We start from the raw sequence: 144,179 nt of genomic DNA on the forward strand, positions 1-144,179 counted from the left end.
AATGTGGACATAATTTATCTGCAGTGTCAAATAAGAATCAAGATTGGTAGTACATTTTATGTGATGCTGAAAACTCAGCTTACATTGAGATCTTGCTAAGATCCACTAGTCCAGACAGAACCTTTGTGACAATGCTAAACACAGTATACTGAGGGATGCCTTCCCTAACTTACAGTCTAGATTGTATCTTAGCTAAGGTACCCTCTATGTCAAAACTGTTTCATTTTCTACAGAGTATCACTATCTGAAATTTTCTCATATATTTATGTGCTTAAACACTTATCCTGTGCTGTTCCACAAAGGATTGGATTTTATCTTATTCACTGCTGTGACCCTGGTTCCTAGAACTGTGCCTGTCATATGATAGATGCTCAAAAATATTTGGTAAATAAATTATTTCCAAGTACAAAATAAAAAATAGGTGCAGACAGTTTAAGTAATTTGCCCAAGTTCATACAGAGGTGGAGTCCTTCCTCTCTGAAATCAATAAAAATATTTAAAAATAAATAAGTAAAATATAATAAATATGTTCTTAGAAAAATCATAACTTATGCAATTGTCCATAGTAAATGGCAATACTAGATTAAAACTCAGAACCATCTAGCTCTGATATTCTTGTCCACTGGAATACCTGAGGGTTTCTGCCTATGGTCATGCATAAAAGTCACATGGGGATGGTTGTTCACACATTACTCAGACACTGACTTGATAAGTCTGAGTCTGATAGACACTGACTTGATAGGTCTGAGAGTCCAAGTCCCAACGTGATTCCAATGTAGGTGGTCCTCAGACAAAACTTTCTGAAACACTGCAATGACCCTATGACTTATATAGCTATTCATAGCTTTGCATACTCTTAGAACAACATAAAGGAAAAGTGAAATAATTGGTGCAGGAACAGAATATTACTTTGGATGAATCTCAAAGGCAGTATGTTAAGTGAAAGGAGCCAGATACAAGAGACTATGTGATGCCACTTATATGACAATGTAAAGAAGACAAAGCTATAGGAACAGAAATCAGATCAGTGGTTACCAGGGGTTGGGGGTGAAAGGAGGTGATGAGTATGAAGGAGCACAAGGAAACTTTTGGGGGTTATTAAAATACTCTATATCTTGATTCTGGAGGGGGTATGACCTTTCATGATTATCAAAACTCTCAGACCTGTACACCTGAAAAGTGTAAATTTTACTGTATATAAATGATATCTCAACAAACCTGACTTTAACTAAAAACATAATCATTAGAGTAATTTTGATCAGCCATAAATCAAACCATAAAAGAACAATACATTTAAAAAAATAATAAATCTGGCCCCAGTGTGGCTCAGTGGTTGAGCATCAACCTATGAACCAGGAGGTCACAGTTTGATTTCAGGGCACATGCCCAGGCTGTGGGCTTGATACCCAGTAGGGGACATGCAGGAGGCAGCTGATCAATGATTCTCTCTCACCCTTGATGTTACTCGCTCTCTCTCCCTCTCCCTTCCTCTCTGAAATCAATAAAAATATTTAAAAATAAATAAAAAAATAATAAGTCTGTTCTTAGAAAAACCATAACTTATGCAATTGTCCAAAGCAATCATTTATGAGAGCAACAAAAATGTGGCCTGAAAGTAGATTTTTTTTCCCTTCCTTTTTTCTAGCATTAATTCACTAGACATTTTCTTCCTAGTGCCCCTTGAAATGTACTTTCTAGGACAATGTGTCTTTGTCAAGAGGCAGCAAATTAGGTAAAATAGGTCCTGATATATATCAGTGACTTTGTCCTAAATGTCTTATAAAACCCTACACTAATTAATTCGATAAGCCTTCCATGAAAATGAAAAAACAAAATTACTCTATATTTTACTTACCAATTGCTGCATAACAGACCACTCCAAAAGTTAGTGGCTTAAAACAACAATATATTTGTGTGGTTTTGTGGTTGAATGGGCTCAGCTGGGTGGTTCCTGCTTGGGGTCTCTCATGAGGTTGCAACCAGACAGCAACTAATCTGAACTGGATGCCCAATATGGTTTTTTAACTCACGTAGTTGATGGCTCATCTGGAATGCCTGCAAGAAATAGGTCTCACTCTCTCCCTCTCTCTCACTCTCTCTCTTTCTCTCTCTCCCTCCTTCCTCCCTCTCTCCTTCCCTCCCTCCACGTGGCCTCTGAAGGGTAGCATAATATGTTACACTAAAATATGCCACTTTGATAAAAGCATAATTTTTAGCTACAGGCATTTGAGATGAAGCAAATATAGGGTGAGGCAAAAGCAGGTTTACAATAGTTTGTATGGAAAATAATACAATAATCTACACTAATAAAAGAGTAATATGCTAATTAGACCAGACATCTTCCAGACGTCTTCCAGACAAAGCCATGATGGCAGGGGCCGATGCAGAGGCGGTTAGGGGTGATCAGGCAAGCGGGGGGGGGGGGCAGTTAGGGGACAATCATGCCGGCAGGGGGGGGCAGTTAGGGGCAATCAGGCCAACAGGCAGAGGCAGTTAGGGGCATCAGGTTGGCAGGCAGAGGCAGTTAAGGGCGATCAGGCCGGCAGGCAGAGGTGGTTAGGGGTGATCAGGCAGGCAGGCTAGCGATTAGGAGCCAGTGGTCCATGATTGCAAGAGGGATATCTGACTACTGGTTTAGGCAGTCGGACATCCCCTGAGGTGTCCTGGATTGGAGAGGGTGCAGGCTGGGCTGAGGGACCCCCCCCATGCACGAATTTCATGCACTGGACCTCTAGTTAATAAATAATAATACAAGAATAAACTGCCTTTTGTGTACTCACAACTGTAAATCTACTTTTGCCCCACCCTGTGTAGACAAGAAAAGCTCTTTCTGGACTCCCGCTATATGTCTAAAAGTGGGACATCAACTTGTAAAGTGGTTCCCCCTCCCTTCTCTACCAAGAAAACAAAAGTAAATCACTGGAGACAACTTGAGAGCCTTATCATCCTAAAGATGGCACTAAAGGAATCTACATAACAAACTTTACTAAGTAGCTCTTATCTTAATTCCTCCATATATTTTCCTTCCCACAATTTGCTGCCATAGAAATTTAAAGTCCTTTACCTTTGTCTTGTCACTTCTCTAAAATTTTATGGTTCTTTTAAGATGCTATATAAGCCTGAGTTCTAACTAGCTCTTTGAGTTACTCATCTCTGAGCACCCCAACAACATCCAGGTAGGAGTGTATAATACTTGTGTTAATACACTTTTACTTATTACTAGAGGCCTAGTGCATGAAATTTGTGCATGGGGGCGGGGGAGGGTCCCTCAGCCCAACCTGCACCCTCTCCAATCGGGGTCCCCTCAGGGGATGTCCGACTGCCAGCATTGGACATCCCTCTTACAATCCGGGACTGCTGGCTCCTAACCACTCGCCTGCCTGCCTGATCACCCCTAACTGCTCCCCTGCTGGCCTGATTGCCCCTAATCACCTCTGCCTCTGCCTCTGCCACCATGACTTTGTCCAGAAGGATGTCCAGAATGACGTCCAGAAGGTCATTCCTGCCTCTGCCTCTGCCACCACGACTTTGTCCAGAAGGATGTCAACCAATTGAACCACACCAGCCAGGGCTTTATTGTTTTTTTTCTTTTTTCTGCTCTGACTGGGTGTTTTTTTTCTACCTTGTCTTCCAAATTGTTGATTAAATCCTGTTTCATCTAACCTATTATTATTCCTTCCTTTGCATTCTTGATGTCAGATATTGTATTCTTCATGTCTAAGTGGTCCTTTTTTATGGTTTCTATGTCCATTTTCATGCTGTTGTAGTTCTCTAAGTTCCTTGTGCATTCTTATAACCATTGCTTTGAACTCTATATCTGATACATTGTTTGTCTCCATTTCATTTAGCTCTTTTTCTGGAGATTTCTCTTGTTCTTTCCTTTGGGGCCTGCCTCTTTGTATTAGATTGCTATGACTACTGTCTTCGAGGTGACCTTATGTTGTAGGTTTCTTGTGGGACCCAGTGGCACAGTCTCCTTGATCACTTGAGGTAGGTGCTCCAGGAATGTCCCTTGTGTGGTTCATGTGGGCCCTCCTGTAGTAATTGAGTATTGATTGCTATTGACTTGTTTGTGTGCATGATCAACCCTCAGGCTGGCTGACTATGAGGCTCAACCCCAACCATGGCATTTTAGCTGCTGTGCAGGTGCTTACCATACAAAGCAGAATTCACCTCAGCAGGGTTTGGTGCTTGTTGAGATTTTTCTTGTGAAGTTTATTGGATCCTGATGTTGTCTGAATCTGGTCACTGGGGAATATTGGGAGGGACTCTGTTGCAGACCAATGTCAGATGCTCTCTGTATCTGGCCCTTGGCAACCTGTTTGGAGCTACTAGTGATCCACAGTTTGTTCTGCTAAGCTTGGGTGTATAGGAAGGATCAAGCTGCACAACACAGCTGGCTTTTACCACCACCTGGCATGGGGGCAGGTCAGCAAAAGACCCAAAGCACCCCAAGATCTGCCTCCAGCTGCCTGTTATGCTCAGAGCCCCTGGCAGTGTAAGAGGATGGGGCTAGTAGATCTCCCTTGAGGGGGAGGTGCGGTCATGTTTCAGGGAAGGTGATGGGTGTGGCCTCTGCCACAGAGTTACATGACTCAGTCTGTCCAAGATTTTGCCATGATCTCAGTAGGGCAGAGGCACTAGGAGTCAAGCAGGTGGGGCCTCTGGAGCCCAGAGGGTGGGTCTGCCAGAAGCTGGGAGGATGGTTCTATCAGATCTCCCATGAGGGGAAAGTGCCTGTCAGGTTTACTGGAAAGTGGGGGGAATGGCCCCTGTCCCAAAGCCAAACAACTCAGTCACTGACATCCCCTGAGTCTGCCCAGACCTCTATACCCTGGCCAAGGCAGCTGCCTCCTCAGCAGGGTTTAAGTTTAGCAGGGTGGGGCAAGAGGGAGTCCAGAGGGTGGAGCAATTGCTTTAGCCCAGGCTGATGATGCATGGAGGGAGTACTCCACCCAAGAAAGATGTCAACTGTGGTATGAGAAAATGTCTCAGCATAGGGAATCTGGTGGCTGTCCTCCCAGGTCTCTCCCCAGAGCCACAAACCCCGGGCTGTGACTCTAGTTCACTCCACCCTTTCTCTGCTAGAGCCCAGGGAGAGTGGCTGTGAATAAGATTTTATGTGTTGGCCCTTCAAGATGATGTCTGTGTCTCCCATTATCTTCCCCTGGCCTACAGAAATCCCACTGATTTTCACAGCCAGATGTTAGGTGGGTGCCTCTTCCTGTCTCTGGTACTCTGGGCTGGGGAGCCTGGCTTGAGGTTTAGACCTCATGCTTCTCAGAGGGACCCTCCTCCACAGCTGAGATATCCTTCTGGAACCTCAGCCACTGCCCATGGGAGTGGGACCAGCCCTTTTCATGTCTCCACCCTTCCTACCAGTTGCAATGTGTCTTTTTCTGTAAATCCTGTTTAAAGACTCCTTTTTTGCTAGTCTTCAGTTGATTATTCAATATGATTGTTGTTTAATTTAGTTGCAATTCCAGTTTGGTCCTGTGAAGAAGTGAGTGTTGTAACTTCTACCTACTCTGCTGCCATCTTGAAATCCCCCATACCATGCTGTTTTGATTATTGTAGCTCTTTAGGGTAATTTGAAGTCAGGGAGGGTGCTATCTCCAGCTTTGTTTTTTCTTTTCCTGTTATTCAGGATTTCTCTGTAGTTCCATACAAATTTGATAAATTTTTGTTCTATCTCTTTAGAAGATGTCTTTGGGATTTTGATGAGTAATGCATTGAATCTGTATATTGCTTTAGGTAGTATGGTAATCTTAACTATGCTGATTTTTCCTATCCATGAACATAGAATATCTTTCCATTTCTTTGTATGTATTTCAATTTCTTTCAACAATGTCTTACAGTTTTCAGTATATACTGTAGGTTCTTTACTTCCTTTGTTAAGTTTATTCCAGGTATTTTTTCTTTTTTGTTGCAACTGTAAATGGTATTGTTTTATTTCTTTTTCTGATATTTCACTGTTAGTATATAGAAATACAATGGATTTTTGTGCTGGAGGCTAAGTCCAGCAGGTCATAATAAATGCAAAAAGTCCTCAAAAAGCTGATGGGCTTTGATATTCAGCAGGGCTGAATATCAGCATTATATTACCCTGCTGCTGGCCGAACAGCTATAGGTAATTCCCCTAACCTGATAATCCTTTACTGTTTACCAAACTTTACCTTTGATATGTGTGTTTGCTTTGCTAAAGGGAAAAATGTGTGAATAAAAAGCCGTGGGTCTGGACATTCAGGGAGCCCATTCCACTAGAGAAGGGTTTCCACCTGGCTTCCTCCAATGCCTTCCAAATTTATATTTCTTGTCTAGTCTCTATCTATTTATGTCGCAGCCCTTTCTCCATATTCCTGAACCCTTGCTGTGAAAAGACTGCGGCATTTTTGTACACTGATTTTGTATCCTGCAACTTTACTGCAATTTTTTATTATTTCGAATAGTCTTTTGGTGGAGTCTTTGGGGTTTTCCACATATAAAATCATGCAATCTACAAATAGTGACAGTTTTATTTCTTTATTTGCAATTTGGATGCCTTTTATTTCTTTCTCTTGCCTGGTTTCTCTGGCTAGGACTTTCAATACTATGTTGAATAACAGTGGAGAGAGTGGGCATCCTGGTCTTGTTCCTGAACTTAGAGGAAAAGCTTTACGCTTTTCACTATTGAATATGATTAATTTCTCATGTATTTCCTTTATTGTGCTCAGACACTTCCCTTGCATACCTGTTATTGAGTGTTTTAATCATAAATGGATGTTGTATCTTGTCAAATGCTTTTTTTGCATCTGTTGATATGATCAGATGATTTTTATCTTTTTTTTTTCTGTCAATGTGGTGTATCACATTGATAGATTTGCACATGTTGAACTATCCTTGTGTCTCTGGAATGAACCCAACTAGATAATTATGTATTATCTTTTTAAAGTATTATTGTATTTGATTTGCTAGTATTTTGTTTAAGATTTTTGAATCTATGTTCATCAGGAATATCAGCCTGTAAGGTTTTTCTCGTGTGTGTGTGTGTGTGTGTGTGTGTGTGTGTGTGTTGTTCTTGCCTGGTTTTGGTATCAGGGTAATGTTGGCCTCATAAAATGAGTTAGGAAAAATTCCCTCTTCTTTAATTTTTTGGAAGAGCTTGAGAAGGCTAGGTAGTAAGTTTTCTTTGAATGTTTAGTACAATTCACCAGTGAAGCCATTTGGTCCTGGACTTTTGTTTTTGTTTTGTTTTTTGGGTGGCGGGGAGAAGAGCTTTCTGATTACTGTTTCAGTTTCTTTATTGTTGATCAATCTATTTAGGTTTTCCAGTTCCTCATGGTTCAGTCTGGTAAGGTTATATATTTCTAAGAATTTGTTCATTTTTTTCTAGGTTATAGAATTTTGTGGTGTATAGCTTTTCATAATATTATTGTAGTCCTTGTACCTCTGTGGTGTCTGCTGTAACTTCTTTTTTTTGTATGTGATTTTATTTACTTGAGTCTTATCTCTTTTTTCCTTAGTGAGTCTAGCCAAAGAACTGTCAATTTTATTTAACTTTCAAAGAACAACTCTTTGTTTCATTAATATTTATGTTGTCTTTTTATTGTATATTTTGTTTAATTCTGCTCTAATTTTTATTATATCCTTTCTTCTATTGCCTTGGTGTTTCATTTGTTCTTCTTTTTCTAGTTCTTTAAGATGAAATGTTAGATTGTTTATTTGAGATTTTTGTTTCTTCAGGTAGGCCTGTAATGGTATAAACTTCTCTTTGTACTACTTTTGCTGCATTCCCCAAATTTTGATATGTCGTATTATCATTTTCATGTGTCTCTATGTATCTTTTGATATCTTCTTTTATTTTTTCTTTGACCTAGTAGTTGTTCAGTAGATGTTGTTTAAGTTGTACACATTTGTGGTTTTTCCAGCTTTCTTCTTCTTTTTTAAAATTTAGATGGAGAGAGGAGTGGAGAAAGAGAGAGAGAGAGAGAGAGAGAGAGAGAGAGAGATCAATTTGTTGTTCCTCTTATTTATGCATTCATTGGTTGATTCTTGTATGTGCCCTGATGAGGTTGGAACCCCCAACCCTGGCATATTGGGACAATGCTCTAGCCAACTGAGCTGCCTGACCAGAGCCTCCAACTTTATTTTTCTAGTTAATTTCCAGTTTCATACTGTTATGATTGAAAAATATACTTGGTATGATTTCAGTGTTCATAAATTTATTGAGACTAGTTTTGTGCCCCAATATGTGGTCTACCCTGGAAAATGTTCCATGTGCACTTGAGAAGAATTCTATTGTTTGGGGATGCAAAGCTCTGTTGATATCAATTATGCCCATTTGGTCTAATGTGTCATTTATGGCTGTTATTTCCTTATTGACTTTCTATTTGGGTAACCTATGCATTGCTGTCCATGGTGTATTTAGGTCCCCCATTATAATTACATTTTTGTCAATTTCTCCCTTTAGATCTGTTAGTATTTGTTTTACATATTTTGGTGCTCCCAGGTTGGATATATATCTATACTAATAAAAACCTAGGTGGCCCTTGCAACCTTGTGCAACACCCTCACGTCATCACAAGATGGCTGCCCCCACGTTGTCACAAGATGGCTGCCACAAGATGGCCACCACAAGATGGCTGGCAGGGGAGGGCAGTTGTGGGCGATCAGGCCAGCAGGGGAGGGCAGTTGGGGGTGACCGGGCTGGCAGGGGAGGGCAGTTGGGGGCGATCGGGCCAGCAGGACAGAAGTATGGCTATACCCACTTTTCTCTGGATAACATTTGCTTGGAATATTATCTTTCCGCCTTACTTTGAGTCTATGTTTGTCTTTGTAGCTGAGAAGCGTCTCCTAATATAATAAGATAGAGTTGGAATTTGTTATTTATTTTTTTAAAATTTTATATATGTATGTGTGTTTTAATTGATTTCAGAGAGGAAGTGAGAGGGAGAGATAGAAACATCAATGAAGAGAGAGAATAATTTTTAAAAAAATCTTTATTGTTGAAAGCATTACATATGTCCTCCATTTCCCCCCATTAACCTCTTCCAGCCTGCTCCCAGCCTCCTCCCCTTCCTGCCCCAGGCCCTCACCACCCCACTGTCTGTGTCCACAGGTTATACATATATGCATACAAGTTCATTGATTGATCGCTTCCTATCCACCCTCCCCTGCTTTCCCTCTGAGGTTTGAGAACCATTGATCGGATGCCTCCTGTACGCCCCACACTGGAGATCGAGCCCACAGCTCGGTCATGTGCTCTGACCAGGGATCAAACAATGATCTCCTGGTTCATAGGTAGATATTCAACCAGTAAGCCACACTGGCTATGCAGGAACTTTTTTTTTTTTTTTTTTAATTCATCCTGTTACTCTGTGCGTTTTAATTAGGAATTCAGTCCATTTGCATTTAGCATGATTATTGATATACTAGAGGCCTGGTGCACAACATTCGTGCACTGGGGGGAGGGGGGTCCCTCAGCCCAGCCTGCGCCCTCTCGCAGTCCGGGATCCCTCGGGAGATGTCTGCCTGCTTCAGAGGCCAGAGAGGCTCCCACCACCACTGCTGCACTCGACAGCTGTGAGCCTGGCTTCTGGCTGAGCGGTGCTCCTTCTGTGGGAGTGCACTGACCGCAAGGGGGCAGCTCCTGCATTGAGTGTCTGTCCCCTGGTAGTCAGTGCATGTCATAGCGACCAGTCATTCCACTGGTCGATTTGCTTATTAGACCTTTTATTATAAACTAGAAGACCAGTGCACAAAATTCGTGCACTGATAGGGTCCCTAGCAGCTGCCAGCTGCCAGCTGGGTACTCCCTCCCTTCCCCCAGCAGCCTGTCAGTGCCAGGGCCTCCTTCCCTTACCCCAGCCACCTGCCACTGCCAGGGCCTCCCTTCCTTCCCCCCGACCACCTGCCAGTGCCAGTGCCTCCCTCCCTTTCCTCAGCCACCTGCAAGTGCTGAGGCATCCCACCCTTCCCCCACTGCCTGCTGCCACTGCTGGCCAGGGCCTCCCTCCCTTCCCCCGGCCAGCCCGCCCCTGGTCGAACTCCCAGAAGAACTCCCATCAAGGGGACAATTTATATACTACGCTTTTATTATATAGAAGGATGAGGACATCCTATAGCCATTTTATCTTTTGTTTTCTGGTTGCTCTGTTTCTCCATTGTTTCTGTCCCCTTATGTTTGTCTACTATTTTAGTTTTTGTGGTATTCTATGATTTTCCCTGACATTTCTTCTTTTTTTATGTTATGTGTCTCAGTTCTAAATTTTTGTTTTGTGATTACCATTAGGTTTATGCAAAAAAAGTTTCATACATACAATTGTCAGTTTTCTTCTCATTGCATCTTATCCCCCTTCCCTTTTATTGACACAAATTATCCCCTTTAATGCTGTAAGTTGATTCCCAAATTGCAGTAGCTATTGTCTTCTTTGAAAAGGTGATATTTATCTCCTTTAACATTTATATTATATTTAAGTGTTTAATATCCTATTCTGAACAAGAGCTGCAATTCCTGCTTCTGTCTGTTATTCATCTTACTCACAATTTTGTATCATTTTGTCTTTTTGTTTCCAGCAGAGGAGCACCTTTTAGCATTTCTTGTAATGCAAGTCTTGTGATGGTAAATTTTTTCAGCTTTTGTTTGTCTGGAAAAGCCTTTATTTCTTCTTAATTTCTAAAGGATAACTTTGCTGGATATATTATTCTTTCCTGGTGATTTTTCTCTTTTCATATTTTAATTATACTTTATTCTAGTTGTAGAGTTTCTTCTGACAAATCCAATGATAATTTAATGGGGTTTCTTTGATAGGTTACCATCTTCTTTTCCCTGGCTGCCTTAATAATTCTTTCTTTATTGTTAATTTTTGACAGCTTTTATATAATGTGCCTTGGAGAAGGCCTTTTGGATTTGAATAGTGAGGTGTTCTATTAGCTTTTTGGATGAGGCAGTCCAGTTCTTTCTATAGGTTTGAGATGTTCTCATCAATTACTTGTTTAAATAAGCTACCGTATCTGTTCTTTTCTCCCTCATATATCCATTATCCTTATATTGCTCTTTTTATTAGAGCCATATGATTCTCATGGAGTTCTTACATTTATTTTTTATTCTCAATTCTCTCATCTCTTCCACCTGAGTCATTCCTAGGTTTCTATTTCCAATATCACCAATTCTTTGCTGTTCTGGTCTGTAATATTTCCTAAGCTTGCTAGTTCATTCTTTATCTCATTTAGTGAATTCTTCAGCTCCAGAATTTTTGTTTGGTTCTTTTTTATAATTTAAATCTTATTAGGAAAGTCCTTTTGTTTGTTGATGTTATTTCTAAGGTAATTGAACTGCTTTTCTGAGTTTTCTTGTATCTCATTGAGTTTTTTCAGAACTGATATCTTGAATGTTTGTCATTTAAATCACAATTTTCATTTTCTTTGTGAACTCCCTTGTCATCTTGGCTACTCATTGTGCTTGATGGATTATTTCTTTGCCTGGGCATTTGATGTATTGAAATCTTTATATATATACAAAATATTTATTTATTATTTTAAAAAATATATTTTTATTGATTTCAGAGTGGAAGGGAGAGGGGGAGAGAGAGAGAGATAGAAACATCAATGATGAGAGAGAATCATTGATTGGCTGCCTCCTGCACACACAACTTCCACCCCACTGGGGATTGAGCATGCAACCCAGACATGTGCCCCAACCGGGAATTGAACCATGACAGCTGGGCCTAAAATTTATGTATTTGTTTTAGAGTGAGAGGAAGGGGAAGAGAAAGAGAGATTTGTTGTCCCACTTATTTATGCATTTATTGGTTGATTCTTTTTAAAAATATATATATATATTTTATTGATTTTTCACAGAGAGGAAGGGAGAGGGATAGAGAGCTAGAAACATCAATGAGAGAGAGACATCGACCAGCTGCCTCCTGCACACCCCCCACCGGGGGATGTGGCCGCAACCAATGTACATGCCCTTGACCGGAATCGAACCTGGGACCTTCCAGTCCGCAGACCGACGCTCTATCCACTGAGCCAAACCGGTTTTGGCATGGTTGATTCTTATATGTGTTCTGACAGGGGATGGAACCCGCAACCTTGGCATATCCAGATGATGCTCTAACCAGATGGGCTACTCCGCCAGGGACTTGAAATCTTAAAAGGACTATTTTGCTTTTAACAATTCAGCAAGTTAAGTAGAGGTCTTTCTTTTTTTCCATTAGGTGGTGCTATTGCGCAAGTTTTTGTTTTCTCTTATATGGGACTTCTGGGATCTTAGTGGGATCTTGTCACCTGGGCTATAGAAAATGCCGCGTATTCTCTGAGGAGGTGGGCTTTCCCATCTATGACCAGGTCACTTTGGTCTCAAGGCACCACCTGTGTGGTGGTATGTGGTAGGTAATGGGGTTCCTAGGGCTGCCTCCTTATAACCAGAGGCTGCCAGCTGCACTGTACTATCTGAAGTATCCCAGCTGCCTCTACTGGGTTCCACTGTGAGGGATGGGGGGGTCGGTGAGAGAGAGAGGCAGGCTCCTAGGCCTGTGGTTTTTGTTTTTTCACTGGGTTTAGCAGCAATGTGTAGAGGCCACTCAGGCTGCAAGCTTGCTTCTGCCCCTCTGGCTCTCTTTGGGGGGCCCAGTGAGGGCTGCAATCTGACATTTACACTGCTATTGCTTCAGGTGATGCTCACAGAAGGGCTTGATTGTGCCTGCAGCTGCCATCTCTGTTCTTTCTCCATCCTATCTCTCCTGCTTATGCTCACATGCCCTTCTTCAGATGTCTTAATGCACAGATCTTTCAGACATGTATGTGTTGAGCAGGGAATTCTTTGTCTGACTTGGAACTTTTAGGGGCAAGACCAAGAGGTTGTCTCACTCTGCTATGATTCTGATATCACTCAAACACTGTTTTCTGTAAGGTGTCTTCTGATTTCAAACGTAGCACTTCTGGAGGACACCAAAGCCAAAATTTTTAGCAATTACTACTGGACCTAGCAGTGAAATTTCATCAGTCTACTCTTAGCAGAAAGTCCAGGAAGAATATATTCTTGTTGTTGTTAAAAATTATATATATAAAAACCAAGCGACCAGAATGATGGAACGACCGGAATGACTGGTCACTATGATGCGTACTGCGGTGGCCAAACAGCAGGATTGGGGCCCCGATCGGCCCCCCAACCTCCCACGGCCCCTCCCCCTAGCTGGCTCGGTCCCCGATCGGCCCTCCCAACCCTGATTGGGGGCAGGGCTGGCTGGCCAACTGCCCGTAGCCCCTCTTCATCCCCTCTCCGCCAACCTGGCCCCGATTGGCCCCCATCGAGGCTGGCTGGCTGGATACCATCTGTGCACAAATTCGTGCACTGGGCCTCTAGTTTTAATACATTCTTACATGCAAATGCTGAAGAAAATGAAATGAAAAAAAAAATGTTAAGAAATAAGGAGAATATTATTTCCATCCAATTCATGGTACTGCAGAACTCTGGAATCTATGATTCAAAGGAAGAAATCTAAGTAAAAATAATATTAATATTTCATTCAATTGTATTATAAATCAATATGTACACTTAACCTTGGATGTTAGGAAAAGTTTTCAAATGTTGTGAATTACAGCACATTCTTGGATGAGGCCAGCCTCGGAGTTGTGAATTACAGCACATTCTTGGATGAGGCCAGCCTCAGAGGAAGGGTCAGATCTTGAGACATAGATGGGTATTCTTATTTCTCTTCAGCAGGATAGGCAAGCAGGAAGTGCCAGCATTGAAAATTAGACCTGCCTTCAGTGTCACTGAGGTACAGATTGGTAAGGGTTGGTTAAGCTGCCACAATGCTGTATTTGAAGCCTATCTTGATAGCTATTTGGCTCCAGTATGATATATTTATGTTATATTTATTGCCATGTAACGCACACACCACCCAAATTATATATATTACAGAATATATATTACTCTGATTCTAAAGCACTCTATGAATAAATGATCACTGAAATTTGTTGGCAATTAAATGAGAAGTGGGATTTGATGACTAGTGCTTCACTATGCTGAAAACTATGTTATGTATAGTATTAATAATTACACAGGAATATTGAAAACAGGCAAGATTATACAAAGTTACAAAATAGCAAATATATTAAAATGTCAAGTTAGTTTAATGGTACAAGCAATTACACTTCATTCATCTTAATGGATTTGCTTCCCATAATATCTAATCTACCCCAGATTCATTTCTTACATTATTTAAATACCATGCTAATTTTAAGAAATACCTTAGACCTAAGTAAATAATACATCTTGGAAGGATCTAAATGAATAAGACACCTAGAAAGAGTAAGGAAAAGTTAGAAATATTCTGCCAACCTGACATTTACTGCCAATCTGTTCAAAGTAGTGGACCACAATAGGGCAAATAGAGAAGCCACTTCTCCATCATGGCAGGATAGTGCAACACAAATGTGAACTTTACAGGAACTGTGACTGCTCGCTTATGCATTCATCAAAATGTATACTGTTCACTGGGCAGCAGTGTGGAAGGATACAGGGACATATGGGGAGGAACTAAATTGTCATCAGAACAAGAACTGAGGGCAGCTTCTCCCAGACAAAAGTGCTGGCAGAGGTCATTGTTCCTTTGCTGAGACCTCCCTGCCACAATGCCAACAGGCAGTCGCCATATCTGCGTCTTCATCAACCTGGCCCATAGTGTTTGTCCCACCCTGGTGACTCCCTGAAACCCTGGCCCACCCAATTTGCAGCTCCACCGAAGCTGTTTTCAGTGTGTTTTCCATATGAATGCCCTGTCCTGGCTTAGGCTTCAGACTTGCCTAAAATCTCTCAAACAAGCATCAGCTGACATCAGCATGACTCATACCTCTTGCTATGTGGTCCTAGGCCTGACACTAGCAGCAGCCTGCCTTGGTTCACAGCTTGGCCTCTCATGGGCACTTCCAAGCCAAACACAAGTAGCAGCCATCTGCAGATCACTCTGTAGCTCATGCTGGGTGGCCCTAGGCATGGCACAGGCAACTGCTGACTTTGCACCTCCCAGGAGGCCCCAGAATCAGTGCACCCAGTGGTCAGCTTCAGACTGCGCCAGATTACAACCCTACCATGAGCAACACACTCAAGGGGAAGACTCAGTGAGCACCAAAGCACAACTGAAGCAAGTCCTGCTCCATAGGGGCATCTCCTGCACAGCAGCTCTTCTGCTGTAGTTGCAGTTGGTCTGCATAGCCAGTTGGTCTGGAGGTCAATCCCTCCCAGTGATGCCAATAGCAATCAAGTCTCAACTACAACAGGACAGCCCACACAGCCCACACAGGAGTGCACCTACACTGCCCAACTCAGGTGATTGAGGAGGCTGAGCCACTGGGCCCTACAGGACACCTACTACATCAGGCTACTCTACCAATACCAGGAGACATATAGCAACTCTACCTAACACATAGAAACAAACACATGGAAGCAGCCAAAATGAGGAGACAAAGAAACATGTCATAAATGAAAGGACATAAGAAATCTCCAGAAAAAGAACTAAATAAAATGGAAGCAAGTAAACTACTAGATACAGAGTTCAAAACAATGGTTATAGGGATGCTCAAGGAATTTTATGAGAACTTCAAAGAACTTAGTGAAAACATCAGCAACATAAAAAAGGACCAGTCAGAAATGAAGGATACACTAACTGAAATGAAAAATAATTTACAGGGAATCAACAGTAGAGTAGAGGATGCCAAGAATCAAATCAGTGATTTGGAATATGAGGAAGCAAAAACACCCAATCAGAAGAGCAAAAAGAAAAAAGAATTAAAAAATATGAAGATAGTTTAAGGAGCCCCAGGGACAACCTCAAGTGCACCAACATTCACATCATGGGGGTGTTGGGAGAAGAGAGGAAGCAATAAATTGAATACCTACTTGAAAAAATAATGACAGACACACATGGTGTCAAAACAAGCCAAAGGAAAATCATTTGGGCAAAAAATGAAAAAGGATCCCAAGTCTAATTTGTAGAAAAGATTCCTTTATTAACTTTTGGTTGAGAATATGTTTGTATATTTTCAGAAAACAACTCCAAGACCATGTGGATTCCTGCAACAGAGAGGAATTGACAGGACTGCTCCAGCCATGAAGACAGAAGAGAAACAGTCCAGAGATGGAAGACGCTGACAACGCCTTGCCATATTAGCAGTCAGCAGCTGTGCATTGCTGCAGGTTGCCCAGGACCAAACCAGAGAGGGTCGGACCTGCATTACCTCCATTTGTCCACCATCCAGAACTGAAATATCATTGCTGACATGACCTCTGGAGCAGTCCTGTCAATTCCTCTCTGTTGCAGGAATTCACATGGTCTTGGAGTTGTTTTCTGAAAATATACCAACATATTCTCGACCAAAAGTTAATAAAGAAATCTTTTCTATAAATTTGACTTGGGATCCTTTTTCATTTTTTGCCCAAATGATTTTGCTGACATGTACACATAAGGAACTGTTTGACATTGAAATTGGGTCTCAAAAGAACTGTTGGCCCAGAAAGAAACTCACTACAGACTGACTCATTTGCCTCTCAGCATAACCATTATTGCTTGCCTCATTTTCGGTTCTTATAAGTATATTTCTAGTATCACATGATCTCACTCATCTAGGGGAAATAATGAACAACATAAACTGATGAACAAAAACAGACCAGGAGACAGGGAAGCATTGATCAGACTGTCAAACCTCAGAGGGAAGGTAGGGGAGGGTGGGGGTAAGTGGGGGAGATCAACCAAAGGACTTGTGGTCATGGACAACAGGGGAGTGGGAGCATGCGTGCGGAGGGGTTTGGGATGGGAATGGGGGGATGAGAACAAATATGTGATACCTTAATCAATAAAGAAATAAAAAAAAAGAAAAAATAATGACAGAAAGCTTCCCTTACCTGGTGAAAGAAATAGACATAAAAGTCTAGGAAGCATAGAGAGTCCCAAACAAGATGAACCCAAAGAGACACACACCAAGACACATCATAATTAAAATGCAAAAGATTAAAGACAAAAAGAGAATCTTAAAAACAGCAAGAGAAAAGCAGTTAGTTACCTCCAAGGGAATTGTTGGAATAGTTTGAGGAGGATAGGTGTTAATTCTTCTTTGAATGTTTTGTAAAATTCCCCTGTTAAGCCATCCAGACCAGGACTTTTGTTTGCTGGGAGCTTCTTTATTGCTACTTTAATTTTATCAGTTATTTTTGGCCTATTTGGGTTTTCTGATTCTTCCTAATTCAGTTTCAGGTTCTTGCTGTTTATAACCTTGAATAGTTCATGCCTTTCTCTTCTGACTTGTAGAGTTTTTGATGAGAAATCAGCTGATAGCCTTATGGGAGCTCCTTTGTAAGTAATAAATTGCTTTTCTCTTTCTGCCTTTACAATTCTCTTTGTCTTTAATTTTTGGCATTTTAATTATGATATGTCTGGGCATGGACCTGTTTGGGTTCTTCATGCGTGGGACTCTCTGCCTCCTGAACTTGTGTGACTTTTTTCTTCACCAGGTTAGGGAAGTTTTCTGCCATATTTCTTCAAACAGATTCTCTATCCCTTGCTCACTTTCTTCAACTTCTGGTACTCCTTGATGTGAATATTGTTGTTTCATGTTGTCCCACAGCTCCCTTATGCTCTCCTCCTGTTTTTTAATTGTGTTTTTGTTTTTTTTTCCCATTTTAATTCTCTGATTGAGTGATGTTTTTCTACCCTGTCTTCTAATTCACTGATCCAATCCTTGGCTTCCCCTAATTTGCTGTGTATTCCTTCCAATGTGTTCTTTATTAGTGCCATGTATTCTTCATTTCTGACTGGTCATTTTTCAAAGTTTCTATATATTTTCTCATGCTGATCCTTGCAATCATTATTCTGAACTCTATATCTGATAAATTTCGTATGTCCATTTCATTTAGTTCTTCTAAAATTCTATTTTTCTTTCATTTGGAGCTTATTTTTTTTGTCTCCCCATTTTGGCTTCCTGTTGGGTTTGAATCTATATATTAGGTAGATCTGCTGTGATTCCCATTCTCTGAGGCAGGACAACTTCATATTTTGTTTGTGACTGGCTGTGAGTGCCTTTTGGAGCTATCAGCAATCCACAGCTTGTGGCTTCTTCTGCCTGGGCTGGGTGCCTTTGGAAAAGACCAAGATGTGCACCAAGATCTGCTTTTCCTAGCTCTGGGCCCAGAAGGAGATCAGGCAAAGACTCAAACCCTCCAGAGATCTGCCTCTGACTGTAAATGGCCTTAGAGTATAAACCACAGCAAGTGGGGTGAGAGGTTTTGCACAGGGTAGGGCAACTGCTTCTCCCCCTGCCTGGATGGTAATGGTCTGTCTGAGAATGATATCCTCTGCAGTACATGGGAATGACCCAGCACAGGAAACCAGGGGCAGCTGCCTTTTGAGCTCTAACCTTAGAGCTCCCAACCTTGGATTTTCCTCACACAGCTCTAGTCCACTGTGCCCTCCCTCTGCTAGAGCCCAACGTGAGTGGTTGCACATGAAATTTTGTGCATTGGCCCTTTAAGAAGGTGCCTGCATTTCCAGCTGTCTCTCTCTGGCAGACAGGAACTCTGCTGTTTTTTGCAACCAGATGTTATGTGGGCAACTTTCTCAGTTCTGGTGCTCTGTGCTGGGAAACCCAGCTTGAGGTTTAGACCCCAGAGTTCCCAGTGGGAATCCTCCACAGCTGGGATATCCCTCCAGACCTTCAGCTACTGACTGTGGCCAGGTGCCCGGCCAGCCCTCTTGCACTTCTGCACTTCCTACAAGTCTCTATGTGGTTTTTATTTTCTATACTTGGTTATCAGGATTCTCCCCAGCTAGGCTTCAGTTGATTATTCAGGATAGTTTTTCTGTATTTTAGTTGTAATTCCAGTTTGGTCCTGGAGAGTGTCAGTATAGCTTCCACTTACTCCACCATTTTGGAACTCCAAGGAAATTATTTTTTAAATTATGGCACAGTAATTCCTCTTATTGAAGGCACATTAAATTTTAACAATTTATGGGCATTTATCTAATTCTTTACTATTATAAATTATGTCTTTAAAAAAACACATATATTGGTGAACACACAATACAGTGTGCAGATGATGTTTTGTGGAATTGGGTACCTGAAACTTGTATAATTTTGTTAACTACTTTTACCCCAATAAATTAAATAAAAAGGAAAAAATCAAATAAAAAAAATATATATATATTTTATAAACTCAAACCTATGGCTCATGAAATATTCACATTAGCTATTAAAAAGCTGCCAAGGAAAAGTCAAATAGAAGAAGGTAGTCAAGCCCTGGCCATTGTGGCTCAGTTGCTTGGAGTACAGTCCTGTACACCAAAAGGTGGCGGGTTTGATCCCCAGTCAGCGTGTGTGTGGAGGCAACTCATTGATATTTCTCTCACGTTGATTTTTCTCTCCCTCCTTTACTCTCTCTAAAACCAATTAAGAAAATAAAGAAGGCAGTCAAAAAGCACAAACTAAATAAAAACTAGATGTAATGTACAACCTGATGGCTATAGCTAACATTGCTGTATAAAATACAAGTTGTTAAAAGAGTACAAAGAAATCTCATCACAAGGAGAAAAGTTTTTTTCCCCCTTTTTTCTTTTTATTGTATTTACGTGAAAAGATGGGTGGTAGTGGAACCTACCGTGGTAATCATTTCACAGTATATATAAATCAAACCATCATGCTATATGCCTTAAACTTGATACAGGATGTATGTCAGTTATTTCTCAATGAAATTGGCAAACAAACATAAATTGCCACCTTTTAAAATACTGTCCTACCAACTCTTTCATGGGTTACAAATTATTGTACTCCCTTATTCCACATAGATAGAAATCCAAATCTGCGTTTATTTCTAATACAAACTTTCCCTGATTAAAAAAAAAAAATTGAGGGAGTTTCCAATGAAAGTTACATCAGCTACCAAGAATATTCGATGGGAGTTGAAATTGTGTAAACAAAGCATTTTACCTTATTTTTTATTAATTAAAAGTACCCTTGAATCAGAGATAATTTATGTTTTTAAATTATTTGTAACTCCAATTAACACTCTGTTGAAACACACCCACATGGTATCAGGGCCCAAATCCTTCAAGTCGTGAAATTATTTCTTCTTTTGGGATCATTAACCAGTGCATTGTGAAATTCTGTTGAAATAGTCAAGATTCTCTCTTCCATGTAGCCACTCTGTCTGTCCCCTTCCCTCTGACCTACGTCACATCTGCACCTTCATCACAGAGTCACTGTCCTGATGTCCCTGGATTGTGCAATCCCAAGTGCAGCAAACAGCTACCTGGAGCAAAGAGGTCAGTGTATTGATCTGTTTGCTGTTTTTAACCCAGGTTTGAAACAGTATTTGACCTACCTACATTGAGAGGAGTAATTAATCTAAAATTCTGTTCTCAAGAGGACATCAGATTCCTGAGGAAATACCCTTAGGAGAAAGTTTGCTTGAACACTTTCACAACTCAATGCCAACCAATCAGTTCTCTGAGCTCCTGTGAGATATAAAGCTTTTTGAGTTCTGCATGTTTCCTTATTCCTAAAACAAAGATAGCAGAAAGAGCCACTGCTTTGAAGAACTTGAAAGAATTTTGGAGGAAGACCTATTCCAACAGAAAGAACTAGTTTCTGCAACCTTGTTGCTTTTAAGAGGAAGCCTTCTGGAAGGTATTACTGTATAGTGTAGTGGTTAAGAACATGAACTTGGTTGGACAACTAGAATTGAACAAGAAATAGAATTGGAAAGAACTTTGATGAGTCTCAACTCTTCCCTTAGTACGTGTACAACACTAGGCAAGTGACTTGACCCCTCTAAGCCTGTTTCTTCACCAACATCATTCATGGGACAGCAAGCAAAACAGCAAGCAGAGGATGAGAGTTTGTGCCAAAAAGGCAACCCCTGTATAAGAGGGGTAACATTTTGCAGGAAAGTTTCCTGCTTGCTTCTTAGTTTACAGAGTAAATTGGGGCTGATGTTTGTTAAAGAGAGGCGAGGAAGAGAAGAAATGTAGGTTTGGGGGGAGTGATGACAGTTCCCTTTTGAGGAATGAAGAGGAAGGGGCTAAAGGGAGACAAGCAAAGTATGGGCCTAGGGATGAGGGCTCAGCAAGGGTGCCAGCAGTGATCTGCAGTAGAGGCAGCACGTGGTGAATTAGAGATGCAGTCACATGATGACTAGGGTTTTCAAAGGTTAAATGACTCACTAAAGGTCACATGGATTTTTTATTTTTATTTTTTGTGTTTTTATTTTATTTTTTTAATTACTCTATTGATTAAGGTATCACATATTTGTCATCAACCCCCCCCCCCCATTCCCATCCCAACCCCCCCCCACACACACACACACGCACGCCCCCATCCCCCTGTTGTCCGTGATCACTGGCCAGGCTCATATGCAAGCACACAAGTCCCCTGGTTGATCTATCTCCCTTGTCCCCACCCTCCTCTACCCTCCCTCCGAGGCCCGACAGTCTGATCAATGCTGTTCTTGATCTTCAGTCCATGTTGCTCATCCTTTCCCCTAGATGAGCTCATCACATGGATTTTTTAAAACAACCTGGCTCCAAGTACAGAGCTCCCTCTAATCTATAACAGGAGATCTGGGTCTATCCTTCATAAGCTTTCCTTTGGGCCTCATGTTTCTAGTTTGCAAAAGCCACTAGGCCAGGTGATATTGAAAGTCTCTCAGTCCTCTAGGACAGGGGTTGCCAACCAGTAGTCCCCGGAGGTCCACTGAGGTCCGAAAGGTTGGGGACTGCTGCTCTAGGATGTTGTAATGGGAGTTATGCTCCTGGATCTGCTTCCTACTAGTTGTGTTATATGTTACCTTGGCAGTTCATTGGAACTCCCTGGCTTGTTTCTGTAATTAAATTTTGTTTCAGAACCTTGAGTTCTCAAAAGTGAACTGATTCTATGAAGACAGTTTTATGCTACGTTGATTTGAGTCTCCACTTATCAAGAGTTCTGAGTCCTTCATAGCACCTCCTCCCTCAGGGAGGTCTATTCAGTTGTGAAGCGTGTCAAATATTTAAGTCACTGGCTGGCACACAAAAAAAAAAATCACTTAATTATGTTGTAGGCGGAGAAAACAGCACCAGGTGTTAGACTGGTGGGATCAAACCGGACCTGGGTTCAGCAACCTCGGTACTTGAGTTCTGGCTAGGAAAGAATTCAGAGTCAAGACTCAAGCTATAAGAGAAGATTTATTTATAAAATCACAGAGGCAGAAGAAGTAACTTGTAGAAGAAATAGGCTTAAGAAATGGGCTTAGGAAATAAGTTATAGAGGTAAAGGATGGGCTCTCGGAGCTCGGGAGAGAGGAATGAATGGTAAAGCACCTAGGGCGTGGGGGAGGGAGGAGGGGAAAGGCACAGGGTGGTCCTGGGAGGTGGAGATTTTAGGGGAGGTTCCAGAGGGAAGGTCTCCGTAGAATAGTAGCTTTCTAGGTGTGTTCTTTCAGGGTCTAGGTCTCCACTAGGTCAGCGCCAGGGCAGGGGTCGTTATTCAATGCAGCTGGTCTTGAGGTCAGCTGTGGGGGTCACTTGTCTGGTTTTCTGGGCCTGGAGCTGAAATAAAACTGAGGCCTAGATGTAACCTCTAGGGAGAAAAGGCCAGGTGTCCAAACCACATGACCAGGAGGGATATGCTTGGGGAGGAAAGGTCACCCTGGGACAAGGTCCCACCCTACACTTGTCCGGTGCTAGGGACCCCGGGGGCTTTCGGTCCTGGTGACCTTCTGTACCTGGCCCATCGCCCTTGCTCTGCTCACGTCTGTCTAACTGCAGACCACAATTACATTGGCGACAGTCCAACACCACACCACACAAACAGGGCAGAAAATTGTAAAAGAAAATGATACCATATTTTAAGGAAAAAATGCTATGTAGAAATGAAGCCTGAACCAAAGCCCTAAGGCCCTGAGTGTCACATATGTTGAGTAGGTCTTAGCTGTGTCTTAGGGGCCTGTACACAACACGTGCCTGAGGGTGCTTTTTAACAAACTGGCAGAGCTACAGAAATAGCCTAAAAGATCAGAGAGGCCGACTTAGAGGTTCACTTTTCATCAGTGGGAATGGATCTCCTTGGGGAAGGCAGAATGGGAAATGGTGTTTGTTGTCTTTTCCCCCGGCGATAACAAACTTACATTTCATCTTTTCTTTTCCATTACTTTCGTTCTCAATTATAATTTATAATTAAGGCCTTGAGCCCGATCCCGGCAAAGTTAACCACAGCCTTCCCGACCCTTCCCCGCCAGCCCGCCCCAAGCCCTCCGGGAACCCGGGGAAGGGCAGCCATGAAAGGCCGGGCCGGTGCGCGGCAACCCCCGGCCCCTCCGGCCCCCAGGGGCGGTCAGCCCCCCGCCCGCTCCCCGGCCGGGGCGGGAGCAAAGCCGCCGCCCCGCGCCCACTTCCGCTTCCCGGCGGCTCTGCCCGCCCCGCCGTTGGGCTCCGCGGCCGCCGGGGGCCCAGGCGCGGGGCGGGGCGGGGCGGAGGGCCGGCCGGGGCCCACGTGGGGGTTAAGCGGCCGCCCCGCCGCGGACGGAGAGCACTGCCGGCGCCGGAGCCCGAGCAGGACGCGGCCCGTTGGCGCGGCGGTGAGCGCAGCCCCGGCCTGGCGCTCGCGGCTGCGGGGAGCCGGCCGGGAGCGGGGCGGGCGGGCCTCCGCGCCCGGGCGGCGTGCCCTTCGCGGGCGGCCGAGGCGCGGCACGCGTGCCCGGGGACCCGCGTGTGGCCCCTCGGCCGCGGGCCGCCCCGGGCTCGGCGGAGACTCGGCTGCGCGGCCTCCGCCTGCGCGCTCACCTGCGGGAGGCTCCGCGGTCTGTGCGCGCGGGGTGCCTTCTGCGCGGGGCGCCGGAGCTCCGGGCGCTTAGGAATGGGGACTCCGGCAGGTTGCCGGGCAGAACCGGAGCCGGGGGAGTTGTAACTGGGCTCCTTGAGGTGCCCCTCGTGCGGGCGAGGGTCCCGAGGCCCGGGGAGGAGCGGCTCGCGGGCCGCTTGGTAGGGAGGCTGGTTTGCATCCCAGCGCCGCTCTGCCCCAGCCCCGGGACCCGCTGCCGGCGGCCGCCTGCCGGCCGGTGTAGCTGCGCTGGGACCTTCGGCAGAACGCGGCCCCTGGGACTCTCCCGTCGGAGAAACTGATTTCCCTAGGAATCCGTTAAGATGTGTGACCAGCGCTGTTGGCTGTGCTGAAGCCCGACCCTGGTGTCGTTTGAAAGGGGGCAAAAGGGACGCCGAAAGGTTCAGTTTTTGTATTTCAGGTGGCACTGAAGGCTTATCAATCAGTTTAACTCACGCTGATCAGTCTTGCAAGCCCTATGTCTCCTTCAAGCCAAAGCTACCCCTAATTTGAACCAATGGCTCACACTTTGTTTCTTAATGTTCCCATCACTTTCTACTATCCTAATCATTCTTCAAGTAGTTATTTGTAGGATTTGACGTCTTTCATAAGTTCGGCTTATCTACTAGTCAAGGGGCTGGATCCACAGTGATGGCATCTAATCCGGTGTGCCTTTCTTTTCCTTCTCAGAAAGAAATGTCCATTCCAAAAGGAGGGAAGACACAGAGGCCACATTGGATGTGCCCTATTTGTGTGACTCCTTTAATTTTTTATTTTTAATTTATTTATTTTTTACTGTTGATAGTATTACAGATCTCTCCAGTGTCCCCCACCCCTTTCCCTCCCTCCGCCCAGCCCCAGTGTGTGACTCCTTGATGCACATTCACAGTTCATCTTCCTCTGGCCTCAATTTTCCACCTGGAAAAAGGGGAGATTAGATTATGATCTTGACGTCCTCCAGAAACTGGATGGCCATCCCCTTATCAACCATTGGTACTGGCTCTCCAGGCCTGTCAGTAACGTTACATCATTGTCATGTGCTTTAAGTACTGTGATTTTGTTGTTGCTGGTTTTAAATATTTTTGTAAAAAAAAGTTAGATTCTTGGTCTGTGGTTATTGGCAATCTTCTTCAAGTGGCTAAAATTATTTTCTTCTGACCTTTAGGAAATGGTGTTCATCGCTGATCCAGCCCCCCCTCAGCCCCCCTCCTGAACAGTGGCCTGACTGGGATCACACAGGGCTTCAGTGTAATGAGGATAAAAACTGTTCCTTGTTGTTAGAGAATCATGCAGAGTTGGTTGCTAAATTGGTTATTTAATATTCTATGCTGATGAGCCACCATTGCTTTTTGTACTCTATATTAAGTCTGTACCTCAGCAATAGTTGATTTTTGTCTAAAGGTAGAGGAGTAGGCTCTGGTTTTTTACACAGGATCAAGATTTCCAGGAGAGAGGCCTGTTATTTGAATATTTAACAGGTGCCCCAAAGTGGTTCTTGTCAAACATATTTGGGACACAGTGGAGCAGGTGTTACTTCTCAAAGTGTGGTTGGTGGTCAGGCAGCATCAGGGCTGGCAGCATTTCTGGTCTCACCTGAGGCCTGTCAATCAAAGTCTGCAGTTCAACAAGGTCCCCAAGTGATTTGTGGGCACAAGTGGTTGAGAAGCACTGGTGGGGACGGTGATTATGGTAATTGATGTTCGGTGCTGTGTTTTGCTGGTTCTAAGAATTGATGCATGGTCACGGTTCATTATCTGTCCCACGTGGCTATTTGTGATGGCCTTTGTATTATAACAATAATACTTTTACTATTTGCCTTGTATAGATGGGGACCCCAGCTTTAGGGGTCCAAGGAGCCATCCTGTGGTGGCAGAGCAGGCAGGCATTCAGACTTTGGCTTGTCTCGCTGGCACAGCTCCTAACCTGTTTGTTTGTTTTTTGTTTTTTTTCCAGCCCAGCTGTTTTGTGACCTTCTCTAAGGGACCCAGCACAGGCTGCTGTCTGAATTTAGAACTGAGCCTAGTGGAGTGATGGTTCAACTTAAGTGTCTACAAAACTAATTTGATGTGGCTTAGGACGCCAGTGGCTAACTCACTTATTTGGCATTTGTTTCTAAGGGTTTCAGAATGGTGGGATTGAAGTGCCCCTCACCAGTGGCTGTAACATTGATACCCAAGGAAGGTTTTTGATCTGTGAGCTTTTTGTGAGGAGATGGTGGGCAGGTAAAAAGGGAGGCCAGTCACTAAGCAGCGCTGACATCTTGAGCCCACTGCCTTTGGAGCTGATTTCCCAGCTCCCAGAAGTTCAGGCCCAGGAACCAGGCAGCAGGTTTAGAGAAAGGGAGGCTGCAGAGGCCTGACTGATGGTGAACTCTTGCTTCCTCCCAGGGATATGAGGTGCCCATTGTAAGCCTCAGAGAGTTGCCTTCTACGGAGCCCAGCAGAGGAGTGGGCAAACATGAAGTCCAATCCTGCCATCCAAGCTGCCATCGACCTCACAGCAGGGGCCGCAGGTAATCCCAGAGAGAACTCCATCCTCTCCTCCTCAAGTACTTTCTATAGTGAGATCCAGGGAAAGCATAGTGAAAATATTACCTTTGTCACCCCAAAATCAATATGGCTTAACTCAGAGTGAATCCATTTAATGGAAGTGTAACACAACAGAAGGTAGACTAGTTCCCATTATATTAAAACTGTATGAGTCAGGCCCTGACTAGTGTAGGTCAGTGGTTAGAGCACCGGCCCATGCACCGAAGGGTCACTGGTTCGATTCCCAGTCGAGGGTACCTATCTGGGTTGCAAGTTCCAGTCCCAGTTGAGGTGTGTGCCAGAGGCAGCCTATTGATGTATCTCTCTTACTACATTCATGTTTTTCTCTTTTCCCTCTTTATCCCCTTCTTCACCTCCTCTCCCTCCCCTCCCTTCCACTCTCTGTAAAAACCAATGGGAAAATATCACTAGGGGAGGATTAACAAAGTATGAGTCAAGGTGCAGGGTGGGAAGGTGTCCAGTTTACAGCTGGAAAACATTGCACCTCAAAGCTGAAGTCCCTGTTCTTTGTCCCATGGCTGGATGTGCAGGTTACTTGGGATTCACTCCAAGCCTGGCAGTTTTCAGAGCCCTTGCAGTGTAAAAATAACACCACGCCGTGTCTCCCCCAGTTACTGTCCTTACCACGGCCAGGGAAGGAAAGGAGGACACTCTTTAGAAATACCTTTGGTAAATGAGACTGACATTCACTGTATCTTAGAGCCCTGAAAGGTCAGGTGAGGCCCTGGGATTTGCTGGGGAATGGTGGGCTGGGGCTGGGCCCGGGCCCCAGTGCAGACTGTGGCCCCAGGGGGTACAAGTAAGTACTCCCTGGCACAGCTTCTAACACACAGGCTATTCTTTACAAAGGTCACCTTTGCTCAGCCTGATGCAAAGGACGGAATGGGAAGTGGAGGGCTGGTAACTTGTTCTCCAGATTCCTGTGTTATGTTAGGACTGGGGGAGCACTCTAATGCTCAGACTTCTCAGATGAAAACCTTGGTTTATCCTTGCCTCTTACACCAAAACTTGTACTGGGTTGCAGCACCGAAGAATGGAGAGGCTAGAGGTTGCCATTGTCCTCTTATCCAATGGGGCTTTGTGGCTCAACAGATCAAGTGCATTCACATGGTCACCTACTCTCATCCTGTCATTCGCTTCATTGTAAAAAAGAAATTGCATTTCAGAGAAGAACAAAGTGTTTTCCCATGAACCAAAGGTCGGCCAAGGTAAGCTAATGAGGAAGGCTAGAAACAGCCCCCGCAGACACTGATAAGAAGTGCGGGGCCAGGGCTCCAGCTCCCAGGTTAGCGACCACAGGGAGTGTCCCAACCCGGGAGTGGGGAACCTTTTGCCTTCTGTGTGACTTTGGGTCGGCTCCTCATCCTGCTGTGCAGTCCAGCTGCAGCCCCTCAGACCTCGTGCCCTACCCGCCCGCCTGTCCATGCCACATTTGGACACTGACGCGGAAACATGGAACCATTTGGTCTCTGCAATGGGTGGATATTTAACCACATGAGAGATTTTCAGCTTTTGGAATTTAACGTCCTTCAGTCACTCTATCAAAGATGTCAGATCTGTTGTGATAGAGTTGAAGAGTTTACCTTTTCCAAGAAAGGCATTTGTATGCCACATTTACAACTTAACAGTGAATTTTAAAGCTATAAATTGCAACCTTATTGTTGGGAGTCTGGTGTGTAAAGCATTTGCTGGTGACTGAACATGTAGGGGCTCCTACACATGCTAACATTTACTTTTCCCGAAAACTGAGAGTGAGAGTTTCTTCCTGCCCTGGAAACCCAGCGTCACCTTTCTCTGACAGAGCACTGCTCTGGGTCATTTCACTCCCGAGAACAACAGGCTTCTCTTCAGGGGTCTATGTTTTCAACCTGGTGAGGGACTTGTGAGTATTGAGCAGAGGAGGTTCCTGGCAGTGACCTAAGAACTCCCTCTGTGTGGAATGCAAAGGGGAAGCAGCCATTCCACATTGGAGGGTCTTACTCTTCAAGTGACGGTGCTAGAAGGGCCTTTAGAGACCGCTGGCTCTAATGCTCATTCTGAACATGGAAAAGGGGCCCAGGTGGGTTTGCTCAAGCTTGCACAGCTTGATGGTACACAGACAAGGCTAGGACCTCGGCTGCTTGGTTCCTTGTCTAGTTCTGTTGTCCTCTTTGTTTTAATAGTCCGTAACGGGCCAACAGCACTCCTGGAGGTGGGGCTAGTTTGGAGCCTTCACTGCCCCAGCTCTCTGCAGGGGGAAACTGTTGGGCTTTGGGATTGTTATGCTGGCCAGGAGCAGAGGGGCCGAGTGTTTTGTGGACACAGCCCACCCATGGAAGTGATTCGCATGTAAGAACAAGCCAAAGTGATGGTGTAACACACACAGGTTCTTCTGTATCTCTCCTTTTTCTTTTAAGCAAACCTCCCCACCAGGCAGATTTTTAGTGCAGCTTATCTAATGGGAAGCTGTCACTGTCTGTCTGCAGCTACTGTAGGAGTCGAGGAGAGGATCGAGAGCCCCGGCAGCTAGAATGCGGAAGGCGTTGAAGAAGATGGGAACTGGATAATTATTGGAGTGAGGCAGCGTGGATCTCAAAAGTGTAATCTCGCTAAGGGGAAACCTGTGGCAGCACTTGAGGAGTGTAAGGACTATAAAATGATGCACCCCTACTCTGCTGCTCGGCTGCAGTATGCCTGTTTAACCAGCATAGTTGAGGGATATGGCACTTAGATCATTGAAGTTTATCCTCTCAATGACAATATTTTTAAATGGGAATTCTTTGACAATGATACATCTCTCTGTGTTGTTAAACTGAACATTTATTGACTGCCTCCAGAGGAGGTTGAGGTTCTCACCTCTTTGTGGGTGCACCAAGTAATTCTGGTTGAAGGTCTGCTTCTCACCTCTGCTCTCCCTGTGAGCTGTCCTTCACCATGACACTGTCCGTGCCTGATAGACTTCCTCAGCACCTTGTCGTTTGCTGACTCAACTACATCAAGGACTGAAAATCCATAGTAAAAAATCTATTGGTAAAGCATAGAGTACATGACGGGTTGAGTGCCTCTTGCAGAATACAATACAGGGCCCACTGTGATACATACGAGAAAATGCAGAGGCTGTTTCCATGTGTTCAAGGAGAATGAGATGCTCAGAGGTCTGTGGTGTCAGCACGTGGAGAAATATTTAATTCCTGTAAATTATTCATAGCTTCATTGACTTGTTAGGTATCTGAGGACCTGCTGGCCCCGTTGGTTGGTGCTGGTGTTCAGAATACAGCTAGAATAGCAGTTGCACCATGGCTGGTGTAGGAACTGCACGTGGGAAGAAATTAACCAAAGATCTTAATATGCATACTAGAGGCCCAGTGCACGAATTCGTGCACCGGTGGGGTCCCACATGCAGTTCCCACACTGGCCAGGGTGCAACTGCTATTCTCGCTGTATTCTGAACACATGTCTTTCCCTCTGTAAGTGGTCACCTACTTGATGGGCACGATGAGTGCCTTGACAGTATCATTTGTGTGTGGTAAATTATCTCGGAATTAGCTTACCTTCATGGATGAAAGGAGAGAATTATAGCTAGCATTTGAAAATTCATTAGCCTCCTACCTTCTTCCTGTTAGAAATGTAACTGTTACAGATATGCAACAAATGCATATTACTAGTATAGTAACCTATGATGTCTGGACCATTTAGGATAATTGTTAGGATATGGAAAACTTCCAGTTAAAATATTAATGCTCTGAATTAAATGCTTTATTCAGTTTATCTGCATTGAAGTCATCTAAATTATGTACCACGTTTAAAAATTCTGACATTCACCTCTTCTTTTGGAATAATTAAATTATTGTGAGATAATTAGGATCTTATTTTATTATGGCCCATTAGTACCTAGGAGAGGATAACTCTAATAATAGTGATGTTTTATTAAATTGTAATTAAGAATTAGGGATAATTAGATAAGACAAGACAGAAATGTATTACTACTCTCCTAAAAGAAGCAATCAATAGTGATAGGATCACAAAAATCATATTTGTGATTGCTTAAGAGAAGAGATCAAACAGTTTTCACATTCTTTGCAAATGCCTGTTTATTTCCCAGTAATTAATTGGGAGTTATTCTTAGCAGCCCCTCCCCGATCTCTACTTTCTACAACTGAGTTGGAATAACTGTGCATAATATTAAAATTATGAAATTGCATTTCTTAAACTAAAAAAAAAAGTGTATTGGGGTGGCATTGATTAGTAACATACAGGTTTCAGGTGTATGATTCTGTAAGACATCATCTGTATATTGCATTGTATGCTCACCACCACTACCCTATAGTCTAGTCTCCCTCCATCACCATATATTTGACCTCCTTTATCCTCTTCATCCTCCCCCCACCCCCTTTCCCTCTGATAAACCTTCATACCATTGTCTGTGTCTCTAAGTTTGTTTCTTAAATAATTTATGCAATCCTTCTCTTCAGTTTTGATTAGGCTTTAATAACCTTACCAGTGGTTATGCTTTCCAACACAAGCAGGAAACATCTGAGATACGGTGGCCTTGCAGGCCCAAGGGAAAGTAGAAACATTAGCCAGTGTCAGTTCCCAAAATGCAGATCCAATACAGGATTTGGGGATATAATAGGGTCATTTTAGGTCTTTCTTTTCCTTATGTTCAGAATTTTTCTTGAAGTGATCTTTGGATTTTCTGTATTTAATACTCTTACTGTATAAAAGCAAATAAATATATGATTTTTGCTAAGCAAAGGTACGTTTTAGATCATTCCCTGTCTGAATACAAATCATGTATTGGTAGAGTCCAAATAGAGACTTTCTTGTAGGCTCAGATACTTAACTCTTCAGGGATTAATTAGCCACTCTTTTCTTTATCTGTTGCCTATTTCTCTGTTATTTCTCTGGTAGTCACCAGCACCAGGCATTAGGCTAAGAAAAGTGATTAACTCTTTCAAGACTCCCCTCCCCTTCCTTTTTTATGGCTACATGCACAGTGCACACGCACCCGTGCACGCACACACACACATTCACTCACACACAGCAACTGCTTTTTTTTTTTTAATTCTCTCCTGAGGAGATATATATATATTTAAATTGATTTGAGAGAGAGAGAGAGAGAGAGAGAGAGAGAGAGGGAAAGAGAAACATCAATTGTTTGCCTCCCGCATGCATCCTGACCGGGAATTGAACCCACAACCCTTTGGTGCACAGGACGACACTCCAACCAATTGAGCCACACCGGTAAGGGTGCAACTGCTATTTATTAACCACTTGTTATGTAGCCACCATTATGTTAAGCCTTCTCATCCATTGTTATATTTGATCCTTACACTAACCCTACTAGGAATTGAGGCTGGGAAGTTATATCACTTGTCTCACTTGTCCAGGATCTCACAGCAGAGCCAGGCTTCAAGCCCAGATTCCTCTGACCCCATTGCCAATGCTGCTAACACATGCCACACCTTTGTATCAGTGGCTTTGGACTGTTGAATACACATCAGTGTCTCTACCATGTGAGCTCTTTCAGGGCTGGAGCTGGGGGCCTGCACACATGTTGTTGATTGGACTGGGTGAGAAGGTTTGGGGAAGCCAGAGGTCTAAATGAGCTGAAGCAGGAGTCAGTGCTGGAGGAGGCTGCCTGTCCCTCGTTTCCATGGGTGATCGAGTCTGCACCCTAAAATGTAGCTGTGGACTTGTGCTACAGAAGACTTCTGTCCTGTTGCAGGGGGCACAGCATGTGTGCTGACTGGGCAGCCCTTCGACACAATGAAAGTGAAGATGCAGACGTTCCCTGACCTGTACAAGGGCCTCACTGACTGCTGCCTAAAGACCTACTCACAGGTGGGCTTCCGGGGTTTCTACAAGGGGACCAGCCCAGCGCTCATCGCCAACATCGCCGAGAACTCTGTCCTCTTCATGTGCTACGGCTTCTGCCAGCAGGTGGTGCGGAAAGTGGTGGGATTGGACAAGCAGGCAAAGCTGAGGTGATTGAAGACACTGACACTTTTTTGATTTGTAAAAAAGCAACACTGTTGTAGAGTCAAGATTTTATGATATTTTATGGAGAAAATGTTTCCTTGTTAAAAATAACTACTTTCTTTCTGATTATGAATATACTAGAGGCCCAGTGCATGGATTCGTGCCGGTGGGATCCCTCGCCCTGGCCTGTGCCCTCTTGCAATTTGGGACCCCTCTGGGGATGTCGGACTGCCTTTTTCGGCCTGGTCCCTGCAGGCCAGGCTGAGGGACCCCACCAGTGCACAAATTCGTGCATGGGCCTCTAGTATGCATATAAGATCTTGGTTAATTTCTTCCCACCTGTCCCCTCCCCTCGCTCCTCTCCCCTCTGAGATTCATCAGTCTGTTCCATGTTTCTATGCCTGTGTATTGAGTGTCTGCCCCCTGATGGTCAGTGTGTGTCATAGCTACTGGTCGCTTAGGCTTTTGTATATATAGTGATTGTATTGGAATGTACATTTGCATTACACAATGGGAGAGTTGCAGACTCACCCTTAGGCATTGGTATTCTTCAGGAGAATGCTTTTAAGATGCTGATGGTAGGGCTACTTTTACTCTTATGGGCAGAGGTGCTAGACTAAAACCATAGGTGCAACTTGTGATCCAAACTTTAGATTCTACTTCATCAGCAAAATGAAGAGTCTTGGAAGAGATTGCCTGAACCAAATAGCTTTGAGGAGAGACTTGGAATTTTAGGAAGGGTCCTAAGCATCTGAGAAATTACTGGTGAATCTTCTTTGGCCAAGTCTGCCACAAATATCAAACTTTGGCTTGTGTCCTGTCATTCTTGGGCATTTATTAAACACAGACTAAAAAGAATTTAAAAGCCCATGGGATGTTTATCGATGCCTCCTTTGAGCATTGCCATGTTTGAAATAACTTAAAACTATTCTATCAGCCTCATGGTTGCAAAGGGCAGGCTTATTGGTTGTTTTGGTAGGAATTTGAAATCTCATTGCAATTAAGGACCTACATGACTGAAGTTAGGTTCCTTTTGTACAGAAATGTTCTCTTGGAGGTGCCTAGAGGTCTAAGCATGCTCCCTTTTATATGAAGGAATTCTGTCTTGATGGATGGAACCTGTTTTTTAAAAGCTTGGGGCTGGATGAGCTCACTCATGGAGACGGCATCTATAGAGGGCTGAGCACTGAACCTAGGACCCTCCAGTAGAGCGGGCCAGGAACAGGAGAGGAAGTGAAGAAACACGCAGGAGACAAACCAGGAGGGTGAGGTTTCCCAGAGTAGAGACTGACAGGAAGACCCTGTTGTGACTACAGCTCACCCCATTAGAGGAAGAGACTCCGGACTGCGGAGTCTGGAGTGTGGCCTCCAACATCCTTAGAGAAGACAGGAAACAGAACCACATGGGATTCTGGAGGAGCCCTGCAAGAAAGACCCCTTCCTGTTTCCCTTGGCCAGCATTCTGTTATCTTTTGAACTCACATTCTTTTTCATCTTGCAGAACAGAGTTTGCTTGTCACCTGTTGGGGAAATACTGCCTCAGAATTTACAGAGCTCTGATGTGTATGGTGTGTTTTTTAGCCCTGATGGTCCTGTGGGACGAGCAAAGTGGGTGTTATGTTTCAAAGAGGAAATGGAGTGCAAATACTGGCATGTTCAGAAGTCACACAGCAATGCTGAGAAAGCCAGGGCTCCAGCCCCATCCTGCATTCTCCATAAGACCACAGTTAGAGTATTTTGTAGGGTTCGGATCCTGATAAAAGATGAATAAGCAGAGCAGTAAAAAGAAGAAACGGCTTGAGAGAACCTGTTGTGAATTGCTGCAGTAATATTGTAAATATTTGTCTGTTCTTGGTTTGAACACTGCCCTGAGTGGTGTCCTCTTTTGACCTTTGGCTGGACAAGATCTTACATGGCAGGATTGTTCAGGTACATATTTGTTAAGTGGGTAATAAACAGTCAATTCTTGCAAAATCCCATCCTATGCCTGTAGCCATTTCAGTGCCAGCTCTCAACGCTTATAATTTAGGCCCAACCTGGGGCCTATGGACCTCATTTAGTGCCTTGGTAGATGAAAGTATTTATTAGAAAGCCAAAGTCCAGGCAGATCTGATCTGGCCTTGTTGTTGCCTTGTAACGACATGCTGGGTGTTTGTTCAGGTGTCCTAACCATGTCTACATCTTAGATCGAATGGGCGGCTCCATTTACTGATGCCACCTTTGTTCCTGAAAACTTGGCAAACTGGTTAATGACCCTGACTGACTGTTGCCTGTCAGCAGGTTGACAGAGAGTCCCCAAGGGAGGCCAAGTATGGATCTGCAGGCTGGCTGAAAGACAGCAGAAACCATTTCAAGCTTTGGTTTTGAGAACCGAGCGCAGTAGGAATGGAGTGGGAAGGAGTGGAGTTGAGTGGCAGGCAGTTTCCACACTCTGGAGAGCTGAGTGCCAGCATAGTCGTGTATCTGGCTCTGCTCCGCAATGGTCTGATGTTCAGTTCTCTAACATCACAAGGGAGTCCACACTGTAGCAGTGTCTTCCTCTGGAGAGAAAGCCGCTCCGAGCCAACCTTTTGAGACCTAACACCAGCCGTACAGCCTTCTGAGGCACTGAGGCCAGGCTACCAGGAGATAGGATACCAGGGCTGGGATTGGAAGTGGCCCTTGATTTGATACTGCTGTTTGACATCAGTTTATTTAACTATTAGTTTATTGTAACTTTAGGATAACTGAACGTGGTAGGTCTGTTAAGCTTTTGCTCACTTTGGAGAAAAATTGTAAGGGGCTCTCTGTACCTGGGGCAGTAAGCTGAGGGGATCACTCCCTGGGGGTTTTGGAAACCTGGGAGTGCTGCTGGCTGTCCAGTGACGGCAGGATGCCGGCATTTCACAGGGGAGTGTCAGGCAGCCAGCTGTCCTGCCGTGAGCAGCTGGGTCCTTCCTGCCCAGCAGAGGTTGATCCACCCCATATGCAGGTCGTGCTCCCTGATGAAACGCTGCCCCCCGATGGAAGGGTCATCGTTTCTGACCCCCATGGACTCTCAGAGAAGCCTTCCTGATGTTTGTTTTTTAGACTTTCCACCATAGTCTTGAGCTCTCTTGGATTTCAGTTTCACAATGCTGCTGGTGACTGGCTGGTGGCACTGAACGGATATGAGATGAGGAGGTGAAAACTTCTGTTTTTGTATTTATTTGCATTCATTCCTCCATTTCTATTTCCAGCTTAGCCATTTTACCTACAACCATTGAGCTAGCTGACTCACACTGGCTTTGCCCTCCCCTACATGCCCTCTGTGTTGCTGAGGTCAGGAGGTTATTAGTTGAACTGGGAAATCTTTATAGAATGAACAACTTTTGGGTTAAAAATTTATCTCGGGTTTTCATCTGTGGCAGTTATAATATGGATCTGCTCCAGGTTGGGTTTTGGGTGTGTAGGGATGGCCTCAGAACCTAGTTTTATTTAAAGCTTAGTGAGCGAACACACTGGAATATTAACAGTGCATGTGTTAGGGTGGTAGGACTATGGGTAATTTTTTTCTTCCTCTCCATGTTTTGTTTTTTATGTCACGGTGTGTCTTAGTTCTGGCTGCTATAACTAAATACCATTGACTTGCAGGCTTAAACAACAAACATTTGTTTCTCATAGTTCTTCAGACTGGGAGGTCCAAGGTCAAGGTGCTGGCTGATTCGGTGTCTAGTGAGGGCCCTTTTCCCAGCTTGCAGAGGGATGCCTTCTTGTAGTGTTCTGCATGGAAGAGAGAGCGCACGCAAACTAGCTCTCTGGTCTCTTCTGTTAAGGGTACTAACCTCACCAGAAGGTCTCCACCCTCATGATTTCATCTAAACCTAGATTACCTCCCAAAGGAACCCCTTCAAATGCCATCACATTGAGGTTAAGGCTTCCACATAGAGTTTGGGGATGGGAGACAAACATTCAGTCCATAGCATGTGACCAACAAAAAGAGCATGGCTTTCACTGTCAGGCAGACGTGGGTTTGAATCCTAGCACTGCCACGTGGGAGCGGTGTGACGAGGCACGTTATCTTCCCCGTGTGGAGACTGGTGTATCGCTGCCAACCTCACAGGGTTGTGGGATCCTTAGATGAAACAGCCCGTGCAGATTCCCGGTGGGTGCTCAGGAACTGTTTTCTCTTATGCACGCTCTCCTCTACCCCCGGAGAGTTTCAGCATGGTGAGTGCCGAGTGAATGAAGAACGGGACCGGTAATGGGTCGCCTGTGCTGTGTCCTTTCAGTGATCTGCAGAATGCAGCTGCCGGCTCCTTTGCCTCTGCGTTCGCTGCGCTGGTGCTCTGCCCCACTGAGCTCGTGAAGTGCCGGCTACAGACCATGTACGAAATGGAGACATCAGGAAAGATAGCCAAAAGCCAGAAGTAAGCATCCCTGGGCACAAACAAGAGGTCTCTGTTGCCTTACTGTATTGATTACTTTGTAATTTCATATTGTACTAAAATCAGTAATAGATTTATCTACTCCAAAATATGGTGTTTCTAGAACCCTTTCCCCTACAGTCAGAGGATAATTTTCTGAATGGAAGGGGTGATGGTTGGGCCCCTCACCCCATCTGACCGATACTTAATACTTCAGAAGTGAAGAAGCCAGGAGTTTTCCCCTTCTGGCCTGTGGTGTGTGTAAGGCATGATCTCCAACCAGGATGGGAGGCACATAGTCGGAGCTTTGGTACTGAGAGCTGAGCCTTCACAAGTGCTCATTTGGAATTGGAGATGAATATTTGATGCCCGTTCCCAGGATTCACATGGGTGTTCAGGCTGATCAGCCCAGATCCTAGTGCTGACTTCCTTAACCCCCGCTCCCGACTCCTTTACGTTTACCTACAAAGGGCCCAAAGTCTGAAAACCCAGGGAAGCCCCTGTAAACAGCTTTCTTCAGTGATCAAATGATCACTCTTCAACTCAGTCTTGAAAACAGAGTCTAGGTATCCTGTGAGTAATCATATGCAATATGATTTATTTGAATCGAAAAGTAATTGATTATCCTTGTTAACCTCAAAATTTGATTTTTCATGGTAACATCTGGCTGACAGAAGTTCTGGTGGTGGGTATGGCTATGGTTAACTCAAAGCCTGTAAGTCTGCTGGGAAAAACCAGTAGATAACCATTTGCAGTCTCCTCCCAGTGAGGATGGGGTACGTCACAGAGCCCTGTTTCCTGCAGCCTTGAGATTCATTACAACCAATTTGAATCTATTAGTCATAGCCAGAGGTTCAAAAGTGTAAGTCTTTAAAACTTTTTTTAGAATATATTTTTATTGATTTCAGAGAGGAAGGGAGAGGGAAAGAGAGATAGAAACATCAATGATGAGAGAGGGTCATTGACCTGCTGCCTCCTGCTCACCTCCCACTAGGGATGGAGCCCACAACCCAGGCATGTGCCCTTGACTGGAATCAAACCTGGAACTCTTCAGTCTGCAGGCTGATGCTCTATCCACTGAGCCAAACCAGCTAGGGCTTTAAAACTTTTTAGTGAAATATGTACACTCCGAAATCATAAGTGTGCGGTTCTATATGTAGTCACAAAATGATCATGCCTTTGTAACCAGTGGCCAGATTAAAAAATAGAACATGAACAGCACCCATAAAGTTGTCCTCATGTCCTTTGAAAGTAGTTTTAATGCCGGGGTGATATCCAGCATCTAGAAGGGTTCAGGAATCTGGAGAAGGCACTGCGTGTAAATTAATAAAGAGACTAGAAATATAATATAAGTTTGTAATCCATGGGGGAGCCAGAGGAAGCTTAGCTGTAGTAGCTAAATTCTCTGTATCTCAGGACCCAGGGTTCTTTTTATTCCCACATTTTGCCCTATAGCAAAGTAGATATACATATCAAAGGTAAGGTTTAGTATACAGTAGGCATTGTCAGTTTTGGGGGAACACCTGAACACCTTCTGCTCTTCAGGTGTTTGGCCAGCAGGAGTTAATAACATGTAAATTGAAATGCCCTCAGCTGTCTGGTGACAGGCAATAATAGATGCAGATCTTCAGGTTTGGGGAAATGCCTTCGGCCATTCCAGCAGGCAATAACATGTATTCAGCCCTGCTGAATATAGAAGCCCATCAACCTTTTGAGGACTTCTTGCACTTATTATGACATGATGGAATTAGCCTCCAGCATAGTTTAAGGTATTTTTAACCAAAGTAATTGTTACGCCTAGGTTATGGTTCAATTCCCCCAGTCGGGATACTTATGGGAGGCAACTGATCGATGTTTCTCTCTTTTCCTCTCCCTTTCTCTCTCTATAAATCAATAAGACAAACAACAACAAAAATACCCATGTCTTTGGGTAAGGATAAAAAAATTAAAGTGGATCCATTTAAAAAACAAAACAAAAAACATTGGCCCGAGTAGCTCAGTTGGTTGAGCATTGTCCTGCGCACTGAAAGGTTGCAGGTTCCATCCCAGTTGGGGCAGGTACAGAAGACACCTGATAAATGCTTCTCACATGGATGTTTCTCTCTCTCTCCTACCCCCTCTTTCTGAGCATGTCTTCTGGAGAGGATTTAACAAAAAAAGCCCTGGCCAGTTGCTCAATGGTTAGAGCATCAGCCCATGCACTGAAGGGTCTCAGATTCGATTCCTGGTTAAGGGCACATAGATTGCAGATTCAATCCCCGCCCCATTTGGGGTGCATGTGGGAGGCAACCAATCAGTGTGTGTCTCTCTCACCCATGTTTCTCTCTCTCTTCCTTCCTGCCCCTCCCTCCCTCTCCTTTCCTCCCTTCCACTCTCTCTGAAAAGCAATGGAAAAAATATTCTTGGGCAAGTATTAAAAAAAAAAAAAAAAGTAACTGTTCGAACCAAAGGACTTTGGCAAACAGACACCTTGCACAAAGGTAAATATTGGGTGACTATAGTGAGGCATAGCAGTGTCCACACAGTGGTATGTGATAGTTTAAGGCTGACTTGGATTGGAAGGCAGGCTCATTGTGTGGAATTGGATTACTTTGTCACGTGCATTACAGAATGAGAGCTGTGTTGCTGGAAGGACCTAGCTAATGGTAATGCCTGAGAAGCCTTCTGAAGTCCTCAGAGAGAGTTGACCGTTAAAAGCAGTGGCCTTTATTACCTCAGGCCTTAATCCTGCATTGGTCCAAGCCAGGTCACCCGATGAGAACAAAGTGAGAAGCTAGAGGAGTGCGTGGTTATGGTTTCTTGCTGTTTGGCGGGACGCAGTCTGCTGTGCACACACCATTAGGAGAGGAGCCCAGGTGGAAAGTGCCCTGTGTTCTGGCTGCTGCAGAACTCTGAGCTGCTTGAAATCAAAGCTCTTGCATACCTTCCTTTCTGAGAACTAAATTCTTGGTGTGTGCCTTACAGGAACTGTATAGAATTGCTTTGGTCTTATCTTCAAGTAACATTTACTCCCTTGCTCATTTCTCTGTATTAACACAAAACAAAACAACCCCTAAAACACCTGAACAAATTTCCTCAAAACACCAGATCCAAAGAAAGATTAAGAAAATAGGAATTGAGGGAGGTAAGGGATTGGGCAAGTAGAGTACCATCTGTTCTTGCTGAGTTTGGATACTCCTGTTGTAACTTCACTTATTCACTGTTGAAAAAATGGGCATTAGTTCTTTTACATTGTTGATAATATGACTTCTAGAAATGTGTTTCTTTACCATAGAATAGTTTAGGTGATAACACTTGTCATCACATAATTGTATCTGTGCTTCTCTAGATGTGTCCTTCCCACAGAAGTCTTTTATTCTCAGAATTCTGGATCCTCTGTTTATAAAATCAGCTGTGTTCTTCCTAGAGCTTCATCAGGTCTGTTGATTTGGGTGCTAACGCCGGTGTTGTGTTTAACACTCTTCCTCTGTCTCCTTCCAGTACAGTCTGGTCTGTAGTGAAGAGTATCCTTAGGAAGGATGGCCCGTTGGGCTTCTATCATGGACTCTCAAGCACTTTACTTCGAGAAGTACCAGGCTATTTCTTCTTTTTCGGCGGCTATGAACAGAGTCGATCGTTTTTTGCTTCAGGGAGATCAAAAGATGAACTAGGTAAATGTATTCACTTTGGGCTTGACAGTGTCGGCTTTCCAGTGGTGTGGTTGCTGCAGATTTCATGCGCTCTGCACCCCTTTGTGGGGGCCCACCTGGCACTGGGATTTCCAGATACTGGGAAGCAGTGTGGCCCTGGCAATTGCAGGCATCTTCCTCTGGGTGGCGCTGGCGACTGTTGGCCCCTTCCTCTCAGCTTGGTAATTTCCCCAGGACAGGCTGAAGCAGTGCTTCCCAAACTTCTCTATTGTTATAACATTTATTAATTTGTTCTGGCTCCATCTTAGACGTGAGGAAATACAGAAATTCCTTCCCCTGTGGGAAATCATCAGTACATGGGGAAATCACCTGTAAATGATCTTGCAGTAAGCTTAAAATTTGGTAATAAATCTTGATAGTGTTTGAGAGCAGTGAAATTATAGTTCTTTCTAGCTTATTCTATTTAACTGCTTGACACAATGTATCAGTGTTTGGTCCACATGAGTGTGATTACTTTTTCCTTAAATCCTCCCTTCAGTGTTTCGGACCTATTCTAGGGTTAGTCAAGCTCCCAGGCTTACCTGTTCTGTTTAATAGGACAACTTTTATTTTCCACAGTAAAGGAAGAATCAGGGCTGTTGGGCTTTAAAATATTACAGTTTTTCAGAATGAGACGGTTGAAAAGAGGCCTTTGTTTCAGTGCTCTCTCATCTCACTCCTCCGAATGGGGCATTGCTGTGCTGCTGGGGACCTGCTGGGTCTGTGTGGACCAGCCCTCTGGAGGGTGGGCAGGAGGGCTGCAGAGCCACAGTGACCAGCCTAATACGACCCTCACCAAGTCTACCGTGTGGGTACACTACCACACAGAACCCGTGCTCTTAGAGCTGGACGGCTGCCTCAGAGAATTGTGCTCCACAGCATTAGCATTTTTATCCTCACCTACCTGCAGCCACTACCTTGACCTCTAGCAATGTCACATCAGTTGTTTCTGAGATAAAACACTGTTTGCTAATTTTCTTCTCTAGGCCCTGTCCCTTTGATGTTAAGTGGTGGAGTTGGTGGAATTTGCCTCTGGCTTGCTGTTTACCCAGTGGATTGTATCAAGTCTAGAATTCAAGTTCTTTCCATGTCTGGAAAACAGGCAGGATTTGTTGGAACCTGTATAAGTGTTGTGAAAAATGAAGGTGGGTCTGCTATTGCACAAACAGAGCACGTATGTATGTCATATTTCACTGCTGCTCTTGTTGCAGTGTGTCATGTGTATAATTGGTCTCTGCCCCGTCTATATTCCTTGTCTAGCACTGTATGTTAATCCATGTTTGTGGATTTGTTTCCAATTCCCTTTATTTAGCTTACTTTCATTATTCTCAAGAATGTTTAAAGTTCTTATTCCTAACCCCTGAGCCAGGTACCTGATAGGATGCTCTGTTCTAAATAGCCTGGAGGGAATTATTGAAATAATGGACTTAGTTTAAGGGGACAGATGTTTTGAAGTTAGCACCACTTGTTTTATGTCATAGAGATATTTTCAGATGACCCTAAGAGAACCACTAAGGGATTTAAAAGAATGTGCACCATGCTTAATCTTTAGTCTTCTGGAAGTAGAAATGCACTAAGCAACTTCTGAAGGTGATTTTTTTAAATCAATTTTTAGTTATGTAGGAGGATGTAGATTTTCTACTTAATGTTTGTATAAAGCCAGTTTTATGCTACTGTAGTGAGTGAAGATCTGTCCTTCCAGCATCCTCCATACATCTTAAAGCTGGAGGTGTAAACTCCTCTATCATGGTTTTAAAAGGGAGAGCCCAGTAACAGTATGCAGGAATTGTTTGTGTCCCAAGTAGAGCACAGACATCTTGTATATCACTGGTAGGTAACCCCTCTTTAAATTCACATAGCACTTTATAGTTTTACAAAGTACTTACACCTCCCTTATGTAATTGGATCTTCATAGGGCAATGCTAAAACTAGAAATGCTCTTTTCACTTGCCCTGTGCCTCGTCTTCGTCCCCCAGGCGAAGCTACAGGACTACTGCCGTCTGTGGCTCTGTGTTCGCCTTCTGTCTGCCCGTGTGAGGCCTCAGTTCTGCCAGGTCCACCTACCAGGAGTTAACCAGGCATGGGATTGGTGTATGTTACCTGAGCATCAACCAGCTTTGCTCGGAGTCCTGACATTGTCCGGTTTCCTATAGTCTATTTAGTTCCATTAGTCCAGGGGAAATCTGGAAATAAGTTCTTTCACCATGTGTTGGTTTTTAATGCTGTTGTGTGGCTTTGTAAGTGTAAAAATATATATGCTATGCAGCTTCATGGAATATCTCTAAGGAAGGGATTCAGTCTTGGATCACCCTTTTGTCTTCTAGGAATAACGGCCTTATATTCTGGACTGAAACCTACTATGATTCGAGCGTTCCCTGCCAATGGGGCACTATTTTTGGCCTATGAATACAGCAGGAAATTCATGATGAGCCAGCTTGAAGCAGACTGAAGTATTCTAGTGAACCTGGGTCCAAGTACAAGTGTTTGAGGACTATAATTCATCTCAGGGTTTCATGGAGTACAAGACCAGTGTGGAATTATTTTAATTTCAGAGTATTTTGTTGTCTTCCATTCTTCTACCCTAAATCTTAAACTTCATGGAAGGACCTCAATTTTCCATGATCTGATTTCTGCCCATAATTGTACTGAAATAGAAAAGCTGCTGCTGCTGTCCTTGGTGGGACATACAGGGTGAGCCTCTGGCCTTTGGTACCTAATCTGACAATCTAAATATAATCAGGGATTCTGCATAAACTTGTATTGTAAATGCAGTTTGGATGGTTGTGTGTTGTGAATGAAGCATAATTTTGTTCTGTGTTTAATCAGATCATACCAGAAAAACCCAGAGGTAACCATGTTTCATGAAGATGGTTATGATTACTTAACCCATTCTAGATATATGGTCTCTTAAAATCTGCTTAACACATGCACTATACCAAGCGGCTCAAGTTTTTAAAAAGGATTCCGTGGTGCTTGAAAACGAATACATCCATAGATCTTAAAGAGGAGAATATAATTGTATACTGATGTGGCTTCCATGTTTCTGATTTAACTTTCAGAGTAGGCATCCTGGGTTTTTCCAAGGTGCTCTACTGATAAACAGTGCCATTCATGTTTTTGATGGGATCATATACTCTCTGAAATATTGTTGGGTGTGGCCTAGAGTATCAGGCCTTTGGAAAGCGGCTTGGCCTTCACTGTGCCAACTTCCGTTCTTCTCTCACAGAGAGGAGCTTCCCTCTGCTGGGCTTCATGTTGCAGAAGGGCCTGAGGAGAGGGGGTTGTGCTGCTGTCTTTGTGAGGACCTTGTGGCCCACAGCAGCCCTTAGCTCTGGTCTCTGGGTCCTGGCCTGGCTAGGGTTCCAGAGTATTCTTTGGACCACTTTGGACCACTCACTCATTGCCTGCACCAATTGGACACCCATCCTGGGAGTAGAGTGCCAAAGCCAGGGGAAGTGCTTGTTCCCTGTCTGGTGACTGACAGTTCCCCTGGATGGAGTCCTCTCCTCAGAACTAGACAAAACGTAGTGTGTGCACTCCACAGTGAGGAACGTCAGGGCTGACCCAGCCTCGAGTTTTCTTGGGGTCCATCACTCCATCGTGCTTTGGCAGTGTTGGAGCCCCTTATATCTGGTACCGGCAGTCGTTGCATTTTAAGGATGACTGTGTGTGGGGTGTGACTTTATAAAGCAATGAAACAAAGTAATTTTTATTAAGCTATGCCATATGTATGCAGTAATAGCAACAAAACACTCATCCCTCTGATTCCCACAGACTTGGAGATGGCAGCTGTTCTTTGGCCATCTGAGTGGTACTTCATCTGAACAGGCTAGAAATGTACCCACTTCCAGCAGGAAGCGAATTGCTCAGGGTCCCTGGCCCCCCGTGTGGTGCCCGTCAGCACGTCAACACTGTTGGCGGTGGACCTCACATGTCCTCCTTAAAAGGTTTAACTAAACATCTTCAATAGAATCATCTGAGGCAAGGAAGAGTGAGTGGGAGCAAGGAATGGAAAGTCAGAGGAATTGATTTTTCATTCTATTGAATTCATCGTGTATAATTTGTACCATTTCAGATCCGTACTCCAGACAAAAATATGGTCACTGTGTTTAGAGAAATTCTAGTGTTCTATATCATTAAATTATTTGCCTAATATTTGAGTATATTTGTTCTTTATATACACTGCAATTATGAAACTCGATTCACTAGAGTTACTATCTCCCTCCATCAGGCTGTGGATGTGATGTGTCTTGATTTGGCAGTTTACCATTCTTTTTCTTTAAATAGTTAAACTTCTTGCTATTAAGTTATGGATACTGTTCCAGGCTATTAAATTATGTTTAAGAAAACCAGTATCAAAAAAAGAAAAGCCCTGGCCGGTTTGGCTCAGTGGATAGAGCGTCGGCCTGCGGACTGAAGGGTCCCAGGTTTGATTCCAGTCAAGGGCACATGCCCGGGTTGTGGGCTCGATCCCCAGTGGAGGGTGTGCAGGAGGCAGCTGATCAATGATTCTCTCTCACCACTGATGTTTCTCTCTCTCTCCCTCTCCCTCTCCCTTTCTCTCTGAAATCAATAAAAATGTATATTAAAAAAACACACAACAAAAAACAAAAGAAAACCAGTATCATTCTGATATATTCTAAGTAAGTTTCTTGTGTTCAAAGACTTATTCACACTGGGTTCTAAGACAGCAACCCCCGGGAGACCCTAAGCAAGTTCTCTTTCTAGGAGAGGAATGTGGCAACTCATGGCCAGAAATTCTGATGGATCTTGGTGGCTTAGAGAAGAAAAACCCCAACTGTATCTCCTTATTTCAAAGAGCAAGATTCTTAAAAATTGGGGTCTGCCAGTACTGAAAAAGATAGATCTTACTCCTCCATGAGCCAGCTAAGCACTTCTCCCCTTCAATCAGGCCTGCCCCCGATGTGCACTGTGGAAACAGTACAGCCTGTCCTGCCACAACGCGTTTCTGTAACACCACTTAACGGAATAATGCAGTCATAACCTGGAGGGAACTTGAGAGGGTGTCCTCCAAGATCTCTTCCTCCGGGGAGCCAGGTTAGGGAGAGGAGGGTGATAACTTTGGTCAAAAGCAGGAGGCCTTCGGTTGGCCTGCTGCACTGGCAGCACTGGCCTCTGTGGGCTGTTTTGAGAAAAAGAGAGCACCTGTGCCGTGCTGCTTTGGCACCCTCCAGCCCTTCTGTGATTAAGGTATTGCCCGGTTTCCCCTTTTAAAAAATACCTCCTGTGGCAGCCTCCAGGCATTCTGAGTTGCCACCTGGGTGGTTAGTGGTTAATGTGCTGGTTACGTTTGTTAGTTGAAATGCTTTGCCCCAAACCTCCAAACCCCCTAAACTCCCAACCCGGTTTCCCCCGAGCAAACCATTTTAGTATATTTTTTTGCAGAGTGCAAGGTTTTTCAGGAATGAATATAGTGTGTTTTAGCAGAGCACTGTTTCTTTTCTTTTTTAGAAAAATATATTTTATTGATTTTTTACAGAGAGGAAGGGAGAGGGACAGAGAGTTAGAAACATGGATGAGAGAGAAACATGGATCAGCTGCCTCCTGCACACCCCCCACTGGGGATGTGCCCGCAACCAAGGTACATGCCCTTGACCAGAATCGAACCTGGGACCCTTCAGTCTGCAGGCAGACGCTCTATCCACCGAGCCAAACCAGCTAGGGCAGAGCACTGTTTCTTATTGCCAGCTTTATTTCCCGATGAATTTAACTTGGTCTAGATCAGTGGTCGGCAAATTCATTAGTCAACAGAGCCAAATATCAACAGTACAACGATTGAAATTTCTTTTGAGAGCCCAATTTTTTAAACTTAAACTTCTTCTAACGCCACTTCTTCAAAATAGACTCGCCCAGGCTGTGGTATTTTGTGGAAGAGCCACACTCAAGGGGCCAAAGAGCCGTATGTGGCTCGCGAGCCGCAGTTTGCCGACCACGGGTCTAGATTGTTGAGAGCCTTGCCAGCTAAAGGAAAAATCACTCAAGTAAGGATAATTTCAATAGAGCCAAAATAGAACTGTTTTCAAGCACAATCATGGCCTTAATGTACAGTGGCAGTGAAAGTACTTAGAATAGCACTGGGTACCAAAGAGAAAATGATTCCCTCTGGACTCAGGACTAGAATAAAAAGGTGACCTTCCTTCACAGAGTTACCCTAGATTCCTTTTTTTTTTTTTTTTAGAAAGAAAAGCTGGGGCCAGGTGGACCGCTGCCCTCTTCTGATAGAGAGACAGTGACCCAGAGCCGATGCAGCATGTTTATTTTATACCCCCAAATACCAGGAAGTTTCACCAAAAGGTCAAGACAAAGGAGATTATTTACATTCTTGAGTAGGCCCTGAGCATTCCTGGTGCTAGGCTGGATTTATTTTATTTATTTATTTTTTTAAATTTCTTTATTGATTAAGGTCACATATTTGTCCTCATCCCCCCATTCCCATCCCACACCCCTCCCCACCGATGCCCCAACACCCTGTTGAACTTAACCATTGGATATGCTCATATGCATGCACACAAGTCCTTTGGTTGATCTCTCCCCCCTCCCCCCACCCTCCCCTATCCTCCCTCTGAGGCCCGATAGTCCGATCGATGCCTCCTTGTTTCTGGTTCTGTTCTTGTTCCTCAGTCTATGTTGTTCATCATTTCCCCTAGATGAGCGAGATCATGTGTCACTAGAGATATACTTATAAGAACTGAATGTGAGACGAGCAATAATAGTTATGCTGACAGGCAAATGAATCAGTCTGTAGTGAGTTTCTTTCTGGACCAACAGTTCTTTTGATACCCAACATCAATGTCCACCAGTTCCTTATGTGCACATATCAGCACTGACCCCTCAGCTCTGGATGGTGGATAAATGGTGGTAATGCAGGTCCGACTCCCTCTGGTTTGGTCTCAGCCGGACCCAGGGGCATGGCTTCACCCAGACTCAGGGGCACGCGGCCTCACCCAGACCCAGGGGCGCGTGACCTCACCCAGACCCAGGTGCACGCGGCCTCACCCGGACCCGGGACCCAGCCTCACCCGGATCCAGGGGCACACGGCCTCACCCGGACCCGGGATCCAGCTTCACCCGGACCCAGGGACGCGTGGCCTCACCCGGACCCAGGGGCGCGTGGCCTCTCCCAGACCCAGGGACGCGTGGCCACACCTGGGCCCGGGACCCAGCCTCACCCGGCTCCAGGGGCACACGGCCTCACCCGGACCCGGGATCCAGCTTCACCCAGACCCAGGGGCGCGAGGCCTCACCCGGCCCCAGGGGTGCGTGGCCTCTCCCAGACCCAGGGCGCGTGACCTCACCCAGACCCAGGTGCGCGCAGCCTCACCCAGACCCGGGACCCAGCCTCACCCGGCTCCAGGGGCACACGGCCTCACCCGGACCCGGGATCCAGCTTCACCCGAACCCAGGGGCGCGTGGCCTCACCTGGGCCCGGGACCCAGCCTCACCCGGATCCAGGGACACATGGCCTCACCCGGACCCGGGATCTAGCTTCACCGGACCCAGGGGTGCGTGGCCTCACCTGGACCTAGGGGCGCGTGGCCTCTCCCAGACCCAGGGTCACGTGGCCTCACCCTGATCCAGGGGCGCATGGCCTCACCCGGACCTGGGACCCAGCCTCCCCCGGATCCAGGGGCACACGGCCTCACCCGGACCCAGGATTCAGCTTCACCCGGACCCAGGGGCGCGTGGCCTCACCCGGATCCAGGAGTGCGTGGCCTCTCCCAGACCCAGGGGCGCGTGGCCTCACCCGGGCCCGGGACCCCAAGATTCTTTATCCATCATGTTGACTAAGATTCTCCCAGCCTCCGCATGTCTGTGTGTGACTAAAGGAAACTCGTCGTGCTCTGGGCGGTGCGTGGAGAGCGAGAGGAAAGCATGTGTTTGGGGTGAGGGGCTGCTGTGTAAACATGTCTCTGGGTGTAAAAGTCTCTGCGGTCAGTCTGATATCTGTTAGTTTGTAAATCAAACGGAGGAAGAAAATAGACATTACCTTCTAATCTGAAATTACAAATGTGAAACAAAGGGAATAAATACTTGTCCAAAAATATATAAGTAAATGAAATAAACCCACAGTATTAGGGGGCATCACAATTTTTAAATATTTCAGTTATTTTTATATGAAAGTTTTATTTAAAGTTTTTAAAAGTAATGACTAATGTTTCTGTGTATTGTGTTCCAAATTTATCTCAAAACTTTGTTTGAAGTATATTCCTTCAAAAAGGAAAAAAAAATCGCCATTGACATTTTCTCTTGTATATATTTAATATATGTTTAATAGTATTCTCAAGAACATATGTACACATATGTAAATATAAGTATACCAGCAAGGAAGAGGGTTTTGAAGATATAAATACATAGCAGGGATTGGGAAGAATATGATTCTATCCTAGAAGGGGAACTACACTTAATCAGATACCAGCTACAACTTAACGTCATCAAAATAAATTTCAACTGCAAACTCTGGACGATAAATTTTCCATGCTTTTGGTTTATGGGGATTATCCAATTCATTTCTTGAAAGATAAAGCCTAGAATAGAAAAAATCACACACATTACACTTTAGGGCTTACAGAAAAGCCATTTAAGGCACCCTTTGTAAGGCATTAAGAAAAGGTTTGCTGGCCACGATTAGTCTCTGCCCACTTTTCTGTATCTTAGCTCTTTATGAGCCAATGGTCCCACTTTCTCTACTGAGATGCAAAATACCTTAATCTTCACTAACACACACACAGTAACAATATGTCACTGGTTCTTTTAACATTGCCTTGTATGGGATGAATAAAAGACATCTGGGTTTAATAAAATAAATTTTTATGTGACAGAAATCAGCCAGAGAGAATAGGTGTGTATTAAAACCAGAAATAAATTACTGAGTGTCTTTTCAATGATTAAGTTGGCATTTTAGCTGATAACAATCTCATAACTAATAAAAACAGCTTTACCAAGTAGTATGAAATTTCAATGTTGAAGAAATCTATAGAAACATGTAAAAGTGAGGAGGAAAGTGATCTAACTGTGGTTGTCTCTCCAATATGAACATGGTCTTTTAAAGGAAAAGAGAAATGTTCTTATTTAGCAATTACCACTTGTGAGGAGTCCCACCAAATGAAGTTCCACCCAGATATCTATTTGAGAGACTTTGCCTCTGTTGTGAGTTAAAGTTTATTGTTTGTATACATCTAGGGAAGAAAACTGGTAAAAATTTTTTCAATCTAAAATTCACTCTATCCAAATCCATTAAATGTGTGTATATTATAAGTATGTAGATTAGATGTTCAATTTCCTGTTGCCTTTCTGGACTCAAGTATACAGTTCAGATTTGAAGAACAGGCTAGGTTTATGTAATGAGAACTATCAATTCATGCCAAATACAATCACAACTGCTTCAAAACTCACCTGCATGATTTTTTTTTTTAACATTTTTTCTTTTGTGTTGGGTGGTATTGTGATACCAATTAATGCCAGTGATCTTAATCTAGCATCTAGAAGGCTTCAGGAATCTGGAGAAGGCACGGTGCGTAAATTAAATAAGAGTCCAGAGACGTAACATAATTTTGGAAGGCATTTGGGGGGGGGGGGGGGCAGAGAAGACTTAGCTAAAGGAACTAAGTTCTCCCTTGTCTCAGGACCCCTTGCTTTTTATTAACACAAATTGTCCTAAGGCAAGGTGGAGATATACACTTCAAAGGGTAGGGTTAGGTATACAGAATCCATTGTCAGATTGGGGAAAAACTGCCTATGGCTGTTCAGTGTGTTTGGCCAGTAGGAGGCAATAACATGTAGATTGAAATGCCTTTAGCTGTCTGGCAGCAAGCAATCATTTTATGCATCCTTTTTAGGTTTGGGGAAATGCCCTCAGCCATTTCCAGATGATTCAGCCCTGCTAACATGCTGGAATTGGCTTCCAGCAACCAATAATCTAAAATTTGTTTCAGCATGAAACAAATATTTAAAGTGGAGAATTTCTAGACTCAGGAATGAGTTTCCAGATGTGGTAGAAGTTTCTTTGGAATAATAATCTTCAAATCAATTAATACTTACCTTTTTAAAAGTGGTTCCCAATTTAGTTACTAGAAATCACTTTAAAATGTCAGACTATTAATGATTTTTAAAAAATTATAAGGTAAAGCCGAAACCGGTTTGGCTCAGTGGATAGAGCGTTGGCCTGCGGACTGAAGGGTCCCAGGTTCGATTCCGGTCAAGGGCATGTACCTTGGTTGCGGGCACATCCCCAGTAGGGGGTGTGCAAGAGGCAGCTGATCGATGTTTCTCTCTCATCCATGTTTCTGGCTCTCTATCCCTCTCTCTTCCTCTCTAAAAAATCAATAATAAAATATAAAAAAAAAATTATAAGGTAAAGTTTATTTAGAAAGTTGCAGAAATAGTAGAAGGGCCCTTGGAGCTTAGAAGAAAAAGGGAGAAGATACTCACTTTGAGGGACAAAAAAGGGAGAAGAGGCTTGGGTATGTTCCAGAAAAGAGAGAGAGCTCACTATGAATCATTTCTTTTTAGCTGTCTTCACAGACACTATGTCTTATGCCTTCTGCCCTAGAAAAAACTGTGCCAATTACCTTCTAAACTAGTTGTAGCCATCCCTCCCTTACTGTGTCCGCCCCCCCGCCCCCACCAGGTGACACCTTACTTTTGCACAGAATTTGGTGGTGGTTGATCATCAATAAATGAACATATACTGAGGATGTCCTCTTTAAGGTACTGAGCAAACTCAAACTGCCAGATTTATTACCACATTCAAGATCTGATGATAATACGTTTGAACTGATAACACAGTCCTATGGCATGGCCTTGAGGATAATGCAAATTTCAAGAATAGCCATATTTTTGAGGCTGGGGGAAGGTCAATGAGGAAAAAAAGAAGATAAATGTACTACTATATGTAATACTTTAAACAATAAAAAAATGCTAAAAATAATAAAAATAAATAGAAAAGGAATAGCCATATTTTTCTAATAACCAGATTAAATGAGTATGTGAATGAGGAATGGTGACTTGAGGATTTTTTGGTTTCTATAAACCGAGTTTATGGCAATTAGCAAAAGACTTGCCGTTACACCTTACACAAGCATTGAAGATAAGGCTATTTCTACTGGATTATAAAATGAACCATACCTGTTATTTTCTATAAAGGATGTGTGGAACCAAAAGAAAAAGGGGCAGTTGTCATAGAATTTAGGAAGATCCTAAAAACACATGGATTAAAAAAAGAAGGTTATTCTTCATAATAAAAGTGATACCAAAAACTAATCACCCAAAAGGGATTAAAATTCCTTCCTTTATTCCTTTATATATTTATCAAACAATTGCAGCCATTAAATGTGCAGCGTTAAAAGTCTATTACATGACACCGAGGACACAAGGGAGGAGGCTTTCAGAGATTGCTGTTTCTATCAAAATTTTCAAGGAAATGTATCTTTTTTTAAAAATGTTTTTATTGATTTCAGAGAGGAAGGGAGAGGGAGAGAGAGATAGAAACATCAATGATGAGAGAGAATCATTGAATGGCTGCCTCCTGCACGTCCCCCACTGGAGACTGAGCCCGCAACCCGAGCATGTGCCCTGACTGGGAATTGAACCGTGACCTTCTGGTTAATAGGTTAACACTCAAGCACTGAGCCACATAGGCCAGGCATGTATCTTTTCTATAATGGTATTTATACATTTTATCTGGTTTAGATAGTGCTAAACAGAATCTATTAAGGACCTATGCCTATTTATGCACAAATATATCATCCATTCCTACAAGGAGCAGCTATTATATAATTAACTGTCATTATTAATGATGATAGAAATACCTAAATTTTTTGAAAGTGCTTTTACTTCATGGCCCTTGAAAATCATAAAGGCCAGACAGTACTAGCATCCTCTGGGCCAGTGCTCTTCACCAGTCTTTCTGCTTAGAGGCCAATGATTGAGAGAGACTTCAGACTGGCTCCATTATTCAAGGGGTAGCCATTCAATATGGGAACTATCCAGGTCACTTGCTTTAACACATTTACCTTTTCAATACTTAGTAGATTCTCCCCTAACGGGGAGAAAGCAGGGGCTAAAGAAGGACACAGGAAATATGTTTTAAATCAATAGACACAGCCCTGGCTGGTGCGGCGAGTGGTTAGTGTCAGAGCACTGAAGGTTGCAGGTCCGATTCCCAATCAGGGCATGTACCTGGGTTGCAGGTTCAATTCCCATTCCCAGTTGGGGTGTGTGTTGGAGGCAATCAAGTATCTCTGTCACATTGACATTTCTCCCTCCCACCCTCTCTCCCCCTACCTCCTTTCCTCCCGCCCTCCCGCCCTCTGTCCTTCCTTCCATTCCACTCTCTCTAAAAGAAAAAAATCAATGGAAAAAATATCCTCAGCTGAGGATTAACCAAAAAAACTTTTTAATTGATGGACATAGTTTCTTATTGGAAGCTTTGGTTGGTTTTACAGGAAAATGAATTGAAAATATTGAGATTAGAAATGTGTTACATACATTTTATGACTGGTCAATATAAATTATACACTCATGATACAGTAATGACAGCAGAATTCTTATTTTTCATAACGTAAATGTTGGATTTTTTATAAAGTAAACATTGCATTAAAATACTATTATATAACAATTCAGAAGAAAGTAAAATCTTCACTTTCAAGTATTTAATAAATTATGGGGAGCAATGTATTTTAAATATATAAAATATAAAACAAAAACTTGACTATTGCTATGCAGTAAAACATATCTTTGTCTTCTTTACATCTTAGTTTTTGTGTTACTTATGTGAAAATTAATACATACATATTGTATAGAAATTAGAAAAACAAATGAGCAAAATTTTAAAATTACATATGTTCTTTAAAAAAGGTGTTATGAACCTGACTTGTTTTTTTCTTCCTCCCTGGTTAGGAGTTGACATCTATCATCTCCCTCATTGGGATATGTAGCAATGGAAATCCCAAACCAGAATCATTCAAAAGACCAAACAAGAATAACAGCATAAGTTGTTTCTTGATTACTCACTGAAGACAGAAATTGCACTTTCACATCATCATACAGAAGTGGACAGTTGCATAGATGAATTATTACTCTGTCTCTTTCAATATCATGAACTACCTGTGAATGAACACATGAAATTCAGATAATGAGATAGCTGATAATGAGATAGAAAGTATAACAGGGAAGTTCATGTTTACTTATTGAGGCTTCCTATATTTTCCAAGTACTCTTGGTCTCATAGCCCTATCACTACATGGATAAATAAATGTTAATCATTATTTCTATAAAGTTGCAATACTTGTTTACCTTTTTAAAAAGCCAGTATGTTTGAGGGTTATGGTGGGGCACTGTGGAAAAGCAAAGTATTCAATTTTCTATTATAGTTTCACCAAGTAAACATTAATATTGACTGTGTGTCACCTGATTTTCATATGTTGGGAATACACTAAGAAGCTCAATTTTAAAGCTGGCATTCACATTAAAAAAGCAAAGCATAACTGTCATACTTTGTTAAAAATGTTATTTGCCGATGGCATCATGGGCCTTGTCATAGAAGACTGCTAGATGAAGTCACCAAAGACAGGCCAAGTCTCTGGAATGAACAACTCTGAAGCTATAGTAAGTATTTCTTTGTTATTGATTCACCCTTGTGTAATAGTGCCACCCACAATGAGAAAGGTCTATGCTAGGCCTTGGAAAAATACAAAATAAGGTGCAGACTCAGTTGAAAATTCAGGGAGTATACACAAAAGGAATGACAGTAGAATGGCATATAATCATGTGTTGAGCTGTATGATGAAGACTGAGTGTGCTGTTGCATGCTTGGGGAGGTTAACAGGAGGTATAGGGTGAGACAGCTTCATTGAAGAGGCAGAACTTGAGTGGGGAATGGAAGGATTTGTATAAATGAAGAAGAGATCTGAAAAGAGAACCCGGTTCAGACGGGAGGTGGTGGGGGAAGAGGAAGGAGGAGAAAAGACCTGCAGAAATAGAAATAGAAATTAGAGTTGTGTTCCAAGGACCAGAGGGTTCCCAGGCTACGTGAAAGGGAATCTGCAGGCCAAGTTACTAATGGAAATGATCTCAAGTATCACAGGGTTATATCTTGAGAGTTCAAGAGCCAGGAAAATAAGAAAGAAGTTATTAAAGAGTATGTGGGGCAATTACTATGTGACAAAGTGGCCTGATAATTATTACAGATAACATTTACTTAGTAATTTATAGTTTACAAAGGAGCTTCACATATATTAACCAATTCAATTCTCACAATACTTGGAATGTAATCTTTATTTTACAGGTAAGAATATTGAGACAAAAATGTTAACTGTCTTTGACTATTGGCACACAGTGTGTATTCTGCTCTACCTACAACTTTTCACAATGAGAGCAGTATTTCAGGATGCATATTGTAGGACTCTAGATACACACTGTATAAGGAGGAGGAAAAAAAAGGTAAGGGGATGCCTGTAGAAATGTAGGCATGAGCAAATGAGGTCCTGGACTAGGTAGTGGCAATAGGAACAGAAAGAAAGAGAGTGAAGAGAGATTTCAATGGTACAATCAGCAGGATTTAGGGGGCCAAGACAAAGAGAGGATCAAAGATAATACCAAATTTGAAGGCCTGAGTGAGAGAATGCTAGTGCCATTTGCAGAAGCAGAAGAAAAACTCATTTGATAAATATACTTTTTTCGTTTTTATTGAATTTATTGGGGTGACACTGGTTAAAAAATTATATAAGTTCCAGGTGCACACTCTGCAACACATTATCGTACACTATTTATTGTGTGTTCACCACCCCAAGTCAAGTCTTCGTCCATCACCATTTATCCTCCCTACAATCTCCTCCACCTGCCCCCAACCATTCCTCCCCCAGGCAATCACCACACTGTTGTCTGTGTCCTTGAGTTTTTCTCTCTCTTTTTTACTCAATCCCACCACCCCTCTCCCCTGACAGCTATCAGCCTGCTCTCTATCCATGAGTGTGTCTCTACTTTGCTTATTAGTTCAGTTTGTTCATTAGATTCCACATATGAGTGAAAACATAGGGTACTTGTCTTTCTCTCATTGGCTTATTCCACTTAGCATGATAATCTCTAGGATCATCCATGCTGTCCCCAAAGATAAGAATTCCTTCTTTTTTACTGCCAAGTAGCCTTTCATTGTTTAAATGTACCACTACTGATGGGCACTTGGGCTGTTTCCAGATCTTATCTAGTGTAAATAGTGCTGCAATAAACATAGGGGTGTGTATATTATTTTGAATTATTAATGTTTTGGGTTTCTTTGGATAAATTTCCAAAAGTGGAATTGCTGGTTCATAAGGCTCTTCCACTTTTAATTATTTGAGGAACCTCCATACTGCTTTCCACAGTGGCTGTACCAGTCTGCATCCCCACCAACATGCACAAGGGGTCCCTTTTCTCCACATCCTTGCCAACACTTGTTGTTTGTGGGTTTATTGATGATAGCCATTCTGGCATATATGAGGTGATATCTCATTGTGGTTTTAATTTGCATTTCTCTGATGATTAGTGACATTGGCCACCTTTTCATATGTCTATTGGCTATCTGTAAGTCCTCTTTGGAGAAATATCTATTCAGGTCTTTTGCCCATTTTTAAATTTGACTGTTGTTTTTTTGTGTTGAGTTTTATAAGTCCTTTATAAAATTTTGGATAGTAACCCCTTATTAGATATATCAGCAAATATGTTCTCCCACTCAGTAGGTTTTTTCATTTTGTTGATGGTTTCCTTTGCTGTGCAAAACCTTTTTAGTTTGTTGTAGTCCAGTTTGTTTATTTTTTCTTTTGTTTCCCTTGCTTGAGGAGATATGATGTGTTTGAATAACAGTAGCAGAGACTGTCCATGTTGTAGCTCCTACATCTACCACACAGTGGATGCTGTGTTGTGTGAATGAAAGAAAAAATTTATAGTTTAAAGCAGAAAAATGGATGAGCGGAACCAAGAATAGAGTATGTACAGAGGTAAGAACAGAAAGCTGAGGATCAGGCCTGAGTGAGTGAGCTCAGTCGGAAGAGGGGCAAAAAGAAGAGAAAGAAATGGTGTTGGAGAGGTAAGAGGGGAACTAGAGACAAGCCTGAGTTTTCAAAGTTTGTATTTCTTAGACCCATGAAGGAGGCTTTCTTGTTGCTTCAGAAAAGGTCTGTAGTCTAAGGTATTTTTTCAACATTTAAGAAAATATTGACCTGACCTGCCACCTGGAAAAAGCTGCTAAGTGCAATGACATCAAAAAAGCAGTGAAGCGGGCATCAGAGGGCCCCCTTAAGGGCATCCTGGGCGATACCGAGGACCTGGTTGTGGCCTGTGACTTTAACAGTGACAACCACTCCTTTCATTTTTGCTGGGGCTGGTATTGCCCTCAATGTTCACTTTGTCAAGCTCATTTCCTGTTTTGACAATGAATTTGGCTACAGCCACAGGGTGGTGGGCCTTATGGTCCGCATGGCCTCCAAGGTAAGAGCCCCTGGACCACGAGCCCCAGCCCAGCGAGAGGAAGAGAGGCCCTCAGCTGCTGGGGAGTCCTTGCCCCAAATCAGTCCCCCAACACACTGCGAATCTCCTGACCTCCACAGTTTTCATCCCAGACTTCCTGAGGAATGGGAGGGCGTAGGGAACCCCACCTTGTCATGCGCCACCAGTCAGGTTCACTGTACCCAGCAAAAATAAAAATCGACTACCAGGTCCCATTGCTTTGGGTCTTTTGCAATGTCATTTTTTTCTCATAGTGCAGTCCACAAGACGTCTGAGTTAGAATCACCTGAGACATTGCTAAATCTAGATTCCCGGGTCTCATTCCAGATTTCCTCAATCATACTTTGGTGGACAACCTAGGAGTCTGCATCTTTACAAGCTCTGAGGTGATTGTTATGCATCCTAAAATTTCAGAGTCAGCGCCACAGAATAAAAATGACCAAGAAAAAAAGATATGGCTAAAAATGACCAGAGATAAGAACAGGTACATGAATTTAAAACTCTGATAGATTCATGGTAACATGCTTGGCACTGTGCAAAAATGAAAAGTAAGGCAACACTCTGAGCGGAAAATATATTCTGGATCATGCTCTGAAAAATCTGTTTTGAACAACGAGCTTAATTTAGCTCTGACTGCATTCAGACCCAGGGGCAGCAAGTGGCATAGGAGACAAAAAGCAACATGGCCTCTCCTTGTGGTGAGCGAGGGCGGTGGGAGGTCAACACACTGATCTGACATTGCGATTTAAAGCAATGCTTTTCCAGTTCACGTGCTTTCTCTTACCCTACAGTTTTTGGAAGCAGAACAGAAAAAGACAATCTTTTGATGCATTATTATTTGCACTTTTAGATCATCACCGCTGCCTTTTCCAACACCTGAATGAAAATAAAAAGTTAGAGTAAAGATCAAAAAGTCTCAACAATTAACATTATGAATTAAAAAGAGAGGAAATCCCAGGTAACAATATACCAATATGAAATAATTTGGGTGCATGAATTTTGTCTCTGAAAGACAAGGCTTCAAGCCAATTCTGTCTCCTAAAGCAGACTTTATAAGTCTGGAGAAAAGACATAGTTCAGCTTCTAAGCTTTGTCTTTCTAGAAAAAAAGAAATTAGGGAAAGTGACATGCAACCTTTCTTGCTAATGCGTTGCTTTCTTCAGAATTCAAATCATGATGTTTCATAGTCACAGTCTAAATTCCTCTTTCTTTAGTTCCTAGAGAGCAGTTTCTGTGAAAATATAGGATACACAAAATATAGGATTCCTGTGGTGTTTAGCATACATTTATAAACAAATGGTTTCTTGTCCCTTTTTTTCTATTCAAATGATCCACTTCCTTTAGCATTTCCTCAAAGGGCTAGTTTCTCAAGCTTCCAATCAAGTTTTATTGCTTTCGCTCAACCCTACATATTTTACTTAAATATGCACAGAACTAAAGGTACAGAAGTAAAACAAATATTCTAATAAAGTCATATCTCGATCATTCTTGACTCTTCACCTTATATTATGTTTGCTTTGTTTTCATTTCATTTTGTTTCCACTAACACCATATCATTAACTTGTCATTAGGAATCACAGTTTCTTTGCCTCAGTTACCTCAGTACCATTCTAGCTGCAGAGCTTCTTTCTAACGATGTCTACCAAAAACCAGTGAAATACAGATTTAAACTAAGTCAAATACTTATCACGTGATAAGAAAAGGGCATTGATTTAAAAGTTTAAATTACAATACATTAAATTTTTTAAAAAATAATTACATGATTTAAAAATTAAAGGTAAAAAGACATGAAGTGAAAAGTCTCTCTCTCACCCATCCCACACCTTGTTAATTCTCCCCCCACAAATAAATAGCCACTATCTTGCTTTATGCTTCTATAATTAAGTATAAAAATATACCCTCCCACACATTTTACCCAATACAGACACACACAAATATGAACACATATTTATTTCACTTTTTGTTTTACAGAAATTGTGTCATACCATAGAATTGTCCTGTACCTTCCATTTTTAAAACACATGTCAAAAATTATTTAACTCATTCATTAATAAGGAAACATTCATTAATAAGTATGATGTTATAGCTAGTTCAAAGTACTGCACATTTATAGCAGATAAGGAAGGATGAAATGAATCTACAAATAGACACAAAATGGGTCAATAATCAGTTGCATTACACCAGGCACAATTAATTTGCATTTCTATGTGTAAAACTGTTGTGCATTAATATGAGGTTTTTACAACTTACACAGCTGTAAAATAGTTTCAAGACCATGGGAGGTGGAGACAACCCAGAAAGTACACTAGATATTACCCATTTCAAAGTCTTTCACACTTTTTTCTCCCCATCACCTTTCTGTGTGATCATAAAAACCTCAAGGGAATATTATTCTTATTCCAAAAGAGGGCCGAGGTCAATACGTTTGACCTGATTGTTTAATTGGGTGCAGCAAGAATTTTAACTTACCACATAGGCCTTCCTAAGTTGGCCCTGCAAGCCTAGACCCAACTGTACTGACCAGCGCTGAGGCCACAACATGCTCTCTGGAAGTCTTCACGAGGGATCTCAAATAGGACTTTTAAAATCCTCTATTGTATGTTAGCCTGAGAGTAGGAAACCAGACCTGTGAAACTCTCCACCAGTTTTCACCTGCAGTACTCATAGATTTGGGTTAGTTCTGCAGTTCTCCAGGTGTGTGCTGTACATTTTACTAACCAATGTCTCCACAGAGTTTAAGTAAAATTCAAAATATTAAGAGAGAAGTGACAGTCTTAAGATATAATATCAGATTAAGGCAACATATGAAATTCTAGTCCTTATTAAAAACATTTTGAAGCTTAGAATTTTGAGAAACTATTCCTATTTTTCATATCAAAGAAATGCATTAAAACTCTGTTAGACTAAATGCTGGTTTGCCTGTTTGGAATAGTTTAATACTCACAGAGCTTTGCATAGATACTGTTGCTCCCATGGTTAACAAAGAGGAAGTTGAGGCAGAGTATACATTCAGGCACCATAAGGGTTCTCAGGCCACTAAGTTCGTTTTATATTGGGATTAAATTTCTGAGTGGAAGTAGCTGCTCCAACAGCCAAGTGTGCTGCCTTCCTCACTGCAGAATGAAGCAGTCTAGCTCTAGCTGCAGGGCGCCACTGCGTGTGGGAAGGAGACGGAGCAAGGTACTGCTGTCCACTATCTTCTACCACCTGCTGGACAAGCCTGGCTCTACCTGGGGAGTCTGGCAAGGGCTGGAGTTCCATTCAGCTCCCCTACCGCCCTCCCCCACATCCCTTGACCCAGTCACGATGGTCTTTGAAGAGGAATGCCTTCTACAACGCCTTTTCACCAACAATTGCTCATTTATATACACTGGAGGCGTCCTGTCACAGCAGGCTGTGTTTCACACGTCTGCGGATCAATGCTTGTTTGGAAATCTAGACCAAAAGGTCCCGCAGAGGCAATGCTACTGAGTTGAAGTTGTTTTCAGAAGTCAGAAAACTATGTAATCTGTTTGTGGTAATCCATTAAAACTCCTCACTGCCAACAAGAAGTGGTGGTGATATGTGTGTGTGGGGGGGGGGGGGGGTGGGGGGGGGAGGGTTATGCACATAAGCTGAAAGAAGTATTTTATATTTTAACTAACAATATTAATTTATTTTCTGACTGCAGTTTTATGGATTTTTAAATTTATGAATAATTGGATGAAATGTTAAAAAAATACATTTTCAGATCCTTATTTTGTGTGACTCCTCAGAAGACTAAACACTAAGCCATCTGGGTGGATGCCAACTCCCTGGCACCGCACCGGGGGGGGGAGGGGGGGGGGAGAGAGAGAGAGAGAGAGGCCCAGCACTCCACCCTCCTAGTGGGCCACAGTCTGGCTGCTGCTTTAAGGATTTGGGAGCCTTGCCCCCTGATGCGCCTCTGCAGGGGAGAATCAGTTGCAGACCTAATGACAGCCCTTCCCCACAGTTCCTCTGGGGAAGCTGTGCCGGGAAGCGAGGTGGGTGACTGAATTAGAGACATGGGACTTGAGGCCAGTTCCTCTCTCTACCTCTTTTCTTTTCTTTTCTTTCTAAAATCCCAGAGATGAATGATGTGATGAATTTTCTTGTTTATTTGGGTGATGGTGAATCTAGTCAACTCTTTTGAGGTTTATAAGGATTTTTCATTCCTGGTAATAATAATAAATAATTGGTAACAGCCAGGGGGCCGAAAGACACCCCACGGAGCCCAGGTTTTTCCCCACTCTTTATGTATTCATGCAGGTTCAGGTAACAAAGACCTAGGTGCTGACCTCAGAAAGCTTTTCTTGACCCCCAGGATGGACTGGGCCCAGCCGCTGTGTGACCCCAACACTATGGTCAGCTCTTTATCTATGTGCTCATTCCGCTCCTCTGCTACCACCCGGGGACTCGAGATACTAGCATGGGTCCTGGTAGTTATTTGTAAAAAGAATTTCTGGCAACAAAATTCTTTTGCAAGCCAGATGTTTAAGACACCTTGATGGAGTTGAAGGTGAGGGAGCTATAGGTGGAAGAGGGAGGGGAAAGAGTGAGAGACCAGGGTGATGAGAGAGAAAGGGTCCCCGAAAGGAGTAGGTGAAAACAATGATGTAGGGAGGCCTCTGCCAGGACAAAGGAGAGGTGAGGGTGAGAAAAATGGTCTCCAGCACTCACGGGCCTTCCCCTCTTCTGAATCAGAGGCTCCGCTGTGAAAAGTCTACCCTGGGCACCAGTGAGAACAGCAAAGAGGGAAGGGGATGGAGCACCCCAAACTGATGATGGGGAAGATAAAGGTAAGGGTTGGTAGTATGCCACAGCACTGCCGGGCTGATGGCCATTCCAGGGGGTGAGGTCCATATGTGAGGATGTCCAAAACAGCTCGGAGTTGGGATTCTCTGTAAATATAAATGTGAGCAAAATCCTCCCCAATAGTAAGAACATTACCCACCTGCCCAATTACCCAATAATATTTAAAGCACTTACCATGAATTGAATAAATAACAATTTTTTTTATCGTAAGTACTTTTCTTGGAGGGAGAGTCAAGTTATAAATATTCTTCACATCTGCAAAATATCCAACATATCTATTCTGGAAAACACACACACAAGAAGTCTTAATTTAAGTGGAGATGAAAAGTCTAAAGTCAGCATATCTGATTTTTTTACATAGAACTTAAGTAGGGTAATTAATTAAGGGAACATTTATTGGGTGCCACTATACAACTGCATTTTTATGGATGTTGCCTCATGACTGCATATCTGCCTTACACAATGCGGTGGAGGAGTAACAAGAAAGGAGCCAGGTGCTGCTGACAGGCTCCTATGGTTGAGAGAGCAGATAACCAGAACCAGCTAGACAGCAGCATCACGCAGGAAACAGTTAAGGAGCCACTGTGGATTCTGAGCATGAAACAAATGAGGACAAATCTGTGTGAGGTCAGAAGCTCAGTTGTGACTACGTTACAGGAGAGTGTGTGGTTTGGTGGTGAGCAGCCCTCTAGGCACGAGGCGGGGCACATGTAAAGGGGCAAGAGGAAGCTCTCCACAGGCCAGTGGGAGGGACACATTCTCTTGTCTCTGCCAGCGAGTGTCTTCCCTTTCCACTTCTCCAATTTTGTTTTTGCAAGGAAGCCCTGGGAATTTTCTTAGCCTAGTCCTTCTCCTGTGGCAGGCTGCTTACGCTTTTTGAAGAGGTCTGGTACTGAATCAACTGGATTAAAACATTTATCGACTCCGCCCCACCCATTGGGCAGTGTTAATAAAATTAACTGCCATACCTTCCATCGGAAAGGGCCAGTAAAGGGAAGGGCTCGTGCAAGTCCTTAACTCAGGGATGGGTGAAATGTAGTCCGTATAGAATGGCCAGCAGTGTGTGGTCAGAATCTGATGGTATCCGAGAATCACTACCCCACGCAGAAGGAACTCTGTCCTGGGGCCTTGCCAGCCCAGCTCTCAGCCTGAGGCTGGGGCCCTGCATGGCTAAGCCAGTGCATCAGAAGAGATTCCGTTGTAGCGAGGGTGTGCCAGTTCTGGACTAACGTTAGAGAAACTGTGCACACCTGCAGAAGAAATGGGGGAGGGAAGTACAAGGAGAGTCCTTGAAGGAGTTACATCCAACACGCCCTTAGCTCCTGCCACCGGCTTCTCTACCTTTTGCTTAAGGCTTGTAACCAAGCATGGCCCTCAAGCTGCTTTGCTGTCACTGTCTCTTCTCCTACCGCCTAAAACCACAGGGGCCTGCAGCAGGAGTTCATGCCAACTCCCTGGCACCACACCAACACATATTTAGTAAGCACTTGCTCTAAACAGAGGAGACACTGTGTGAGGCACTTGAGGATTCCTAGGGGGAAAGATGGGCAAGAGATGGGCTCTAGGCAAAAGGGGTAGAGAACTCACCAGTGCAAACAGCTAGAAAATAATATAAAGTAAAGTAACCTCTAAAAGAAGCACAAAGGGCTAGAAGAACTGAAAGAGGAGGAGGCTATCAGGCTGGGAAGGGAAAGGAACTCCAGGAAAAGGGGCCACGTGAGCAATGGCATGTGGGTGTACAGTGCTGACAGGCTGGGAAACAGCATACAGCCCAGATGTGTGAGAGTGTGGGACATGTGAACGTACACAGTGGAAGAAATGGTTGGAAAATCAAATCATAGATCTTGGGGGCAAGGTTAAAAATTTTATATTTGCTGCCATTGGCAGTCGGAAGCCATTTTGGATTTTGAGCATGGAAATGGCATGATTCGAGCTGAACTGGCTTTGGTAAGTTCAAGTGTTACTTTTAGTATGGCCTATAGCTATCTTTTTCTTTATTTTTGCTTGGGTATGGCAGGAAGTTTCATGGGATAAGGCTGAGTTCTTATCCCCTGAACCAGCAGTTGCAGTGTTCTGCTACCACGGCCAAAGGTATCTATTCAGCTCACATCACTTCACCTCCAACAAACTTTAATTCACAGCCACATCCATTCTATTTAAGAATTCACAACCAGTTCTCACTTCGGTTTGAGGGGCAACAGAGAGGAGAAGCTGTGCACAGGATGGGAAATAACAGGCTTCAGAGTCTGACAGATCTGGATATGCATTCTTGGTTTAAAAAGTTAAAAGTTAACTTTAAAAAGTTAAACCAAGAATGCAAATCCTGAACCTCAAGTTCCCAGCTATAAAATGGGAATCATGATGGTATCTACTCACAGTTATTGAGAATATGAAATGAGATAATGAATGTAAAACCTTTAGCATGGTCCAATCAAGTCTAAAATGTTGTAAACTCTATAGGATAAATGCCCTAGTTTCTGCAAAAAATAAATTACAAGGAATAAAAAGAGGTAGAAAACCTATAAACCACAAGAGACTTAGAGACATAGCAACCAAATGAAACATATGGCTCTTATTTGGATCCTGACGGAAATAAACTAAGTTTAAAAAAGAGTTTAAAGTAATTATGGAAATTTAAAGATAAAATAGACCTTTGATGCTATTAAAATATTATTATCATATTTTTAGATATGATATATGGTTGTAAGGGTTTTTTTAAAGAGACTTTATGGTAGATGTCATAATAACATACCTTTGGGAGAATAAAATCTGGTGGCTGGGATTTCCTTCAAAATAATCCCAGTTTAGAGAAAGAGTAGAGTGTGTGTGTGTGTGTGTGTGTGTGTGTGTGTGTGTGTGTAAGTGGAGATAAATAGATAAAACATGATTGGCCAAATAATCAAGTGATTGTTGAAGTGCTGTGATGTGTATCAGAAGATTTATTATATGATTATCTCAATTTTTTATGTTTGAAAATTTCCATAATAAAATACTTTTAAAAGGAAAAAAAGGTAACAGCATATATTTTACATGGGTTATCTGAGTATTAAATGAGATAATACAAATAAAATTGCAATATAATAATGTATAATAGTGTCTGGTATATAATAGGTTTTTGAAAAATGTTAATTTTACCTTTTCTTTATCATTCAAAATACAGCCCCTACCCCATCTCTCTCTCTCTCTCTCTCTCTCTCTCTCTCTCTCTCTGTCTCATGCATACCCCCCCCCCACACACACACACTCACATACATGATATTCTGCAAGGGTTGAACTACCCAAGTGGGGGATTATGAAAGACTCAGTTCCTCTCTATGGGAAATAAATGGCTGCTGACTTTAGTTAGTCTTCAGCAGTCTGGGACCTTCCTTCTTTGGGAAGGGAAGCAACTCCTGAACTCTGTAAACAATCCTATCTAATAAAAGAGCAATATGCAAATTGACCATTGCTCCAACACACAAGATGGCCGCCCCCATGTGGACACAAGATGGCTGCCACAAGATGGCCAGCAGGGAGGGCAGTTGGGGGCGATCAGGCCTTCAGGGGATGGCAGTTGGGGGGACCCATCCTGCAGGGGAGAGCAGTTGGGGGGGACCCAGGCCTGCAGGGGAGGGCAGTTGGGGGGGGCAGGCGTGCAGGGGAGGGCAGTTGGGGGCAACCAGGCCGGCAGGGGAGGGCAGTTGGGGGTGACCAGGTCTGCAGAGGAGGGAAGTTAGGGGTGACCTGGCTGGTAAGGGAGGGCAGTTGGGGGGGACCAGGCCAGCAAGGGAGGACAGTTGGGGGGGACCAGGCCAGCAAGGGAGGACAGTTGGGGGGGACCAGGCCTGCAGGGGAGGGCAGTTGGGGGGGACAAGGCCTGCAGGGGCGGGCAGTGGCAGGGGGGCAGGCCAGCATGGGAGGGCAGTTGGGGGCAACCAGGCTGGCAGGGGAGGGCAGTTGGGGGGGACTAGGCCAGCAGGGGAGGGCAGTTGGGGTTGACCAGGTCTGCAGAGGAGGGAAGTTAGGGGTGACCTGGCTGGTAAGGGAGGGCAGTTAGGGGGGATCAGGCCAGCAAGGGAGGACAGTTGGGGGGGACCAGGCCTGCAGGGGAGGGCAATTGGGGGTGACCAGGTCTGCAGAGGAGGGAAGTTAGGGGTGACCTGGCTGGTAAGGGAGGGCAGTTGGGGGGGACCAGGCCAGCAAGGGAGGACAGTTGGGGGGGACCAGGCCTGCAGGGGCGGGCAGTGGCGGGGGAGGGGACAGGCCTGCAGGGGAGGGCAATTGGGGGGGACCAGGCCTGCAGGGGAGGGCAGTTGGGGAGGCAGGCCAGCATGGGAGGACAGTTGGGGGGGACCAGGCCGGCAGGGGAGGGCAGTTGGGGGTGACCAGGTCTGCAGAGGAGGGAAGTTAGGGGTGACCTGGCTGGTAAGGGAGGACAGTTGGGGGGGACCAGGCCTGCAGGGGAGGGCAGTTGGGGGGGACCAGGCCTGCAGGGGAGGGCAGTTGGGAGAGACCAGGCCTGCAGGGGAGGGCAGTTGGGGTGGGGGCAGGCCAGCATGGGAGGGCAGTTGGGGGCAACCAGGCTGGCAGGGGAGGGCAGTTGCGGGGGACTAGGCCAGCAGGGGAGGGCAGTTGGGGTTGACCAGGTCTGCAGAGGAGGGAAGTTAGGGGTGACCAGGCTGGCAAGGGAGGGCAGTTGGGGGGAACCAGGCCAGCAGGGGAAAGCAATTAGGGGCCACCAGGCTTGCAGGGGAGGGCAGTTAGGGGTGACTGGGCTGGCAGGGGAGGGCAGTTGGGGGGCACCAGGCCTGCAGGGGAGGGTAGTTGGGGGCAACCAGGCCTTCAGGGGAGGACAGTTAGAGGCCACCAGGCTGGTAGGGGAGGGTAGTTAGGGGTGACCAGGCCAGCAGGGGAGCAGTTAGGCATCAATCAGTCTGGCAGGGTAGTGGTTAGGGGTGATCAGGCTGGCAGGCAGAAGAGGTTAGGGGCAATCAGGCAGGCAGTCAGGCCAGCAGTTGGGAGCCAGCAGTCTTGGATTGTGAGAGGGATGTCCGACTGCCTGTTTAGGTGGAATCGGGCCTAAACGGGCAGTCAGACATCCCTGGAGGGGTCCCATATTGGAGAGGGTGCAAGCTGGGCTGAGGGATACCCCCATGCATGAATTGTGCACCGGGCCTCTAGTAACCAATATAAAATGGGAAACAATATGCTCTGGGGAGAACTCAAAGCTTGCAAAATTCAGGCAGTGCCTGTGGTATAGCTCTCAGCCTCTGGGAGGGATTAAGGCCTCTCATACGGCACCCAAGTGCTGCTGCCTGACCACCAAAGGAGAAGTCTTAACTGAGACCAAATAATAGGTATCAATCCCCAAAGGACCCCCTTTTATTTTATTTTATTAAAAAAATTTTTTTTATTGATTTCAGAGAGGAAAGGAGAGGGAGAGAGACAGAAACATTAATGATGAGAGGGAATCATTGATTGGCTGCCTCCTGCATGTCTCACACTGTGGATGGAGCCCGAAAACCAGGCATGTGCCCTGACTGGGAATCGAACCAACCATGACCTTCTGATTCATAGGTCGACACTTAACTATTGAGCCAAGCCGGCTGGGTGAGGACCCCCTTTTTAAAAAGAACACTTACCTGAGAAGGAGTTTCTACTCCCTGAAATTTATGGCTGGTGGTTTTATCTGTTCGTCGTTCTCCAAAATAATAAAGGCTTTCCTATAGAAATGGGGACAATCCAATTATGGGTCATCTGTACTTTCCTCTCCTGTATAAGGTATTCTTAATGTTTCTAAGGGCACACATCCCCCTAAGTCAGCAGTCTCTGGGCCGAGGCTACCCAAAATAATAAAATTAGCAAAGCCACATCAAGACCCACTCTCACTCCAAGATTCATAAAGACACAGAATTTCAGAGCTGGGAAGACCTTAGAGGTCATCTTGTCTGTCTTCCTACCTTTCCATTTTACAGAGGGAGAAGATTAAGACCAAAAGAAAATCTGGTGACTGCCATGGTGACGTATGCAGCCAGTTAGCAACACACGGGGCTCTCTGTCTAAGGCTTTGGTCAACGGCTTCTAAAATGTTTTATTTAAAAGCAACAATCTACATTCATAAACCTAGGAGGTGTGCGCACGCGCGTGTGCGCGCGCACACACACACACACACACACACACACAACTGAAACACAATTTCACAAAACAATATTTACCTTTTGATATTGCCTAATCTATTCCATTTTATTAAAAAATATGAGTCACAACCCAATACGTTGATTTTATCATTCACTAATAGATTTTGACGCAAAGTTTAAAAAGCATTGTCCTTGAACAGTGACTCCCAACCTTTTCCATTTCATGGCACATTAACTAATTACCAAAATTCTGCAGCACACCAAAAAATATATATTTTTTGCCAATCTGACAAACTATAGGTATAATTTTGATTCATTCACACCGGACAGCTATTAATGTGTGGCTACTGTCATTTTATTATATGACAATCTAAGGGAAAAGAGGTCTGTGCCCTTGACTAAACACTCAGGTATTGCACGATTTAAAAATTCTTGTGGCACACTGATTGAAAATCACTATTCTAGAACATCCATTTTCATAACCTGCCTCAAATTAGAAAAAAGAAGATGGTGGAATTAGAGTGTTGGGCATGGTGCATAATGCACAGCTTCTCTTAAATCACTGGGCCCAGTGAGGAGCAGAGCTACTGGGAGTGTGTCCTCTAAGTGGTAACTTCTCAGCAAGATGGCAGAAAAAAGACTGAGAACCCTGCTTCAAGAAGTGAAACAACCCACTCAGTCTTCTCAGACATTTCCAGAGGGCTCAGACCCCGCAGAGAGTGACTATGCAAAAGTAACACTCAGGAGAGACTGTTCTGAGTTGGAAAACACCACCTTTTATCTACCTAGCACTTCTAAGGATCAAGGTCCTTTAAAAAACTTACCCAATCAATCTTGATATTTTTCTTGTGAGAAAGGAGGAAGTCCCATAACTGGTTAGAATAAGTGTAGGACCGGACTAGGAGACACAGGTGAAGTGTCTAGATTGTTAAGCTTTTTTTGCACTGTGTAATTTGACCTTACTCACCTCACCTTAATCTTGCCCCTATTGGGTCCTGCCTTTATTTAAAATGTTGATACTGCATACATCATTGATTTTTGGCATTAATTTTCATTTTAAAATATTGCATTAGGATATTATTTATCTTGACTATGAGTATTTTGTCATTCTCTTAAGTTTTTCCCACGGCACACTAGTGTCTCACTGACCTCACCCTAGTCCTGGCCCAGAGTAAGAGGTATCCAGGTCAGTTGTAACTACCAACAGTTAAACAAGGAAGTGTTAAAATCAAGCTTTCTAATAACAGCCTCTACCATTACAATTTCATTGTGTACCATGACTCAAATGATCATCCTACCCTGCCAATGACATTTCAGAACTAGCAAATGCAATCAGTATATGACAACGTTTGTAGTAACATCTTTCATACCTCTGCAGTTGTAAATATTTCACAGACAATAAGGCAGGCACAAGCCATAGTTCCAGTTCTTCCTAGGAAAGAAAAGAAGTTAGCTCATTATTCATGGCAATATGTGTTTATAAAAATACACTCAGAAATATCCAGAGGTCATTTTCAATTGATTTTCTTTCGCTCTGAAAGTGCTTGTTCAGAAAACTTCAAGTCAGAAATAGCCAAAGCTGTTTCACTGCTCTGAGGTTCTAGGAATTCTTCCTAACCATGTGCATGACTGTGTGCATTGTTCTTGAATCCAGCTCTGCTTAGGATTCTAACACTACAGAGCTACTCTCCAATGAAGAGTAACATCAATAAAAGAACATGGTTAGAACCCCAAATACTATCTAGCATTTTCAATACCCATTATTCCTTTCATTTTAGTTAAAGTTTTTAAGTGTGTTATAAAATACTAGAGGCCCGTTGCATGAAATTCGTGCACGGGGCAGGGGGTGTCCCTTAGCCCAGCCTGCACCCTCTCCAATCTGGGACATCGCTCTCACAATCCAGGACAGCTGGCTCCCAGTCGCTTGCCTGCCTCTGCCTGATTGCCCCTAGCCGCTTCTGCCTGCCAGCCTGATCACCCCCTTACCACTCCCCTGCCAGCCTGATCGACGCCTAACTGCTCCCTGGCCAGCCCGATTGTCCCTAACTGCCCTCCCCTGCCAGTCTGGTCGCCCCTAACTATCCTCCCCTGCAGGCCTGGTTCCCCCCAACTGCCCTCCCCTGCAGGCCTGGTTCCCCCCAACTGCCCTCCCCTGAAGGCCTGGGTCCCCTCCAATTGTCCTCCCCTGCAGGCCTGGCCCCCCCCAACTGTCCTCCCCTGCTGGCCCGATTACCCCTAACTGCCCTCCACGCTGGCCTGATCGCCCACAACTGCCCTTCCCTGAAGGCCTGGTCCCCCCCAACTGCCCTCCCCTGCAGTCCTGGCCCCCCCACAACTGCCCTCCCCTGCTGGCCTGGTCTCTCCCAACTGCCCTCCTCTGCTGGCCCGATTACCCCTAACTGCCCTCCACGCTGGCCTGATCGCCCACAACTGCCCTTCCCTGAAGGCCTGGTCCCCCCCAACTGCCCTCCCCTGCAGTCCTAGTCCCCTCTCAACTGCCCTCCCCTGCTGGCCTGGTCTCCCGCAACTGCCCTCCTCTGCTGGTCCGGTCACCCCTAACTGCCCTCCATGCTGGCCTGATCGCCCACAACTGCCCTTTCCTGCTGACCTGGGTCCCCCCAACGGCCCTCTCCTGCAGGCCTGGGTCCCCCCCATTGTCCTCCCCTGCAGGCCTGGTCCCCCCAACTGTCTTCCCCTGCAGTCCTGGTCCCCCCCAACTGTCTTCCCTGCTTGCCTGATCATCCCCAACTGCCCTCCCCTGCAGGCCTGGTCCCCCCAACAGCCCTCCTCTGCTGACCCGGTCACCCCTAACTGCCCTCCATGCTGGCCTGATCGCCCACAACTGCCCTTTCCTGCTGACCTGGGTCCCCCCAACTGCCCTCTCCTGCAGGTTTGATCACCTCCAACTGCCCTCCCTTGCAGGCCTGGTCCTTCTCAACTGCCCTCCCTTGCAGGCTGGGTGCCTCCCAACTGCCCTCTCCTGCTGGCCATCTTGTGGTGGCCATCTTGTGTCCACATGGGGGCAGGATCTTTGACCACATGGGGGCAGCTAATTGTGTGTTGCAGTGATGATCAATCTGTATATTACTCTCTTATTAGATAGGATAGAGGCCTGGTACAGGGGTGGGGGCCAGCTGGTTTGCCCTGAAGGGTGTCCCAGATCAGGTGGGGGTTCCCTTGGGGCGTGGGGCGGCCTGAGCGAGGGGCCTGTGGTGGTTTGCAGGCCGGCCACACCCCCTGACAACCCAAGCGGAGGCCCTGGTATCTGGAATTTATTTTCCTTCTACAATTGAAACTTTGTAGCCTGGAGCAAAGCCAAGCCTGGGGCTCCCTCCGAGGCAGCAGCCATTTGTGTTGGGGTTATAATTGAAACTTTGTAGCCTTAAGCGGGTGGGCCCGGCCAGGGTGTGCGGAAAGCTTTGCTTCCCCTGTTGCCGGTGGCAACCCTGGCCTGCTCTCTCAAGCTCCATTCTACCGCCATTTGTTTGAATTTGTTTACCTTCTATAATTGAAACTTTGTAGCTTGAGTGGAGGCTTAGGCCTGGCAAGGGCAGGCGGAAAGCTTGGCTTCCTCTGTTACCTAGGAAACCTTGCTCTCTGTGGCTGTAGCCATCTTGGTTTGGGTTAATTTGCATGCTTGCTCTGATTGGATGGTGGGTGTGGCTTGTGGGCATGGCTTGTGGGTGTGTCAGAGGTGTGGTCAATTTGCATATTTGTCTATTATTAGGTAGGATTCTGTAAGCAGTTGAGTATGCATTACTTACTCTGTTGTGCTTTAATAGAATGGAATGTTTATAGGCCCTTAAAGTGATATTAGAGTATTAAAAAAAACACTTGTGAAGATGCATAGCAAAGTTTTCCAAGAGGATTTTATAATTGATTTAATGTAAGATTTATCAGAATAAAATAAAACAGTTATTAAAGCAATTTTATGCTAGAGACTATTTTGTAATGTAGTGAACGGTACATTTATCAAAGTGACTATCAATATATTTTTATAGCTAATCTTTATAAATTCTAAAGTTGTTTTTAATGATTATTTTAAATGTTTATATAGTTTGTTTAGTAAAATAAGAATTTGCCTCTCAAAGTATTATTTTTATATTATAAAAGTAAAGTTTCACATTGGCTAATATCTGGATTCTAAGTTTTTATACAGTTTTTTCAAAGTTCACAAATGCTGTCAGTATACCAATGTTTAACTTCTGTTTTCCAACTTCTATACACTTTGAAATTGTAATGCAAAACTATTGTGTGCTTTTTATACAATATGTATCATATTGTTGTCTATGAAATTAAAGGAAATTTGATAAAATTAAGTTTGCTGAACGTAAAATACATTGCTTGATATATAAATGACAAGCTCCTGATACCCATTCTATTAATTATACTAAGTATAATGTATTTCTAGTTTTTAAATGGGATCAATTTAGAATTCTGGTCTTCATAATCTATTTTAAAAGAAAATATGTTAAAAAAAAGAAAATATGTTGTATATTTTGATTTATTCAGAACCAATTGCAATCAACTAATGACATTTTTTTGTTCTAAAAAAATAAAAGAAATATAAGTCTAATCAGTGTGCTGAAACAATTGTAAAGTCATATGGAAAAAGATGAAACTTGATTCTTTCATCATATCACACACAAAAATCAATTTCAAACGGAATGAACCTTCTATAAGATAATACAGGAGAATGCCTTTGAAACTCATCAAGACATAAAAACACCTTATAAAGAGAAAGAATAATATAGTACATCGACTATGCTAGAAGTAAGATCTGTTAACCAAGTGCTATTCAAAAGAAAAAGAAAATTACAGTGCATAAAAAGTTTCTTGCAATACATAAAACAAATAGCAGAGTTGAAAATCCAGAAAACATAAAGAACTCCTATAAGTCAACTGGAAAAAAATAATCCAGGAGAAAAATGGACAGGGAAATTAAACAGAATTTTACAAAGGAAGATATCCAAGTTGCTAATAAACCTATGAACACTTTCTCAATCTTATTGGTAATCTAATTAGTAATTAGAAATGCAAATGAAAGCCATAATGAGATACAACTTCAAATTGTACTGTAATTGAAAAACATGTGAACACAGAATAATATGTTCCCTCTCAACAACAACAAATTTTAATTTGAAATGAATGCTTTCCTTCAAACAGAGACTTAGCTTTAATTATCAGAAAACTGAAATCAATTGCTTACACTATGAGCCATGTGAAATGGCCATTTTTATAAGTAAAAAACAAAACAAAAACCCTGGCAATTCCATATGGTTCAACTTCTATGTTCTCTAATTATCCTTGGTACTGTAATTTGCCATTATATATATAATATTTCAACCTATGGAACTAACAATAGAACTTGCCAACTACTAGCGGTCTTGAAACTAATTTTCATGTAAGGCTAAAACTTGATTCTACTCAATCAATAAGGCAATATTAAAGTATTGTGTTTTCCTGGAATTCACTTGTTGGATTTACAAATGGCTTTAAAAATTTTTATCCCCACCAAAATCGACTTCTTTGTATCATCTATAATAATAAAAGCATAATATGCTAGTTAGACTGGAAGTCCTGCAGGATGTCCTTCCGGATGAAGCTGGGGCTGTGAGGGAAGCCTGGGTCCGGGGTGCCAGAGGGGGGAGGAAGGCCTATGCTTGCACAAATTTCGTGCATCAGGCCTCTAGTTATACTATAAACATTTCAGATAATTTTTGGTTTATGAAATATCATTGTTTTTGGCTCTTTTAACCTTAACTGGTTCTTACAAAGTTAAAAAATATCTTAAAATAAAATTAAAGGGTCTGATGATTTCTAAAGTTAAACACAGCTTTTATTTTGACTGATATTTTGAGAAATCAAAAATGAAAAAACTCAAATAGTCAATAAAGAAGGGAAAATATGCTCAATCATTCTTAGTTCTTTTATGCCTATTTTCTTTCCTTCTTTTCTCTCTCACTACCTCCCTTTTTCCTTTACTCTTGAAGTTAATATTTTAAAATGTTAACTATTAATACTAATTAATAGCAGTATGTTTCTTATACTTTAATATATTTTTCTAATTTTTTTTAGAAACAGAAATAAAAAGATAAAATGTTTTTACCTTTGCCTCCCTTACAGTGAATCACTACGATGTTTTTATCATCTTGAGCCATCCAATTCTGTGCTTCTTTGGAAAATTCCACCATCTCACTGATTTCAAATGTAAGATTTTTAGTTGAATTAACAGACTTCCAAAAATCAAGCCCACTGTATTTAGCCCTCTTCTGACAGTCAACTGACATAAACTTACCTCAGAGAGGGGACATTATGATCATCAATCATGATTCGATGGACCCTATAATGGAAGTACTTAGGATCATAAGATCTTTCACCTAAAAAAATGATACATAAGTCATAGCTCTATACCTAATAAACATAGTAAATTATCAAGTTATGAATGTTATACTTTTCTCTTAGAAATGATTTATTCACCTTAAAAGGAGCTTTCTGACTGGCTCTTGCTATACTAAAAGACACTTAAGAGTCTCAAAAAAATAAAGACAGTAGAGTGATTTGTCCATCTTGAATAACCTAAGCCCAACTTATTTTGATTTGTTCAACAGGTCTTACTTTTAATTTTCTAATTGAAAGGCTTAAAGAGAATAAAATGGGGCAGAGAAAACTTATTGTGCTTAGCAGATATCTTGCAGAAAGCTTGCAGCCTTGAGTACCACATAGCTTAGATAACCGGAAGACACCTGGCATTGGGAGGAACCAACGATGGACCAGACCTTCACATCAGCAGAACAGCTTGCAACCAGCAATCTGTATATATAAAAGCTTAAGCGACCGTTTCATCGGTAGCTATAATGTGCACTGACCACAAGGAGGCAGACGCTCAATGCAGGAGCTGCCCCCTGGTGGTCAGTGCACTCCCACAGTGGGAGCCCTGCTCAGCTGACTGATGGGCTCCAGATGCAGGGCTCACGGCTGGCAAGCACAGCTGCAGTGGCATGAGCCTTGGACACTCCCCCTGCACGCCCTTCCTCATCTGGGCCAGGACCTGCATTGGGACTGATTGGGCGCAAGCCCATGGCCACTTCTCAGTCATGGGCGTGCTGGTATCGCCCTAGGATGGGTGTGGAGACTGCAGTGGAGCGGCAGCAAGCCTCGCTTTGTGCACTACTACATCCCTCGGGGGATGTTGGACTGCTGATTTCGGCCCGATTCCCACACCCCACAGGGACCCCACCAGTGCATGAATCCGTGCACTGGGCCTCTAGTGATTAATAAAAAAACTTTCTTTCCCTTCAGTCTCTGCGGATTCCTCTGTCGGACTCAGCCCACCTGCACCCAGGTGCCTGAAATAAAAGCTTCTTTTGATACATTATGGCCTCATGTCATAGGTGCGCGACCCCGGCCCACTCCGAACCTTTCACTGACAGGCTACTCATTACATTATGCTAGGGTAGTTAGACATCAGAGAGCAGAAGCAAATGTGGCCAACAAGAATGCTTGCCTCCTGAAAATGTCTAATATACAGGAAGAGAAACAAAGTAGTAAACTGGAATATAATGCTTTTTTACAGGGTTTTGGCATTTGTGTAGAGCCCTGCTCTTCTCACACTCCACCCTTAGTGGGTTAGAGAACACATCGGTTGAATTGTCTGTCTTCAAAACACAAACTGGCAAGAAAAACAAAAATATTTTCCTAAACCTAATACCATTAGAGTAGACTCTTCCTTACATGGCTCCACCTCCACTTCAGCCTCCTGCCTGTCCCACCAACTAGGCCCAGCACAAGATGGAGATTTTTTAACTCACTTCCCACTACCACCAAATACTTATGATTAAATGAAATATAAAAATGGAATCATCTTCTTATATGTAGTAATCTATTTTCTATCTATAGTAGTAACATATCTAGTCATGTACATACGGCAAAGATTGTAGACTTGATAGTGGTTTCGATGCTTGGTATCCAGGAACCGCACAACTTCCTAAGAAAGATGGACACAAATCTTACATATATCCACCTGACACCAACAAAAACCATTTTCTAGGAATAACCTAAAATGGTTATTACCTTTTATTCATTGGTCTCTCACTTAGCACCTTTTAGGGAAGATTCAGGAAATATGAGGTAATGTACATTCCAAGTCATAGCTAACCCACTGATGGTTTTCAAATAACCCACAAAGTTGTGCTTAGCCACTCTGATTGGCCTCTACTATAAATATACATTGTTTAAGCTACCCGAAAAAGAAATTAGATGATAAAATAACTTTAAGTAAATTTGTTCCAAATCATTAATTCACAGTAATATGTGGTTTTTATGTAGATCTAATTCTGAATAGACACATCTTTTAGGTAACAATCTGGTTATTACAATCTACCTAAACACTATTTAAATAAATAAATGCAAAGAAAACATATGGTATGATTTCTTGTATATGCATGATAGAAAAAGATGAACACATTATATCAACTTTTAGGTAAGTGGTGGCAATTTGGAGACTATTTTTGTCTTCTCCGTGTTTTCTTATTTTCTAAAATGAATATACAGTATATGTGCATATGTTTAAATGTATATACACACAATGTGCATATATGTATAACTTTTAAAATAAGAAATAAGTAGTGATTTTTTAAAAATATTTTTTTTTTATTTCAGAGAGGAAGGGAGAAGGATAGAGAGATAGAAACATCAATGATGAGAAAGAATCATTGATCAGCTTCCTCCTCCTACTGGGGATTGAGCCCACAACCTGGGCATGTGCCCTGACCAGGATCAAACTGTGACCTTCAGGTTCATAGGCCACCACTAGCCATGCTGGCTGTGCAGTAGTGATTATTTTTTAAAATATAGTTACTTTACCACACTAATACATTTCAGCAAATTTATCCATCTGAAACACACACATACAAACATGCATATCTATGTACAACAAAAATTATTAAAAAGTTCAAAAATTGATTAGTATAGTACCCTCAGAACAATGTTTACTGGATTAATATTGAGAAAAATAAAATTAATGTATCAAAGTGATGAAATTGTTAATTGGTTAATCTCTGTCAAATAAAAAAATAAACATTCTGAGTCTGCATAGTACTGGGTACTATGGGGATAAACAGTCCTATTTACATAAAAAATTCATAGGATCCCAGGTAGATCGAGGAACGAAATATAAAACCCCACAAATATCTCTAAGAAATTTAAGTGAACATTAGTCAATTTTTGGATGAGGAAGAACTATGTGTTAAATCAATGAAAAACCAACAGATTTAAGTTTGTCTTCATAAAAATCTGAAATTTCTGTTTTAAAAATGCCTCAGTATAACAAACAAAGAACAGGGGAGAAGATTTCTCAGTAAAATTGAGTGACTGGGGATCATATCTAATATAATCTGTAAATTAGTTATACTAATATAAACTAACTCATTAACAATAATTTAACTTGTAATTCCTCACCCTATAGCTAAATGGGCCAAAGACATAAATAAATTCACAAAAACGAAAATTCACTGGCTAAGAACCTACATAAAGAAATATTCAGCCGAAACCGGTTTGGCTCAGTGGATAGAGCATCGGTCTGCGGACTGGAAGGTCCCAGGTTCGATTCCGGTCAAGGGCATGTACATTGGTTGCGGGCACATCCCCCGGTGGAGGGTGTGCAGAAGGCAGCTGGTCGATGTCTCTCTCTCATCGATGTTTCTAGCTCTCTATCCCTCTCCCTTCCTCTCTGTGAAAAATCAATAAAATATATTTAAAAAAAAAAAAAAAAAAAAAAGAAATATTCACCCTCACCAATAAAGAAGTCAAAGCAAAAATGAAATGCCACTCACCCATGAAACCAGCCTTTTCCTTTTTAAAAACATGAAAATAAAACCTTAGATTTATTGCTGATAAGAGTCCATTGGATTTGGCAATATATCCTATCTAATAAAGAAGGAATTGCTAATTGACCATCATACCCTCACAAAGATGGCGGCACCCACAGCCAATAAGACGGGTATAAGCTAATTGACTGCCACACCCTCAAAAATGGTAGTGCCAACAGCCACAAGATGGTGGCGCCGAGTCCCCTCAGCCCCGCTGGGGTGGCAGGCATGCAGCACAGCCAGGCCCACCCCCAGGCAGGTCCTGCCACTTTGCGTGCCTGCCTCCGGAGTCCCCCAGTCCCTTCAGCCCCCCAGCCGCCCAGGGCCACCCGAGGCTCAGGTAACCAGGGCCAGCCGAGGCTTGTGCTGCCGGCAGTGGCAGCAGCAGAGGTGTGATGGGACATCGTCTTCCCCTGATCGCCGGGTCGCCTCCCGCCCCTGAGGGCAGGCTGGGCTGAGGGAGCCCCCTCCAGTGCATGAATTTTCATGCACCAGGCCTCTAGTACTATAATATATATATTATACTAAAATATTCATACTCTTTAACCTGAAAAGTTCACCCCTAGGAATCTATCCTTGTGCCTTCCTTGCTTTGTTATTGATAACAGTAACACCTAAATATCCAACATTAGAGGTTAATTACAGCACTAATGAAATATACAACTATTAGAATACTGTCCTGATACCTTCATTCTCTCAACAAGTAAATATTTCAGAGTGGTTAATTTATGTGCAACCTTCTTTAGTATACCCACATATAAGGATAGTCAGTATTTACTTTTTAATGGGAAAATTAATGTACCTAGATGTTTAAACTTCAGGGACATTTAAAATCACCTTCATACTACTCTAAATGTCTAAAAAATAATCTTACTGATTTCATTTTTTCCCATGAGTCCCTCCTTGTCTCAATATGTAGACAATTTACTGCTGTGTTTTCTGGTCTAAGTAGTTTACCTGAAGACTCCAAATACCTCTAACTCAAATGAGCTGAACAGAGACATACAATACCTAGAGAAAACTTAAACTCTGCCAAGAAACTACATTTTTGGGGTCACAATCTGTCACTAGATGGACAGTTTCTGTCCTTGACCAGAATAAAGAATATTCAATTGTACCGCTCATGAAATTCTACCATTTGCTCTGCATTTTGCTATTCAATGCTGTTCAAAATAAAACCCTACAACTTTATTTCCTCTTAAGAATAAAGGGGAACCACCTGACTGCTTAGCATTCTCTCAGGAGTCAAGTATGGCCAGATCTGAATCTTGCACCCTATAGTCAACCTTGACTTAAAACAGCTTGTAGATGGCTCTTATCTTAAAAATAACAAAGGTATTCTCTGTCCAGGATATCCTATATAATAAAGAGGTAATATGCAAATTTACCCTCACGCCCTCACAAGATGGCTGCCTACAACAAGGGCAGTAGTGAGGTAAGTGAGGAATGACCAAACAACTGAACAAGCAGGCTGCGTGGGGCGACCAGGCAAGCACGGGGGTTAGTGAGGGATGACCAAACAACTGAACAGCAGGCTGTGTGGAGTGACCAGGCTGGCAGGGGGGGGGCAGTTGGGGATGACCAGGCCAGCAGGGGAGCAGTTGGGGGTGACCAGGCTGGCAGGGGGGGGCAGTAAAAGGAGACCAGGCCAGCAGGGGAGGGAAGTTAGGGACAACCAGGTCGGTGGGGTGGGGGTGCAGTTGGGGGTGACCAGGCTGGCAGAGGGGGGCAGATAGGAGCAACCAGGCCAGCAGGGTGGGGGAAGTTGGGGAGACCTGGCTGGCAGCGGGGGACTGTTAGTGGCAACCAGGCCGGCAGGGGAGGCAGTTAGGGGCGATCATGCCAGCATGCAGAGGCAGTGAGGGGCAATCAGGCCGGCAGGAGGGGCAGTTAGGGGCAACCAGGCAGGCAGGCAGGCAGGTGAGCGATTAGGAGCCAGTGGTCCAGGATTATGAGAGGAATGTCCAACTGCCAGTTTAGGCCCGATCTCCAGCAGTTGGACATCGCCCAAGGGGTCTTGGATTGGAGAGGGTGCAGGCTGGGCCGAGGGGACCTCCCCCTGTGCACGAATTTCATGCACTGGGCCTCTAGTATTGTTATAATTGAACATGCAACCACTGAAGCAGTTCCATTGCCTAATACTCAGTCTGCCTAGATAGCTGAACTAATAGCTCAGACTTGAGCCTGCACTTTGGCAAATGATAAGAATAAATATGAATATGAATAGTATATATACCTGTGGGGTGATTTATGACTTATGGATTTTATGAAAGCAGATGATTATCTCTTCTTCAGAGATGCTGATTAAAAATGGTAAAGGGATCAACCTAAAGATATAGGGTAAGAAAATGTGACCCATCTATATGCTGTCTACAAGAGACCCACTTCAGAACAAAAAATAAACCCAGACTGAAAGTGAAGGTATGGAAAAAAGTATTCCATGAATGGCCAGCCAGTGTGGCTCAGTGGATTGAGCGATGTCCCATGTACCAAGAGCTCACTGGTTCGATTTCTGGTCAGGGCACATACCCAGGTTGTGGGCTCAATCCCCACTAAGGAGCATGCAGGAGGCAGCCTATCTATATTTCTCTCTCATCAATGTTTTTGTTTTTTCTCCCTCTCCTTTCCTTTCTCTCTAAAATAAATAAAAATATATTTAAATAGCTCCATGCAAATGGAAACAAAAAAGCCTGAGATAGCAATACTTATATCAAACAAAATAGACTGCAAAGCAAAGGACATATGTACCAAGAGACAAAGACGGTCACAACATAATACTAAAGGGTTCAATCCAGCAAGAGGATATAAGGAACTCTTAACTCAATAATAAAAAGACCAATAACCCAATTTGAAAATAAAATATTATCTCAGTAGCCAGTTCTCCAAAGAAGATATACAAATGACCAATAAGCACATGGAAAGATTCTCAATGTCATTAGTGACCAGGGAAATGTAAATAAAATTGACAAGATACCATGTCACACCCACTAGGATGGCTAGAATAAAAAGTCAAGCAATGAAAAATGTTGGAGAGGATGATGAGAAACTAGAACTCTTATACACTGCTGGTAGAAATGTAAAATGGTACAACTAGTTGAAAAGAGTCCAGTAGTTTCTTAAATCACTAAATCTAGAATGACAATATGATACAGAAATTCTACTCCTAATATGCTCATGAGAAAGAAAAACATATGTCGACACAAAATGTGAACACAAATGTCTATAGCAGCATTATTCATAATCCCAAAAAGGTGGAAACAATTCAAATGCCCATCAACTTAAAGATGGATAAACAAAATGTGGTATACCAACACTAAATGTTATTTGGTCTCAAAAAAGAAAGAAGTACTGATATACATGCTACCACATGGATGAACCTTGAGAAAATTATGTTAAATGAAAGAAGCCAGTCATAAAAGACTACTCATTATATGATTCTTTATATGAAATGCCAAGAATAGGCAAATCTATAAAGACATAAAATAAATTCGTGGTTTTTTAGGGCTGAGGTAAAGGGGGCGGGGGCAGTAGCTAAAGAGTTTCTTTTTGATAAAAATGTTCTAAAATTGACTGTGATGATGTTTGTACAATTCTGTGAATATAGTAAATACCATTGAATTGTACACTGTAAATGGGTAAACTATATGGCATGTGAATTATATCTTAATAAATTTCTTTTTTTAAAAAGAAAAAAACCCTACCTTTTGACAATGAAAATGAAAACACAACTTTCCAAAACTTAATGGGCGGCAGCAACAACTGTTGTAAGAGGTAAGTTCATATTTATACAGGCCTACCTCAAGAAACAAGATAAGTCTCAAATAAACAATCTAATTTTATACCTACAGGAACTAAAAAAAGAATGAAAAGAACCCCAAATAAATACAAACAAGGAAGTCATAGAGATCAGAGGTGAAATGAACAAAATAGAGATGAAAAAATAGGAAAAACAACAACAATGAAACTAAGATCTGGTCCTTTGAAAAAATAAAGTTGACAAACCTCTAGCCAGACTCAGCAAAAAATAAGAGAGACAACATAAATAAAATCAGAAACTAAAGAGGAGAGATTACAACCAACACACAGAATATAAGGGATCATTAAAGAATACTACAAACAATTATATGCCAACAAATTGGACAATCTAGAAGAACTTGATAAATTTCTAGAAACATACAATCTTTTAAAACTGAACTATGTAAATCTGAACAACTGATTACTAGGAATAAAATGGAACCAGTAATAAACAACCCACAACAAATGAAATCCCAGCACTACACAGCGTCACAGGTGAATTTTACCAAATATTTAAAGAAGAATTAATAGCCATAATCCTCAAATTACTCCAAAAAAAAAAAAACATAAGAAGGATCACTTCCAAACTCAATCTACCTGGATACCAAAACTAGACAATAGCACTGCAAAAAAGAAAATTATAGGCCAATATCCCTGATGAATATAGATGCAAAAATTCTCAATAAAATATTAAAAAACTGGATTCAGCAATACATTAAAATATTATAAATTACGATAAAGTGGGATTTATACCAGGGATACAGGGACAGTTCAATATCCACAGAACAATTAATGTAAAACATCACATCAACAAAACCAATATAAAAATCAAATGATCATCTCAATAGATGTTAAAAAAAGTATTTGACAGAATTTAATATCCATTTATCATGAAAACTCTTAGCAAAGTAAGTATAGAAGGAATGTACCTCAAAATGATAAAGGTTATATATAAAAAGCCCATAGCTAACATCATACTTTGCACAGTGACAGTTAGTAGACTTAATGTGATGATCACATCATAAGATATAAATATTTGTTAAATCATGATATTGTATACCTGAATCAAAGGTAATATTATATGCCAACCATACTTAAATTAAAAAAAATAATCAATGTATACTATACAGGTATATATGTGTAATTTATATATGTAATTATATAGCATACTAGTGACCTGGTGCACAAAATTCGTGCACATTAAAAAGGAATTAATTAGAGGAAATATTTTAATATTGCTATTTGCCCTTTCTCTATAATAGAAGTGTCCAACAGGCCCCACCCCCATCAAGCCCCGCCAGGCAGGGGACGCAGCCTCATGTCCCAGCGTCGGGGTGGGGGGCACAGTCTCAGGTCCCCTGGCCCTGGCCCGTGCCATGCAGCCTCACCCAGACCCGCCGCACCACGAGACCCAGACCTGCCTCGGAACCCATCAATACACCTCCTGGTGACCAGTCGTTTGGTCATTATGGATGAAAATAAAGTCATGCACTTAAGCATGCACATTCATTTTCAATGCCTGATTTGTCTACGTTCTCTAAATTGCAAAATAAATAAGATCTTCAGCCAGATAGTATCATAATGCCAAGTTCTTTATATAATGACACATACCATTCTCTCCACTCAGTATGCTCCATTTGAATGGATTAAATGTATGTGACTCATATGAAAGGCACTTCCACTAATAGAGGAAGCATTAGCTCATTAGCTAATGCCATAAAGTGATTTAAATGGCATATACTGACTTGAAGAACAGAAGGAAAAATAACAACAACAACAACAAAAAAAACAACGTTCAGTACTGTGGATGGCAGAATCCTTTCCTTTTCCCTTTGTTTTTTTCTGCTTTTCCCATGAACATATTTGCACTCTGCCTCAAAATCAACATAAAAGACATAATCTGCATTTTATAGTGCCATTTGAGTACAAAGAAGTGTTTTTCAATTTTTACCTTTTTTCTTTTTTTAAATCAATGCAGCTTAAACTTGCTCCCAACGTTCCAGAAGCCAGGCCAACATGGCTGTGTGGACACACCTTTGCTAGGTGCTGTCAGGCTTCAGGGCTGGGGCAGGGAACATGCTAGGTGTTGGTGGAAACAAATCAGCTCTCCTCTCTACATAGCAGGAGTCTTTTCATTATAAAATGCAAAGCAGCAGTCCTTTTCCATTACCTGAGGGTGTAGGAAGGGGCTGGGGGATATTTATTCTTGGCTCTTTGATTTCTCTTATTTAATGGAGCCCAGTGACAGCTGCTTCTCTGAGCGCAATGCCAGCTGACTCAGGGCTAGCCGCACCTGGAAAGCAAGTGGCAGAGCTGACCAGGGCTTTGACCAAGCCCAAGCGTGTGGATCCGAGCAACCTTGGCAGGCAGGTTGCTCCCGAATACTCTAGGCCCCTCCCAGATCCACACCCCAGCTCCCTGCTCTCCCCCTTTCATCCACAGGTACCACCAGCATGGTGTGCCCCAAGGCTTGGTGTGCAGATGCCAGGGTTGCAGGTTCAAGATGCTCCACCTCCTCCTGGTACTTTGAGCCATAAGCACTGGCAGGGATCTTTCCACTCGGTCTTGGTCTTTGGTCACTGCTGAGGTTTTCTGGACTCTCTAGGCCAGGGACAGCCAGGACCTTTGCCTCTGACCAATGCCCTGCCTGCAGCCTGCCTGGGGTACCCCCAGCCCTAGGAAAGCGTGGGGGTGTAGTCAGCCTGGGTGAGGGGCTGTGGAGGGGGTGGAGGGGTTCGCTAGCTGCCCCACCCTCAATTGGGGTGGGAGAGGCTGATCAGAGGTGGGGCCAGGGGAGGGGCTTAGCAGGGCAGCCATCTTGTGATGGCATTATGACATAAGGGTCAATTTGCATATTACCTCTTTATTATATAGGATAACAGCAATATATAACATATTTATAGAATAATATATAATTACTAGAGGCCCGGTGCACGAAATTTGTGCATGGGGGAGGAGGGGCGTGTGGGTGTGTCCCTCAGCCCAGCCTTCACCCTATCCAATCTGGGACCCCTCAGGGATTGGGCCTAAATGGGCAATTGGACATCCCTCTCACAATCCAGGACTGCTGGCTCCCAACCACTCGCCTGCTTGCCCTGCCCGATTGCCCCTAACTGCTTCTGCCTGCCAGCCTGATCACCCCCTAACCACTCCCCTGCGAGCCTGATCGACGCCTAACTGCTCCCCTGCCAGCCGATTGCCCCCAATGGCCCTCCCCTGCCAGCCAGGTCACCCATAACTCTCCTCCCCTGCAGGCCTGGTCCCAATCAACTCCCTCCCCTAAAGGCATGGCCCCCCAACTGCCCTCCCTCCCCTGCAGGCCTGGTCAACCCCAACTGCCCTCCCCTACTGGCCTGGTCAGCCCTAACTGCCCGCCCCTGTGGGCCTAAACGGGCAGCCAGACATCCCTCTCACAATCCAGGACTGCTGGCTCCCAACTGCTCACCTGCCTGCCTTCCTGATTGCCCCTAACCGCTTCTGCCTGCCAGCCTGATCACCCCTTAACCACTCCCCTGCCAACCTGATTGACGTCTAACTGCTCCCCTGCCAGCCTTTTTGACCCCAACTTCCCTCCTCTGCCAGCCTGGTCACCCCTAACTGCCCTCCCCTGCAGGGTTGATCGCCTCCAACTGCCCTCCCTTGCAGGCCTGGTGCCTCCCAACTGCCCTCCCCTGCTGGCCATCTTGTGGTGGCCATCTTGTGTCCACATGGGGGCAGGATCTTTGACCACATGGGGGCAGCCATATTGTGTGTTGGAGTGATGGTCAATCTGCATATTACTCTTTTATTAGATAGGATAGAGGCCTGGTGCACGGGTGGGGGCCAGCTGGTTTGCCCTGAAGGGTGTCCTGGATCAGGGTGGGGGTTCCCTTGGGGTGTGGGGCAGCCTGGGTGAGGGGCCTGTGGTGGTTTGCAGGCCAGCCATGCCCCCTGGTGACCCAAGCGGAGGCCTTGGTATCTGGAATTTATTTACCTTCTACAATTGAAACTTTGTAGCCTGGAGCAGAGCCAAGCCTCCTGCTCTCTCCATAGATGCAGCCATTTCTGTTGGGACTTATGTATCTAATATAATTGAAACTTTTTAGCCTTAAGCAGAGGCCTGGGCTGGCCAGGGCTGCAGAAGCTTAGCTTCCTCCATTGCCGGGGGCAACCCCTGCCTCCCACTCTTTCCAGCCCAGTGGCTGCCACCATTTCTGTTTGGATTTGTTTACCTTCTATAATTGAAACTTTGTAGCCTTGAGTGGAGGCCTAGGCCAGGCAAGGGCAGGCAGAAAGCTTGTCTTCCTCTGTTGCCGGGGAAACCCAAGCCTCCCTCCTGCTCTCTGTGATTGCAGCCATCTTGGTTAGGTTTATTTGCATATTTGCTCATGATTGGCTGGTGGGCATGGCTGGTGGGCATGGCTTATGGGTGTAGCGAAGGTACCGTCAATTTGCATATTACTCTTTTATTAGGTAGGATAAACACAATGGTTACTTTTTCTATTGGTAATGATTGTGTTCATCTCTCTCAAGGAAGTTTCTAACTCTTCTGAGCAATTTAAAATCTTGTCCTTGTGAAACCCTGGAAACAAGTCTGTTTACATATTAGGCTAAACACATTCCAGGACTTGCTCAAATTCAAATTATTTTGTATACTTTTGTAGTGCTTGATAAAAGACTTTATTATTTATGAGAAAATGTGTTTTATCTTGAAAATAGTGTTCAAATATTAGCAAACTATTTTATGGAATGAATGTTTATGAAGCTGACATGACACCATCTCAAGGAACCTGGCAGGTTCATTGACCTTTTGCTTGCTTTTCTGAACATTTGTGAATAGCACACATTTCTTTATAATTTATACTAAAGTATGCAAATGTCAATGGTATGAAACACCACTGCAGTGGAAAATTTAATATATTACTTTAGTAATGTACTTGAGCTAAATGAGTGAAGGTTTAATGGCACATTAAAAAACATAATAATATGCATGACATTTTGAAGTGAATTAAATAATTTTGAACACGATTCTTTAACAATCAGTATTATACTGTTAATTCTTCAACAGGCAATATTATCCTATATAATAAAAGGTTAATATGCCAATTTTCCCCTCAATCGGGATTTCGACCTAAAGTTTGACCAGGGGCAGGGCCGGCCTGCCAACCGCCAGCGGCCCCTCCCCTCAGCCTGCCCCACTTCCAATTGCCCCCCTCCCCCAACCTGATCATGGGCTGGGTCCGCTGGCCAACCTCCCGTGTCCTCTTCCCCTAGTTGGCCTGGCCTGATCAGCCCCGAATTTGTGCACAGGGCCTCTAATAGTTTTCATATAGACACAAAGCATAATGATTACCCTAAACTCAGTATTTTCAAATTCATGTATGTAAAGTCATGTAAGCTGTACAACTTTCCTGTCAAAATTATTGGTTGCCAGTTTTATACCTGTTTCTTCAGCTGTACCTTTTGATAATTCAAATTTAAAATTTTTTGTAAAGTAGATTTTGTAAACTGTAATGTATCTGCTGCCTTTGTGAGGTGCTGTATAATGTTATAATTTCTCCATGTAAACTGAATGCTTGGACTTTCAATACAGTATTCTAGAAAGCAATAAATTAAGAGAACTACTGTACACGTAACAATATTGGATGAATCTCACAGAATTTATTTTGAACATAAAAAAAACAGTCACAAAAGATGTAGTTAGTGTATGATTCCACTTATGTGAAATTCAATAAAAAGTAAAACTAATTAAGTTAGAATAGTAATTACTTTTAGTGTGTTGTTATATTGACTGAAAAAGAGCATGAAATATTTTATATCTAGATAGAGTTTTTGGTTACATGCATATACATATATAAAATTACATCAAGATATACACTTAAGATTAGTATAGCTTACAGGTTTTGTTATGCCTCAATAAAAGTATAATTTAAAAAACTAAAAATAATAGTATAATTATATATATATGAATATAGACATATACACAAACACATAATTATGTATAATTACATAATTACATTTTATTGAGATATAAGTACTGTAAATTGCTCTAATATATACATACTCACACATTATGCAAACTTCTTAAACAATGACTTTTAATTGAAATTTCATAGTACACATAATTTTATCTTTGAAATTAGTTTACTTAATCCACAGAACCTAAAGCAGTATGCCTCTACTATAATTTTGGATCTCAATCTAAGAACACATGTTTTACTTAAAGAATTCCCACCCTTTTTCCCTATGATAGACTACAAAAATATGGTCACAATTTGTTATAATTCCTGCCATCAAGAAATGGAGTCTGTTTTTTTACTCCTTGAATCTGCACTGGATTTGTAATTTGCTTTTTTAATAGAATGAGGTAGAAGCCACATTATACTGGTTTTGAGCCTAGGTCTTTAGGGGCTCTGCAATCTTGCTTGCTCCTTGTGGGGGCCTTGCCACTGCCACAATGAAAAAGCCCGCACTGACCTGTTAGAATGAGATAGCACATGGAGCCATTCAACCAGTCCTCAGGTGCCCAGTAGGTGCCCACAGATAAGTGAGTTAACGCAACTGAGATTAATTGAGCCTGTCTGCGATCACCAGAACCTACCAGTTAAGTCCAATGCAAATTCACAAACCACATTATCATGAGCTAAGTCAATGGCTGCTGTTATAAGTCACTAAGTTTTTGGGTGGTGTGCAACAGAGCAAAAGCTAATAAATATCAATCCATTATAATTTTTTACCTAAAAGAGTAAAGTTTTAGTAAAATACTTTCATTTTTGGGCCACAGTCTATGGATACTGAGAAATATGAGCATTTGTTAGATCATTACCCTTACCTGAATTGGATTCCTATAGAAAGACTCCTTTCCAGAAGATGGGAATGACATGGCAATAATACGTTCTGGAAGTCAAAATAGTTACTATTATGAATGTCATTATAGATGCCAAACAATATGTGACAACTTAATTTACTAATAACCAGACTCCTTTTTTATAGAAAAATAAAAAACTTTCAGGATTGAAAATGACAGAAAAAGCTAACTAACCCTCAAGATAATATAGTAAATTATCCAGTACAATGACCATTAAACTCCCCGGTGTTCCCAACTCAGATGGCTCCAGCCATATGCAACAGATTTGTGTTGACCTCAGTCTGGAGCTCCCCCTGTGGTGGGAATTTATTTCTTACTTAAACACCAAAGGAAAATGAGAGATCGGGGCTCCAGGGATGTCGGGAACTTGCCAGGATGCTTTCCAGTGATCCTGACTCAGAAACCTGATATCTACAAAGCAATGACCTTATTCTCTGGGGTTCTAGGAAAAGAAGAGGTTTCTTTGGAATCCTTTGGACTTAGAATTACTACTCAATAAATTCTAAACCCAACAAATGGAGTCAACTGAAAATCCATTCAACTTCCTGTATTGTAACCAAGTAGACCTTATTTGAGATGACAATAAAAACATTGTCAGGGTTAAATTACAAATATGTCACACTACCATAGTGGCATATTTCTTCATGGATAAAGAATGCTTTGAAAGAACATGGCTTAGACAAGGCAAGAACAACAACAACAAAAACCCCACATAATTACACACACAAAAAAAGTGAAATCAATGTAAGTAAATCAACAGTTAAACTTCACAAACCAGTAATGTAAGTGAGGTCTAAGTCAAATCCATCTTTCATGTATCGTCGTTTGTTTCCTGAAACCTGAGCATTTAAAAGAATCGTTAATTTGTGAAACATAAATCAACATAAAAATAAAGATCATTATATAGATACCTATAACCCTTGCCAGTATTTCCTAAAACACATTTTTTTGTGTGAAACATAAACATGTTTTGCCCACTTACCATCCTTCTGGTCAACTTTTCAAGATGTCTTTTTTGGTAAGCCAGATGAAAAATTCTTATCAGAATGATAAGTCGTAAGGATCGAAGTAGAATTACCAATCTAACAATAAATTAGAAAGATTAAATTTTGCTTTGGAAACGAGATTTTCTTAATGTGAACTAAGTATAGAGCAGTGGTTCTTAACAAGGGATAATTTTGCACCTCTTACCTGATGCTTCCCACCCAGCCACCTAGGGGACATTTGGCACTGTCTGGAGATAGTTTGGGTTGTCACCATTGTGTGTAAGGGGGTGCCATCTAGTGGCAGCCCCCATAATAAAGAAAAATTGGATCCCAAATATCAATAGTAATGAAGCTGAGAAACTCTAGTTTAGAGACATAGTTGTATGATAGACACTTAGAATTTTGTAGATTTAACTTTTGTGGTTTAAGATGAGCATTTTTCAGTCTTTTCCCCATCAATACAAACTCGGGATTTTTGTTTGCCTCTGTTACCTCCATCAGTAACAGAGGTTCTCTATAGCTGCTAACGCATCAGGCAGGCAGCAGGTCGAGATACTTCGCAATGGGCTAGCTGGTGTCCTGCCTACCATCAGAAAGAAACACAATGGCGGAGAACTGATGGTGGGGACTAGTGCTTCCCTAACTTGAGTGTACATACTGATTCAGTAGGTCTAGAATGGGGCCTGAGGTGTTTTTCTTCTTCCATTTTTAGCAAGCTCTTAGGTAATGCTGAGGTTGTTGGTCAGAGGACCATTCTGGCTCCAGTTATTTTCAAACAACTCTAAAAGCCTATCAAATAATGTCAAATAATGTCAGAATCTGAATTGAAGTCCTGGGAAGCTGGACAGCAGAAAGAAGCAAGCTATTTGATGAATGAATAAGCCTAGTGAGCCACCCAACATTTATATCCCAGTACACATTTGCTCTTCTTTTCCTCATTACCAGAATAGGAAGAGGAAGAACAAAAAGAAAAATCCATCAGTGACTCATACACATTTTAGTTTCCTAATCCCTAACAGATCTAACTTTGCCTCAGCTTTCTTAATTTTAAATACACTATACTGAAAATTCTACCTCTGTGTTGCTACCCATGTCATCTAGTTTTATGTTCCATTTGCTGTTTTTTAGAGAATAATCATTGGAGTCATTAAAATTTTGCATATGCTCAAATCAATATTGTCTGGTAGAAAAAAACTAGGAATTTCATGTGTCATTTGTGGTTGAAGCGCAAATTCCAATAGTGGGAATTTAAAAATGTAGAGAAGTTGAAGCTAGTACAGAGGTAAAGTCTCTAGTTTTTTCTTTGGGTGTTTCCATCTTCTTCATTCAACTAAAGATACTTAGTGTGTACACCCTTCACTGGACCTACCAAGCCTTTAGTTTCCATGTATGTGGAAATTTGTCTAAACGTTTCATTTTCAAGCAACTTATCTGGCACAGAATCAGGAGATTCAAAGTTAAAAAGATTACACAGAATGAAAGCCACAAAAAATGAAGAAGAAAAAAATCTTTAAAAAGGAGAGATAAATCATATGTTTCTTACCTGGGGATATCTTTTAAAATCTCAGAGTCATAAGAAATATAAGTGAAATCAATTATTAGAGTCGCTACAATAATGGCAGCATCCATGGAATTAAGTATATCAGAAAAATATGATAGTATCCTGTAGTATAAAACAAAAAAATATATTTATGCCCCCCAAAGTAGGGATATTTGTAAGAACACAAAGACTCATTCCTATTAAGCATTCTACTTTAATAAATTATTTAAAATTCACTTTATCAATAAGACTAAGGATATTATATATATATATAAATATATATATATATAAAAGCATCAATTTGGCAATTTAAATATAGTATGAGATATAACCAAACCATTTAAGAAGAGGCAAGCATTGCCTTTACATAGGTGCAAAAGAAAGGTAGGATGTTTGGCAGTACTACTGGGCCATGGAAGCTGAACATGACACGCTTTTAGAGCAACTGGGACTGTGAAGAATGCACAACAAAAGCTTATGAGAGGAAGGAAGGTCCTCACCTTTGACCTGCAAACTTACCATCTGGCTTTGCACCTGAGGTGCAATCCCTAACCAATGTTGAACTTCTATTCACTGAACCTTCCTCCCAACATTGGCTACTTCAGCCGTGCACTGGTGCTCCAGGGAAAGCTTTTCCCAAGTCTGGGTAGCCCTTTCAGCCTCTGAGTGACCTGGGAGTGGGCAGCTGTCCTTAACTCAAAGGCATTAGGAGAGCTAATGAGGAAAGGAGACAAGCTGCCTTCTGAAATGATCTGGATGAAGGAAGGCTGGGGAATTTAGTCCCTAACTCCCACAGCAATCCAGCTCCAAGGCGTGGCTCACTCCATGCACCTTCTCAGAAAGCAGAGAAAATCAGCTGCTGCCTCAGTACCAAGCTGATGGAATAACCATGCCTCAGATCTCCTGTGGACCTTGAAAAAAGTTTTTATTTTAACTGAGGTAGGGGCTGTTCGTGTTCTATTTAGTATTTCACATACTGTCAGTTTTTATTTAGATTCAGTTATTAATGAAATATTAATATTTATACAAATGTTTCACATACATGTTCCTCTTAATAATTTGTATGTAGACACATTCCTGCCTGGCTCCATTTTGCAAACCCAAAATGGGTTTACCTGTTGAAGAAACCATCTAGAATACAATGTCAGAGACTAGAGGGCCAGTTGCAACAATAATATTAGAGCCCAATTAGGTATAAATTGGGATTTGGATTGTTGTTTCTCTTGTGGACCGTGCCTGCTAGGAGAGTTGTTTTAATAAAGAAGGACACATTTGGTTGGGCTGACCTGACAATTATTTGGGGATGCTTTTCATAGCAGTACAAATAAGTTGGTGTGCTTGTAGAAAAATTAATCAAACTTACCCTTCTACAAATATTCGAAGAAGAACATCCATGAAAAAATATAAAGCAATCGATAAAGAAATTGAACGATATTCCAAAGGAATATACATTGTGCGATCAGTGGTAAGTAGGTCTGCAATGACGAGGGACACATCCACAAAGACCAGCAAAATTCCAAATACTCTACAACAAATAAATAAACCAAGAGAATAAAAATAAACTATATTTAGGCCAATAATCTGATAAGACATGTCATTATTTAAAATTAAACCGTGCAATGGTAGTTGAACTACATTGCCTTAGAATCTGAAAAAATGTTACTCCAATGGAAGCAGTTGTTAAGGAAACAAAATTCCCACCAAACCACTTCATGTGATAATGTTCTTTCATCATAGACACATCAGATCAATACTCCAAAACAAGAATAGATTAACTGAATTAAAATTACATGCATTCGTTTGTAAACTCTTCTTAAAATTTTTGAATTTTATAAGGGCTTCTGTCAATTTCTTATAATAATTAAACTTTATTAACCTCAATAAATGTAAAGAATTTAGTAAGAAAAAACAAGTGAAATCATGACTAATATAAGCTCTTAAAAGACCACTTTGGCCAATAGAAATTTTTTATCAGTGAGATTTTACATATGGATGCTTTTAGAACAAGGCTGGGCACATGAGAAGGAATTCAATTTCATAAATACATACATGATTGTATACTAAAATATCTCCAAAGCTTTTCTTTTATATACATTTTTAATTTTTCTTTTGTTCTTTCTGTTTTTTGTTCCTTTTATTTATTGAATTTGTGCGGGGGGGGGGGACATTTGCTAATAAAATTATATAGATCTCATGTGTACAATTCTATAACACATCATCTGTCTATTGTATTGTGTTTACCACCTCAAGTCAAGTCTCCTTCCATCACCATTTATCTCCCTTTTACCCTCTTCTATCTCCTCCCACTTCATTTTCCCTCTGAAAATCACTATACTGTAGTCTGTGTCTATAAGTTAGTTTTTCTCTTAATCCCTTCACCTTTTTGACCCAGTACCCCAATACTCCCCTCTGACAACTCTCAGTCTGTATTCTGTAGCTATAAGTCTGTTTCTATTTTGTTTGTTAGTTTATTTTGTCCATTAGATTCCACATAGAAGTGAAATAATATGTTACTTGTCTTTTTCTGATTGGCTTATTTAACTTAGCATAATACTCTCCAGCTCCATCCATGCTGTTGCAAAGAGGTAAGATTTCCTTCTTTTTTACAGCTGAGTCGTATGCCGTTGTGTGAATGTATCACAGCTTTTTTATCCACTCATCTATTGATGGGCACTTAGGCTGCTTCCAAATCTTGGCTATTGTAAATTGTGCTGCTATGAACATAGGGGTGCATATATCCTTTCTGATTGGTGTTTCAGGTTTCTTAGGATATATTCCTAGAAGTGTGATCATTGGGTCAAATGGCAGTTCCATTTTTAATTATTTTTAGGAAACTCCATACTGCTTTCCACAGTGGCTGCACCAATCTGCATTCCCACCAGCAGTGCACGAGGGTTCCCTTTTCTCCATGTCCTCGCCAACACTTGTTTGTTGATTTACTGATGATAGCCATTCTGACAGGTGTGAGGTGATATTGTGGTTTTAATTTGCATTTCTCTGATGATTAGTGATGTTGACCATCTTTTCATATGTCTACTGGCCATATGTATGTCCTCTTTGGAGGAGTGTCTATTCAGGTCCTTTGCTTATTTTTTAATTGATAGTTTGCTCTTTGGTGTTGAATTTTATAAGTTCTTTATAAATTTTGGATATTAACATCGTATCAGACACATCATTGGTGAATATGTTCTCCCATTCAGTGGATTGTCTTTTTATTTTGTTGATGGTTTCCTTTGCTGTGCAAAAATGTTTTAGTTTGATATAGTCTCATTTGTTTATTTTTTATTTTTTTAAATTTCTTTATTGATTAAGGTATCACATATTTGTCCTCATCTCCCCATTCCCATCCCAAACCCCTCCCCATGCATGCCCCCACCCTCCTGTTGTCTGTGTCCACTGGTTAGGCTTATATGCATGCCTACAAGTCCTTTGGTTGATCTCTCTCCCTTACCCCCACCCTCCCCTATCTTCCCTCTGAGGTTTGACAGTCTGATCGAAGCTTCCCTGTCTCCGGGTCTGTTTTTGTTCATCAGTTTATGTTGTTCATTATTTCCCCTAGATGAGTGAGATCATGTGATACTAGAAATAAAGTGTATTCTAGTGCATTTCTATTTTTTCTTTTGTTTCCCTTGCCTGAAGATATATATCTGAAAAAAATATTGTTATGAGAAATGTGCAAGATTTTACTGCCCATGTTTTCTTCTAGGATTTTTATGGGTTTGGGTCTAACATTTAAGTCTTTAATCCATTTTGAGTTCATTCTTGTGTAAAGTGTAAAACGGTGGTCTAGTTTCATTTTTTTGCATGTATATATCCAATTTTCAGAACACCATTTATTAAAGAGACTATATTTACCTTATTGTATGTTCTTGCCTATTTTGTCAAATATTAATCAACCATAAAGGCATGGGTTTATTTCTGGGATTTCTATTCTGTTTCATTGATCTATATGTCTGTTTTTATGCCAGTACCATGCTGTTTTGATTACTATGGCCTGATAGTATAGTTTGATATCAAGCAGCATGATTCCTTCAACTTTGTTCTTCTTTTGCAAGATTGCTGAGGCTACTGGGGTCTTTTGTGGTTCTATACACATTTTTTGAATGTTTGTTCTAGTCTGTAAAATATGCCATTGATATCTTGATAGGAATTGTGTTGAATATATAGGTTACTTTGGGTAGTATGCACATGTTAATGTTGTTAATTCTTCCCTTCCATGAACACAGTTTATGCTTCCAATTATTTGTATCTTCTTCAGTTTTTTTTTTAGTGTCTTATAATTTTCCCAGTACAGGTCTTTTAAATCCCAGGTTAAATTTATTCCTTGTACTGTATTTTATTAATTTTGATGCAATTGTAAATGGGATTGTTTTCTTAGTTTCCCTTTCTGATAGTTCATTATTGATATACAAACATTCAACTAATTTCTGGATATTTATTTTGTATCTTGCTATTTTACTGAATTCTTTTATCAATTCTAGTACATTTTTTTGATGGATTCTTTAGGGTTCTAGGTATACAATATTATGTCATCTGCAAATAATGATAGTTTTACTGCTTCCTTTCCAAGTTGGATGCCTTTTATTTCTTCTTTTAGTCTGATAACTGTGGCTAGGACTTCCTAGCCACACTATGTTGATTAACAAAGGTGAAAGCAGACATCTTGTTTTCCCCGTAAGGGAAATGCTTGTAGTGTTTGCCCATTGATTATGATGTTGGCTGTAGTTTGTCATATATGGCCTTTATTACGTTGAGGTATGCTCCCTCTATTCCCACTTTGCTGAGAGTTTTTATCATAAGTGGGTGCTGGATTTTATCAAATGCTTTTTCTGTATCTATTGATATGATCATGTGATTTATATATTTCATTTTGTTTATGTAATGTATCACATTATTGATTTGTCAACATTGTACCAACCTTGCATCCCCCAGAATAAATTGTAATGTATGATCTTTTTAAAAATAAAACACAAAGCTTTTTTATTGATTTCAGAAAGGAAGAGAGAAGGAGAGAAAGATAGAAACATCAGTGATGAAAGGGAATCATTGGTCAGCTGCCTCCTGCACGCCCACTACTGGGGATCGACTCCACAATCCAAGCATATGTCCTGACTGAGAATCGAACTGTGACCTTCTGGTTTATAGACTGACGCTCAACAACTGAGTAACACCAACAAGGCATGTATGATCTTTTTAATGTACTGCTGGTTCTGATTTGCTAATATTTGTTGAACATTTTAGCATCTATGTTCATCAGGGATACTGGCCCATAATTTTATTTCTTTGTAGTGTCTTTATCTGGTTTGGGAATTAGAATGATGCTGGCCTCATAAAATGAGGTTGGGAGTCTTCCATCCTCTTAAATGTTTGGAATAGTTTGAGAAGGATAGGTGTTAGTTCTTCTTTGAATGTTTGGTAAAATTTTCCTGTGAAGCCATCCAGTCCAGGACTTTTGCTCGTTGGGAGGTTTTTTTAAAAAATTACTTCTTCAATTTCATTAATTGTAATCTGTTCATTCAGATTTTCTGAATCTTTCTGATTCAGTGTTTGAAGATTGTATGTTTCTTTTTAAAAATTAAAGTAAAATTTTCCATCACGTTTATCCCCTCCATGCCCTCTTCTACTTCCACCCCCCCACCCTGCTATCACTACACTATTGTCCATATCCATGAATTATCACTTTTTTTTTTCTTTTTTGCTCAATCCATACAACACCTCCTAATTCCCCCACCAGAGCTGTCTGAGTGTTCTCTATCTATGGGTCTGTATTTATTTTGCTTTGTATCTCAATTTACTCATTAAATTCCACATATGAGTGAAATTATATGCTACTTGTCTTTCTCTGCCTGGCTTATTTCACTTATTAATGTTTCCCAGATCCATGCTGTTGCAAACGATAAAATTTTTTTCCTTTTTACAGTAGAGTAGTATCCCATTATGTAAATGTATCACAGGTTTTTATCCACTCATCTACTGATGGACACTTGAGACGCTTCAAAATCTTGACTATCCTATCTAATAAAAAAGTAATACACAAATTGACCTTCACTCCAAGACACAAGATGGCCACCACCGTGTGGTCAAAGATGGCTGCCCCCATGTGGACACAAGATGGCCACCACAAGATGGCCTGCAGGGGAGGGCAGTTGTGGACAGTTAGGGGTGACCAGGCCAGCAGAGGAGGGCAGTTGGCAGAGACCAGACAAGGAAGGGAGGGCAGTTGGGGGACACCAGGACTGCAGGGGAGGTCAGTTGGGGGGGACCAGGCCTGCAGTGGAGGACAGTTGGGATGGACCAGGCCTGAAGGAGAGGGCAGTTGTGGGCGATCAGGCAAGCAGGGAGGGCAGTTAGGGGTGACCGGGCCGGCGGAGGAGGGCAGTTGGGGGAGACCAGACAAGGAAGGGAGGGCAGCTGGGAGGGGACTCAGGCCTGCAGGAGAGGGCAGTTAGGGGGGACCAGGTCAGCAGGGGAGGACAGTTGGGGGACACCAGGACTGCAGGGGAGGTCAGTTGGGGGGACCAGGCCTGAAGGAGAGGGCAGTTGTGGGCAATCAGGCAAGCAGGGAGGGCAGTTGGGGGTGACCGGGCCGGTGGAGGAGGGCAGTTGGGGGAGACCAGGTCAGCAGGGGAGGGCAGTTGGGGGGGACCAGGCCAGCAGAGGAGGGCAGTTGGGGGAGACCAGGCCAGCAGAGGAGGGCAGTTGGGGGAGACCAGGCCAGCAGGGGAGGGCAGTTGTGGGGGGTCCAGGCCTGCAGGGGAGGGCAGTTGGTGGCGGCAGGCCTGCAGGGGAGGGCAGTTGTGGGTGATCAGGCCGGCAGAGGAGGGCAGTTGGGGGAGACCAGGTCAGCAGGGGAGGGCAGTTGGGGGATACCAGGACTGTAGGGGAGGGCAGTTGGTGGGGATCCAGGCCTGCAGGGGAGGGCAGTTGGCGGGGGGAAGGCCTGCAGGGGAGGGCAGTTAGGGGTGACCGGCCAGGGAGCAGTTAGGTGTCAATCAAGCTGGCAGGGGAGTGGTTAGGGAGTGATCAGGCTGGCAGGCAGAAGCAGTTAGCGGCAATCAGGCAGAGACAGGCAAGTGGGCCTAAATGGGTGGTTGGACATCTCTCAAGGGGTCCCAGATTGGGGAGGGTGCAGGCTGGGCTGAGGGACCCGCCCCCCCCCCCCCTGCACGAATTTTGTATACTGGGCCTCTAGTTGTAAATAATGCTGCAATGAACATAGGGGTACATATATTCTTTTGAATTGGTATTTTGGGGTGTTGTTTTTTAAAATAAATTCCAAGAAGGGGAATCACTGGGTCATAGGCCATTCCATTTTTAATTTGTTGGGGTTGGGGGGACTCCATACTGCTTTCCACAGTGGCTCCACCAATCTGCATTCCCACTAACATGAGGGTTCCCTTTTCTCCACATCTTTGCTAACACTCGTTGCTTGTTGAATTATTGATGATAGCCATTCTGACAGGTGTGAGGTGACATTTCATTGTGGTTTTAATTTGCATTTCTCTGATGATTAGTGACATTGACCATCTTTTCATATGCCTTTTGGCCATCTCTATGTCCTCTTTGGAGAAGTGTCTATTCAAAAAAACATTTTGACCATTTTTAAATGTGATTGTTTGGTTATTTTAGTGTTGATGAAGATTGTATGTTTCTAAGAATTTGTCCATTTCATCCAGATTGTCCAATTTGTTGGCATATACTTGTTCATAATATTTTCTTAGAATTCTTTGTATTTCTGTTGTGTCTGTCATTACTACTTATCTTTCATTTTTTATTTCATTTATTTGGCCCCCTTTTTATTTTGCTTAATGAGTCTGGTTAAAGACCTGTCTATCTTATTTATCTTTGCAAAGAACCAGCTCTTCATTTTATTGATCTTTGGTGATTTTTTTAGACTTTATTTAGCTTATTTCTGCTCTGATCTTTATTTTTTACTTTCTTTTACTTACTTGGGGATTTATTTGTTGTGCTTTCACTGGCTCCTTTAAATAAGTGTAAAATTAAACTGTTTATTTGATATTTTTTTGTTTCTTGAGGTCGGCCTGTAATGCTTTCACTGTGTCCCATCAACTTTAAGTTGTTGTATTCTCATTTTCATTTGTTTCCAGGTATCTTTTAATTCCTTCTTTGATCTCATTGTTAACCCATTCATTGTTTAGTAATATGTAATTAAACCTCCATCTCTGTGTGTTTTCAGTTTTTTTTTCTGTGATTGAGTTCTAGTTTCATACCATTATGATCACAGAAGATGCTTGATATTATTTCAATCTTCTTAAATTTATTGAGACTTGTTTTATGTTCTAACATGTGATCTATCCTAGAAAACATTTCATGAGTATTTGAGACAAATGTACATTTTGCTCCTTTGGGATGAAATACTCTGAAGATATCAATTGGTTCCATATGATCTAGAGTTTAAAGCCACTGTTCCTTAGTGACTTTTTTGTCTAGAATACCTATGAATTGATGTCAATGGGGTGTTAAAATCCCCTAGTATAACTGTCTTCTGTCAATACCTCCCTTCGTGTCTATCAAGATTTGCTTTTTTTTTTAAATGAATTTTTATTGTTGAAAGTATTACATATGTCTCCTTTTTCCCCCATTGACCACCTCCAGACAACCCCCAGCCCCACCCCAACCCCAGGCCTTCACCACCCTACTGTCTGTGTCCATGGGTTATGCATATATGCATACAAGGTTATTGGTTGATTACCTCCCACCCACCCACCTTCCCTCCGAGATTCTGCACTCTGTTCCATGCTTCCATATCTCTGGATCCACTCCGTTCATTATTTTACTTTGTTACTTAGATCCCACATATGAGTGAGATCATGTGATATTTGTCTTTCTCTGACTGACTTATTTCATTTAGCATGATAGTCTCCAGGTCCCTCCAAGCTGTCTCAAAGGTAAGAGATTCCTTTTTTTTTTTTTACTGTTGCATAGTATTCCATGGTATAAATGTACCACAGCTTTTTTATCCACTCATCTACTGATGGGCACTTGGGCTGTTTCCAGATCTTAGGTATTGTAAATTGTGGGGCTGTGAACATAGGGGTGCATACATTCTTTCTGATTGGTGTTTCATGTTTCTTAGGATATATTCCTAGAAGTGGGATCACTGGGTCAAATGGCAGTTCCATATTTAATTTTTTAAGGAAACTCCATACTGTTTTCCATAATGACTGCACCAGTTTGCATTCCCTCCAGCAGTGTACTAGAGTTCCCTTTTCTGCACATCTTCGCCAGCACTTGTCTTTTGTTGATTTGTTGATGGTAGCCATTCTGACAGGTGTGACGTGATACCTCATTGTCACTTTAATTTGCATCTCTCTGATGATCAGTGACTGAGCATCTTTTATATGTCCCTTGGCCATCTATATGTCCACTTTGGAGAAGTGTTTATTTTGGTCCTTTGCCCATTTTTTAATCAGATTGTAGGTTTTCCTTTTGTTAAGTTGTATGAGTTCCTTATATATTTTGGGTATTAACCCTTTATCAGATGTATCATTGCCAAATATGTTCTCCCATACAGTGGGCATTCTTTTCATTTTGTTGATGGTTTCTTTTGCTGTGCAAAAGCTTTTTATTTTGATATAGTCCCATTTGTTTATTTTCTCTTTAGTTTCCTTTGCCCTAGGAGATATATCAGCAAACATATTGCTGCGAGGAATGCTTGAGTTTTTGCTGCCTATGGTTTCTTCTATGATATTGGTGGTTTCATTACTTACATTTAAGTCTTTTATCCATTTTGAGTTTATTCTTGTTTATGGCATAAGTTGGTGGTCTAGTTCATTTTTTGTATGTATCTGTCCAATTTGCCCAACACCATTTATTGAAGAGACTGTCTTGACTCCATTGTATACTCTTGCCTCCTTTGTCAAATATTAATTGAGCATAATGACTTTGTCAGTTTCTGGGTTCTCTGTTCTGTTCCACTGGTCAATATGCCATTTCTTCTGCCAGTCCCGGGCTGTTTTGATTATGGTGGCTTTGTAGTATAACTTGAAATCTGGTATTGTGATTCCTCCAACTTTGTTCTTCTTTCTCAAGATTCCTGCATCTATTCAGGGTCTTTTTTGGTTCCATTTAATTTTTTGGAGAATTTTTTCTAGATCTGTGAAATATGCTGTTGGTATTTTAATAATGATTGCATTGAATCTGTAGATTGCCTTGGAAAGTATGGACATTTTAATGATGTTGATTCTACCAATCTCTGAACACAGTATATTCTTCCACTTGTTTATATCTTCTATATCTCTTTTCAACATCCTGGAGATTTCTGAATACAGGTGTTTTGTCTCCTTGGTTAAGTTTATTCCTAAGTATCTTAATTTTTTGTAGCAACAATAATTGGGGTTGTTTGTTTAGTTTCTCTTTCTCAGAATTAATTATTGGTGTATAAAAAAACCATCAATTTTGGGGCATTGATTTTATATCCTGCTACATGGCCAAATTCATTTATTAAATGTAGTAGTTTTTTGGTGGAGTATTTAGAGTTTTTTATGTACAATATTATGTCATCTGTGAATAATGAGAGTTTTACTTCTTCCTTTCCAATTTGGATGCCTTTTATTTCTTCTTCCTCTCTGATCACTGTGGCTAGGACTTCTAGTACTATGTTGAGTAAGAGTGGTAAAGGTGGACATCCCTGTCTTGTTCCTGTTCTTAGATAAAATGATTTTAGTCTTTGCCCATTGAGTATGATGTTCACTGTAGGTTTGTCAAATATGGCCTTTATCATGTTGAGATATGCTCCCTCTATTCCCACTTTGCTGAGAGTTTTTATCAAAAATGGGTGTTGATGTTGTCGAATGATTTTCTGTGTCTATTGATATGATCAGGTGATTTTGGTCTTTCAATGTGTTTATGTGATGTATCATGTTTATTGATTTGTGAATATTTTACCAGCCTTACATCCCTGGAATAAATCCCACTTGGTCATGGTATATGACCTTTTTATTTTTATTTTTAATAAATCTTTATTGTTCAGATTATTATAGTTGTTTCTCTTTTTTTCCCCCATAGTTCCCCTCCACCCAGTTCCCACCCCACCCCATGCCCTTACCCCCCTCCCACTGTCCTTGTCCATAGGTGTAAGATTTTTGTCCAATCTCTTCCCACAACCCCCACATCCCCTTCCCACTGAGAATTGTCAGTCCCCTCCTTTTCTATGCTCCTGATTCTATTATATTCACCAGTTTATTCTGCTCATCAGATTTTTTATTCACTTGATTTTTAGATTCATTTGTTGATAGATATGTATTTGTTATCACTTTGTTGTTCATAATTTTTATCTTTACCTTTTTCTTCTTCCTCCTCTTCTTAAAGAATACCCTTCAGCATTTCATATAATCCGGGTTTGGTGGTGATGAACTCCTTTAGCATTTTCTTATATGTGAAGCTCTTTATCTGACCTTCAATTCTGAATGATAGCTTGGCTGGGTAGAGTAATCTTGGTTATAGGTTCTTGCTATTCATCACTTTGAATATTTCTTGCCACTCCCTTCTGGCCTGCAGAGTTTCTGTTGAGAAATCAGCTGACAGTCATATGGGTACTCCCTTGTAGGTAACTAACTGTTTTTCTCTTGCTGCTTTTAATATTCTCTTTGTCTTTTGCCCTTGGCATTTTAATTATGATGTTTCTTGGTGTGGTCCTCTTTGGATTCCTCTTGTTTGGGGTTCTCTGTGCTTTCTGGACTTGTAAGTCTATTTCTTTCACCAGGTAGGGAAAGTTTTCTGTCATTATTTCTTCAAATAGGTTTTCAGTGTCTTGCTCTCTCTCTTCTTCTGGCACCCCCATAATTCGGATGTTGGTGCTTGAAGTTGTCCCAGAGGCTGCTTACACTATCTTCATATTTTTGGATTCTTTTTTGTTTGTTTCTTTGTTTTTCCAATTGGATGTTTTTTGCTTCTTCATATTTCAAATCTTTGACTTGATTCTTGGGATTCTCTAGTCTACTTTTGGATCTCTGTATATTATTCTTTATTTTAGTCAGTGTATGCTTAATTTCTGATTGGTCCTTTTTCATATCCTTGAGGGTCTCACTAAATTTCTCGGAGGTTTCTAGAAGATTCTGGAGTAACTTTATAACCATGGTTTTGAACTCTATATCCAGTAGTTTGCTTTCCTCCATTTCTTTCATTTGTGACATGTTTCTTTGTCTCTGCATTTTGGCTACTTCCCTGTGTTGATAGAGTGGCTTTGTGTGCTAGGTGTCCTATAGGGCCCAGTGGCTCAGCCTCCCAAATTACCGGAGGTGGACACTCTTGGTGCACCTTTTTGTGGGCTGTGTGCACAGTCTTGTTGTAGTTAAGCCTTGATTGCTGTTGGTATCAATGGGAGGAATTGATCTCCAGGCCAATTGGCTGTGAGGACCAGCTGTGTCTACGATGGGAGAACTGCTGTGCTGGAGATACCCTTATGGAGCAAGACTTGCTTCAGTGGGGCTTTGGTGCTCACTGAGTCTGCCCCTTGAGTGTGTCACTTATGGATGTCAAGAGTTGTAATCTGATATGGTCTCACACTGACCACTGAGTACACTGGCTCTTGTATCTCCAATGAGGTGCAAAGTCAGCCACTGCCTGAGGCCACCCAGCAGGAGCTACAGAGAGATCTGCAGATTCCTCCTCTTTGGGGTTTGGAAGTGCCCAGATGAAGCCCATCTGTGAAGCAATGCAGGCTGCTGCTGCAGAGGTTTAGGCTTTCTTTTGGAAGCTTTGGAGCTCTCTGACCCAGCTGCAGTTTGTTATGTTTTAGTTTGCAAAAGGCCAGGCGATTCATATGCAAAAGCCGCTGAGCACAGCTTGGGTGGGGTTGTAAATTGGGTGGGGCTGGGTCTCAGGGAATCACCAGGGCGGAGCAAAGAGCAATGGCTGCCAGTCAGCCCTGCCCCGGAGAGGTCCCCGTGTCTCTGTTTCTTGCGGCCCCATGCAGGAACAATGATTGCTGCGAGCACCTCTGAGAGAAAGCCGCCCTCGTGTTCTGGCCCGATGCCAAACAGTCCAATTTCTTCCTGTATGAGTCTGAGTTCCCAGAGTCTCACCCAGAACTGGAGTTCAGAGCAATTGGGAGCTGGTATCTCCCTCCCAATTGAAAAAGACAATAGCGTACTCAGTTGCCAGCCCATTTCACATGCACCTCCGTACCTCCGCACTTTCTCCCCTCTGCACCGCCTGCCAGTCTCAATGCGCTGTTTTCTTTCCTTCTAGTTGTAGAACTTCCACTCAACCAGCTTTCCCGTGGTTCTGGGTGATATTTGTTTTGTCTTTTAGTTGGAGTTTTGATGTGGTTGTAAGAGGCAGCAAGTACAGGTGTTTACCTATGCCACCATATTGGTTGTTCCTGATCTTTTTAACATATTGAAATTGATTTTGATATTTGATTTGATTTGTTAATATTTTGTTGAGGATTTTAGTATCTATGTTTATCAGGGATATTAGCCTGTAATTCTCTTTCTTTTTAGTGTCTTTACCTGGTTTTGGAATTAGGATAATACTGGCCTCATAAAAAGAGCTTGGAAGTGTTTCTTCCTCTTGAAATTTTTTGAAATAGTTTGAGAAGGATAGGTGTTAGTTCTTTTTTAAATGTTTGATAAAACTCACCTGTGAAGCCATCTGGACCTGGGCTTTTGTTTGCTGAGAGTTTTTTCTTATTACTGGTTTTATTTCATCTGTTGTTATTGGCCTATTCAGGTTTTCTGATTCTTCCTGATTCAGTTTTGGGAGATTGTATTTCTCTAGGAATTTGTCCATTTCATCCAAATTATCCAGCCTGTTGGCATATAGTTGTTCATAGTAATAGTTGTTCATAGTATTTCCTTACAATCTTTTGTATTTCTCTGGTGTCAGTGGTTATTTCTCCACTTTCATTTCTCATTTTATTTATTTGGGTCCACTTTCTTTGATTCTTGATGAGTCTGGCTAATGGTTCATCAATTTTGTTTATCTTTTCAAAGAACCAGCTCTTGGTTTCGTTAATTTTGTTTGTTTGTTTGTTTGTTTGTTTTAGTCTCTATGTTATTTATTTCTGCTCTAGTCTATTATTTCCTTCCTTCTACTTTGGGCTTTTCTTATTGTTCTCTTTCTAGTCCTTTAAGTTTTAGGGTTAAATAGTTTATTGTTGATTTTTCTTGTTTTTCTTATTTTTTTAGGTATGCCTGTAGTGCTATGAACTTCCCTCTCAGGACTGCTTTGGCTGTGTCCCAGAGATTTTTGGTTGTTGTGTGTTCATTTTCATTTGTTTCCAGGAAGTTTTTTTATTTCTTTCTTGATCTCATTGGAAACCCATTCTTTGTTTAATAACATGCCATTTGGCCTCCATGTGTTTGAATGTTTTTGGGTGTTTTTATTGTAGTTGGCTTCTAATTTCATTACACTGTGTTCTGAGAAGATGTTTGATATGATTTCAATTTTCTTAAACTTGTAGAGACTTGTTTTGTGTCCTAAAATGTGGTCTATCTTTGTGAATGATCTATGTGCACTTGAGAAGAATGTATATTTTGCATCTTTGGGGTGAAATGTTCTATAAATGTCCATTAAATCCATCTGATCCTGTGTGTCCTTTAGAGTCACTGTTTCCTTAAGTTTTTTTTTAAAATATATATTTTATTGATTTTTTTACAGAGAGGAAGGGTGAGGGATAGAGAGTTAGAAACATCGATGAGAGAGAAACATTGATCAGCTGCCTCTTGCACACCCCCTACTGGGGATGTGCCCACAACCAAGGTACATGCCCTTGATCGGAATCGAACCTGGGATCCTCGAGTCCACAGGCCGATGCTCTATCCACTGAGCCAAACCGGTCAGGGCTTAAGTTTTCATCTGGAAGATCTATCCAGTGAAGTCAGCAGGGTGTTGAAGTCCCCTACTATGACTGTATTGTTGTGAATCTCTCCCTTAAAGTCCTCTAGAATTTTTTTATATATATTAGGTGCTCCTATATTGGGTGTATATATTTCCACCAGGGTTATATATTATCTTGTTAGATTATCCTTTTGGTGTTATATAGTGGCCTTTGTTGTCTCTTCTGATGGCCTTCATTTTGAAATCTATTTTGTCAGATATGAATATTGCAACCTCAGTTTTTTTCTTATTTTCATTTTCATAGAAAAATTTTTTCCATCCTTTCACTCTCATCCTGTGTGGATCTTTTGTTCTGAGGTGGATCTCTTGTAGATAGCATATAGTGGGGTCATGTTTTCTTATCTATTCAGCTACCCTATGCCTTTTGATTAGAGCACTTAATCCATTTACATGTAAGTTTATTATTGATGGGTACTTATTTATTGCCATTTTAATTCTGTATTCCCAGGTTTCTCTCTTTTTCTTTTTCTCATTACAGCAGTCCTTTTAGCATTTCTTGTAATGCTGGCTTGGTGGTGATGAACTCCTTTAGATTTTTTTTTTCAGTTAAGCTCTTTATTTCACAGTGTATTTTGAATGATATAGCCTTGATGGATATATTAATCTTGGTTTGAGATCCTTGCTTTCCATTACCTTGAGTATTTCATGCCATTCCATTCTGGCTTGTAGATTTTCTGATGACAATTCCTGTGACAGCCTTATGGGAGCTCCTTTGTAGGTAATAGTTTGCTTTTCTCTTGCTGCCTTTAAGCTTCTCTCTTTGTCTTTAATTTTTGGCATTTTAATTATGATGTGTCTGGGCATGGCTTACTTGGGTTCTTCTTGCTTGGGACTCTCTGCACTTCCTGGAATTGTGTGTCTTTTTCCTTCACTAAGATCCCAACCCTGGCTTTTTCTCACAAAGCTCCAGTCCACTCTGCCCTCCCTCTTCCAGAGCAATAGGTGAGTGGCTGCACAGGGAATTTTGTGCTTTGGCACTTTAAAAGGGTGCCTGCATTTCTTGCTGTCTCTCCCTGGCATACAGCAACCTTGCTGCTTTTCACAGCCAGATATTATGTGGGTACCCTTCTCAGTTCTGGTGCTCTCTGCTGGGGGGCCCAGCTTGGGGATGAGACCCCAGATTTCTCAGTGCCAAAACCACAACAGCAACTCCAGAACCTCAGTTGCTGTTGGTAGGAGCCCAGCCTGTCCTTTCACGCCTCTGCTCCTCATACCAGTCTTTATGCAGTCTCCACTTTCTGTCTTAGGTTATCAGGGTTCTCTCCAGAGAGCCTTCAGTTGATTTTTCAGGAAGTTTTCTGTATTTTAGTTGTAATCCCAGTTTTGTCCTTGGAGTGTGTTCATTTAGCATCCACTTACTCTGTCGCCATTTTTAATCTCCATGAGGAATAGGCAGCATGTCTATCTCCCCATGATATGCGAAGACTGCCACAGTGAAGCAATAATCTCAGCAGCCGATCCCATCAAAATTTGCTTTATATATTTAGGTACTCCTATCTTGGGTGCACAAATGTTTACAAGCATTCTATCCCCTTGCTGAATTTCTCCTTTTATCATTATACTTTGTCTCTTACTATAGCTTTGTGGGTTTGTTGTTGTTATTGTTGTTGTTGTTAATCATCACCTGAGGATATTTTTTCCACTGATTTTTAAAAAGAGAGGAAGAAAGGGAGAGAGAGAGAAACATTGATATGAGAGGGAGACACATTAATTTGTTGCCTCCCACATACACCCTGACTGGGGCCAGGTACATGCCTTTGACCAGGAATCAAACATATGACCTTCTGGTACAAAGGCCAACAGAAACACCAGCCAGGTTTAATTTTGGTTTTAAATTATATTTTTTCAAGTATAAGTTTTACTACCCCAGCATTGTTTTCATTTCCATTTGTATGAAATATCTTTTAATATCCCTTTACTTTTAGTCTGTGTATATATTTCATTCTGAGGTGGGTCTCTTGTAAGCAGCATATTTATGGGTCTTTTTTTCTTATCCATTCAGCTACCCTATGTATTTTTGTTAGAGTATTTAAACCATTGCCATTTAAAGTGATTATTGATAAGTACATATTTATCACAATTTTATTTTTTAAACTATGTTCCTCTTTTCTTCTTCAAGACCCTTTAATATTTCTTGTAATACTGGTTTGGTGGTAACAAACTCCTTTAGCTTTTTCCTGTCTGGGAAGCTATTTATTTCTCCTTCAATTTTAAATGATAATCTTGCTGGGTAAAGTAGTTTTGGTTGTAGGTACTTGCTTTTTCATCACTTTGAATATTTCACGACAATCACTTCTGGCCTGAATGTTTCTGTTGATAAACCAGCTTTAAATTTTATGGGAACATCATTGTAGGTAACTAACTGTCTTTTCTCTTGCTGCTTTTAAGATTCTTATTCTTTAACCTTTGCCATTTTAATTATGATGTGTCTTGCTAAGAGCCTCTTTGATCCCATCTTGTTTGTGGCTCTTTGCACTTCCTGGAATTGTGTGTCTTTTTCCTTCACTAGTTAGGAAAGTTTTCAGTCATTATTTCTTCAAATAGATTCTCAATCTCTTATTCTCTCTCTTCTCTTTCTGATACCCCTTGATGCGAATATTGTTACACTTCATGTTTTCCCTAATGTCACTTAAACCATTCTCATTTTTTTTAAATTCTTTTTTGTTTTTTGCTGTGCTTTCTGCTACCTTGTCTTTTAAATTGCTGGCTCAATCCCCTTTTTACCCAATCTACTGTTTATTCCTTCTAGAGTATTCTTCATTTTATACTGGTTCTTTTTTATGGTTTCAATATCCTTTTTCATGTTGTTGTACTTCTAAGTTCCTTGAGCATCCTTCTAATCCAGTGGTTCTCAACCTTTTTAATGCCACAACCCTTTAATACAGTTCCTCATGTTGTGGTGACCCCCAACCATAAAATTATTTTCATTGCTACTTCATAACTGTAATTTTGCTACTGTTAATGAATCGTAATGTAAATATCTGTATTTTCCAATGGTCTTAGGCTCTACAGGTTGAGAGCTGCTAGCAGGGTCACCTAAGACCATTGGAAAACACAGATATTTACACTATGATTCATTTACAGTAGCAAAATTACAGTTATGAAGTAGCAACAAAAATAATTTTATGGTTGGGGGGCACCACAACATGAGGAACTATATTAAAGGGTCACGGCATTAAAAAGGTTGAGAACCACTGTAAATCTAATCATTTCTTTGAACTATATATCTGATAAATTGCTTGCCTCCATTTTGTGTAGCTCTTTTTCTGGATATTTCTCTTGTTCTTTCACTTGGGACATGCTTCTTTGTCTCCCTAATTTTGGCTTTCTCTTTGTGTTTGTTTTTATGTATTTGGTAGATTTGCTATGATTTCCAGTCTTGGTCAGGTGGCTTTATGTAATAGGTGTACTGCAAGACCCAGTGATGCAGTCTCCTTTATTACCTGAGTTGGGTGCCCCAGGAATGTCCCTTATGTGGATTATGTTTGTCCTCCTGTTGTAATTGAGTTTTGATTGCTATTGGCCTATTCATGCTTGGGGTCAATCCTCAGGCTGGCTGACTATGATGATTAACCTGGACAACAGTGTACATGCTGCTGTGCAGGTGCTGACCTCACAACACATAATTCACCTCAGCAGGGTCTGCTGCCTGCTGATATTTTTCTTTGAATATGTCATTAGTGAAGGTAATAATTAGATCCTGCTCTAATTTTGTCTGAAACTGGCCACTGAGTGTTTTGTTTCTGGGGTCTCTTGTAAGGACTCTGGTGCAGGCCAATGTCTGTCTGTAACTGGCCCTGTGTAACCTGTTTGGTGCTACAAAGCAATCCACAGTTTGTGCAGGGCTTGGGAAGGACCAAGCTTGCCCTGGAGAAGGTCAGTAAAAGTCCTTAGGCACCCTGAGGTCTACCAGCCACCACCTGCCTGTTAGGCTCAGTCACTGAAAGAGCCCCTGGGGGTGAATGGTGTTCACCAGATTGATACAAGTTCTGAGACCATTCAGCTAATGTCCCAGAATACACCAAGAATAGCTGCTACCTCCTGGGTACTCACAGACCTTTGTAGTGAGGTGGGTCACAGGGAGTCATTAGGGTGAAGCCAGCAGAGTTTGGCAGGCCCCAATAGACCAAGATTTGGCTGTGTAAAGGGAGGGCTCTGCCCTGGTTGGCATGTAAAGTATAAATGTCCCCCGTCCTAGAGCCACACAACTCTGTCTGTCCCAGTTTCTACCTGGAGCTTGATTTCAGTAGAGCATGGCCACCAGGAGTTGGGGTGATGGGGCTAGAGAGAGATGGGGGAAGTGGCCACTCCCCTAGAGCCACACAACTCAGTCTGTCCCAGATTCTGCTCAGACCTGGGTAGGGTGGAGTCATGAAGAGTCAAGAGAATGGAGCCACTGGAGCTTGGAGAGTGGGGATAGTGGATCTCCAATGAGAGAGAGGCACCAGTCAGGTTTATAGGTAAGTGGGGGAAATGGCCCTACCTCAAAGCTACAAAACTCAGTCACTGATACCCCCTGAGTCTGTCCAGACCCCTCTACACTCCAGCCCAGGCAACTGACTCCTCACCAGGGTGCAAGTTCCACATGATGGGGCAGCAAGGAGTTCAGAGAGTGGGGCTTTTGGGGAGGTTGTAAACAAGCATTCTCAAGACACTTGGACCTTTATTAGCTGTCAAATTTGATCTAAATATAAATTTTGAAATGAGTCTCATATATTTTAAACACATTTGCCACAAATTGATTATACAATTTGTATAATCTATGAAGGTAAATGTCTTCCAATTACTTTTTATTTACAATTGTAACACAAATTAAAATATTACAAATTCAAAAGGAAGCAAGTATATTGTGTGAATCTGTATTATAGTATGAAATCTTACTATCATATTGAGAAGAAGCTAAAGTAGAATGCTTCCATAAATTCTAGACAAGTAAATATTTAATAAAACACATAATTATAGAATTTTTAAATGAATGTTTCAATATTTTTACTTTCACATATAGGAGAAACATATTACTATATTAATATTAGACTTAGTCAAATGCCATTTGTTTTAATGTTCAGCTAAAACAAAAATTCCAAGATAAATTATATTATATTAAATATGGCACAAGGACTATTTAGCAACATACTGACAGAGGAAACATCTTTGTTTTTTTTCTGCCATATCCTTTCTCATTAAAAATATCAATATTAAATGCTATATATTTTTAATTACCTCATTTTATAGGGTCTCACATACCTCAATATAAAGGATGACACAATTACGTGCATAATTCTCTTAATCTTGCTGCTGCAAAAAGAATTAAAAAATCAAATTCCAGAGTTCTCAAGTTTATCACAGATTTATTCTAACATATAATATGAATTTAACCAATAAACAAAAGCCTTTATAAATGCAATTCTTTAAAAAATTCTTCAGAAATTTCATAACAAAATGCTTTTTACTAATAACTAAAATCTTTACCTTTCTGCTTCATGATTTTTTTCTTTCAAATGTGGAATATATATGAGTAAAACACTAAACTTTGGATGTTCAGTAGTAACATTTCTCTTGACTGTAAAGCACCAATCCCAACTTTATGGTAACATTAAACTTGGAGTCATCAACTAAAGAAATATAACATGGAGACAGAAGGAAGTGGTAGAAGAGATCTGCGTTCCAGCTCTGCCATTAACAAGCTGTGTGATCCTGTGCAAGTCATCACACTTTTCAGAACTGTTTCCACAGCAGTATAATAAGGGACTCCAGGGATGGGTAGGGAGTAAATGGTACTCCTCTCTTGTAATACTCATCTCATAAACAAAACACCCCCATTAATACAACAGCTAATTAGAGTCACATGTGGGGTTGCAAGTGCATTCTGGAGGTAAGGAATTTTAGTAAGCTATTCTTCAAAGGAGAAATACCCTAGCAACTGGGATCCTTCCGTTAACAGGAGGAGGAGCCTGTTTGATGGAGACTCCAGTTATGCTTCATTTTACCATATGGCTGGAGACAAGGCAGCCATTGAGAAGCAATTTCTTGCCCTGCTGAAGCCTCTAGCAGGGGACCCAAATTCCACTCCACACGGTACTGATCCTAAAGTAGTGCTCATAGCATGCTCCCAAGACTGGAGAATGGAGAGGGTAGATGCTGAACAGAACTGTGACATTGCCAAAATTGGCCATGGATTAATGTTATCAGACTAACTCCTCCCTCCCAATCTCTCTCTCCTACACTTTCACTGGTTTAGGGAGCTGAGGCTGATGTGAATTCTCCCCTAAGGTTGCCATTCTCTTAATACTGGTCCTTCTGACCTCACAAAGACTACCAGTTATCTGGGTAGCAAAGAAATGTTATAATAAATCTGACTTTGCCTGACAAAGTGAACATACAAAACCATGTCTGAAAGAATCGCTGGGGCACAAAGGCATGGTTTGGGAAGCATTAGCCTCTCCTATCTTTTTCAGTGTCTCCCAAAACTAACCCAAGTAAATATACAATTGATTTTTTCAAGTGTGTGTGTAAATACAGCTCCAAACAATGTGTGCAGAGTTTGCAGGGAAATGACTGTGACTTAATTCTACATCCAGAAAAAGCACTGTTTATATTTAGGAACAACCGACAGATATTCTCCAACATGCCGAAACTCAAAGCACAGCATCCTTGTACCTTTTCTAAAAGCAGTTACTCCAGAAGTGCTCATCACAAAACCATAAAAATCCTAGGAGAACACATATATAGCAAAATCTCAGACATCTCTCATAGCAATATTTTTGCAAATATATCTCCTTAGGTAAGGGAAACAAAGGAAAAAAAATAAACAAATGGGACTACATCAAACTAAAAAGCTTCTGAACAGCAAAAGAAACCATCAACAAAATGAAAAGGCAACCAAGTATATGAGAGAACAAAGGATACATTTGATAAGGGGTTAATATCCAAAATATATAAAGAACTTGTGAAACTCAACACCAAGAAGACAAACAATCTAATTATAAAATTGGCAAAGGACCTGAATAGACACTTCTCCAAAGAGGACATACTGATGGCTAATAGACATATGAAAAGATGCTCAATGTCCCTAATCATCAGAGAGATGCAAAGGAAAATGACGTGAGATCACCTCACACCTGCCAGAATAGCTACCATCAATAAATCAACAAACGACAAGTGCTGGAGAGGATGTGGAGAAAAGGGAACCCTACTGCAATGTTGGAGGGGTGCAGTCACTGTGGAGTTTCCTAAAAAAAAATTAAAAATGGAACTTCCATTTGACCCAGCAATCCCACTTCTGGGAATATATCCTAAGAATCCCAAAACACCAATAGGAAAGAATATATGCACCCTTATGTTCATAGCAGCATTGTTTACAATAGCCAAGATCTGGAAACAGCCCAAGTGCCCATCAGTAGATGAGTGGATAAAAAAGTTGTGGTACATTTACACAATGAAATACTACATGGCTGTAAAAAAGGACCTCTTAACCTTTGCCACAACATGGATGGACGTGGAGATTATTATGCTAAGTGAAATAAGACAGTTAAAGAAAGACCAATACAATATGATCTCACTTATAAGTGGAATCTAATGAACAAAATAAATGGACAAACAAAATAGAACCAGACACATGGATACATGGTACAGACTGGCAGATGTCAGAGGGGAGGTGGGTGGGGGGCCAGGATGAAAGAAGGTGAAGAGAATAGCCAAAGAACATATATGCATTGTCCATGGACATAGACAACAATATGGTGACGGCCAGAGGAAGGGAGGGCGGGGTCTGGATGGGGGTGGGGAGGGGAAATGGAGGACACCTGTAATGTCAACAATAAAAATGAAATATAATTTTTAAAAAGTTCTGCCCCCACAGAAAGAAAGAAAGAAAGAAAGAAAGAAAGAAAGAAAGAAAGAAAGGAAGGAAGGAAGAAAGAAAGAGAAAGAAAGAAAGAAAGAAAGAAAGAAAGAAAGAAAGAAAGAAAGAAAGAAAGAAAGGAAGGAAGGAAGGAAGGAAGGAAGGAAGGAAGGAAGGAAGGAAGGAAGGAAGGGAGAGAGAGAGAGAGAGAGAGAGAGAGAGAGAGAGAGAGAGAGAGAAAAGGAAGGAAGGAAGGAAGGAAGGAAGGAAGGAAGGAAGAAAGAAAGAAAGAAAGAAAGAAAGAAAGAAAGAAAGAAAGAAAGAAAGGAAGGAAGAAAGAAAGGAAGGAAGAAATGCTCAAGTCAGCTGAGTAATGAATCAAAATGAAGAACCAGGAACAAGGAAGACACCTTGTAGAGAAAATGTGTTAAATAAAATAATCTAAATGCAGAACTAAGTCTAAACAATCATTGTTAATGCAGCATGTGACCATGTAAACAAACAATTCTATAAGCAAAAATAAAATAAAATTCTTGTAACAGTATGGATTTAAATGTGCGAGTTTTCTTACACAATCTAGGATTTAAGGTTTGTAAATTGGTAGAAGTAAAAGCATGTTGCATTTTTTATCTTTCCCAGGTACAAGCCCAGTTTTAATCTGGATATTAATTGAGAAATAAAGGTGCAATTGTTTTCTAAATATAGGTTTATAACCTTTGTTTTGTTAAAAATTGAAAGGATAAAAGCAAATTACTTAATAGGAAAATACAGAAAAATTTAAAAGGAAAATAAAAAGAAAGTGTGTAATACAGAAAACAAAGTACAATGATAGCAACTAAAGCCTAATAGACCAGAAATAATGACAAACACAAGCACATAATCTCATATTAATATTGACAAATGCTCTTAGATAAGTTTAAAGTTAAATGTACTATGTTCTGTATATAAGAGGCAAAAGTAAATAACGTGACAGTTTGAAAATAGAGATGGACAAATATGTAAGATGCACGTTAAATCTCAGTACATTAAAAGTCGTAATATGGATATCAAAATTGAATTCAAAGCAAAAATATTAACTATGACCAAAAATATTAACTATGACTTATTTTATATTGATAAAAGGCAGACCCTGTTGGACACTAACAAGGCCATGTTGAACATGGGTGGGATCCGTATTAAGGGCAGGTCCTGTCTTTCCCAATGGACACAACTTTCTGTTCAAACTCTGGGGGAGGCATGTGGCTATTCAAAGCACAAAGGGCATTGGGATGATTCTTTGGTCTTCCTGCTCTCACCCTAGGGCTCTGGCTCTCCTCCCTAAACTACCCACACCACACAAGGCTACATCTATTCCTACATTCTAGGTTGAAGGGAACAGAGTCCGGCTTTAGCTGTGATTCCAACGTAAGTTAGCTCATTAGGATTTTCTAGTGGCGTTTAGAGAAGAAGCCCCAAAGTACCGAGGAGTGTCCTCTGCCTGGCTTGGTCCTCAGGGATATATTTCCCTTTGGAACAAAGTGTTAGCAACAAGGATAGGATCTGTGTGTCTCTAGCCAAATACTATCTGTTCTCTCTCTATATATATGGTTTCTACTTTCTAAATAACACAAATGTTTAAAGAATTTATATGAATATTCAAAGAAATTCATTCTGTAATAAAATACAAAAGCTTCAATGTACTCTAAAATTTAAAAAGAATGCAGGCTACATTTTCTGACTACAATGTAATAAAACCAGTGCACTGGGGGAATACTGATACACAAACTATTTCATTGCATTTTGTCACTAATGAAGTTAAAATGGTACCATACATAACAACTTAGATTAAATGCAGACATTGCTTGAAAATCCAAACTACTAACATTTACTCAATAAAAATCACACAGATAACTTGAATATTTTAAAAGATAACATGTCTTAAAGAAATCAAACTTATAAGTTAAAAATTTCCAACAACAACAACAAAATCCAGTTCCAGGTGACTTAACTGATGAATTCTACTAAATTTTTAAATTTTTTATACCAATTCTAAACAAACGCTTCCAGATAAGAGAAGAAGAAAGAGTACTTCCCAACTCCTTTTAGGAGACTATCATTACTTTCATATCTAAACCAGTAATGACACTGCATGAAAAGAAAAGTACCAACCAATATCCCTCATGAATATAGATGCAAAAATCCTTAACAAAACTTTAGTAAATCATCCCAGCTGGTGTGGCTCAGTGGTTGAGTGTCGTCCCACGCACTGAGAGGACACAGGTTGAATTCCCAATCAAGGCATGTGCCCAGGTTGCAAACCCAGTCCCTGGTAGGGACCTACAGGAGGCAGGCGATAGATGTTCTCTCTCGTCGATGTTTCTATCTCTCTCTCCTCTTCCTTCTCCTCTCTCTAAAAATCAATAAAAACATATCTTAAAAAGTCATTAGCAAATCGAATCCAGCAATATAAAAAATACATCATTACCAGTAAAAAAAACAAACAAATGTCCAGAAATATTTAACTATTTAAATAAATTATGGCTCATTTATACCACACAGTTATGTAAAATAATGTTTTGCTTTATTTTTATAGATAATGAAAAATACATTTTAATAGTACATAATTGTAGGGAGCAGCTATAGGGTTAAACCTTGGACTGACCTGTTGGCAAAGCCACAAACAAGTCCCAGCTTAGAGGGCACAGCCCTCTTAACATAATTAAGCGTGACCTTATGAAGCTCCCTAGATCCTATCTGGGTAGCTAATGGGCTGTGGGAGGTGCACCAAGTGCTGCCAAAACAAGTGAAACTCACAAGAACATTGTAACTATGGTGACCACTACCTTGTTTACCTCTGGCTATAAAATAAAGGCTCAGCTTGCTGTCTGGATCTGTTCTGTGGCCTCAGCCAGGCACAGGAGATCCACCTAGACCCAGCTTATTCTCTTTGTCTTTTCTACATCCTTCACTGCCCTCCCCAAGGCTCACCAAACCCTTGGCTGTGCTGACGTGGCACACATAATAAATACCCAGAAAATTTTGTTTTATATATTTAAGTAATTTCCAGTTGTGTAAATTTAAAATTTTTCATAAAAACATAAACTTATTTCTGAGGCGAGCCTTGTATGAAACTAGAGATATTTGGAATAAATAGACTATTCAGTCTAACCACTATTAAGTACTTCTTCAGCCCTATCCGAACTGTTAAGATAGTTCAGTAAAGAGCAGTCCACTTGATGGATGCTTCTTTCTGTGAATTTTAACACAATAAAACATGAAATGAAGTAAGCATTGTTGTGCTTGCTACTCCCTGTTGGTGGTGTTACTCAGAAATAAAAATCTGCCTGGAGGGAAGGAACTCCAGTGTAAATACGAGTAGAGAGAAAGGATTCATTCAACCTTATATGTCACTAGAGATTTAAGCTACATCCGAAACCTAGAGGACTGTCTTTCAGCTGTGAGACAAAGATATTTCATGAGATGAAACTAAAGACTCAAAACATATTCCTCAAGAATAACCATCACTTTTTTCTCTAACTCCACTCTCCTCAGTATGGGATCTGCATTCTCCTATTCAAAAATAAAATGAGGTACACTAACTTTTAGGTAAAAAGTGCTCAAATTTTGTATCTATTATTTGAGGTTCAATAATACTTTATAACATTATTTGAGTATATGAGTTTGGGCATGAGTCGAGTAATTGAGATTAATTGTAGATAAATCTACATTAATTCACATTAGAGCAGTGGTTCTCAACCTTGCCGCGACCCTTTAATACAGTTCCTCATGTTGTGGTGACCCCAACCATAACATTATTTTCATTGCTATTTCATAACTGTAATTTTGCTACTGTAATGAATCGTAATTTAAATATCTGTGTTTTCCGATGGTCTTAGGCGATCCTGCTAGTGGTTCTCAACCTGTGGGTCGGGACCCACAGGTTGAGAACCACTGCTGTAGAGCCTAAGACCATCGGAAACACAGATATTTAAATTACGATTCATTACAGTTATGAAGTAGCAACGAAAATAATTTTATGGTTGGGGGTCACCACAACATGAGGAACTGTATTAAAGGGTCGCGGCATTAAAAAGGTTGAGAACCACTGTATTAGAAGGAAAGATGAGATTGGAGAGGAGCAGAGCAGATCAGTCAAAAATGTGGGCTTTGGGGCCAGACTACTTGAGTTTAGTTGTATGACCTTTCATGGTTCCTCAGCTTTCTCATCTGCAAAATGGAGATAATACATGGAGTAGTTATGAGGATTAAAAGAGTCAATCATATAATATATTTAGAGTCTGACTCATTGTCAATATTCAACAAGTCTTAGTCATTTTTACTGGATAATCCACAAAATGGATAGTGGAGTTGCATGGAGTGGAGTTGTGTGCATGCCGTGAGACCAAAGAGGAAGTGGCATGGAATACATGTACGTCAAACTGGCTTGCTGCACTGAAGTTTTGGTATTTGTTTCTTTTAAGTAATTTTTTGTTTTTCAATTACAGTTGACATACAATATTATGTTAGTTTCATATGTACACCCAATGATTAAACATTCTATAACTTACTAAGTGATCACCCGGTTAAATCTCATACCTGACACCATATTTAGTTATTGCATTATTATTCCCTATACTATACTTTACATCCCCACGACTATTTTGTAACTACCAATTTGTGTTTTCAAAACCTTAGTGTTACCATGACCTCTAGTTCAGCTTGAGAAACTGAGGCCCAAATGAGGGAATGATTTATTTAGTTAGTTAGTTAGTTATTTTTAAAGTTAAATTGGGATAACTATCGGTTAATATAATCATATAGGTTTCAGGTTTCTCTGTTACAAGATCTGTATATTGCCCTGTGCACCCCCCACCCAAAGTCAATAATCTCTGTCACCACATATTAGGTTCCCTTTGCCCCCCACACCCCCACCTCCTTCCCTTTGGCAGCCACCACACTGCTGTTGGTGTTCACGAGCTTTTGTTTTACATCCCACATACGATGAGATCATATGGTTCTTGGCTTTTTCTGCCTGACTTAGTTCACTTAGCATGATATTCTCAAGGTCCATCGATGTTGTTTCAAATGGCAATGTTTCCTCCTCTCCTATGGCTGAGTAGTGTTCCATTGTGTTCAGGGGTCCTCAAACTTTTTAAACAGGGGGCCAGTTCACTGTCCCTCAGACAGTTGGAGGGCCGGACGATAGTTTAAAAAAAACTATGAACAAATTCCTATGCACACTGCACATATCTTATTTTGAAGTAAAAAAACAAAACAGCAAAAACACCCGCACGTGGCCCACGGGCCGTAGTTTGATGACGCCTGGTGTATATGTACCACATCTTCTTTATCCAATCCACTTTCACAGGTTTCCATGTCTTGACCACTGTGAATAATGCTGCAATGAACATAGGGGTACATATATCTTTGCGAATACATGTTTTCGAGTTTTGGGGGTATATATTCAGGAGAGGGATCACTGAGTCATATGGTAGCTCTATTCTTAATTTATTGAGGAATCACCAGACTGTTTTCCATAGTGGTTGTACCAGTCTATATTCTCACTAGCAGTGAATTGAGGGTTCCCTTTTCTCTAAAACCTCTCCTACACTTGTTATGACTTGTCTTGATAATAACCATTCTAACAGGTGTGAGGTGGTATCTCATTGTAGTTTTGATTGGCATTTCCCTAATTGCTAGTGAGGGTAAACATCTTTTCATGTATCTATTGGTTGTTTGAATGTCTTCTTGGGAAAGGTGTCTGTTCAAGTCCTCTGCCCATTTTTTTTATATTGGATTGTTTGTTTGATGTTGAGTTTTATGAGTTATTTACATATTTTGGATATTAAACCTTTCTCGAAGCTATTGCTTGCAATCATCATCTCCCATTTGGTCGGCTGCTTCTTTGTTTTTGTTGTTGGTTTCTTTAGCTTGATATAGTCTTTAGTTTCTTTAGTTTTATATAGTCCCATTCATTTATTTTTGCCTTCGCTTCCCTTGCCTTTGGGATCAAGTTTATAAAATGTTCTCTATGACCAAGATCCATAAATTTGGTACCTATGTTTTCTTCTGTGTAGTTTATTGTTTCAGGTTTTATATTTAGGTCTTTGATCCATTTTAAATTAATTTTTGTACATGAGAACAAATGTAATCCAGTTCTATTCTTTTGCATGTGGCTTTCCAGTTTTCCCAGTAAAGAGACTATCTTTACTCCATTATATGTTTGTGGCTCCTTTGTTGAAAATCATCTGCCCATATACATGTGGATTTATATCTGGGCTCTCAATTCTGTTCCACCAATCTGTGTGTCTGTTTCAAAATGGCCAATATGATGCCATTTTGATTATTGTAGGTCTGTATTATAACTTGAAGTAAGGTAGCATGATATCTCCACCTTTGTTCTTTTTTCTCAGGATTGCCTTGGCTATTCAGGGTCTTTTGTGGTTCCATACAAATCTGATGATTTCTCATTCAATTTCTTTAAAAATGATATTGGAGTTTTTATACGGAGATTGCATTATATCTGTGTATTGCTTTGGGTAATATGGCCATTTTAACTATGTTTATGCTTCCAATCCATGAACACAGAATATTTTTCCTTTTTGTTGTGTCTTTTTCAATCTCTTTTAGTAACATTTTGTAGTTTTCAGTATATAAGTCTTTCACATTCTTTTTTAAGTTTATTCCTAGGTATTTTATTCTTGCAATTGTAAAAGAAATTGTTTTTGTACATTTCTTTTTCTGAAGTGTTGTTGTTAGTATATAGGGAGGCAATGGATTTTGGCACATTGATTTTGTACCTTCAACTTGACTGTATTCATTTCTAATAGTTTTTTTGGTGGCGTCTTTAGGGTATTCTATATACAGAATCATGTTGTCTGCAAAAAGTGACAGCTTGACTTCTTCCTTTCCTATTTGGATGCCTTTTATTTCTTTCTCTTGCCTTATTGCTCTGGCTAAGACTTCCAGCACTATCTATCTATATATATATAAAACCCTAATATGCAAATAGACTGAACAACGGAACAACCAAACAACCGGTTGCTATGATGTGTGCTGACCACCAGGGGGCGCATGCAGAAACATGGCAGGTGTTGGCCAAGGCAGATGGTGGAGTAGGTGAGCAGGGGCGCCAGACCAAGGCAGGACAGGGTGCCAGTTGCTGTCATGGGGCAAGCCTCTGGTGATTACTGAAAATTCTTTGTTCCCATGTGCTGCAGTCCTGCCCGGTGCTCACACCTGCTGCTGGCACCAGCCCCGCTGGCACCTGCTGCCGGCGCCCGGCACCTGTCCTGATAGCTCGGTGCCATCAGTGGGTGCGAGCGGCAGCTGCTGGCCCTGATCACCCTGAGGGCTTCTATACTTCCCCCTGCTCATGAGGGGTGATCGGAAGAGCAGCGGCCATTCGCACCTGCTGCTAGCACTAGCCCCAATCACTCTGGTGGGAGCGGTGCTGCAGGCAGACAGGGGACCAAGGGCCACAGTGGGAGAGGCCAGGTGGGGGCACGAAGGATGGACCAAGACCTGCCCTGTGCCCACCACAGCCTTGCAGGCCACAGTTCCTTTCAAGGTGCACGAATTAGTGCACTGGACACCTAGTATTGAATAAGAGTGGTGAGACTGGACATCCTTATCTTGTTCCTGATCTTAGAGGAAAATTTTTCAGTTTTTCACCATTGAATATGACATTAGCTGAGGGTTTATCATAGATGGCCTTTATTATGTTGAGGTACTTTCCTTCTATTCCTATTTTATTGAGTGTTTTAATCATAAGTAGATGTTGTATCTTATCAAATGCTTTTTCTGCACCTATTGATGAGATCACATGATTTTTATGTTTTCTTTTGTTAATGTGGTATATTACATAAACTTATTTGCATATGTTGAACCACCCTTATGCCCCTGGAATGAACCACACTTAATCATGATGTATTATTTTTTTAATATATTCAATTTGCTAGTATTTTGTTTAGGATCTTTGCATCTGTATTTATCAGAGATACTAGGGGCCTGCTGCACAAAATTCGTGCACTGGGGAGGGGTCCCCAGCCCAGCCTGCCCCCTCTCATAGCGAGCCCTCAGGGGATATTCTACTGTTGGCTTAGGCCTGCTCCCTGTTGGTGGGAGCGGGCCTAAGCCACAGTCTGGCCTCCCTTTGTGGGATGCGACCAGGCTGATTAGGAGAAGGCACCAGCCCCATCACCCCGCTGCTGCAGCCACTGCCAGTCACCGCACCCACCAAGGTGTTTTCATCATGGACTCCAGTCCCTTCACTATGGAAAAATGACAACTTTCTTTAGGCATTTTCAAAATGTGTCTTTCATAGGATATGGCATTTCTTTCTTTATTTTTCTTTTTATCCTCATCTGAGGATATGTTTCCATTGATTTTTTTCCCTTTCCCTCTGATCACAGGCTCGGCCCCTGCCCAAGCCTAAAGCCTCCGCCTCAGGCTTTAGGCTTGGGAAGGACCTCCCCCTGCCCCCGCCCCTCCAATGGCTGGCTGGGAGTGACCTGGGTGCTGAGGAGGTTCCCGGGACCCAGATATGTATGCAAATTAACCATCATATCTGTTGGGTTAATTTGCATACTCACTCTGATTGGCTGTGGGCGTAGTGGAGGTACAGTCAATTTACATGTTTCTCTATTATTAGGTAAGATTGGTCAGTAGTTTTCTTTTTTGTGTGTGTTACCCTTGCCAGGTTTGGGATCAGGGTTATATTGGCCAAATAAAATGTGTTAGGAAGTATTGCCTCTTCTTCAATTTTTTGGAAGCGTTTGATAAGGATAGGTTTTAAATCTTTGAATCTTTGTTAGAATTCACTAGTGAAGCCGTCTGGTCCTGGGCTTTTAATTATTGGGAGGTTTTTAATGGCTGTTTCAATGTCCTCACTGCTAATCAGTCTATTTAGATTTTCCAGTTTTTCATGATTTAGTCTAGGGAGGTTATATATTTCTAGGAACTTAATCTATTTCTTCTAGGTTATTGATTTGGTGGTATATAGTCCTTCCTAGTACACTAGTATGATCCTTTGTATATCTGTGATGTATGTGGTGACTTCTTCTATCTCATTTCTGGTTTTGCTTATATGGTCTTTCCATTTTTTTCTTAGTTAGTCTATCCAGGGGTTTGTCACTTTTATTAATTTTTTCAAATTTATATTCTTTGTCATATTACATTTTTGTATAGTCTTTCTGTTCTATATTTTATTCAATTATGCTCTAAATTTTATTATTTCTTTTTTTTAATGCTGACTTTGGGTTGCTTTGTTCTTTTTCTAGTTCTTTAAGATGTGATGTTAGATTGTTTACTTCGGATTTCTCTTGTTTCTTGAGATAGGCCTGTAATGATATAAACTTCCCTCTTACCACTGCTTTCACTGCATTCCAGAAGTTTTGATATGTTGTGTTGTCATTTTCATTAGTCTCTATATATCTTTTGATCACATATTTTATTTCTTCTTTGACCCAGTCATTTTTAGTAGTATATTTTTTTAATCTCCATGTATTTGTGGATTTCTTTACTTCCTTTTGGCAGTTGACTTCTAATTTCAAGGCATCATGGTCAGAGAATATGCTTGGAATAATTTCAACATTCTTGAATTTGTTGATGCTAGTTTTGTGACACAACATATGCTCTTACCTTGAGAATGTTCCATGTGCACTGGAGAAGAATGTATAATCGGATGTTCTGGGATGAAAGGTTCTGTAAGTGTCACATATCCATTTGGACTAATTTGTCATTTAAGGCTGGCATTTCTTTATTGATTTCCTGTTTGAATGATCTATCTTGAGTTGTCAATGGACTATTAAGGTCTCTAACTATGATTGTGCTTTATCTGTTTCTCCCTTTAGTTCTGTGAGTAGTTACTTTATATATTTCAGTGCTCCCTGGTTGGGTGCATATCCTATCTAATAAAAGAGTAATATGCAGATTGACCATCACACAAGATGGCTGCCCCCATGTGGTCAAAGATCCTGTCCCCATGTGGACACAAGATGGCCAGCAGGGGAGGGAAGATGGGAGGAACCAGGCCTGCAAGGGAGGGCAGTTGAGAAGGACCAGGCCTGCAAGGGAGGGCAGTTGGGGGCAATCAAGCCTGCAGGGGAGGGCATTTAGGGGTGACCAGGTCGGCAGAGGAGGGAAGCTGGGGGCCAACAGGCTAGCAGGGAGCAGTTAGACATTAATCAGGCTGGCATGGGAGTGGTTAGGGGGTGATCAGGCTGGCAGCAGAAGCGGTTAGGGGCAATCAGGAAGGCAGGCAGGCAAGCAGTTGGGAGCCAGCAGTCCTAGATTGTGAGATTGATGTCCTACTGCCCGTTTAGGCCCTATCCTATTGGGATCGGGCCTAAACGGGCAGTTGGACATCCCTCGAGGAGTCCCAGATTGGAGAGGGTGCAGCCTGGGCTGAGGGACACCCCCCACCTCCCCGTGCACGAATTTCATGCACTGGGCCTCTAGTATATTAATAAGTGTTATGTTTCTTGATATAGTGTCCCCTTTATCATTATGAAATGTCCATCTTTGTCTCTTGTTAGCGTGGTTATCTTTAAATCTATTTGTCAGACATAAGTATGGCTGCACCTGTTTTTCTGTAGATGTTATTTGCTTGGAGAATAATTTTCCACTCTTTTACTTTGAATCTACCTTTGTCTTTGCAGCTTAGATATATCTCTTGAAGACAGCATATGGGTTATTCTTGTTCTGTTTTTTAATTCACTCTGCTACTCTGTGCCTCTTTATTGGTGAATCCAGACCATTTACATTTAGGGTACTTATTGATGTATGAGGATTTCTTATAGCCATTTTATCTTTTGTTTTCTGGTAGCTCTGTACCTCCATTGGTTCTTTTGCTTTATGTTCCTGTTTGGTGGTATTTCATAATTCTTTACTCCGTTTCCTCTTTTCTTAAGCGATGTGTCTTCGTTTGGGGATTTTTATGTGTGGTTACCATTTGTTTATAAAAATAAAGTTGCATATATATAGTAGTTTGTTTTTTTCTTTTGAGAGCATCTGATCTTCAACTTCTTCTGCCACTTCACACCTTTGCCTCCTCCCCTTTTATGCTTTTGTTGTCACAGGTTATCCCTGTTTATGCTGTAAGTTTTTTGTTGATCTTATGCATAGTGTTGTATCCTTATATTCTTTGTTTTAGGTAGAATAATTCCCTTGAGTATTTTTTCCTGAAACGGAGGTTTTCTGGTGATAAAATTCCTCAACTTCTATATGTCTGGGGAAAATCTTTATTTCTCCTTCATATTTAAAGTATAGTTTTGCTACATATATTGTTTGTGGCTGTAATTTCTCTCAGATATTTGACTATTTGGTTCCACTCTCTTCTGGTTTGTAGAGCTTCTGCTAAAAAGTTGGATGATATTCTGATGGGTTTTCCTTTGTAGATGACTTCCTTCTTTTCCCTGGCTGCTTTGATAATATTTTCTTTGTCGTTAATTTTTGACAATTTTAATACAATGTGCCTTGGAGAGGGCCTCTTTGGTTTGAGGTAACTAGGAATTCTGTTGTTTCTTGGATTTGAGAATCTAGTTCTTTCCGCAGGTTTGGGAAGTTCTCATTCATCATTAGTTTGAATAGGCTCTCTACTCCCTTCTTCCTCTGTTCTTCTTCTGGTATACCTATTATTCTACTATTACTTTTTCTGATGGAGTAAGATAGTTCTCATAGAGTGCTTTCACTTTTTTTATGCTTAAATCTATCTTCCCTATGCATCATTTCTAGATTCTTAGCTTTGATATCACTAATTCTTTCCTCCGTCTTGTTGGCTCTGTTTCCTGAGCTCAGTAGCTCACTCCTAATCTCCTTAGGCATGCTTCATTTCTAGGATTGCTGACTGGTGCTTTTTTCAAATATGTTTTTATTGATTTTTAGAGAGAGAGGAAGGGAGAGGGATAGAGAGAGAGAAACATTGATGAGAGAGACACATCATTAATCAGCTGCCTCCTGCACACCCCCTACTGGGGGTAGAGCCCACAACCTAGACATGTGCCCTGACCGGGAATCAAACTGGTGACCTCTTGGTTCATGGGTTGATGTTCAACCATTGAGCCAGGCCAGTCAGGCTGATTTGTTCTTTTTTAGTTTCCATCTCCTTGGTAAAGTACTTGTTTTGATCATTAATTTGTTTTCTGAGTACATTTAATTGCCTCTCTGTATTTTCTTGCATATCACTGATTTTTTTTCAGAACTGCAATCGTGAAATCTCTGTCATTTATATCACATATTTCCATGTGTTCCAGTTTGCTTTCTAGGGATTTTTTGTTTTCTTTCTGAGCTTCTTCATTACTGTAGTTATTCATAGTATTTGTTGGTCTCCTTTGTATAGACATGTATGTATGTATGTATGTATGTATGCATGCATGCATGCATGTATGTGTGTACTAGTATTATTTTCCCTTCTCTAGCAGCTTTCTCTGAAGAGATCTTTCTATTATTATCCAGCTGACACATAGATTTTTTAAAATTTTTTATTGATTAAGGCAGTGGTCGGCAAACTCATTGGTAACAGAGTCAAATATCAACAGTACAACGATTAAATTTCTTTTGAGAGCCAAATTTTTTAAACTTAAACTATATAGGTAGGTACATTTTTATTAACTTAATTAGGGTACTCCTAAGCTGGTCTTTGCTAAAAACGTGGTATTTTGTGGAAGAGCCACACTCAAGGGGCCAAAGAGCCGCATGTGGCTCGTGAGCTGCAGTTTGCCCACCACTGGGTTAAGGTATTACATATGTGTCCTTAGCTCCTTATTACCCCCCTAACCCCCCACACACTCATGCCCTCATCCCCCTGCTGTCTGTGTCCATTGGTTAGACTTATATGCATGCATACAAGACCTTTGGTTGATCTCTCTCCCTTACCCCCACCCTCCCATACCTTCCTTCTGAGGTTTGACAGTCTGATAAATGCTTCTCTGTCTCTGGATCTGTTTTTGTTCATCAGTTTATGTTGTTCATTATATTCCATAAATGAGTGAGATCATGTGATATTTATCTTTCTCTGGCTGGCTTATTTCTCTTAGCATAATGCTCTACAGTCCCATCCATGCTGCTGCAAATGGTAAGACTTCCTTCTTTTTACCGCAGCATAGTATTCCATTGTGTAGATGTACCACAGTTTTTTAATCCACTCATCTGCTGATGGGCACTTAGGCTGTTTCCAAATCTTAGCTATGGTGAATTGTGCTGCTATGAACATAAGAACACATACGATTTTTACCTCTGTGATCTCCCAGAATTGATCTCCATGGCTTCCAAAGACAGTATGGCCAAGCTGCTTGGAGGTAGGGGTATTTTGCCCTCACCATAATGGCGACCCTGGACTTCTGTGGGCCTCCTCCTCCCCCTCCCCTAAGTGCCTCACCTGGGGATCAATCACTGAGGGAAACAGGGGTTCTACTGCAATAGTTCTTGGTTTACAAATAACGTGCTCCTTGCCTCAACACCAATGACAACGGGATGTGAGTTTGGGGAGTCCAAGGGGTGGCAGGGTTCTGCGGTTCTGTTCCTTTGTCTGCAATATCACCTCTCAATAGTGGATAGCCACCTGCAGACCCCTGTGCTATGTCAGGCATCTCTGCTGGCTCAGTTACTGTTTTCTCTGCTCTCCCTGCTGGACTCTTTGCTCCTCCTGGCCGAAGGAAACAGCTGCTACTGCCGGCTTCTTCCCCTCTCTTGGCCAAGCCACAAGCTGCTGGCTTCAAGGCTATGTCAGTGGCTGAGCTTCCCTCCCTTCTTGCCTCCTTGTTTATTCCTGGTTTCCCACCTTTAGATGCCTCAAGGTGCGGGTCTCTCAGGCATGCCTCTATACTAAGTAGGGAAATCTTTGTTGGGTTATAGTTGGTTAACTTGTTAAATAACATTTAATTATGATGTGTCTTGGAAAATCCAGGGGGAGAGGCCAAGGATCTGTCATGCCACCATTACGCTGATGTCCTGTAACTTCCAATTTGTACTTCTAAATCCCTTCATCTTTTTCACCCATCCCTCCACCTCTCTCTCCCATTTGGCAACTGTCAAAATGTTTTCTGTAGCTCTTTGTTTGTTTCTATTCTTGTTGTTCATTTATTTTTATTTTTAGACTCAATTGTTGATAGATATGTATTTATTGCCATTTCAATGTTTATATTTTTCATTTTTTTACTTCTTCTTAAAGAAGATCCATTAACATTTCATGTAATACTGGTTTGGTGGTGGTGAATTTCTATAGCTTTTTCTTGTTTGGGAAGCTCTTCATCTGAACTATTCTAAATTATAGCTTTGCTGGGTAATCTTATTAGTAGTTGTAGGTCCTTGCTTTTCATCACTTTGAATATTTCTTACCACTCCCTGGCATGCAAATTTTCTGTTGAGAAGTCATCTGACAGTCTTATGAGAGCTGCCTTATAGGTAATTAACTGCTTTTCTCTTATTCCTTTTAAGATTCACTTTGTCTTTAACCTTTTGCATTTTAATTATGATGTGTCTTGGTATGGGTTATTTTGGGTTCATCTTATTTAAAATGCTCTGCACTTCCTGAGTTTCTATGTCTATTTCCTTCACCAGGTAAGTAAGTTTAGTGTTATTATTTTTTTCAAGTAGGTTTTCAATTTCTTGCTCTCTTTTTCCCCTATTATGCGAATGTTAGTATGGTTAAAGTTGTTCCAGAGGCTCCTTACACTATCTTCATGTGTTTGGATTTTTTAAATTTGTTGTTTTGTTTTTTTATATTCAAATTGCTGATTTTATCATCAGGTTCATCCACTCTACTGTTGGTTCCCTATAAAGTATTCTTCATTTCAGTTAGTGTATCCTTCATTTCTGCTTGTTTTTTATGGTTTCTATGTCTTTTTTAATGCTGTTGAAGTTCTCACTAAGTTCCTTGAGCATCCTTATAATTATTTTCTTGAACTCCGTATTTGGTAGTAGGTGTCCTTTGGGACTCAGTGGTACAGTCTTCTTGGTCACCTGAGCTGGGTGCTCCAGGAATGTTCTTTATGTGAGTTATGTAGGCCCTCCTGTTGTCATTGATTCTTGATTGCTATTGGCCCTTTCAAGGGTAGGATTGACTCTCAGGTTGTCTGACTGTGAGGCTTAACCCTGACCACAGTGTGCAAGCTGCTCTACAGGTGCTGAGAAAACAAAACAAAACAATACAATATAAAAGAATAAGAAAAGGAGAGAAAGAAGAAAAAATAAGAAAAGAAATAAGGAAAAGAAAAAATATGAAAAGATGGAAGAAAAAAACAAAAGAATAAGCAAAGAAAAAAGAGAGGAGAAACCAAGATGGCAGCATAAGGTAAACACCTAATTGTTGCCTACCACAACAATTTTAAAACTCCAACTGGAAAACAGAGCGGACATCGTCCAGAACCACCAGAAAGCTGGCTGAATGGATGTTCTACAACTAGAATAAAAGAGCTTCAGGAGCTGTGGAGGTGCGGAGGTGAGCGCAGAGAGGGCGGGCAGCTGAATACATGAATGCCATACTCGCGGCGCGTGGAGAGGGCGGGCACCAAATGCGCGGCTAGCTTTCTCGTTCGGGAGGAAAACAAAACCTCCCTATTGCACTGAGACTGGCCTGTCTGGCAACAGGCGAAACTCAATGGGGAGAAGCTGGACTCACGGCCATCGGGTCAGAAAGTGAGAGTGACTTTTTTGCAGAGGTGCGCCCAGCAATCATTGTTTACTGCGCTGGAGCATGGGACGCAGGGACTTGGAAACGCGGAAAGGCAGAGAAGGCTGACGGCAGCCATCGCTGTCTGCCACGCCCTAACCTAGTGACACCCTGAGACCCTGCCCCGCCCTTAGACCCAGCCCAGCACATTCTAAAAACCCGCCCAGGCTCCACACAGCGGCTTTTTCATATAAATGGCCTGTTCTGTGTAAGCTTAACCAAATAAACTGCAGTTCCAGTCAGACTGCTCCAAAACCGCCCAAGCAAAGAGGAGAAAACTGTAGTTCTTGCTGTAGCTCCTGCTGGGTGGCCTCAGACAATAGCTGACCTGCACCCCATTGGAGATCTAGAAACTAGCGTATCTAGTGGTTGGTGTGAGATGACACCAGATTTCAACCACTCTCATAAGGGACACATTCAAGAGGCAGACTCAGTGAGCACCAAAGCCCTACTGGAACAAGTCCTGCCCCATAAACGTGTCTCCACCACAGCAATTCTTCCATTATAGACACAGCGGGTCCTCACAGCCAATTGGCCTGGAGGTCAATTCCTCCCAGTGACACCAACAACAATCAAAACTTAACTACAACAAGGCTGTACACACGGTCCACAAAGGGGTACACCAAGAGTGTCCACCTCAGGTAACTGGGAGGCTGACCTGTTGAACCAATAGGACACCTACTACACAAAGCTACCCTACCAACTCAGGGAAGCAGCGAAAATGAGGAGGCAAGGAAACAGATCCCAAATGAAAGAAATGGAGGAGAACAAACGAATGGACATAGAGTTCAAAACCACGGTTATAAGGTTTTTCAAGAAATTCATGGAAAAGACCGATAAATTTAATGAGACCCTCGAGGATATGAAAAAGGACCAACTAGAAATTAAACATACACTGACTGAAATAAAAAATATTATACAGAGACCCAACAGCAGACTAGAGGAACGCAAGAATCAACTCAAAGATTTGGAATACAAAGAGGCAAAAGACACTCCTCCAGAGAAGCAAGAAGAGAAGAGAATTCAGAAAGTTGAAGATAGTGTAAGAAGCCTTTGGGACAACTTCAAGAGTACCAACATCAGAATTATGGGGGTGCCAGAAGAAGAGAGAGAGCAAGACACTGAAAACCTATTTGAAGAAATAATGACCGAAAACTTCCCCCACCTGGTGAAAGAAATAGACTTACAAGTCCAGGAAGCACACAGAACCCCAAACAAAAGGAATCCAAAGAGGACCACACCAAGACACACCATAATTAAAATGCCAAGGGCAAAAGACAAAGAGAGAATCTTGCAAGCAGCAAGAGAAAAACAGTTAGTTAACTACAAGGGAGCACCCATACGATTGTCAGCTGATTTCTCAACAGAAAGTATGCATGCCAGAAGGGAGTGGCAAGAAATATTCAAAGTGATGAATAGCAAGAACCTACAACCAAGACTACTCTACCCAGCAAAGTTATCATTCAGAATTGAAGGGCAGATAAAGAACTTCACAGATAAGAAAAAGCTAAAGGAGTTCATCACCACCAAACCAGTATTATATGAAATGCTGAAAGGTATTCTTTAAAGAGAGGAAAAAAGTAAAGATAAAAATTATGAACAACAAATACATATCTATCAACAAGTGAATCTAAAAGTCAAGTGAATTAAAAATCTGAGGAACAGAATAAACTGGTGAACATAATAGAATCAGAGGCATAGAATGGGAATGGATTGATAATTCTCAGGGTTGAAGGGGTGTCTGTGTGGGGGGTATGGGAAGAGACTGGACAAAAATCATACACCTATGGATAAGGACAGCAGAGGGGGGGAGATAAGGGCAGAGGGGGGTGGGAACTGGGTGGAGGGGAGATATGGGGGGAAAAAGGAGAAACAATTGTAATAATCTGAACAATAAAGATTTATTAAATAAAAAAATTAATAACAAAAAAAGAAAGAATAACAAAAAGACAAAGGATAAAAAGAAATATAAAAGATAAAAGAAACAAAAAAGAAAGAAAGGAATAAAAAGATAAAAGTGGAGTTTGCCTTAACAGAGTTCAGTGCCTGCTGCAATCTCCTTTTGTATATGCTGTGTGGAAAGCTTGTTGGATCCTGCTTCAATGTTGTTTGAACCTGGCCATTTGGTGTGTTGGTTCTGGGCATCTTATGAAGGACTCTGATGTAAGCCAATGTCAGACACTGTGTATGTCTGCCCCTTAGCAATCTGAAGCTACAAGCACATGAGGGGCTCCCCTCTGCTAGGCTTGGCTATCATGGGAAGGACTAAGCTGTGCTCCAAAGTTGGCTTTTACCAGCACTGGGCCCAGGGCGGGCCAGCAAATGTCCTAAGGCAGCCCAGTAGCCACCTCCACCTGCCTCTGCTTGCTGCCTGCCTGTTAGGCTTAGTCACCAAAAAGACTCCGTCACTGCCCTGGCTGTTCACCGTTAGAGCATCAGCCCACAAAATGAAAGGTTGTGGGTTTGATTCCAGTCAAGGTCTGGGTGTGTGTGGGAGGCAACCAATCAATGTGTTTCTCTCACGTTGATGTTTCTCTCTGTGTGTCTCTCCCTATCCCTTCCATTCTCTCAAAAAAATCAAAGGGAAAAATATCCTTGGTGAGGATTAACACACAAAAAATGAAGAAAAAATTTTAAAAATAAAAGAAAGGAAAGGGTCAGTCACTGAAAGAGCCTCTGGCAGAATCGAGATGATGGGCTATGCCTCGGTTTATGCCGCTGACTCTTCAGCAGAGCTTAAGATCCACAGAGTGGGTTGAGAGAGATTCCCAGACCAAGGGCACTCAAAGAGGATTGCTTCACCCAAGAAAGATGGCTGTGTGGTATCAGAGGATGACTCAGTACAGGGATCCTGGTGGTTACTCTTCCACATCTTTCCTGAAAGCCACAAACTCCAGACTCTCCTCAGGTGACTTCAGTCTGCACCACCCACTGTTTGCTGGAGCTAAGGGTGAGTGACTATAAATGAAATTTTGTGTGTTGGCCCTTTAAGAGGGGACCTTTGTCTCCAGCAGGTTCTGCCTCTCCTGAGTGGACAGGAACCCTGCCACTTTTCACAGCCGGATGCTATATGGACACCTCTTCCCAGCTCTGGCACACTGGGCTGGGAGCCTGGCCTGGGGCTTAGGCTTCACACCGCTGAGGGAACCTCCTGTGGCTGAGCTATCCCTTCACAACCTCCACTGCTTCCCATGGGAGTGGGGCCAGCCCCTTTCATGTCTCTGCCCTGTCGACCAGTCTCAAGGTGGCTTGTTCTGCCAATCATTGGTAATAAGATGCCCTAATTCCCTTCGGGAGGAGGGGGAGGTGGAGAAGCCCTCAGGGGCAATCAGGGCCGGCAGCTGCTGCTTGCACCCCACCTGCTAATGGCACAGAGCAATTGGGACCAGTGCCAGGCGCTGGCAGCGGGTGCGAGCAGCGGCTCCAGCACCAGCAGTGGGTGCGAGTGCTGGGCGGGACCGTGGTGTGTGGGAGCAAAGATCAGCACCCCGCCTTGGTCTGGTGCCCCCGCCCCCGCCTCCGCTCACCTGCTCCACCATCCCACCATGGCCAACCCCCGCCATGTTCCATGCGCGCCCCCTGGTGGTCAGCACATGTCATAGCACCGGTTTTTCGGTTGTTGCACCGTTTGGTTTATTTGCATATTAGCCTTTATTATATAGGATACATTGTCTGTGTCCAAAGGAATGCTGGTGAAGCTACTGATATTGACATGCCTCCCCACGTCAAGATTCATCCTCCTCCATTTCCTTCCTTCCCATCCTAGCCATCCTTGATATTTTCAATATTAGTAAATATACTTGTTCCAATGCACATTTCTTTGAGATACTTTTGTTTATATTTTTCATGTTTATATTTCATTGTTTAAAAACTACCTTGCCCTATGGTGTGGCTCAGTGGTTGAGTGTCGAGCTATGAGCCAGGAGGTCATTGGTTCAATTCCTGGTCAGGGCACATGCCTGGGTTGCAGGCTTGGTTCCCAGCGGGAGGTGTGCAAGAGGCAGCCAATCAATGATTTTCTCTCATCATTGATGTTTCTATCTCTCTCTCCCTCTCTGAAATCAATAAAAATATATTAAAAAACAAAAAAAAAGACCTTTACCCATTTCAAATGGAGGTGTTTATATCTGTCATTGAATTGAAAAGTTAAATATATCAATCCTTTTTGGATTACTTTTTGCAAGTAATTTTTACCAGCTGTCTAGCTTTTCTCTATTCTATGAAAGTTTATAAATCTTCATGCAATTGAATATATCTATTATTGTTTAGATGTCTTTCATGTCATATGTAGAAAATCTTTCTCTACCTGCTATCTTAATGTATTCACCAAAACTTTTTCTTCTATGTTTTGAATTTATTTCCTACACTTAAGTAAAACATCTGTTCAGAATTTATTTTGTATTAAGGTATAAAATGTAGGAACCTACTTTTCTCCCACGTGATTATCTAGTTTTCCCAATATCAAAATTGCATCCTCCTCCATTTCCCTTGCCCTATTCTTAATGATCTCTATTGCACTAACCATCGTATAACTTACTGTGTTATTTACTTACTTAATATACTTATGGTCTGTCTTCACAACAACAATACAAACATTATGAAAAAAGAAAATTTTGTCCATTTTGGTAATTGTTGTATCTCCAGTGCCTAAAAAAGTATCAGTTACTGAAAAAGTAATAATAAGTAGTTCTTACAAAAAAAAACCTCTGAATAATTTTCAAAAGGTGCCCTGGGAAGCGCTAGGGTTTCCACAGAGATGTCCACAAGTAAATTGTCTAGAGCAGGTGATGGTAAACTATGGCTCTTGGCCCAAACCAGATTGCCAGATTTTTTGGAATATCACGTTTTATTTGTTTACATACTGTCTGCACTGCTCTCACGCTAAATGTGAGGGTTGTATGAGAGTAGAGACTATATGGGTGACCCACAAAGATGGTCCTTTTCAGAAAAAGTTTGTCAGTACCTGTTCTAGGTAATGAAACTCTTTCTATTAATATAGTTCAATCCTTTAAACAAATAAACAGTATATAAATAAATAAAATTCCAGTGAGCAAAAAATTTAATCAGCAAAACATGTTCACTTTTGCTAACAGCCCTATTGGCTCATAATCAACAAAACCGGGAACCAGAATATATATCCAGGAAAAATGAGAAAGGGGCGCAATTGAAGAGTAAGTAGTATTCTTCATTTCTCCATTAAGAAAGGGACTGTAATACAATTGCACTCTAGAAGGATATGTTTACATTTTCAAATTAAAACATTTAATTGTGATAAATGTGCTATTTTTCTATAAATTAAATTAGAGTGATTTACTGTGTACTTTTCCCTCAAACATTTTATCTTTCCATACTTTTACATTTTCTTTTTCCCTCAGCATAGCCCATCGATGGTTCCCTCCTTCCAAACTTCAAACTCACTTACTCATATGAATTAGGAAAGTCAAAGTCTTCATCATCATCATCAGGCCCGGAGAGTTGTTCTATTTTACTTTAGATACCAACAAAGGAAAAACATATCATTAGAGATTTCTTACAAGGAATAGTAATGTGATTAATTTACTTCAACAAAAGTAATTCCTTGATCAAAATATACAAGGTAGGGAAAAAGTAGGTTTACAGTTGTTTGTGTGGAAAATAATAATTATAAATAATAATTATAAATAATAATACAAGAATAAACACTGTGTTTCATGCCTGTAAACCTACTTTTGTCCATGACTTAGCTTAGTAGAAGTCCTAACATTTTAGTCCTATCTGATGTTGCTCAGTGGATATAGCCATCAGCCTGTGGACTGAAGGGTTTGGGGTTCCATCCTGGTTCAGGGCACATGCCCAGGTTGCAGGCTTGGTCCCCAGCAGGGGGAGTGCAGGAGGCAGCCAATCAATGATTCTCTCTCATCATTGATGTTTCTATCTCTCTCTCCCTCTCCCTTCCTGTCTGAAATCAATAATAATAATAATAATAAAAGAAGTCCTAACATTTTAGAAATGATTTTAGATCATTTTACAGAAATTTCTGTATTGCCATGGATAAGTCTGAATTTCCCCACCCCATCCCCTCTCAGTATATACCTCACCTTTTATTGATAGTTTCATCACAGATTACTGATGTCAGTTCCTTTGGGTCATTTCTAAGGAATTAAAACATAGATGGTCAGATTCCAAGTGACTTCAAAAATTATACTTTTGTTTAAAATTAGTTATGAGTAGTCTTCAATCTATAAACTGGTTGAACTCTAAAATCTATTTCTAAATTAATTACATATTTCAACATTTCAATTTTCCCTAGAAATCAGGCTTTATGTTTTTGTAATGAAGATCTTAGGTCTATCAAAAAGCTTACTGAATCATGACAAGGACAATTCTTTACTGTGAAGCCAAACTCTCAGGTATAAATGCATTGAGGTGAATTTACTTCAAAAATTAAATTCTGTTTATAGGTATGCGTTATTCTAGCCTCTTCGAATTTCCTGATTATCAAGACCCTTCACAGCATCCTTACTCTGCATGTATCTTGCATGTCCTTTCTGTTCCTCAGTCAGGTTCAAATAACCGCAAGACTGAGCCCAGGGCTCCCACCAACATGAAGGTGATTCTGCATTTGTGACAGCAGGTTTAGGTGGTAACAGCTCTGGAGGGTGAGGGACAGAGCCAAGGTCTCTTAGCTTGTCTTTCCTTTTGAGAGCTCCACTGCTCCCTAGCTACTGCTACTTCCTCCTTACTACACGTAGATTCTTCCTCTCCTGGCCCCTCTAGTAGAGTCTCACACAGACATTCAGAGAGTTTCTAAGAGGCTACTACCTACTAAAGGTTACAAACAGTCTATGAGTAAGGAGTTTCCCTCTTAGGACCTGCTCTTCTCTTTTCCACATAGACCCCAAAAGAAATTTACCCACAGAAGCTTCCAGTCTCCTATGGAAACCTCTAATTGCCATGGGTGATCCAAATACCTTACACCACAAAAATCACACAACTCACCCCTTGTTGTCATTGTTGTCAAAGGACCCTAAAGAGACATCCATAACTTTGCTGAAGGGTAAAAAACATACAGAAAGTAGTCAGACATTTTGGAAGACAATCAAGTTATTTTTCCTCATGGAATTTCAGGTCATGAAAAGTAAAATCATGAGGAAATATGACAAAAACTAACAAACCAGTTTCAGTGTATATAGCATTGAGACCTCTGCGATAGTCTCTGAGCTGTGTGTGTGTGTGTGTGTGTGTGTGTGTGTGTGCACGTGCACGTGCCTGAGCACACACACACATCCTCTGGAAAGAAGGAAGGGAGGAGTAGCAGTCATGATTAAACCTGTTTTCTTCTTCCCCATTTTGTCAACTGTTCCACACACTCTGAAATCTATTTGGGAAACATGAAAGAGATCTGAGAATGTAAGGATGAGGGAGGTGAATCCATGTGCTAATAAAGGGATACAGAAAAAGAAAATAAAATGCCAGAACAATGAATATTGATTGCAATGTCAAGGGCTAGTCCCTGGTCACCATTTGTTAGAGAAGAAACAAGGAGGGAAGTCAAGGATGGCCTAAATTAATTTTAAAAGGTATTTCTGGCTCCGACCAGTGTCACTCAGTTGGTTGGAGCATCATCCTGTGCCTAAAGGTCATGGGTTCAATTCCCAAGCAGGGCACATACCCAGGTTGCAGGTTCAATTCCTGTCCAATCGATGCTTCTCTCACATTGATGTTTCTCTCTCTCTGAAATCAATAAAAAGATATTTATTTTAAAAATAGTTTTCTGAACTGAAAGTAAAGCATGTGTTCAGAATGGTTTATTTTTCTTTGAATTTATTTCAAAAAAGATACCTGGTTATATCATCCAAAATCAAGACTTTCCACCACAAAACCACTGGATTGGGTAATTTGATCTCTCTACAACTTAATTTCCTCATATATCAAATAAAACACATGAAAATGCACTTTACATCTGTCAGCTTTATAAAGTTATGCTGAATATTCACTTACAAATATTATTGTTTTTTTTAGGCAGCCTGCCCTCTTCACCAAATGTTATGAGGAAAAAATTAGTATTTGACAACATAAACTGACACATACTTAAATTTCAAAAACGCATAAAGATTCTCACCAAAGTGGTACACTATCATAATTTCCTGGTAAATCTAACCCGTGGACAGACTGTGGAAAGGTTTGCCAGGGGCTCAGTGGGAAGGAAAATTTTAAATTCTTTTCTTGCCTTTCTCCTGAGTTTCTTAGAGACAATCACTACCTTTCTCCGTAGAAACCAGTAGCAACTGGATGTAGTTAGGATAAAATTAGGGAAGCATTAGGTTAGCTGATAAAAACAGGAAAGGACTGAAGAGCAATCCTTGGGACTTCACTCCTCTACCCACCAATCTCCTAAACCCCAGGTGACAACCTAGAGAGACTGCTTTGCCCTGGAGTTTAAAAGTGACATACCATGACTAGAGGAGTTGCCTAGTCACAGTGCTTTGTGGTTCCTGAGACTTTATTGTCCCCAAGCTCATCACCTCCTCTTATTTTAAACTTACTGAGAAAAACACACTTTACATCCTACCTTTTAATGAGGATGACTTATATAATACCTCACCTAAGCCAGAACATTTTTAAAGTGAAAGGTTGCACTATTAGTAACTATGCTGAGACAACAAACATAATTTTAGCCCTTTCCTTAATACAAGTTACCAGACAGAGTGACTAAAAGCCACAAGGAAAGTGAACTCCTAACTACTCACCTGCCTGCCTGCCTGGTTGCTCCTAACTGCCCTCTGCCAGCCTGGTCACCCCTCACTGCCCCCCCGCCGGCCTGGTCACCTCTCACTGCTCCCTCACCAGCCTGGTTGCCCCTTACTGTCCACCCTGCTGGCCTTGTTGCCCCACGCAGCCTGCTGTTCAGTTGTCCATCTGGTTGTTTCGATCGTGACAGCCCCTGGCTTTTTATATATTAGGATTATTTTATGCAAATCACAGATCTTAAATATTCAAATATTTCTACAACCATCATGCTGATATGTAAGCCACTAATCTCACTAATAAAAATCCATTTGTGACCTTCACTGGGTAATTAACAATGCTTCAGGTGTTGATCAAAATGGGACAACTGAAGCCCTTGTAGTGGCCATCTCTAGAAAATTGTCACCACTCCTGGACAAAGTATTCTCCATTGGGGCAACCCTAGAGAAGTTTAAAGTGACCATGACTGGCACATGCATATTATTACTGGCACACTGTCTAAGCTGTAGTTTTTTAAAAGAAATTACAGTTTTACACATCTTTAAATTGTGAGTTGGTCAAAATAATTTACATATAATTTACATTTATTATGAAAGTACACAAATATTCCCTATTCTATTAACCAAAGCTGAGAATTATGCTTAAAATTCAGTAAATTTGAATCTTACCACTTACCTGTTAATATTTTGAGGCATGAACCAGTGATATAAAAGGTTCCTCTTTAACCTTTGCATGGTAGTATCTATAATTAATTCTAAGAGAAGGAAAAACACATAAGAATTTTATAATCAAAGTTTTTAAAACTCATGATATCCTCCCAATTAAAAAGTCACATGTAGAACTTATTAGGTATGGATCAGCATTTCCAAAGTCTTGGATACACAAACATAAAAATCTACAGTACTGTGCAATTTTATCAATTTCATGAAACATATTCTATATTTGCTCTTAGTATTTCAGTTTAAGAAATAGAAGAAAATGCTTTCTGAATGTTCAAAATTTAAGTTTAGCTCAAGTACAGAACATTTCAAAGATTGCCCATTTGCTATACAGGATCCAGAAAGTGACATAAAATCCATTTCAAACCAATTTTACAAAATCATGGTGATTGATGACATTTCCATCCTGAAATATTCTGTAGAAGAAATCAAAGGAGTGGGAAAGCAAAGAAACGCACCCCCCAACATTTCACAGAGCAGATTTATGTCATCCAGAAAACTGGGAGTCATTGGAGAATAAAAAGACATTGCCAAGCACATTGCCAAGCTAACAAGTAGTAACTTCATGTCTGCACTGAGGCAGCCAGAGATGTGCCACAAGCCCCTAAATTCTGGAAAGGAGAGAAAAATGAAAACAAATAGGAAGATACCTTTTTTCAAAAACAGACTAATTTGGACATAAATTTTTGAGTTTTGGGCATGGGACCCAGCCATCTGTGAATTCTGTACCTTTAAGGGATACCAGTTTATACACAGTTGAAGTACAAATCCCAAACCTCTGAGGCTACCACAGTTTGTTCCAGAAAGGTGGCCCTAAGAACCAAGGGAAATGGAAGGAGAACCGAATTTCTGGGGTTCCTCCTCCATGTAAGCCCCGGACCCCCTTACCTGCAAGCAGGGCTGCTTTCACTGAGGCGCTATGGCTTGAAAGGGGCTGGGGCCTGGAGGGGCAGGGGGACGCAGGACTCAAATCCTGTGATCTTGGTACAACTTTTCTTATGTGGGAGTGAATGTTACTGGAGATCCTGGTGGCAGTTTTCTCTCCTGCTGCCTTTCTGGATAACGCCTTTTCATTAAAAACAATTATTTTTTAATTTACCTAAACCAACCCGTTCAGTCAAATCTTGGCCCAATTCCTGGCAAGCAACAAGGTTACTGCTATCTGGTCCTATAGTGGCCTAGTGCTTCCCTCCCCTTCTCTGAGAGGGCTTGGAGAGGAGAGCACAGTTAATCAGTGGGGTCTACAACTGAGCACTTGGCAAACAGTCCTGTCTATGCCCCCAAAGACCCCCATTCTGTCCATTCTCCCCACTCTTCCTCTCCCCCCACCCTCCATTGTACCTCTAAAACATTACACTTTTCCCACGCTCTGTGAGGGTGAGAGGGGAGAGCACAACATTAGACAACATAGAGGGCAGAGGTTGGGATGGGACATTCTTGTCTAGAGACACCCTCCCCAACCCTAGGTCTTTACCTTGTGCTGGTAACAAGCCAGTACTGGAATAAGAACCCCTGTGTCCATGGTGACCCCAAACAAAAGATTCCAGTGTTCCTGAGATTATTGTTGAGCGAGGAATAGGACAGGCTGCAGGGACTTAAAAACAGACACTGTTCTCCTTAAAGATGAGGGGTGGAGGGATTCCAAGATCCAAAATCCGAGGATAATTTTAGAACAGACTATGTCACCTGCTACTTTTATCTTTTGCATTTAATGGAGTGAGAGCTCCTTACATATTCTTATTCTGAAGAAGGTTACAATGAGCTCTTTGCTTCCCTTATAGGTTGGAGAGAATAATCAGAGGCTTAATGTTTTTAGGATAATGTTAATTGTGAACTTAAAATATTTAGTAAACCATGTTGTAAACAGATGTGCTGTTATCCAGACTTTTTCCATTTATAGACCACAGGCAGAGTAGGTTTAGAATAATTCTTAAGGTCCCTAGGATTTTATATATATATATATATATATATATATATATATATATATATATATATTATTGTTAGTAGTATTACAGATGTCTTCTATTCCCCACCCTTTACTCCCTCCTCCCAGCCCCTATCCACCCCCAGGTCTTCACCATCCTATTGCCCATGTCCATGGGCTTATGCATATCCTACCTAAGAAAAAGGTAATATGCAAATTGACAATACCATCGACACACCCACAAGCCATGCCCACAAGCCACACCCACAAGCCAATCAGAGCAAGTATGCAAATTAACCCAACCAAGATGGCTATAGCCACAGAGAGCAAGGTTTCCCAGGTAACAGAGCAAGCCAAGCTTTCCGTGAGCTATTGCAGGCCTAAGCCTCCACTCAAGCTACAAAGTTTCAATTATAGAAGGTAAACAAATTCAAACAGAAATGGTGGCAGAACAGAGCATGAGAGAGCAAGCCAGGGTTGCCGGCGGCAACAGGGGAAGCAAAGCTTTCCGCACACCCTGTCCGGGCCCAGCCTCTGCTTAAGGCTACAAAGTTTCAATTATAGAAGGTGAATTAACTGCCACAGAAATGGCTGCCGGCCGTGGAGGGAGCAGCAGGCTTGGCTCCGCTCCAGGCTACAAGTTTCAATTGTAGAAGGAAAATAAATTCCAGATACCAGGGCCTCTGCTTGGGTTGCCAGGGGGCGTGGCCAGCCTGCAAACCACCACAGGCCCCTCGCTCAGGCCGCCCCACGCCCCAAGGGAACCCCACCCTGATCAGGGACACCCTTCAGGGCAAACCAGCTGGCCCCCACCCGTGCACCAGGCCTCTACCTATCTAATAAAAGAGTAACATACAGATTGATCATCACTGTAACACACAATATAGCTGCCCCCATGTGGTCAAAGATCCTGCCCCCATGTGGACACAAGATGGCCACTACAAGATGGCCAGCAGGAGAGGGCAGTTGGGAGACACCCGGCCTGCAAGGGAGGGCAGTTGAGAGGGACCAGGCTTGCAAGGGAGGGCAGTTGGAGGTGATCAACCCTGCAGGAGAGGGCAGTTAGGGGTGACCAGGCTGGCAGAGAAGGGCAGTTGGAGGTGATCAACCCTGCAGGAGAGGGCAGTTAGGGGTGACCAGGCTGGCAGAGGAGGGAAGTCTAGTAGATTATAGAATCTAGATTATAGAATTCAAGAAGTTGTTCCATGTTACGTGTTATTACTTGGTGTACTGATAATCATTTAAAAGTAAAGACTCTTTGTAATGAAAAAAAAAAAAAAAAGGATATCTTTATTCTCTTGCTTCTGGACTATTTCAGTACTCCTGACCTTTGTTATAAGACCGTCCTCAGGCCCTAACCAGTTTGGCTCAGTGGATAGAGTGTCAGTCTACGGACTCAAAGGTCCCAGGTTCGATTCTGGTCAAGGGTATGTACCTTGGTTGCAGGCACATGCCCAGTAGGGAGTGTGCAGAAGGCAGCTGATCAATATTTCTTTCTCATCAATGTTTCTAACTCTCTATCCCTCTCCCTTCCTCTCTAAAAAAATCAATAAAATATATTTTTAAATACATATTAAAAAAATAAAAAAAAGACTGTCCTCAGGGAATTTGATCATCCTGATATCCCAAGGAACACAATGCTAGTCCAATCCAGACCTGCAAAGCAAGAAGTGGCAAGTACCCTATAAAAATTCAAAAACTTGCCACACTATAAGTTTCCAGGAAAGTCTGGGGCATGTTAGAATATGCCCTCTAAAAACAACATTGCCTGTGGAATCTCAGAGGGAAGGCGGGGTGGGTGGGTGGGAAGAGATCAACCAAAGAACTTCTATGCAGACTAGAGGCCCGGTGCACAAAATTCATGCACAGGTAGGGTCCCTAGGCCTGGCCGACAATCAGGGCCAATTGGGGCTTTGCTTTTTACCATGCCGCCCCCTGGTGGTCAGTGCATGTCACAGCAAGTGGTCGAACTCCCAGTCAGTCAAACTCCCAAGGGAACAATTTGCATATTAGCCTTTTATTATATAGGACTAGAGGCCCGGTGCATGGATTCGTGCACCAGTGGGGTCCCTTAGCCTGGCCTGCACCCTCTCACAATCCAGGACCCTTCGGGGGATGTCGGACTGCCAGTTTCTGCACGATCTCGCAGGCCTGGCTGACATCCCCCAAGGGATGTAGTAGTGCACCAAGCGTCAGGTGGCCTGGAAGGAGCCCAAGCTGGGTGCTGTGCCGCTCCCACTCATCCCAGCCCCGCTGTGCCTGTCCACTCAGTAGTGTGCTGCTGTAGAGGCGGGAAAGGCTCGTGCCACCACAACTGGGCTTGCCAGTCTGAGCCCGGCATCTGGCGCCCATCAGTCAGCTGAGCAGCGCTCCCACTGTGGTAGTGCACTGACCACCAAGGGGCAGCTCCTGCATTGAGTGTCTGCTCCCTGGTGGTCAGTGCACATCATAGCGACTGATCGACCAGTCATTCGGTCATTCGGTCACTTAGGCTTTTATATATATAGACTAGTAGCCCGGTGCACGAAATTCGTGCACATTGAAAGGGAATTAATTAGATGAAATATTTTAATATTACTATTTGCCCTTTCTCTATAATAAAAGTGTGAGAGATAAAAGGAAATAAGTACAATGTATATGAAAATAATACATAAATTTATTAATAAGTAAACAATAACAAAATGATATAACAATAACAAACTGATATAACAATAACAAACTCGTAATATAAAAACAACATTGATGCAAATAATGATTGATAAAGTGATTAAACTTATTCTAATATCTTCCTGTATACCACATTAAGAGTAAAAACACTTTCAGAGTGCTTGACTAATTTCCCTTGAGATAAAGTATTTACAACTTTAACGTAACATGCTCTTTGAACTCAAGAGAAAGCAACAGCCGTAACTGGTTTGGCTCAGTGGATAGAGCGTTGGTCTGCAGACTGAAAGGTCCCAGGTTCGATTCCGGTCAAGGGCATGTACCTTAGTTGCGGGCACATCCCCTGTAGGAGGTGTGCAGGAGGCAGCTGATCGATATTTCTCTCTCATCGATGTTCCTAACTATCTATCCCTCTCCCTTCTTCTCTGTAAAAAAAATCAATAAAATATTTTTTAAAAATACTTTTTAAAAAAGCGAGAGAGAAAGCAACATATAACTGACCATGTCCAAAAATGGGTTCAGGTAGGAATATTCCTACTCTGTCTAGAGTTTGTCCTTGTGATTTATTAATAGTCCTCACAAATGCTGGCATAACAGAAAAATATCTTCGAATTAATTTAAATGGGTGGCCAGTGTCAGATGGGGACAAATCAATTCTTGGAATCAGAACAATCTCTCCCTCTGCAGATCCTGTTAATATTTCAGCTTTGATAATGTTAGGTTGCAATCTTTTGATAATAAATCTGGTACCATTACAAAGACCCCATTTACAATTAAGATTTCTCAATAGCATGATGATTGCACCCACTTTCAATTTTAATTTATGACACGGCATTCCAGAAGGAGTAATACTATTAAGAAATTCAATAGGAAAATTTTCCTTTTCAGCATCATCTGTTGAGTCATTGGAATCATCACTCAAATAGGCGTGAAA

General features: G+C 41.8%; 2 protein-coding genes across 3 annotated transcripts; one reads left to right on the top strand and one right to left on the bottom strand.

The window, feature by feature from the left end:
- The first annotated feature begins 23,424 nt into the window (after positions 1 to 23,424).
- Positions 23,425 to 44,544, top strand: SLC25A15 (solute carrier family 25 member 15). 2 transcript variants are annotated; one of them, XR_008556718.1, is made up of 8 exons: positions 23,425 to 23,584; positions 26,214 to 26,338; positions 32,083 to 32,341; positions 36,587 to 36,724; positions 40,202 to 40,371; positions 41,376 to 41,534; positions 42,714 to 43,080; positions 44,164 to 44,544. XR_008556718.1 is itself a non-coding variant. In XM_054719770.1 (7 exons), the coding sequence occupies exons 2-7, from the start codon at positions 26,284 to 26,286 to the stop codon at positions 42,836 to 42,838; spliced, it is 906 nt and encodes a 301-aa protein (XP_054575745.1). In that variant the 5' UTR covers positions 23,425 to 23,584; positions 26,214 to 26,283; the 3' UTR covers positions 42,839 to 44,544. The 2 variants fall into 2 exon arrangements, 1 of the variants encoding a protein (XP_054575745.1); XM_054719770.1 differs by having other exon boundaries at positions 42,714 to 44,544.
- Positions 44,545 to 48,682: 4,138 nt separating this feature from the next.
- Positions 48,683 to 92,309, bottom strand: LOC103295648 (phosphatidylinositol 3,4,5-trisphosphate 3-phosphatase TPTE2-like). The gene is made up of 14 exons (XM_054720276.1): positions 92,221 to 92,309; positions 89,314 to 89,413; positions 89,107 to 89,170; positions 88,296 to 88,360; positions 75,747 to 75,807; positions 74,119 to 74,200; positions 73,930 to 74,018; positions 69,191 to 69,252; positions 67,326 to 67,406; positions 61,879 to 61,984; positions 57,674 to 57,765; positions 53,422 to 53,514; positions 51,535 to 51,605; positions 48,683 to 48,935 (listed from the first exon to the last, which is right to left on the bottom strand). The coding sequence occupies exons 1-14, from the start codon at positions 92,307 to 92,309 to the stop codon at positions 48,827 to 48,829; spliced, it is 1,164 nt and encodes a 387-aa protein (XP_054576251.1). The 3' UTR covers positions 48,683 to 48,826.
- Positions 92,310 to 144,179: the final 51,870 nt, after the last annotated feature.

Source organism: Eptesicus fuscus, chromosome 8, assembly GCF_027574615.1.
Source record: "Eptesicus fuscus isolate TK198812 chromosome 8, DD_ASM_mEF_20220401, whole genome shotgun sequence".
Classification (NCBI taxonomy): domain Eukaryota; kingdom Metazoa; phylum Chordata; class Mammalia; order Chiroptera; family Vespertilionidae; genus Eptesicus; species Eptesicus fuscus.

What these genes read in the sequence shown, in the direction of transcription:
- SLC25A15 (XM_054719770.1), top strand. Translation starts at nt 26,284, where the DNA reads ATGAAGTCCAATCCTGCCATCCAAGCTGCCATCGACCTCACAGCAGGG. An exon ending in CCTCACAGCAGGGGCCGCAG is followed by an intron (nt 26,339 to 32,082) that starts GTAATCCCAGAG and finishes GTCCTGTTGCAG; the next exon opens with GGGGCACAGCATGTGTGCTG. An exon ending in GACAAGCAGGCAAAGCTGAG is followed by an intron (nt 32,342 to 36,586) that starts GTGATTGAAGAC and finishes GTGTCCTTTCAG; the next exon opens with TGATCTGCAGAATGCAGCTG.
- LOC103295648 (XM_054720276.1), bottom strand. Translation starts at nt 92,309, where the DNA reads ATGTATATTCCTTTGGAATATCGTTCAATTTCTTTATCGATTGCTTTA. An exon ending in AGACCTCACTTACATTACTG is followed by an intron (nt 88,361 to 89,106) that starts GTTTGTGAAGTT and finishes TTTGACTTCCAG; the next exon opens with AACGTATTATTGCCATGTCA. An exon ending in TCAAGTCTACAATCTTTGCC is followed by an intron (nt 74,201 to 75,746) that starts GTATGTACATGA and finishes TCATTTTTTTAG; the next exon opens with GTGAAAGATCTTATGATCCT.